Source organism: Ambystoma mexicanum, chromosome 6q, assembly GCF_040938575.1.
Source record: "Ambystoma mexicanum isolate Mex_15411 chromosome 6q, UKY_AmexF1_1, whole genome shotgun sequence".
NCBI classification, from domain to species: Eukaryota; Metazoa; Chordata; class Amphibia; order Caudata; family Ambystomatidae; genus Ambystoma; species Ambystoma mexicanum.
Genome location: NC_090937.1, coordinates 1647772087 through 1647916265, shown reverse-complemented (window position 1 = coordinate 1647916265; position 144179 = coordinate 1647772087). Strand labels below are relative to the sequence as shown.

At 48.7% G+C, this 144179-nt stretch overlaps 1 protein-coding gene across 1 annotated transcript; it reads right to left on the bottom strand.

Annotated features, from left to right (window-relative positions):
• Positions 1-24023: 24023 nt before the first annotated feature.
• Positions 24024-134003, bottom strand: LOC138516974 (zinc finger protein 268-like). Its single transcript, XM_069632461.1, has 2 exons — positions 133936-134003; positions 24024-25944 (listed from the first exon to the last, which is right to left on the bottom strand). The coding sequence occupies exon 2, from the start codon at positions 25773-25775 to the stop codon at positions 24153-24155; it is 1623 nt and encodes a 540-aa protein (XP_069488562.1). The 5' UTR covers positions 25776-25944; positions 133936-134003; the 3' UTR covers positions 24024-24152.
• Positions 134004-144179: the final 10176 nt, after the last annotated feature.

Below are 144179 nucleotides of genomic sequence, written 5' to 3'. Positions count from 1 at the left end.
ACTTACAAAGGATATCCGCACTTTATTAAATTAAGGTTTAGTTGTGTACAAGATAACTGCATTACAAACAATGGAGTCTATTGCAAATGGCAAATTGACTCGGATGAGCTTGGAGGCTCTCCAGAGTGCTTGTGAAGCCAGGGAGTTAGACTTTGTGGATAAGTCTAGGGCTGAGCTGATAGCTGCCCTGGTGGACTACCAGACTGATGGTGAAACTCTTGATGAGGGGGGGAATGCAACCAATGAGGACTCTGCCCCTGGGGTTTCTGCTGAATATGTTTCTGGGAATGCCGCCATTCCTGCTGCCTCTGTTCCAAACCCCAGCAATTCCTTGGAGCTTGAGTTATTAAGGATCAAATTGGCCTTTGAATACCGCAAGTTGGAAATAGATGCTGAACTTAAGAAAGAGGAGTTGGCTCAACAAGTGGAGCTCAGAAATAAGGACCTTGAACTCAAGAGCCAGGACACTGAATGTCAGAGAATCCAGCTAGAGAGAGCTAGAGTGGAGACTTCAGTTAAAACCAGTGAGAGTGTCAGGTCCCCAGCCACCAAGTTTATGAAAGATTTGGTTGGTGTATTTGTGGAGGGTTCAGATATCCTCCAATGGATTGAAGCATTTGAAATGGCTTGTGCGATTCATGATGTTGATAAAAGAGATTGGGCTAAGTGTTTGTTAAGCAGAGTGCCTAAAACTGGATATGACTGTATTCTGAAGCTGAGTGTGGAAGAAAGGGGTCAGTATGAGTGTATGAAGTCTGCTTTGATTGCCAAGTTTGGCAAGACACCTACCCAATACCTTAGAAGGTTCAGGGATTTTAAGAAAAGAGAGAATGTGTCTTGGGTTGACTGGGTGAGTGCTGCGCACATGAACATGATGGGGTGGATCGATGGATACAAGGTTAAGACTTTTGTTGAATTGTCCCACCTCTTGTTTTTTGAGCATTTTTCTGAAGCCTGTTCACCAGAGCTGCGTCAGTATGTGGCTGACCAGAACATTTTGGACCCCTTTAAGCTGGCTAGGTTGGCTGACAAGTGGGTCTCCCACCGGGTGTCCCCTAAGGACTCCAGTGGGAAGGACAAGGACAAAGAAAAGGGGGCCTCTCAGAAAGCTGAGGAGTCCCACAAGCAGTCACAGTCGGGTAAACCAAAACCTTCCTCTCCTAAGACCAAAAAATCTAGTGGGGATAAGTCATCTGTGGGTGGGAATAAGAGTAGTGGTCCACCTGCTGCAAAGCAGGCTCCCAGTGGTTCCAGTACCGTACCCCGCACTCCTGGCGCTTGTTGGGACTGTGGGGCTCTGGATCACAAAAGGGGTGACTCCAAGTGTAAAGGTAAGGCACTTGGAGTACAGGCTGTCAGCCTGACCTACCCTTACCCCGTGTCTGAGGTGGAGGCCACTGTCCTCCCCTCCTCTACCGAGATCACATTTGGTGCTCCGGTAGAGATTTCCTTAGTGTCCCTTGGGGCCTGGGACCAGTATGCAGAAGTACTGGCGACTATCCCACAGAACACCTGTAGGTTTTTGAGAAGTGTCCTCTTGAATGGCCAGCCTTCTACTGGTTTGAGAGACACTGGGGCAAGCATGACAGTGGTGGACAGGACCCTGCTCAAGCCAGAGGACTATGTAGGTGCTCCTCTGCGAACCACCAGGTTAGCTGGTGGGCCTCCCAAATTATCACCTGAAGCCTTAGTCACACTCATGATTGGAGACAAGACAGCAAAGCTTCCTGTCCTGGTTCAGGACAATGTCCCTGCTAACATTCTGTTAGGAAATGATCTAGTAGAGTTGGGGTTGATCTCGGATGGTCTTCCCATGACTGCTGCTGCAGTCACTAGGTCACAGGTGACACCGGGTCTGGCTGTGGGTCAGGTACCCGAGCCAAAGGCGAGGCCTAAGGCAAGAAGAAGGAAGACCAAGAAGGCCACCTCTGTGGAGGGAACACCTTCTCTTCCTGCTGTTCCGACAGCACCCATTGGGATCCATGCTCCGGACGGGCTGGGTCCAGTGGAAAACCCAAACTCAACTCCTGTGGGAGAAGAGACAGAAGACTCTCCTGTGGGAGAGGCTCTCAACCCGGAGGATCATCCCGACCTCCAATGCTTGTTAGCTGAAGGGGGACCCTCCCGGGCAGACTTCTGTAAGGGACAGAGAGAGTGCCACTCTCTTGAGGGACTGAGGAAACAGGCCCTGTCCCAGGCACAAGGAGAAGTGCCTAGGACATTCCGGATTTATTGGGAGGGTGAGCTCCTTGTTAGTGAGCCCACTAAGCCTGAACCTGGTGCCCTCAAGAGGTTGGTGGTACCCCAGGCTTACAGGCCCTTCCTACTGCAGTTGGCGCATGAGGTGCCCTTGGCTGGTCATCTTGGGACCAAGAAGACTAAGCAGAGGCTCTCTGCCCATTTCTACTGGCCACGGATGGGAGTAGAGGTGGAGTCCCACTGCAGGACCTGCCCAACTTGTCAGTTGTCTGGCAAGACTGGAGGTAGTGTCATTGCCCCACTGTAGCCATTGCCAGTGGTTGCCACACCATTTGAGAGGGTGGGCATCGACATCGTCGGTCCCCTTGACCCTCCCACTTCAGGTGGACATCGGTTCATCCTGGTCTTGGTAGATCATGCCACCAGGTACCCTGAGGCAATACCCCTTCGGACTGTTATTCCCAAGGTGGTTGCCAGGGCTCTCCTGGGCATTTTCACCCGTGTTGGATTCCCCAAGGAGGTTGTCTCTGACAGAGGATCCAACTTCATGTCTAGTTACATGAAAACCATGTGGAAAGAGTGCGGGGTAACCTACAAGTTCTCCACCTCTTACCACCCCCAGACCAATGGTCTGGTTGAGAGATTTAATAAAACTCTCAAGGGCATGCTAGGGGCTTTGGAAGAACCCCTAAGGAGGAAATGGGATCTCCTCCTGCCATGCCTGCTGTTTGCTTACAGAGAGGTACCTCAAGAGGGTGTTGGTTTCAGCCCCTTTGAGTTACTCTTTGGACATCCCGTGAGGGGGCCCCTCGCCTTGATCAGAGAAGGCTTGGAAGCCACCCCTCCAGGTCCCGCCAAGCAAGTGGGAGACTATGTGTTAGGCCTCAGACGGAGAATGACACAGATGATGGGTCAGGCAACAGCAAATCTCAAGGCCAGCCAGGAATTGAATAAGTACTGGCATGACCTTAAAGCCTCGCAAGTGGATTGGACTCCGGGACAGGAAATCCTTGTGATGGAGCCTACCAAGCCTAGAGCTCTGGCAGACAAGTGGACTGGACCCTTCAGGATCATCTCCAAGATGGGCGAAGTCAATTATCTGGTTGACATGGGAGCCTGTGGGGTAGCCCCTCAGATATTCCATGTCAACAGGCTCAAGCCTTTCCACCGGCGAGCAGAAGTCTCATGTCTCTTGCTAGCTTCAGGGCAAGAAGAGGATGAGAGTGAGCCCCTTCCTGATTTGCTGCATAGCAACCCTCAGGATGGCTCAGTGGAGGGAGTTCATCTCTCTCCGGATTTGACAACAGAGCAACAGAGGGCCTGCAGGGCTTTACTCCAACAGTATGCCTCTCTGTTTTCACTGACGCCAGGCCTTACACCGTGGTGTAGGCATGAAATTGACACTGGTGACAGTGTGCCTGTCAAAAGCAGGTGCTACCGTATGTCAGATACCGTCAAGAACCACATCCAGGCTGAGGTCGCCAAGATGTTGGATCTGGGTGTTATTGAACCCTCAACCAGTCCCCGGTCCAGTCCAGTGGTCCTTGTCCCCAAGGCAAGTTCCCAGGCGGGTACCAAGGATTGGAGGTTCTGTGTGGACTACCGAGGAGTCAATGCCGTCACCAAAACTGACGCGCACCCATTGCCCAGGGCTGATGAGCTCGTGGACACCATAGGTGCTGCCAAATTTGTGAGCACCTTTGACCTTACCTCAGGCTATTGGCAAATAGCTCTGATGGACCATGCCAAGGAAAAGACGGCCTTCTCAACACCTGAGGGACTCTACCAGTTTAGGGTCATGCCTTTTGGGTTGAAGAATGCCCCTGCCACCTTCCAGAGATTGGTCAACCATGCGCTCAGTGGGCTGGAAGCCTTTTGTGTGGCTTACTTAGACGACATTGCCGTCTACAGTTCCACCTGGGAAGAGCATTTGACACATCTGAATAAGGTGTTGCAGGCCTTGAAAAGGGCTAACCTCACTATCAAGGCCACCAAGTGCCAGATAGCTCAGGGGAAAGTTACCTATCTTGGTCATGAGGTAGGAGGGGGTCAAATCCAACCTCTCTCCAGTAAAGTACAGGATGTACAGAACTGGGAGACTCCCACTACTCAAACCCAGGTGAGAGCCTTTTTGGGCCTCACTGGGTACTATCGCAATTTCATGGCAGACTATGGAACCATAGCTGCACCCCTGACAGCTCTAACTTCACCCAAACAGCCTAGGAAGGTTAATTGGACCGAAGACTGTCAGAGGGCCTTTGATGGCTTGAAAGAAAGTCTGTGTAGGGCACCTGTGTTGTGTGCGCCTGACTACAGCCGACCCTTTATCGTCCAGACGGATGCCTGCAACACCGGAATTGGAGCTGTCTTGTCCCAGTTAGATGACAAAGGGAGAGAACATCCTATCATATTCATCAGTAGACAACTCAAGGGTAGAGAACTTAGGTGGGCTACTGTTGAAAAGGAGTGTTTTAGCATAGTTTGGAGCCTTAGGCGTTTTAGGCCCTACCTTACGGGGTCTACCTTCAAGGTCCAAACAGATCATAAGCCCCTGAAGTGGCTTATGCAAATGAAGGGTGAGAATCCGAAATTGCTTAGGTGGTACATTAGCCTGCAAGGGCTAGACTTCACCATAGAGCACAGACCAGGGAAGAGTCACGATAATGCAGATGGCCTTTCCAGAAGGTATGTTGACCGTCTGGATGAGGGTGACTATCCCGTAGGAGATTAGACACCCTCCACCTCAGTCTGGGGGGGGCGACTGTGATGCTGGAAATGCATCAGAGGGACAGGGCCTCTGAATCCTTGTCCTTTACTGCTTTTTATCGTGTGTTCTGTCATGTTTTCTGCCCAGGAGTCCATGTAGGACTCCTGGCAGTGCAGCTCTCTCTTTTGGTTTGGTGAACAGACCCATGGGATACCCTTATGGCACCAATGGGTAGGGGTACAACCCTGTGCCCCTAGTGTATGTTTTTGGGCACCTGTGGGTGGCCCACAGAGCAGGGTATGGGCTGGCGGCAGCTCCATGCTGAATTTGACAGGTGCTCTGGGTGTCCTCCATTTTGGGATACCCAGGCCCTGCCATTGGGATCAGTTGATTCCTGATAGGAAACAAGATGGCCCCTGTGGCCTCTTGCTTTCTATTGCCTGTTACCTTGTTTCCCAAAGTCCTGGGAAGCCCTGACTCTGTCCCTTCCCCCTGACTGGCTGTTGGGTGGAAGTTCCATATATGGTGTTGTTGTGAAGGCCCAGCTAGACTGGCTGGAGCCTTCCCAGTGACTGTATGTTGTGGGTACCTCCTGTGGGTGGGACCTGGGTGAATGGAGTGTGTGACCAATATACACTCCTTGTTGTGGTTGTCTGGTTTCTGGCATGAGAGACAAAGACTGAGACAGCCCTGCCCGAAACTGGCCTGAATGCAGTGTGTAGTGTTGAATGGCTGGGTACTTGTCCCAATCCACATTCCTTGTTGTGAGTGTCTGAAAGGGAGGAGTGTGGCCTGAATGGACTGTGTGCCTGATTGGCTGACTGACTGCATGAATGCCCTTCTGTATGATTGGCTGCTGAGTGTGTGCCAGCAGTGTGGATGAGAGACAGAATAGTATATCTGGGGACCTCTCACCACTGTTCAGAAAGGTTCAGAGGGTTCAGGAACGTTCAGAAGCGTTCAGAAGCGTTCTGGAGCTGAGTCTCCACTCTAAGAGTAACTGGAACTGCTGATCCTCGACGTCCAGCTGGAAGAAGAAGACTTGCTGTTGCATTTGCTTCGACCGATCCGAAGGCTGCCGAAATCGTTGAAGACTGACCCGAGAGAGGACCTGGTAAGGCGCCCTCTTCCCGTGCTCCGAGAGACCATCGAGCACCGCACCATCTTCGCCGAAGCGCCCTGGAAGACAGACCCTGGAAAGGCTGCCGACCCGAGACGGGACCGCCGAGGAAATCGAAGTGAAGCACCCGGACATCGCCGCCGTCGAAGTCCATTGCCGTCGACCAGGGTTCGCAGGTTTGTGTAACCGCTGGAGGCCCGTCGAAGTTGTGTTGCCCAGCCGTGGGAACCACTTGACGCCGTGCCGCCGACGACCGGAGCCGTCCGCTCCTTTGCCTAAGAACATTCGAATCGAAGGACTCCCTCGTCCGCACCGTCGACCACTTTTTCCTGCCGGAGAAAGTCGAGGACGACCAACGCGCAGAGGAGAAACCTGCCGGTGGGTTTCCCGCCACCCGAAGACCACAAAGACTCGAACGACTCGACGCCCTTGCTGGGCCTCCGTCTCCATAATCTTTGCGGTCCAGAACTATTGTCACCGAGGTGCCCCGCACGCCTCTGCCTTGCAGGACGCCGACGCTCCGACGCCGACGAGCACCGCTCGGACGAAGCTGCCGCCTCATCGACGCCGTTCTACCCTGTTTGTCGACGGACGTTCAACGCCCCGTGTCTCCCGCTTGAAAGGGAAGGCATTCAAGAAGGGCCGTCGATTCCCTGTCGCCGAACACCGAGTTCCTCGACGCCTCTCAACGATCCGTGACTCCCGCTTGAAAGGGGGTCGCTCAAGAAGGATCTGTCGACGCCTCTTCGAAGGACTCGACTCCACCAGGTACATTGGGGGGGTAAAAACATTATAGGAGGGAATAAGACTTGCAGAACAATATATGGACTGGGCTTGTGCTATATCTTTATTTTACAGGTTGCCCAGGTGGGGGGATCTCCACACAGAACTGTGTCCAGTGGTAGGGGCCAGTATTCTGCCTATTGCTCAACTATCTTATTTTCTCTCCTCTCTCTATTGTTGGTTTCACTCTATTGATCTGTGTGACATTGTTACAAGTATTGTTGATGCACTTTAATAAGATCTAATACAAAGGGTGGTACCACTTTAGAATTGTATATATTTGCCATTGTTGATTTTCCTGAGTACAAAGTGAGTTATTATGATAAGTGTACATAACCTTGAATATTGATTATATAAAGACTGTGTTCTAACCAATACAGTGTGTGGACATTCCTTTGTGGGGGCTTGGGGACTACACTGTACTTAAGAACCAGCCCGCATCACCTCCTGAGAAGCTAGGCCTTGATTGCTCGTCCATTGCTACCGTATTAGAGAATCTTGGCTGGGGTCCTCTGTGCCTCTCCTCTACCATATAGAGAGCAGAAGTACAGACACCCCCCACCGGTCTTCTTTTCACAGTATCCATTAAGCAGGCTGTTCTTGGCAGCACCCCATGAGTGCTGCTCGGTTTATTTAACACGTTCCTCTGTCGGTTATTCCATCTAGCTAATACATCTAGAGTTTGTGAAGTGTAACACTTTGAAATGAATTAGTATTTGTTTTTTCACTTTGTTCAAATTATTTGATTGTCTTTGTTACTATGTAAATATTTTGACTCACAAATGCTTTGCACTTTAGGAAATCTGATTAGAATTGGCATTCTCATTGAGCCCGATTTGTAAGGTTGGTATAGCACTGTGTGAAGTGTTTTAGCAGGGTTTGCATATCGTTTTGTTTACCTCTTTTTTTTTTGGTTTTAACTCCTTGAATTCCAAGGACGAGCGATCTCGTCCTTAGCATTACGTTTGCAGTGCCAAGGACAAGATAGCTTGTCCTTTTTTGCACTCCACTTTGTGCGATCTCTGCAAAGCAGCGATCGCACAAAACTAAAATCCACCTCTGAGCTATGTGAGGAGGAGGTTCCTCCTGACGGCCCAGGGGTTGGATTTCCTTCAGTTTCACGTCAGCGTGTGTAATGCGTGCTGATGTGAAAAAGAAAGTAAATTTCACTGCCATTTTCGGCTGTGGCAGTGAAAAAGGAAAGCTGTAACTCAGCCCAGCCAGAACTCCAGGATGGTTGCAGTTGATGCCTCCAGCATTGGGCGCCTGTCTTCCATGTGGGTCAACCATCCCCAAGTCCGGCTGCAGTTCCGGGGAGCCCGGAAGGGTCCCTATTCCTCCCCGGAGGTGAAACCTGTAATGCAGCACAGCCAGAGGTGCAGCCTGGGCTTGCGGACAGTCAACCCACAAGGGAGACGGGTGCCCAAGGCCTGGGATATCACCCCCGACCATCCTGAAGCTCTGGCTGGACTGCATTGCTGAATTTCTCTCTACCAACGGATGGGGACCCTGCCGGTGTTCCCTGGGACTGCCCCTGTGCCTGGAGATGGTCAAAACACATGGGAGATGGATTCCCAAGGCCAGGGACATCACCCTGACCATCCTGGAGCACTGGGTGGGCTGTGTTCCAGAATTGACCTTTTGGTTTGGAGGTGAACTCTGCCGCGGCTTCCTGGGACTGCCGCTGCAATTGGGGGTGGTCAGCTCACATTGGAGATGAGTGCCCAAGGCCAGGGACATGCCCCCAACCATCCTGGAACTCTGGCTGGTCTGTGTTACAGCTTTTCCCTCTCGGAAAGGACAGGGAATGTGCCCGGCCTCGCTGGAACCACTGCTGGACTTGGTTATGTTCAACCCTAATGGGAATCACCCACCCAAGGCCAGGGACATGACCCCCTATCACCTTTGAGATCTGGATGGGTTGCATTACAGCTTCTCCCTCTGGGAAAGGACAAGGACCCTGTCGATTCTCCATGGAGTCTCTTCTGGGCTTGTGCATGGTCAACCCACCAGAGGGAGAGCCGGCATAGGCCAGAAACATCACCCCCGACCATCCTGGAGCTCTGGCTGGGCTGCATTACAGAATTTCCCTACAGGAAGGGATGGGGACCCTGCCAGTGCTCCCTGCGACTGTCACTCCACTTGGGGATGGCCAACCCACATGGGAGACAGCCAGCCAAGGCCAGGGACATAACCCCTCCCCCCGACTATCCTGGAGCTCTGGCTGGCCTGCGGTACAGCTTCTCTGTCCGGGAAAAGATGGGGACCCTGCCGGGGCTCGCTGGTACTACCGCTGTGCTTGGAGATGGTAGACCCACATGGGAGACGGATGCTCAAGGCTGAGGACATCACCTCCAACCGTCCTGGAGTTCTGGCTGGTCTGAGTTACAGATTTTCCCTCTGGGGAGGTATTGGCAGACTCCTGGGGCTACCTGGGGGAGAAGCTGTAACACAGGCCAGCCTGAGCTCCAGGATGGTCTGGGGTGATATCCCTGGCCTTCGGCGGCAGTCTCTCATGTGGGTCGGCCATCCGAAAGCACAGAGGCAGTCCCAGGGAGCCCCAGCAGGGTCTCGACCTTTCGCAGAGGGAGAAGCTGTAGTGCAGGCCAGCCAGATCTCCAGGATTGTCAGGCGTAATGTACCTGGCCTTGGGCGGCTGTTTCCCATATGGGGTGAACATTCTCAAGTGCAGCGGCTGTCCCAGGGAGCCCCGGCAGGGTCCCATTCCCTCCCCCAAGGGCAATTCTGTAACGCAGCCCAGCCAGCGCTCCCATATGGTCAGGGGTGATGTCCCTGGCCTTGGGCGACTGTTTCCCCATGTGGTTTGACCGTCCCAAAGCCCAGCAGTGGTTCCAGTGAGCCCCGGCAGGGTTCCGATCCTTTCCTGAAGGAAAAAGCTGACACGCAGGCCAGGCAGAAATCCAGAATGGTCAGAGGTGATGTCTCCAGCCTTGTGCACCTGTCTCCCATGTGGTTCGACTCTCTGCATGCCCAAGATGTACCTCTGGCTGGGCTGTGTTACAGATTTACCATCTGGGAAAGGGCTGTGACCCTGCCAGAGCTTCCTGGAACTGCCGCTGGGCTTGCGAATGGTCAACTCACATGGAAAACAGCTGCCCAAGGCCAGGGACATAACCCCCCCCACCATCCTGGAGCTGTGGCTGGCCTGCGTTATAGCTTCTCCCTCCGGGAACGGACGTAGAACCAGCCCGGGCTCCCTGGGACTGCCGCTGTGCTTGGGGATCGTAGTCCTATATGGGAAAAGAATGGCCAAGGCCAGGGACATCACCCCTAACCGTCCTGGAGTTCTGGCTGGGCTGCGTTACAGCGTTTCCCCACCAGGTAGGCCCAGCAGTGTGCCAATCCCTCCCAGGAGGGAAAACCTATAACACAGGCTAGCCAGAATTACAGGATGGTCAGAGCTAATTTCTCCGGCTTTGGGCACTTGTCTCCCATGTGTGTCGACCATCCCAAAGTCCTGCAGCAGTTGCGGGGAGCCCTGTCAGGTTGCCAATTCTTCCCCAGAGGGAACACCTGTAACGCAGCCCAGCCAGAGCTCCAGGCTGGACTTGGAGATAGTCGACCCACATGGGAAATGGGTACCCAATGCCTGGGACATCACCCCCGACCATCCTTGAGCTCCGGCTGCATTGCGTTACACCTTCTCCCTCTGGGAAAGGACAGAGAGCCTGCCGTGGATCCCTGAAACCGCTGCTGGACTTGTGGATGGTCAACCAACATGAGGGACAGCCTCCCAAGGCCAGGGACATCACCCCCTACCATCCTGGAGCTCTGGCTAGGCAGCATTACATAATTTCTCTCAGGGAAGGGATGGGGCCCCTGCCAGGGCTCACTGGGATTGACAGTGGACTTGTGGACGGTCTACACTTTTTCTTTTCCGCCCAGGTAGGTGCACCCACACTTGTTAGGTACGATTTTCGTCGGAACACCTGTGGGAACACAGCAAGGTAGAACATGTGTTGTTGGTGGTGTGTCTTGTGGTTTCCGGGTGGGAAATGTCTGGAAATTGTGTTTTGTTTCCTAAATTTCAGTCTTTGCTGGGGCTTGTGGATAATACATTCTAGGGTGATTCGTGCAAGTCAGACCTCTGTGGATTCCCACGGGTGTCTTCTCTTCAGAAATGAATGGGGGTCCCTGTTTTCCTTGGTGGCTGCGACACCGCAGGTCCAAATCTGCAGGTTGTCCACAAGAGCAGTGATGAGATACAGATCAGCAGAGCATGCACAGGTAGCGGACACTGGAAGGGGCACACTCAGTGATGAGATACAGATCCGCAAAGCATGTGCATGTAGTGGACACTGGAAGGAATAAGCTCAGTGATCAGATACAGACCAGAAAAGCATGTGCAGGTAGCGAAAACATGAAGAAGCACGCTCAGTGATGAGATACAGATCAGCAGAGCATATGCAGGTAGCGTATACTGGAAGGAGTATTCTCAGTGATGAGATACCGATCAGCAAAGCATGCGCATGTAGTGGACAATGGAGGGAGCATGCTCAGTGATAAGATACAGATCAGCAGTGCATGCATATGTAGTGAACACTGGAAGGATCACGCTCAGTGATGATACAGATCAGCAAAGCATGTGCAGATAGTGGATACTGGAAGGAGTATCGTCAGTAATAAGATACAGATCAGCAGAGCATGCGCAGGTGGAGGTCCCTGGAAGAAGCACGCTCAGTGATGATACAGATCAGCAGAGCAAGCGCAGGGAACGAATACTTGAAGGGCACACTCAGTGATGAGATTCAGATCAGCAGAGCATACGCAGGTAGCAAACAGTGGAAGGAGCATGCTCAGTGATGATACAGATGAGCAGAGCATGTGCAGATAGTGAACACTGGAAGGAACCCACTCAGTGATGATGCAGATCAGCAAAGCATGTGCAGATAGTGGATACTGGAAGGAACACACTCAGTGATGATGCAGATCAGCAAAGCATGTGCAGATAGAGGATACTGGAAGGAACACACTCAGTGATGATGCAGATCAGCAAAGCATGTGCAGGTAGTGAACACTGGAAGGAACACACTCAGTGATGATGCAGATCAGCAAAGCATGTGCAGATAGTGGATACTGGAAGGAACACACTCAGTGATGATGCAGATCAGCAAAGCATGTGCAGATAGTGGATACTGGAAGGAGTATGTTCAAAGATGAGATACAGAACATCAGAGCATGCGCAGGGAGTGGTCACTGGACGGAGCACGCTCAGTCATGGGATAAAGATCAGCAAAGCATGCGCAGCTAGTGGTCACTGATGGAGCATGCTCAGTGATGATAACAATCTGGAGAGCATGTGCAGGTAGTGGATACTGGAAGGAGCACTCTCTGTGATAAGATACAGATCAGCAGAGTATGCACAGGCTGCAGATACTTGAAAGGCATGCTCAGTGATGAGATTCAGATCAGCAGAGCATGTGCAGTGAGTGGAAACTGAAAAGAGCACACTCAGTGATAAGATTCAGATCAGCAGAGTATGCACAGGTAGCAGATACTTGAAGGGAACACTCAGTGATGAGATACAGATCAGCAGAGCATATGCAGGTGGCGGACACCAGGAGGAGCACGCTCAGTGATGATACCAATCTGGAGAGCATGTGCAGGTAGTGGATACTGGAAATAGATATGAATAATAAATAAACAAATAAAGAGAGGAAAAACAAGAAAAGACTTGTGCGGCCCAAATTTAGTATTACAGGTTCCGCTGTTTGGTAAATGCCGGTCTGCTCTGTTTATTATTCATATCTATTTGCTCATTTATTGTTTGCATTTACTTGCTCGCAAGATTTGGGTTTCTTCAAAGAATCTGTTACATGTTTTTTAAGCCTTTTCCAAAGGCATTGAGTTAAAGTTTCTTTCTAACTTATTTCTGTTTCACAATTATGCATGATTTATGACTGTGTTTTCAATCTTAAATATGTTTTTCTTTAAAACACAGCTTTGTAATGTGCACAAAACAATAAATTGCTTTATCAAAAAGGAATGTTTTCAGTAAACACAGTGACACAAAATAATGGTGATAACCGCTGTTTAGGATACACAACAAACCAAGTCAATTGAATTCATTACAAAACCTTTTACATTAGCATAGTGGATACTGTTGGTTTAACAAAAAATTAAACCACAGCAGGTGAAGGCATTTGTCATTAATATGGGGTACACTAGGAGCAGATCCGAGAACCCCGATGATGCAGCATGCAGAACCTGTCCATTTACCTTCAGCCGCTAATGTGACACTCCCCATCACATGCTGCAGTTTCTGTTCATTGAACAGCTTGCTATTGTGTGTCAATATGGGTGTCTGCCCAGCAGGCGTGGAAAGCGTGTTCTTCTGCTTCTATGCCTTGTGATGTATACTCATCACCTGGAACTCCAGGTGGCACTTACATTGTGTCACAGATGGCTTCTAGAATCTCAAGAATCTAAAAGATGTTTGGAGGGTTATTATTAACACATTTACAAGGTTTTCCTTTGAGAGGTTTTGAGAACGCAGATAGATACAACTAATGGGATTCTCTTCCAGTTCCCTCGAGCTGTCTCTAACCAGCACCGTCTTCCCTATCACCCAGGGTAACTTAAAAGCATTAGAGATTGGTAACCCCTACCATCTAATCAATCCATTCTGTAAGGAAGGTGTGGTATCAGCAGTAAGACAGACACAAGTGATTACACTTCAAGGGTGTCTATTGAACTTCAAAAAGGGTTTGAAAAATGCCCATCTAATCCTAAATCTACAGATGGGAGAAATCTACGACCATCAAATTATAATAACGCAGTCCTCGTAGTGTCTTGTCAAAATAAAAGGGCCTATACTAATAAATCTATTGCCAATCCTTACCTCTAAATACAAATAGTGTGGGAAGCAATGCATCTAATTTCTCGTAGGATATTCTTTCTCAGATGACTCACGGTTCATCCCAGATCTCCCTCAGTCGGGCTCAGATCTCGGATCCCGTCGGTCAGGCTCAGATCTCGGCTCCTCATCAGCTGAGCTCAGATCCCCCTCGGTCGGGCTCAAATTCCTCTTAACACAATGTTTAAAACTTTACACAAACTTGCTTTAATGAAAAGCTTTTAGCTGATCTTTGAATGTACACAGGGTTTTTGCATGACCTGTTGCAGGACCACTTCGATTTCACAATTCTTTATCCCTCTTCACATTTGCCACCTTTCAGCTGGTTACCTATGATACTGGAAATGCATTGGAGGGACAGGGCCTCCATGTCCTTGTCCTGTACTACCTAATCATGTGTATTCTGTGTTTTCTGCACAGGAGTCCATGTGGGACTCCTGGCAGTGCAGCTCTTCCCCTTTTTGGTTGTTATGAATAGAGACCCTTGGCATACCCTTATGGCACCCATGAGTGGGGGTACAACCATGTATCTAGTGTATGTTTTTGAGCACCTGTGTGTGGCCCACAGAGCAGGGTATAGGCTGGTGGCAGCTCCATGCTGAAATTGACATGTGCTCGGAGTATCCTCCCTTTTGGGATACCCAGGCCCTGCCATAGGAATCAGTTCATTCCTGATAAGAGGCAAGATGGCCCCTGTGGCCTCTTCATTTCTATTACTGGTTACCTTGTTTTCACAAAGTCCTGGGAAGCCCTGACTCTGTTTCTTTCTTTCCCCTGACTAGCTGTTGTGTAGATGAACCATATATGGTATTTTTGGGAAGTCCAGGCCAGACTGGCTGGAGCCTTCCCAGTGGGTACACCCTTGAGGTCGGACATGGTTGAATGGAGTGTGTGACCAATATGCATTCCATGTTATGGGTGTCTGGTATCTGTGTGTGTGACACAAAGAATGAGACAGCCCTGCCCGAAACTGACATGTGCTTGCCCCAATCCACATTCCTTGTTGTGGGTGTCTGGGTGGAAGTGAATGGCCTGAATGCACTGTGAGCCTGATTGGCTGGCTGCCTGCCTGCGTGAATGCCCTTCTAACTAATTGGCTGCCTGAGCTTGGCTCAGCAGTGTGAATGAGAGACACAACTGTATATCTGGGGACCTCTCAATTACCAGAATTGTTCAGAAGCTGAAGTTGAAACTTGAAGCTGCTTATCCTTGAAGCCCAGCTGGAAGAAGAATTGCTGCTGCATTTGCTTCGACCCGATCTGAAAGCTGTCGAGACTGTCGAGGACTGATCCGAGAGAGGACCTAGCTAGGAGACCGCTTTCCAAGCTAGGGAACATCGTGCAAAAAGCTGATCTTCACTGAGTCACCCTGGAAGCCAGTGTCGAAAGGCTGTCGACCGGTGACGGGATCCGCCACCCGTACATCGAGGCCATCGAAGTCCATTGCCATCAACCGGGGTTCGGAGGACTGCAGTAACCGCTGGAAGCCAGTCGAGTCGGGTTGCCCAGAAGTGGGACAGCTTGATGCTGTGCTGCTCGACGACCGGAGGCACGCCGTTCCACCTTTGCACATTTGAAACAAAGGACTCCATTGACATCAGTGTCGACCGCTTTACCCTACCGGAGAAAATTGACTCGAGGTTGTCGACAACCGAGGAGAATCCGCTGGTGGATTTCCTGCCACCCAAAGTTCACCCATAAGGGATCCGTTGACGAACCGTCGAAGAAACTCTGCTAAACTCAGGTACATTGGGGTAGTAGAATATTTTAGCAGCAAACAAGACTATTTTAAACACATATGGATTGGGCTTGTTGATGCGCTTTATTTACAGGTTGCCCAGGTGGGGGGATCCTCAAACAGAACTGTGTCTGGGGTAGGGAGAAAGTATTCTGCCATTGTTTAACCTAACTTGTCTATGTCTGATGTTGATTCACTTTACAATTTGATTTGTATGCTATTGTATGCCATTGAGACTGTCAGCAGTTGGTGCATTTTAAAGGAGTCAAGAGTTAACTGTGGTACCACATAGACATTATACATATTTACAATATGAGCTTTGCCAAAGCACAAAGAGTATTATTGATTGCGTATATTTTCTGAACCTTATTTATATGAAGAAGTGTGTTATAACATAGTGTGTGGACATACCTTTGTGGGTGCTTGGGGACTACACTCTACTTAAGAACCAGCCCGCATCACCTCCTGAGAGTTTAAGCCTTGATTGCTCGTCCAATGCTACCGTATAGAGAATCTTGGCTGGGGTGCTCTGTGCTTCTACTCTGCCATATAGAGGGCAGGAGTACAGAAACCTCCCCTCCAGTCTTTACAATAGCTAACAGAGACTTCCGAATGAGTACCCAAGTGGTGCCAGACCACTCTGTCTATGGTATTGTATCTTGGCATCAAAGTTCAATCACTCATCGGCTGATTGTGTTCACGTCACTTGCCACTTTTCATTGAAGGTTCATAAAAGTACAGGTCTTCCAATGAAAAGGTCAAGGGCACTTCCCTTCTTGCAATCCTCTCCAGTTTTGCCATCTTTCACCTTGTATTAAACTGCTATCTTGGAACTGTTGCTTCCTCGTATGCTTTGCATTGCTCAGACTGTGCTTTCGTGCTCCGCCTTTTATCTGTGTGAGGAAGTGTGGTGGAAGTCAGGTCTGAGTAATGGTCAGTGATTGCTTGGCCCTGCCTGTCCATTGTATTGGGACATGTCAGGTATACGGCTCAGGTGTAAGTCTGCTTTCTCTCACAGTGAGCTGTCCATAAGAAAGTGTTTGTGTTGGGAAGGGGGGCTGAGTTCCTAACTATCAATAACTGGTAGGATGGGGTAACAGTGTTACAGGGAAGGGGATACCGCGTCTCGCCATCAGGAGTCCCAGTTCTACCCCGCAAGGACTCTGCAGGTGCTCCTCCCGCCCTGGTCCACCCCCAGGAAGTGGTTCGAAAAGCGATGGCCATGTCCTGCCGCCTGGATGACAGACCCCAGGGACTAGCCGGTGAGACACCTTCATGTTTCTCAAAATTCTATAAGGTGAAGGACGAGGCCTTAACTATCTGACTCCCTCCTGGACTTCCTAAGAGCTCCCTACTGTGCTAGTCCAATGGGAGATGAAAGAAAGTGATGTGCCTTATTCCTCTCCCAGATATTGCACCTCATTACTCTATTTCCTGTTCCCCTCCAAAACCCTCTCTTCTCACTCCTTACTCTATACAGTCTCCTATCTCACCTCTATCTCTCTCCCTCCCCACTTCCTGCTCCCACTCACTCTCTTTCCACCACTCTTCTCTTCCGTACTGCTCTCTCTTCCCCACCTCCTTCTCCCTCTCCCTCTTCCAACCTCTCTTCTGTCTCTGTGGTATTTTCATATGTCTCCTCTCTCATTACTTCTTCCCACCTCCACCACCTACTCCCTCCTGTCTCCAACACTATTTCCCCTTCTCTCACTGCACCATTCTTTCACTCTGTCTGCCTTCCTTCCTGCCTCCCTCCTGTCATCCCTTTCACTCCTCCACCTGATCTTGCATGAATGATGACTGTAATGTATTTCAGAAGGAGGAATGTAGAATAAAACAGGACAAATGTCCATAAGGGAACAGCCACTTGGATTTCAAAGGACGTCACAAATATGTAATTGAAAATAAATAGAATAACAGCGCGGATAGCTCAGAGGCAAGGCGCTTGACTTGGAAACAGGACAACGCATAGCAGCATAGATTTTATACCCGGTACCATGCTTAGAGGCTGCATTCCGGCATGATGCACAATATACAATGCCAATTTAATGTATTTATGTTTAATTCATCGGGTAGTATTTTGCACAATACATTTTTCACAGAGGAAACACCTGAAAAGTGAAACATACACATGTCAGCTTTGTTCTGTATTATTTTTTCACCAATAGTATGTTCTCACAGTGAGATATGTTCATCTTAATATATATTTTGAGAAAGCATTTAGTCCAATGAATTATTGAACTTGTACCATCTGTACCACAGAAAGACTTGCAACAGGAAAAATCAAATAACAACAAGCACTTAGCTTTTTCCCATACATTAATCACACTTAGTGTTTAGTAACTTTACTCTCCAAAAACAGCAGGGCCCAGTGCAGGAGACCTTGTACGTTGTTGATGTTTTGGGTGCCAGAGTCGTCCATGTAAACACCTTCTATGAATTCCCCCATGTCGTCATAGGCCATGGATTTGCCTGAAAGTCTTCTGACATTTAGAACATGTATATGGACTCTCCCTGTGTGTTTTATTTTGTGGTGTTTCAATAGACTAAGAATGTAAATTAAATCCTCATCAGATTGAGAACATGTATATGATTTTGCCCCAGGGTGATTTTGCTAATGTAGTTCTATGTTATGCTGTTGCTTGGAAGTCTTATCACATTCAGAACATGCATGTGGCTTTTCCCCCAGTGTGATTTCTCTGTTGCATCACAAGGTGATCATGTTGGCAGAAAGCCTTTTCACATTGAGAACATGCATACTGCTTGTCCACACTGTTATTTATCTGGTGAAGCACTAGTTAACACTTTTGCTTAAAGACATATCACATTCAAAACATGTATGTTTCCAACCAGTGTGAGTTCTCTGATGTATGACAAGTTGATAATTTTTGTATATGGTTTACCCAAAGTATGATTTCTCTGGTGTATCAATAGAATACTCTTCACCTTGAATGACTTATTTATTTTATTTTATTTATTTATTTTTTTACATTTGTAGAGCGCACTGCAGCCCATAGACATCGAGGCGCTATTACAGGAAAGTGAATGCAAGCAAGATTATGTAAACATAGAAAACATAGGTACTTAGTTAAAGAGATAGAAGGCGGAGGGTGGTTACATATGACATTCGTGTGTCTGAAGCGATCATGGCAGGAGGGTTTAGACAAACAGCCTAGTTTTTAAGGCTTTGCAGAAGGCTAGGTGAGAGTCAATCCCCCTGAGGTGCGTAGGTAGGGCGTTCCAGTGTGAAGCTGGTAGGGCTGGGAAGCTCGAGCCACCTGAACATACTCTGCAGGTCTTGGGTGTAGAGATCAGGTTAGTGTAGGCAGATCGCACGGGCCTGGCAGAGGTGGGTCGTGAGATCCCCTGGGCAAGGTAAGGGGGAGCAAGGTCGTGGAGGCATTTATGGGTGAGGGAGAGTATTTTAAAGGTGATCCTCTGCCTAATGGGTAGCCAGTGGACCTGCCTTCTGAGGTCCGAGATGTGGTCTTTCCTGGAGAAACCTGTGGCGAACCTGAGGGCGTTGTTCTTGGCAAGTTGGAGCTTAGCAATGTTTTTGCCGGAGGTTCCACCAAGGAGCGCATTGTAGTAGTCCAGCCTGGATCCTATCATGGCCCTGGCAATAGTGAGGCCATTTTGAGAAGAGATGAATTGTCTTGCTGCGTAGATGAGTTTGGAGTAGTATGCAGATGAGGAGGCAATGGCATTAACATGCCTGTCCATGGTGAGGTTGGAGTCAAGGTAGACTCCTAGAGTCTTGACTGTTTGGGATACCGCAATCAGTATGTTGTCGATGGTAAAGGATGAGTATTGCTTGTCGAGGTTGCCTAGAATTGTTGGTGACCCGATGAGTAGAAGCTTGATCTTCTCACTGTTAAGACATAGCCAATTGTCTGCCATCCTGGCTTGGATGCTGGCATAGATGGAATTGAGGGTGTTCTTGTCCAACTCATAGTCACCTGTGAGCGGGATGAGCACTTGGGTGTCATCCGCATAGTTGGTGTATGAGATGCCCATGGCATCAAGGAGATTGAAGAGAGGCCGGGTAAACAGGTTGTAAAGGGTGGGCGCTATGCAGGAGCCCTGGGGCACCCCACATTTGATGTGACTGGGAGAGGCGCATGCTGAGTCCGAGAAAACTTTGATGGCCCTTTCCTGTAGGAAGGAGGTGATCCATGCGCATGCTTTTGGGGAGAAGTTAGCTGCTATAGAGAGATGGCGGGATAGAGTGTTGTGGTTGACGAGGTTGAATGCCGCAGATAGATCGAGGAGGAGCAGGAGCGCTGGTTTGCCAACTTGGTACATTCAGAACATACATGTTTTTCCCCAGTGTGATTTATCTGATATACCAATAGATTAACCTTCTGTTTGAAAGACTTATTACATTCAGAACATGTAATGTTTCTACCCAGCGTGATTTCTCTGTTGCTTAGAAGACCCATCACATTCTGATGTACCAATAGATTATCCTTCTGCTTGAAAGACTTATTTTTGCTTATTTGTATTGGGCACCTGGCCCGGAGGCATCTGGGCGCATTACTTAGGAAAGGGTAACAAGGGAGGTAAATATGGTAACACAGAATTAACAAGATTGGCAGATACAGTAGTGAAAATAGCAAATATACATATGTACAGCAAGGCAGTGAATCAAAATTGGTGGAGATATATACACAAAATGCACAGTTACTTTTGTGAAGTAGAGTGTTTACCGGATGTGGGAAACAAGGTATAACAAGTTACATATTGGAGGTGGTGCGGTCCTGCTCAGTGAGCCATAATTTGGCCTTATTCTTAAAAGCCAAGTAAGAAGGTTCAGCTCTCAATGTGGCTGGCGACGTGTTCCAGAGTTTGGCGGCGAGGACAGGTAAGCTAGAGCCCCCCGCTTTCCGCAGCTTGAATCTCGGTATAACCAGTAAGTGGTCATGTGCAGGTCTTAACGGTCTATTTGGTGTGTAGGTGGTGAGGCGGTTGGCAAGATAGATAGGTGCCTGAGTGCAAGAGTCTTCAGAGATATTCTAGAGGCTATAGGAAGCCAGTGTAGACTGCGTCACGTGTCAGATATGCTAGATTTCCTAGGGATGTTGAGGACAACCCTGATGGCGTTATTCTGGGTGACCTGAAGCTTGTTCATGTTTTTTTGGCTAGTGCCAAGATATAAAGCATTACAATAGTCAATTTATGCCATAACCAAAGTTCTGGCGAGGGCAATGCAATTGGCAGTTGTTAGGAAGGGCCTGCATGCCGTTATCAGCTTACAGGTGTAAGCCGAAGCTGAGGCAACAGCATTGATTTGTCGTGTCAGTGACAGAGTGTAGTCCAGATAGATACCGAGTGTTTTAGTGTCCTTTGAGACGTTGAGAATGTTTCCGTCAATAGTGAAGGATTTGAAAGTGGGATTCAATTTATTAAGGCTAATGTGGGAACCTAGGATGAGTGGCTCAGTTTTCTCATCGTTTAGGCAAAGCCCATGATGAGCCAACCAGGCCTGGATGATCAAGTAGACATCATTGAGTGCTTTAGAGTCGAGCGCATGGTCGCCAGTAATGGGGACGAGTATCTGGGTGTTGTCAGCATAATTAGTGTATGAGACACCCAGATGGTCGTGCATATCAAAAAGGGGCATAGTAAATACATTGTAGAGTGTTGGGGAAACATAAGAGCCTTGAGGTACTCCATAAGATTGGTGATGGTTCGGCTGATGTAGACGGCGAGAAGACACGCATTGTTCCGTTAGCGAGGAAAGAACTAATCCATGAAGTTGCATCATCCGAGAAGTGGGCAGCTGTTTTGAGGTGTTGGCACAATATTTGATGGTTGACCAAATCGAAAGCTGCTGATAGGTCAAGCAATGGAAGTAGCGCTAGTTTGCCTTTATCTTTTAAGTCTTCAATTTGTGTTGTGAGGTCAATAAGGGCAGTTTTGGTTCCGTGTCCAGGGCGGAAGCCCGATTGCCTGAGGCCAAGAAGATAGTTAGATTCAAGGTAAGCCTGAATTTGAAGAAAGACTGCCCTGTCCAACATTTTTAGGAGGAAGTGTACTGTAGGTATAGGTCTATAATTGGCCGGATTACTAGGATCCAGAGTGGGTTTTTAAATTAAAGGTATCACCCAAGCATCCTTGATGTTATCGGGTACAATCGCCAATTTAAAAGAGGTGTTTATGCAGGTAGTGATGAATGGGGCAAGTTTGTGTGCAGAGTCTTTACGATAGGTGCTGGGCAGGAGTCACCTTGACAATTAGAAGGTTTTTTGATTATATTCTCTACTTCCCAAATAGAGAGGGGCGAGAAGCTGAAGGGTTTAGGCGGGCAAGTTGAGGTGGTGTTGGAAGCTAAATTAAATGCAGGATCAGGGGTGATGCATTTTTTTAAGTTAGTTTTTGTTTGTTGGGATGCCACTTTATCAAGGAGGGCCTTCTGAATGAGTTAAGATGAGGGCGTGGTTTTGGTTTGCGCAGTTTTAGTGGTGCAATGGTGTTCAAATTTTTAAGATAGTACGGGTATAGATGTCGACAAGGACTGTAGGGTCAGAGTCAAGTGATGCCGACTTATTGAGCAGAGAGGAGATTAAAGGGAGTCATTTCTCCTTAGTAATGTCCTTTTTGTTACGCGTGGGGATATCGGAAGCTATGTGGTTTTAGTGCTTGACGCGGGCGATGCTTTGATAGTAAAGATCATTTTGTGGTGGTCAGACCATAGGCATGGTGTTACGGCCAGGAGGTCAATTGTGCAATTCAAATCGGTTAACCAGTCGAGGGTTCTACCTTTTATGTTGGTAGGTTCCTGGATGTGATGGGTAAATACAAGATCTGTTAGAGAGTTGGCTAAGTCACAGGCGACAGTATCATTTGGATCCTGGAGACCAAGGTTGAGGTCACCAAGTAATATAATTTGTGAGTTTGGCTTTGTATTTGCAGCAAGGATTGTAGATAGATCATCAGTGAAGGTCGAAATGGGTTCTGGCAGCCTATAGATAAGGTGTATTGTGGCTGTGTGATTGGGCGAGACAGCTAGTTTGACTGTTAGGAGTTCCGCAGAAGGGATTTGCGAATATTGGGTAGATCTAAGTCCAAGGGCGCTTTTGAAAATAAAGGCAATACCTCCAACTTTAGATTGATTATTGTTTCTGTCACATCTGATGATGGTATAATTGTCTGGGACAGCCAAGGAAAGTGTAGGGCCTGATGCAGCATGGAGACAAGTTTCCGTAATGGCCAGAAGGTCCAAATCTTCTGATATGATAAAGTCAGCGATATCAAGGGCATGAGCTGGGAGTGACCTAGCATTAATTAGTGCGGCTTTGATAGGTAACTTTTTGGGAGTGGTGGTGCTGCTGTCATAGCTTATTTTAGAGCTGGTAGTGCTGCTGTCATGATTGATTGGGAAAATGGAGTGAACTTGTAGTTGGCAATGGTGCGTACGTGTGAGTGTCACACTTTGTAGCAGAATCTAGAGCCAAGTCTTATTCCTGAGGGGTGTGGCACAAGGTTGGTTTGGCGTTGGTTTAGAAGCAAAATGTTGTAGCCAGAGAGTTGGCGAGTTCAGGTAGGGATTAGAGTCTGGCATATTAGTTATAGTTTGGAGAATAGGCACCTGAAGAGTCAACTTAACTAAGAAGGATGATAGAGGTACGTGAAAGATGCCTAAACAGTCCAGGTTCTGTTGTGTGGGTTGTGGTTGGGCAAGGTTACTAGAACGCAAAGTATTAAAGTTAGAGATGTAAGTATACCAAAGGGTAATAGGTGTATAAATAGTAGTGCAGTGAGCATAAGGTGTGGCCAAATGGGTTTGCACATTGTATTGTGTAGCGTAACCATGTATGCGCTCTTCTCTGAAATGCGGATACAGAGATATTGGCGATGAAACAATATATCAGTAATGTTAACCCAAAATGGGAAGCTGCGGTAGTCTAGGTGTACAAGTGTAAAATGTGCAAGGTGCCAGGCATAGGTGGGTCTAAAATACACTATGTGCATAGAATGCTAATACAGTGCAAAATGTGATAGGTAATACAATTTAGAGTAGAGAGAAGAGGGTTATACAGAACAATAACAATAAGCAAACGTTGGTGATGCAGCATGACAAGGGTACAAAGGGTGAGCGTAGTATGGCTAACGTGGAGTTTGCAAGAACAGAGATACAATGCAAGTTTTTGTGGATAAAGGGGCATATGAAAGGTATGGGGAGAGAGTGAAGCGAGACACCACCTTAACTGACGGTGGTAGACTGTTGATACCTTAGCATAATACTTTTACCATTTGTGATAAACTTAATAGTATGTAATAGTATTGGGATGATACAGCGCCAATAAATGTAACGCTAGTCTAAAATAATCACTAAGCATGGCATAAACATGGCACTAAACATATGGCAACTAGCATAATACGTACATTAGGATGATCTAACTGGCATAACACTTGCAAACATTATTACATTCAGAACATGTATATGGTTTCTCCGCAGTGTGATTCCTCTGATGTTTCACAAGGTCACCCTTTTGCTTGAAAGACTTATCACATTCAGAACATGTATATGGTTTCCCCCCAGTGTGATTCCTCTGATGTTTTACAAGGGTATGCTTCTCACTGAAAGACTTATCACATTCAGAACATGTTTATGTTTATTGAATTTATATAGCACTTTAAGCCAAAGCGCTTTACAATATAACAGGTACAAAAGTGAGAGAAGCATATTTACAAACATGAACAGGTCATTAGAACAATAAGTACAACTATTTAGAACCATAACATGTACATGGTTTCTCGCCAGTGTGATTCCTCTGATGTTTCACAAGGTCACCCTTTTGCTTGAACGACTTATCACATTCAGAACATGCATATGGTTTCATACCCGTATGATTTCTCTGATGTACCACAAGGCTTCTACTGTGCTTGAAAGCCTTATCACATTCGGAACATGTATATGGTTTCTCCCCAGTGTGATTCCTCTGATGGTACAATAGCTGATCCTTCTTATTGAAAGACTTATTACATTCAGAACATAAATAAGGTTTCACACCAGTGTGATTTCTCTGATGTAGCACAAGTTCACCCTTCTGCTTGAAAGACTTATCACATTCAGAACATGTATATGGCTTCTCCCCAGTGTGATTCCTCTGATGTACCACTAGAGTATACTTATTCCTGAAAGACTTATCACATTCAGAACATGTATATGGTTTCTCCCCAGTGTGATTCCTCTGATGGATCACAAGGTCACCCTTTTGCTTGAATGACTTATCACATTCAGAACATGTATATGGCTTCTCCCCAGTATGATTCCTCTGATGTACCACTAGAGTATACTTATTCTTGAAAGGCTTATCACATTCAGAACATGTATATGGTTTCTCCCCAGTGTGATTCCTCTGATGGATCACAAGGTCACCCTTTTGCTTGAATGACTTATCACATTCAGAACATGCATATGGTTTCTCCCCAGTGTGAATTCTCTGATGTATTACAAGGGTATGCTTCTCATTGAAAGACTTATCACATTCAGAACATGTATATAGTTTCAGCCCACTGTGATTCCTCTGATGGTATAATAGATTAGCCTTCTGCTTGAACGATTTTTCACATTCGGAACATGTATATGGTTTCTCCCCAGTGTGATTCCTCTGATGTACCAATAGATGATCCTTCTTATTAAAAGACTTATTACATTCAGAACATAAATAAGGTTTCACACCAGTGTGATTTCTCTGATGTAGCACAAGTTCACCCTTCTGCTTGAAAGACTTATCACATTCAGAACATGTATATGGCTTCTCCCCAGTGTGATTCCTCTGATGTACCACTAGAGTATACTTATTGCTGAAAGACTTATCACATTCAGAACATGTATATGGTTTCTCCCCAGTGTGATTCCTCTGATGGATTACAAGGTCACCCTTTTGCTTGAATGACTTATCACATTCAGAACATGTATATGGCTTCTCCCCAGTGTGACTCCTCTGATGTACCACTAGAGTATACTTATTCTTATAAGACTTATCACATTCAGAACATGTATATGGTTTCACCCCAGTGTGAATTCTCTGATGGATCACAAGGTCACCCTTCCGCTTGAAAGACTTATCACATTCAGAACATGTATATGGTTTCTTCGCAGTGTGATTCCTCTGATGGTTTACAAGGTCACCCTTTTGCTTGAACGACTTATCACATTCAGAACATGTATATGGTTTCACCCCAGTGTGATTTATCTGATGTACCAAAAGATTACTTGTTTCTTTCCAAGCCTTGTCACATTGAGAACCTTTATGTTCTGTCTCTTCAGTGTGACATCTCTGATGTGGACATATATGACCTGTATCCTTGGAAGTTGTTATACATTCAAAAAGTACCTCCATTGTTAGGATGCTATCTTTAAATAGTAACTTCCTTGTAAGATGTTCCTTGTCAAATTCAGTATATTTATATAACAATCTGAATGTCGCGGACGGTCTCACAAGGTCATGTGCATTTTTACACACATGAATGTCAAGAATAAACCACAATCCTCGGGCAGAGCAGGCAAATCTGAAAAAAGAAGAAAGGTTCAGCAGGAATGTCCAAAGATAATGTTGAGCACCTTTTCACATGTAGCACACCAGTGTGTTGCCTTAGATCATATTTAATAAAGAGGGTATACAAGTACCAATTAATGTAGAAAATAAGCCTCTACTTTAAAGTGGCAGCCCTAAGCATCTCCTCTGAAAATTCACTTTCTCTCCTCCCTCCAAAATAAAATTAGTGCTCTGCCATTAGATTGCTCTATGTTCTGGAAGAATTTTCACCAGTAGACTTGTATAGTCATATTCCTTTGTGGCTCATAAGAAGTGTCATAAGATGGACATTTGTATTGAATAATTGAAACTCACACACACACTGGTACTGCAAACTTTATGTGGAATTGGTTCTTGATTATAAGAAAGGCTTCACACTATAGTGTCAGGGGCAGAATGGTTTTACTTTACTTGTTTTGACGTAGAATACACCATAAACCAATAGCATACTACAGGAAAGAGTTAGTCCCAGTAGCTGCTGCAATGCTGCCTTGCTTAAGATCAGTGGCATCCACGGCACTGGTGACATGGTACTTCACCCTGTTCTGCCCGGCGGGGGTAAAAGCAACAGGTGAGACACCATCTCATGCCAGAATATCCCTTCATAATGGTAGAACTAACACTGGCTTTAAAAGGCTGGGTAGAATTGTAAGGCCTTGAAGGGAATGAGCAAATAGTGTGATATATGCTTAAAGGGAGTCTAGACTGCAATACTTAGAAAAGCAACAGTAGGGCTGAAAACAGCAAAAGTATATTCAAAGCACTTAAGAGAGATTTAGTAGTAGTGTCACAAACACATAGGGCCTCATTACACGTTGTGCGTTAAGGGATTAACGTTACCGGTAATGAAATACCGGTATCGTTAAATCCCAACCCCAATTACGACCCGGGTTACCGCTATTAGCGGCACCGCTAAGTACGGTGCCACTAATAGCGGCTAGTTCACGGGCGCGCGACCCTTCATCTCATAAATAGCGGCATGTCCCTAATAGGACACCATCACAAGCCATGCGGGCATGCAAATAGCGGCATGGTAAAGCCCCAAAAACACCTTACCGGCATGGCGCTAATACCGGCATCACGAACCACCCTTTAAGAGAACTGAGCAGTGTTCCCACCTGCCACAGGTGGACACAATCAGCACAGGTGGAGGCAATGGAGACTGTGCCAGCACAAAAGGAGCACACCACACCCCTTCACATACCCTTTCGCACCCCAAGATGGTTCCAATACTAGCAGCATTACATGGGCTGGAGGACATGATTGCAGTGCAGCAGCAACAACAACAGGCAGCACAGAGGCGACGCAGGAGGAGGACAAGACAGGCGCAGCAAGCACCACCAGCGCACCTAGTAATACCACAGAGGCAGCCACCAATCCCCAGGATCCGAGCCAGTCTATTTAACCTAACCCCTGAGCAGATACACACCCTGTACCGTCTGGACCGGGATACCATCACCAGCATCGTGGACATGATACATGACTACAGTGTGAGCCTCATAGACATCAGAACTGCCATCCCCCCCTCTACTGAAGGTGGTGACCGTGCTCCACTTCCTGGCCACAGGCACCTACCAGCATACAGTGGGGCAGATGCATGGCATCTCACAACCAGTATTCTCACGCACGCTGAACCAGGTACTCGATGCCCTCCTGAAGCATGCACGTGAACACATATTCCTGCCACGGACTGCCCAGGAGATCGCAAAGACCAAAGTTGGCTTCTATTCACTTGCAGGCATCCCAAGTTGCATTGGAGCCATCGACTGTACACATGTGGAATTGGTGGTCCCACATCACAATGAAGTAGTCTACCGGAACAGAAAGCAATTCCACTCTATCAATGTCCAAATGGTATGTGACGCAAACAAGATAATCACACATTGTTGTGCCCGATTTCCCGGATCAACCCATGATTCAATGGACTTGCGGAACTCAACCATACCACGCTATATGGAGCGACAAGCCGGACAACGTTCGTGGCTACTTGGTGAGTAGCAGGGCAAGCACATGGCAGTGTGATGGGGGGGAGAGATACATACGCCAACTGGGTGTGATTGGGGGGGGAGATACATACTCCAACTGGGTGTGATTGGGGGGGAGAGATACATACGCCAACTGGGTGTGATTGGGGGGAGAGATACATACTCCAACTGGGTGTGATTGGGGGGGGGAGATACATACTCCAACTGGGTGTGATTGGGGGGGAGAGATACATACTCCAACTGGGTGTGATTGGGGGGAGAGATACATACTCCAACTGGGTGTGATTGGGGGGGAGAGATGCATACTCCAACTGGGTGTGATTGGGGGGAGATGCATACTCCATCTGGGTGTGATTGGGGGGGAGATACATACCTCAACTGGGTGTGATTGGGGGGGAGATACATACTTCAACTGGGTATAGACAGCCGTCCGTAGGACAAATGGACATACAGATGTACACCAATGTCCATCAGGGAAGGCCACAATGTACTTGAGAAGAACCCACATGCATTTTGAAGCTGCACAACATTGAGAACAATCCAGGTTTCCAAATATCACACATCCATCCACATCCACATTGCACATCATGCCATACCACATAATACACAAATCAGCAACATGGCGTCAAGAGAGTTATACAGAATTTGCGCAGCACAACATCAATATAGCACTGTGCCCTTGAATGCATGCAAAGGGATCACCCCTAGCCATAGCATTGAACCACGCACCTATAGTACCACTGAAGTGATGCTTCACAGCATGGCAACATCGATGTAGGAATGGCAGTACACTAGCAGTCTGGTACCAATTTTGCCTGGGCCCAGGGACACCTAAGACCTGGCCTCACCCAGGACATGTCAATTACTGTCGGAGGCATGAATCGGGCATGTCCACTTGCAGGGTCGAGCTCACCTTTGCACATTGCAGTCACACAGATCGTCTGCATGCATGCTGGTAATCGTGGATTTCAATCACAATGCAAAGTCGATTTGTGTGATATGTACAGGCTGCTCTTGAGGTGAACAGTAACAGGTCCCCATTCTTCCCCCCATACAGGTGATGCCGGCTATCCCCTGAAGAGGTGGCTCCTTACCCCTGTACGGAACCCACAGAACAGGCACGAAGAGGACTACAATCGTGCACATACCCGTACCCGCGTCGTGATTGAGCAGACTTTTGGCCTTTTGAAGACACGGTTTAGGTGCATAAGCAGGTCGGGTGGGGCTCTCCTGTACGGCCATGAGAAGGTGGCCAAGATCACCATGGCATGTGTCATGCTGCACAATATGTGTATCAGACGGAATGTGCCACTGCCCCTTGACCTTGAAATGCAACCACCTGATGAGGATGATGATGGTGATGAGGATGGAGGTGATGGGGATGGTGGTCATGCAAGAGGCGATGCCCAGGAGGGACGCGATGTGCAACAGCATCTGATCGACCAAATATTCTGAGACACAATTTAACTCTGTAGGATGGATATGGGTATTAGTGCACTGGTGTCTGTGGTGAAGCGCTAAATGGACCCTGTCATCAATAAAGTACACATACACAATGACGAAGTCCAAGCCTGTGTTTTGACTAGTCACCAGTGTATTAATGTATAATGAGATGATAAAGTGCATGTCCCCAACTATCCCACCACCCTTTCCCACACCCCTCCCCCCACAACACTCCCGAAACACCCTTTCCCCCTCCCCCCACAACACGCCCGAAACACCCTTTCCCCCTCTCCCCACAACACTCCCGAAACACCCTTTCCCCCCTCCCCCCACAACACTCCCGAAACACCCTTTCCCCCCTCACCCCACAACAACCCCATGTGTGCCTTGCACAATGTTGGTTTCCTGCTGCACATGTGCCAGCTAGACCCTGCTGTCCCTAATTGCCATTGCCACCACCACCATTTGGCGGTTGGGATGATGTGCGCCGAGTGGTGCGCATGGAGAGCGGAGGGGGCTTGTCTGCCTGGAACTCGCTGATGATGATGAGGAGGCCGTCTGTCCCTGTGGTGGCGGTGGGAATTGCCACTATGCGTGATGACCTGCCTCAGTTGGCCAATCTCAACACACAGCCTGTTTGTACAGGCTTCCATTGTCTCCCTCAACTGCCTAGCAGTCTCCGTGATGTCCCCCCTGAGACGGGTAGCCTCTTCCACATGCTGTCCAACCAGCAGAGTAATGTCCTCCTGGCGCTGCCTGATGGTGGCCAGGTCATGGCCACTGTAGCCAGCTCGTGGTGTGGCAGCTGCGCCTACATCTACGTCCCGGTCATCAGGTGAGGCCACCGGTGGGCTCCAGCTCCCTCCCGTGTTTTCCTCGCCAGACTGGCCATGGACACAGGATCCTGGTGTTGGCCGCGGAGTTGCTTCTGGGCTTCCTGGGGCGGGTGGGGGTGTGCATATGTGTGTGGGTCTTCCATGCATGGGTCTGTGTGGCACTTGTCTGTGGTGATGTGTGCATATGTGTGTGTGTTGGGGTGTGACACTCACATGGGCAGGGTTGTGTGCATGTATGAATGTGTCTGCATCCATGAGGTGAATGTGGCCTCACATTTGGGGGGTGCCTCAACATTCACAGTGCATTGTTTCATGTGTACACTTACCTCCATCTGATGTAGTGGCGCAGGTCTCCTCCCACTCCTTCAATTTAATTGGTGAATCCGCACCACCTCATGTGGACATGGCCAGGTTGCGGTTCGCAGACAGTATGCTGCGGACACGGAGGCGGAGATCGTCCCACCGCTTCCTGCACTCACGTAAGGTGCCCACCGCACTCACTTTCAGGGCGACCTCTGCCCAGATGGTCTTTTTCCGGATCAGGGTCTCCCGCCTCATGTCGTTGGCAAATACCACTTCAGAGTTTGCTGCTAAAGTCTCAGTCAGCATAATGAGTTCCTCGTTGGTAAACTTCTCTTTACGCTAGCGGTCAGTGTTTTTTTTTATGGCCTTTGGCATGGTGAGGGGATCTTCGTGGCTTTGTGATGGCACAGTTCTCGAAACAGGTCCAGGGGGCGGAGGATGGCAATGGATTGTGTTTTTAAAGATGACCGCCGTGCTCTTTCCCGTTCCTGTGCGATGACGCTATTTCCGGTTGTGCTGTTTAACGGTGACCGCTAATAGCGGTGACCGCTATTTGCGTGCTTCTGGGGGTCGTTAGTGCTATCAGCGCTTTCGTCGGTGCCGCTAAGGGCTTTTTTGGGGTCTTTAACGGCATGCCAGTAGGGTCTTTACCGGCATGGCGCTATGCTCGTGTCCGCTTACTCGTAATGCTACGCAATTAGCGCCCTCTTGACTAGGCGGACACGTTAATAGCGCCATGCCAGTAAATGCCATTTTTTACTGCGTACCATGTAATGAGGCCCAAAGTGAGAAGTGTGTCTGTTTTAACATACATTCATTCCTTAATACATTTATTTATGTAACCATTTAATATAGGAAAGTGCTAAGGGAGTTTTATCATACATACATGCATGCACAGAACAAGTTACTTACCTGTATCTGGTGTTCTACAGCATGGGAGTGGCATGGATTTCTCCGAAAAACCAATCACTGAGCACATACTGCCCCTAGCCAATGACTGTCGTCTATCTAAGCCCCTCCTCTGGCAGCCATCTTCAGATTTGGTAGCACGTAAAGTGGCAGTAGGACCAAGAGGGGCAGGAGGGAGTGTTCACATGTGAACCCATGCCAGACCCATGCTGGAGAACAACAGTTACAGGTAAGTAACATGTTCCTTCTCCAGCATGGGGTCTGCCATGGATTCACAAGCTCATGAATATAGCATACATAGCAGTACACACATGCACAACCATGGGAGGTGGCAAGGCTCAACAGAAGCAATCTCTTACCTCCTCACCAGGCTCACCTTCAAGCGAACTCTGGACTCCTCCCTGGAATGCCTGTCGACTCAGTAAATTTCGTGATGGTGTGCGGCGACCTCCACGTAGTAGCCCTGCAGATGTCCCGCAGGGGCACACCAGACAGTAATGGCGTTGTCGCAGAGATGGCTCTGGTGGAATGGGCTCTCGGGCGGCCTGGCAACGGTCAGTTTGGCAACTGGTGACAATGGGTGATGCAGCCAGAAAGCCACCCTGGAAATGGAAGCCTTCGACAGGGCCTTCCCATGGTTCACAGAACCTAAGTTTACAAAGAGTTGAGAAGCTTTCGGAAAACCTTTGTGCAATTTACATAGAACTTCAGCGCTCTAGCCACATCCAGTGAGTGCATAGTCGACGAAGGCGCCAGAAAAAAATACAGGCAACACCAAGGGCTCATTTAGATGAAAGTCCGACGGCACCTTGGGCATGAAGGAGGGGTGCGTCCAAAGCATCACCCTTGTGTCGTGGAAAGTTAAGTAAGGTGGCTTACAGGACAGGGCCTGGATCTCACCCACTCTTAGTGCAGAGGTAATAGCCACGAGAAAAGCAGCCTTCCAAGACAGGAACTTGAGTGGAACAGAATGCAGGCATGAGCTAGCCCCACTTTCACCAGTGACAGCAAATATGTTAGTACCTGAGGAGCTGTGACTCTCAGAGGGTCATTCTTCTGAGAACTGCACCAAATTACAAATCTCTTCCATTTGTGTCTGTAGTATTTTAAAGTAGACTGTGCCCTGGCCTTGGCAAGCACCTCTTTGCAGTCTGCCGGGAGATTGTAACCCCCAAACTCTAATGCTGCACAAGCCTGGCCTTCAGGTTCAGCGATCCTGGGTCGTGGTGCAGTATCGCGCCTCCTTCCCTGGCAAGAAGATCTGCGACCACTGGAAGCTTGACCGGAGGCGATGGTGAAATGTTGAGAATGTCTGGGTACCAGATTTGCCTCGGCCATGCTGGTGCGACGAGGATCACCCTGCACCGGGACTGTCTGAGTTGATTCATGACCCCAAGCAACCGCCGGAACGCATACAGAAACAGGCCATCCCAGGGGAATAAGTATGCGTCCCCCATGCTTCTCGGCTGGGTAAACCTGCTGGCGAACCTCCGGCACTTGGTGGACGTCGCCATTGCAAATAGATCTATCTGGGGATTGCTGCATCTGCCAAACAGGTTGTCCACTTGTTCTTGCCGAAGCTCCCACTCAAGGCAAGAACGTAACTCCCTGCTGAGAGAAACATCCTCTGGGTGAGGGAATAGTGCCTTAAGTCTTGCGCCTCTTTAGAGAGCGCTGGGGACCTGGTGCACCCCTGCTTCCGGATGCAAAACATGGTGGTGGTATTGTCTGTGAAGACCCGCAGCACCTTTCCCTTGAGGGACAGTAGGAACGACTTGCGGGCCCAAAACACCACCCGCAGCTCCAGAATGTTGATGTGCAACGTCTTCTCCTCCGGTAGTCACAGGCCTCTGGTGTGGAGACTTCCGGTGTGGGCTCCCCAACCCTCCAGGGAGGCGTCCTTCGTGACTGTCTCCTGTTGTGGTGGGGTCTGGAAATCCACGCCTCCAGTCAGATGAGCGTGCAAGTCCCACCACCTTACCGCTCACCGGAAACCCTCATTGAGCGCAATCCTGTCTTGGAAACTTCCGGATACATGGATCCAATGGGCGTCAAGGAACTCTTGCAGTGGGCTCATCCACAACCTGCAGAGTCGGATGAGGTAAATGCATGACGACATCATGCCGAGCAGACACTTGATGGCCCTCACTGTGGCAATCTTCAGTGCTAGTAGCCGCTGCACCTTGCCCAGGATGGCCCCTATCCTCTCCTCTGATGGTGATGCCAGGCATGACAATGTGTTGAGTCGGGATCCCAGGAACAGCACGTCCTGCGATGGCGTCAAGCAGGACCGTGCATAGTTGACTGAGAACCCCATATCCGTCAGAAGGCGGACAGTCCTTGCTGTGTGGTCGACAGTGACTTCTCTTGATCTGGCCCAGATGATCCAGTCGTCCAAGTAAGAGTAGACGTGGATCCCTTTGTAGTCATAGATGGGAGGCCATCGGCGCCAGGCACTTGGTGAAGACTCTGGGCGCTGACTTCAGTCCGAAGGGAAGGGCCTTGAATTGATAATGCTTCCCAAGAATGACAAAGCGTAGAAACTTGCAGTGTCCTTTCTGGATGGGGATGTGGAAGTACGCATCCTCAAGGTCCAGCATCGACAGAAAGTCCCCCTCTTCCAGCTGTCCGAGCACATGTTGAAGAGTGACCATTTGGAACATCTGGGATTTTATGCATTTATGCACTGCAGGTCGCGGATGGGCCTCCAGCCTCGGGTCTTCTTTTGTATGAGTACCTCGAGTACACTCCGGAGCCCCGAAGTCACTTTGGAACTAGCTCTACCGCCACCTTACAGCAGTTAAGGGATGTGATTTTCCTGCCGGGCAAATGGTGGTATTTGGGGGCACTTTTGTTGGTACTCCAGCGTGTGGACGTGGGTGAGAGCATCCAGCACCCAGCGGTCGGTGGAGATGGTCTTCCACGCGCCAATGAAGTTCGCCAGCCGGCCTACAACCGGTGTGCAGAGGTAGGGGCCCGACATCCCGGCTGGTTCATTCCTGCTTGGAGGTCAAAGGGCTGCCTTGCAGTCCTTGGTGACGATGGCGACTCCCCCTGAAGGACTTGGGGCGGCACTGTTGGCTCCATGGCCTGAGAAATGGTGGGGGGTTGGCAGTAAGAGGTGAGGGCCCCAGCCAAAACCCCTTTAAGATCGGCTAGACTTGTTTCCTGAGGACCGAAAGGACAGCCGTCATTGCTGTAGGGTGCACAGGGCACATGCCGTCTCAGTGTCCACCTTGATGGCCTGTAGGGACTCCTCCTCGGCCTTCCCAAAAAGATTGTCCGAGACAAAGGGCATGTCCAAAACCATTGACTGGATGTCTTGATGAAGGTTGGTGGCCTTGAGAAACCCACATCCACGATGCCCGTTGACACCGTGATGGCGTTGTCCGACGCCACTTCGCCCTCCTGAAGAATCTCCAATGCTTCTGTGTTAGGCGATCCTCTGCACACCAGGCCACGACACATCAGAACACTGCCCACATTCCCCCAACATCTCCTCCCAAGCTTCGAGGCTCAAGTGATTCGGTGAACCCACAGAACCGAAAACTCCGTACCAGTGTACGGGCTCGATTGCAACCCTTTCTGCATTGGCAACTGCCTTGGAGAACGTATAGCAGAAAGGGCGGCCTTACGTCTTCACGCCAGTCACGTGATACACTACGGCGTTCCCCATGTGATCTTGGTGGACGTCACATGATCCAGAGAAGTCACATGGCCCAGGGGCGATCAGTATAAAGGTCTGAGAGACAGAACGCTCATTGCTTCTCAGCTGGCTTCGGACACTGTTTGGCGTTACAACTTGCTCCTTGTTACCTTGATCACGGAACTCTATCTCGGACTCCCTCGGACACCCCTTGATACTTTTGCTTGGAACCGTTTACCTGTTGCCGGATATTTGGACTGCACCTCGACTTGTCTTTGGATCATCCCTTGGTACCTTGCTGATCTTCTACGCCTTTTCCCTACTGGGGATTCAAGTCAAGCCCTGACTCCCACAGGTGGCTACTCTTCATCCACGCTGAACCTGCGGTTCTACCATTCCAGGGATCGCCGCATCTAATGAGCCTCGAACCTCCCTACTAGGTCACCTGGGTCTCCATTACACCAGATAGGTAAGACACTTTAGTTACTTGTTTACCTCATTGTATTGTGCTTGCCTGGTACTTAACCTCATTCCCTCTTGACAGCAGCATCGGTGTTCCAAGAGGCTCCGTGGATCCGAGAAGACATCTCTCACCTGTGGCCTCAAGGGTCGTACAGCGGGTTTCTATTTAGTTCCCCTGTGCGTCACTTGGGGAAGGAGGTCTCATCGGTCTACACGACACTCAAGTCAGAACATTCTGACATCTTATCGTCAGGGAGTAAATCCAGTAGAGGTGCAAGCTTGAACCACATCTCCTGGTCATAGCATGCTACGATAGAGAGCGGGTTGGCGGCCTTGATGGTCGTCGCGGCAGAGTAGATAACTCAGTCTTCCCATCGCATCCAACCTCTTCCCCTCATTCTCAGGAGAGGTGGATGCCGCCGAAGACACAGAGCCCGATGACTTCTTCTTGGCCGGTGCCGAGACCACCGAGTCTGGCGATGTTTGGGCCCGTAAGCACTTTGGCACAGAGTCCAGCACCCTGTACTTCTTCTCTAAGCAGTTCGCTTAGCTGGAGCTGTAGAGGGTTCTTCATGAGTGCCAGTCCTTCGTCACAAGTTTCATCCAAGAGAGGGAATGAAAGGATATCTTCCTCTTCGCCTTGTGGCACTGGTATAAGAAGGCCTCCTTCTTTTTCTCCTCTGGCGTGAGCTGGAAAAGCTTGAATGCTCTAGAGATCATTGCATGGAATGATCCTATCTCGTCCGGCAGAGAGGATCTGGGCAGAGGCGATGGGAGGTCCACCAACCCAACGTCGTCAACCTCGTCCGTTGTCGTCGCAGTCTGCATCTCCTCCACGTGGGTTGGCAGAGAAGGAGGCGAAGTTTGGCAAGGAGGCAGCGGGTGCCTCTTCCTCATCTTGGATGGCGCTTCCCCTGTCAGCGGGGCAGCAGGCACCGGTGCCGCTGGGAGAGCGGGCGGCGGCACTGCCGGCATCCTCTTCTATATCTCGGACATCAAATTATGCATAGTCGAGAGAATGTCCAATTGGAAGTCTCTAGGAAGCAGCTGAGGCGTAGGGAGAGGGAGCAGGGGTGTAGGAACAAAGCCAATGCCCTTGTCGTCCTGAGTGTAACACTTACCTGGACTCCTCGGATGTGTAACCTGTGGGCCTGGTACCTTGGCATTTTTAGGAGTCTCTTTCTGTTTCAACAGACAATGACAACAGTAGAACTGCTATAACATATGTTAACTGAGATAGTTCTGCGTGAGATGTATACTCCTGTAATTCCTCCCTTCTCACCTGTGTTTATTAATTGTGGAGCTCTCCATCCTGCTTTTCTACAGGGGCGCGTTGAGATGAAGGAACAATGGAAACTTGAATAGCTGGTATAATCTATAACCTCTGGCCTTGAAATTTCTTTACTTTAAGTAAGCTAGTGTAAATACTGTAATCCTTAAGGGTTGAATTGATTTCTACGTTGGGGAGATCTCGCTTTCTAAATATTTGCTCTTTTTCTCTTTTGTGCAGGTTCTCGGAATTTGGGAAAAGAATCATGGCTGCGGATGGTAGCTGAGTTACTCAGGATAAGAAAATGTTTTCTTTTTAACACTTAAGTTCGCCAGTACGGAGTAACTGCAGCCTTCAAGGATGAGCGCAGAAACAACTATGAAGTGAAAACTTGAAGAACCTTTAGGCATTTAAATTTTTATAAAACGTCTTTTCTTTTTAACTGTTAAGTTTGTTTGTAAATTAAATAGCTCTTGTGTTGCCTGCAGGTTTTCGGAAAGCTGGGGAAAATACCTTCCGAAGATGTGGTGGTTGCGGAAGAAACTTCTGACTGAAGAAGCTACAGCTACGAGCGAAGACTTCTGACTGAAGATACTGCAGCTGTGAATGAAACTTCTGACTGAAGATGCTGCGGCTACGAACGAAGACTGCTGACTGAAGATACTGCGGCTGTGAGTGAAACTTCTAACTGAAGATAAACGCTTCAGAGGAAACTTTGGTAAGTCTTTTCTATTAACTTTAGTATTGTGTAGTTTTCTCTAAAGCTAATGTCTCTATTTTCTTCTATTACAGGTTCTGTAATGAGAAACACCGGTAGCTTTACCTGCTGTCAGCGGAGCAGATGCGAAGCGCACGTTTCCGCAGAGGCGGGGCTTAAGTAGCTCCCGCTGCAGAATGAATAGAACATGCTGCAATTTGTAAATGGATCTTGCAGCGGTCATGTTAGGTGTATGAATTTACTGTATAACCTCACAAAGGCCTATGAAAGCATATGCTGTGAATGGTGTAATTGCCATATGTGCCAGGATAACACCCACCTTTGACTTGCTGACTGACATAATGTTCCCTGCCTAGCCTGAACACCTGAATGGGGGCTATGCTCACTGACTGGGATCATGACAGTCCCTCTACACTAGACCCCTCCCACGAATGGATCCTGTGGCCCTGGCTTAGAGGGGTGGTTCTGAAGAAACCTCTGAAGCAATTTGGGGGCATGATATATTTGAACTAGGTTCCCAAGTCCTGTCCCATGGACCAAACCCTTTCCAATCCACTAGGGAGAATAATTTCCTTTGACAATCTTGAAATCTAATATTTCTTAGACTAAGAATTCTGGTTCACCTTCTATAATTGGGGGTTTTAGGGGTAGAGGTTTGAGGATGTGAACCGTTAAGGATGTAGAAAGGAATATAACCTGTGGACGTGTGTTCAGAGTTATTATGAGCATACTCTGCCACCCAAAGGACATCCACACAAGAACAATCTATCTGGTGGAGAAGACATCGAAGGTATTATTCTAGAGTCTGATTGGTTCTCTCAGTTTGACTGTCAGTTTGTGGGTGGTGGCATGTAGATAAACATACTTCAACTTTAGCCAACTCCCAACATTTCCACCAGAATTGAGAGACGAATTGACTCCCTCTATCAGAGATCACTACAGAAGGAAATCAATGAAGACGCACAATTTTTTCTAGGTACACCTTTGCTAAGACTGATGATGTGGGAAGCCTATTGAGCGGAACAAAATGAGCCATTTTGGAAAACAAGTCCACCACTCGAAGGATTGTATTATACCCCGAATAAGGGGGTAACTCAGTAATAAAGTCCATAGAAATGGTATGCCATGGCGCAGTTGGGACAGGTAACAGTTGAAGTAGTCCTGCGGGTCTCTGCTTTGAGCTTTTGAGCACAAAAACCACAAGTTTGAAGGAAATCTATGATATCCTTGCGCCATGTTGGCCTCCAGAAATGGCTTTTGATCTTGGCTGTGGTTTTAGCGATTCCATGGTGGCCTTCTAGTGTGGCCCCATGGTAATCTGCAATTACCTTCTTTTGTAGCTCCTTATTTGGTAGGAAGAAACGACTCTGGAAATAAGGCAAACCTTCTTGAATGCAAAACTTGGGTCCTTTGGACTTCCAAGCCTCTAACTCTGAGGTGGTCGGGCGGGGGAGAATTTTGCGACTTTAGGTCTTCATCTGAAGATCCAGTGACTCCCAGCACATTTTCTTCTGGAATGGCTTTACCATTATGTACCCCTCGGCGGTAAGTTACAACAAAATCGTATTCTACAAAAACAATGCCCAGCGGAGTTGTCGTGATGATTGAGCCTTTCCATTGCGTACATATTGCAAGATTCAATGTTCTGTGAAAACTGTGACGGTATGTCGGGCCCCCAATAAATGGTGTCTCCCTTCTTTGAAAGCATGTTTTATTGCTAGTAATTCCTTATCTGTGATACTGTAATTTAACTCTGCGGTTGACAACTTCTTTGACCATAAGGCCACTGGATGCAGTTATCCGGTTTCGGTATCTTTCTGAGATAATACAGCTCCCATTGCAGCACTGGACGCGTCAGTATCTACTACAAACGGTCATTCAGGTTGTGGATGCCTCAAAACGGGAGCAGTGGTTACATTTTCTTTTAAGGTTTGGAAAGCCTCTTCCACTTCCTTGGTCCAGGAGAATGTCGTGTGCTTTCACAATAAGGAATGTATTGGATGGACTAGTTGGGAAAATCCTGCCACAAAGCGTCTATAACAATTTGCAAATCCTAAAAAAACTTTGGACTCCTTTCACTGACATTGTGGAAGGCCAATTCACAACTGCTTAAACTTTTCAATTATCCATTTGAATTCCCATTGGTGACAGGATGAATCCCAGAAATTCCACTGAGGTCGCATGAAATGAGCATTTCTCCAGTTTGACAAATAACTTGTGTTGCCGTAGTTTCATAATTACTGCCCTTACATGAGTGATGTGCTCTTGGGCCGAGCTTGAATAAATTAGAATGTCATCGAGGTACACTACGGCACAGACATCTAGCAATTTGCATAACACATCATTAAAAAAGTTCTGAAATGCTACTGGAGCGTTGCATAAACTGAAGGACATAACATGGTGGTACTCGTATAAACCTTATTTTTGTGCGGAAGGCATTTTTCCATTCATCCCCTTGTTTGATTCCCACTAAATGGTAAGCTCCTCGAAGGTCCAGTTTGGTAAAAACATTGGCAACTTGGTCCATTAACACTGGAATGAGTGGAAGTGGTTACCGGTTCTTAACTGTGATCTGGTTTAGGGCATGATAGTCTATGCAAGTACGAAAGTCCCCTTCCATCTTGGGCACGAAGAACAGAGGAGACGCCATGGGGGACTTAGAGGGCCAAATAAAACCATTTGCCAGGTAATTATCCAAATATGTCTTCAAATTAATATTTTCTAGTTCGGTTAAGGCATAAATTATACTGTATGGGGTTTTTGAACCAGGGATTAAATCAATTTGACAAACATATGGCCGATGTGAGGTAACACGTTGACCTGTTCTTCAAATACTTCTTGAAAATATTGATACTCTGGTAGCAGGGTTCCTACTAATCCTAAAGTGGGTTCTTCTCTTCAAATCGGTTTTTCAAAGGTTCCTCCTTGAACATAGCATGAGTGTTTGCATTCCTCGGTAAATACTAGGGTTCTGGCATGCCAATCGATCTGTGGATTATACTTTTCTAGCCATGGAATTCCTAAGATTACTTTAAACTGTGGAGCACTAATTAGGTCAAACAAGATCTTTTCTCGATGTCACTCCTGGCAGAGCAAGGGGCTAACTTCAGTATACTTTGTCACTGGTCCGGATATCAGTTGAGTACCATCCACTGCAGTGACATTTTCTGCCACAGCCATTGGGTGCATGCCAATACCCATCTTGCTTGTTAGTTCGTAATCCATGTAGTTCCCAATCGCATCACTGTCCACATATGCTTCCAGAGCATATATCTTGTAAGGTTGAACATCACTACTTAAGACAGCTGGGACAACGAAATGAGAGATCTGAATTTCCTTCTTCTGGCTCGACAAGTCGACATCTACACTTGTCGGGTGTTGGAATTTTCCGTCAGTCCATTTTTATTTATATTCCTCTCCGCCTTGTCTACAGCTCCCAATGGTTTCACAGCGGTTTCACTGGACAATTACGCAAATGATGACCGGCTGAACCACAATAGAGGCATACATTCTGTTGTCTTCTTTTGTCTCTTTCTTCTTTAGAAATGGGACCCCGGACACCTCCTAACTGAATTGGCTCAGAGTGAATTTTAGTCACTTGACGAGTTCCATTATCCTTTGAACGAACATAGAGCCCGATCAGAGCACCGGTCCTGCAGTCGGTGATCCAGTTGTATAGTTAGATCAATAAATTCGGCACAACCTGTAGGAGGGTTAACTACTTGCGCCAATATGTCTTTGAGTTTCCCTCTTAATCCTCAATAAAAGAGGGTTGTTCTCTTCTCATCGGGCCAATTAGTGTCTGCTGCTAGTCCATTAAAAGAAGCTATGTAAGCTAACAATTCTTGGTTACCTTGGCGTAAAGAGAGCAGCTCATTATCTAAAGCCTGTCCCTGAGCATGATGGGCAAAGAGTTTCTCTAACTCTTGCCGAAAACCAGTGAAGTTTCTTAATAATGTGTCATCTCGATTGACTAAGGGTCTAGACAAGTCAGCAGCATGTCCTCCCAGATATGATAACACAAATGCCACCGTAGCCTGATCTGAAGGAAAGGCCCCGGGTCTACACAGAAAGTGTAAATTACATTGATTCATAAAAACTGCAAAATGCCTTGGATCCCCCGTGAACCTTTCTGGGGCTGCTAGTGGGATATTCCCTGGTAAAACCACCTGTAGAGGAGGACTGGGAGCGGAAATTTGACCCTGTGGGACACCACTTGGAAGTGGTGCTCGTCCTGCTTGGGACTGTAGCAATTGGCGACCCAATTCATCAGTGTGTTCTCTGTTAACCACCAACTCTCTCCTGAGAGTATTGGTTTCTGACCTAGCTGCATTGACTTCTACACTTAACTTTCCCAAAATCTGGGATAAATTGTCTATTTCTGTGTTTTCCATTACGCTCAAGTGGAGTATTTTTAAGTATGGCTTTGCGTTCTCTAACGCTTACCTGGACTCCGCAGGAGCGTAATGCCTTCTCAACCTGTGGGCCTGGTAACTTGGCACTTTTAGGACTCTCTTTCTGTTTAAGCAGACAATGAAAACTGTAGAAATGCTATAACATCTGTTAACTGAGATAGTTCTGCTTGAGATGTATACTCCTGTAATCCCTCCCTTTTCACTGGTGTTTATTTATTGTGGAGCTCTCCATTCTGCTTTTCAACAGGGGCGTGTTGAGATGAAGGAACAATGGGAATTTTAATAGCTGGTATACTCTATAACCTCTGGCCTTGAAATGTCTTTTTTTTAAACTTTATTTTTGATGTTTTAAAAAACTACAAATAAGACAACCACCCAGAGGGGTGTGTCAACAGTTGTGCCCCGGAACCCCCCCCATCCCTCCACCAGTAACATTTAAAGGATATCGTCTCCTTGAAGAGTCTCTTAATTCATGGTTCGTCGCCCATGGGTGAGTGGACGCGAGTCTTTCCTTGGACGGATTGCGAAGCGGAGCAGTCAGGAGTGGAAAGAAGGTAAGCAACATACGGTCCCCAAATGTCCGGGGGGTGTGCGTGTAGAGGAATGTCCTAATGAACTCTGTTTCCAAGTCCTGATAGTAAAGTATGTCTTTCAACCAGTTTGCTGGTCCTCGACCCCACGACATCGCGATTATCCTGCACGCCAGCACCAGCACAATGCTTGCCAGTTTCCTCACTGTAGATTTCAGGTGTCTCGTCATCCCGAGTAGTGCCGCTCTGGGGATTGGTGACAGGTTTTCCCCAATAATTGCAGCTGTCGTATGAAGAGTTTGGGTCCAGAATTGAGCTATAGCAGGGCAGTCCCATGCCAGGTGGAAAAAAATCAGCCGCCGGGGCACTGCATCTCCCGCATGACGCCGTCGACTCTGGTTGTTGTATGCAACTTTTGGCTGGAGTGTAGTATGCCTGATGAAGATAGTTAAAGTGGATTTGCTTGAGGCGTGTGTTTAATGCCACTTTTTGAGTTTGCCGTAGGATGATTGTCCAGTCCTCATCTGGTATTGTGGCTTGTAGGGACTTTTCCCATCTTGTCTTCGCACGCGCAGTTGTGGGTACTGTGTCTTCTAAAAGGGATGTATATATCAATGAGATCAGCCTGCCCTCGCCTTGTGCTTGAATCACGCTATGTAGTAATTGACATGTGGGAGGTTGTTGCGGAAATGTAGGAAGCAATGTTTGAAAGGTATAACAGAGCCTGAAGTATACAAACGTATCTAGGGATGTGCTATTTCCACTTTCTCTTGCTTGCTGGGGTGTTATAAAGATTCCTCCGATAGACATGTCTGCTAAAGTATGTATGTGCAGTTTGTCTACCCATTGGTGAAAAACTTTCTCTGCAGTCAGGGGCATCCTTGGTATGAACCTGACCGGTAGTAAGGGGGAGAATCTGGTTTGAATGTTGCACTTCTGTGCTATCCTTTTCCAAATCACGTAAGTGGAGAGGACTACATTCATCCTAGTGTGTGGCACTGGGAGATGACCAATGAGGATTGCTCTCAGTAGGTTGGGGGACACAAGGGCTCGCTCTATTTGGACCTGTGGTCTAATGAAATGTGTGGCATACCAGTAGCCAAGGAATTGTGCCTGAGCGTCCCAGTAGTACCGTTCCAGGTCCAGGAGTCCTATGCCCCCCTTGGATACCGGCAATATGAGTGTTGTGCAGGCTAGGCTCGCTGGTTTGCCCACCCACAGTAGTTCAGGAATCAGACTCCTGGCTCTTTTCAGGAAGAATTGAGGTAGTAGAAGGGGTATGGTGGTGAACAGATAGAGACATTTGGGGAGAATTACCATCTTAACTAACGAGGCTCTCACCCATAGTGTTAACGAGAGCGCTTTCCATCTATGCACTCGCTCTTGTAGTGATTCCATCACTTTTTCGTAGTTATCTCTAAATATGTCATGATGGTATAGGGACATTAGGATCCCCAGGTATTGGACGTGGGAGCCCTCCCATTTGAAACTGTGGTCATCTGTGAACTCTGTGGTGCCTGGTGTCAGGGGGAATATAATCGATTTTGATTAATTTTTAGGCCAGATACGGCCCAAACCTAATAACTTAACGCATAATCAGATTCAGATTTTCGCTTGGGTCTTGTACAAAAAGTGCCTCATCGTCGGCATATAGGGAGATTACTAAATTATGGGGCCCCAGAGAGAGCCCTCTCTGGAACCTAGTCCCAATGCCAGGGGTTACATTAATAATGCGAATATTAGGGCTGATAGAGGGCAACCCTGTCTGGTCCCACGTTGTAGTTCTATGTGGGCCAATTTCGTTTTACCCAGGATGATGGAGGATTGAGGGCTGTTATACAGTAAGGAGACCAGCTTGATAAAGTAGTTCCCTAGGCCCATTTGCCCGAGTACTGTGAAGAGAAAAGGCCACACGACGGAGTCGAAGGCCTTCTCTGCATCGAGCAAGACTGGGATTGCTTGTTGTGTAGGGTCTAGTGCTTCCATGACACTGAACAATCTTCTAATGCTGAATGTTGTATTGCACCCGAGGACAAAGCCCGCCTGGTCAGTGTGTAGTAGCCCTGGCATGAGGGGGAGCAGTCTGGTGGTAAGGACTTTGGCCAGGATCTTGTTGTCTAGGTTGATTAATGATATTGGTCTGTACGAAGCACAGTCTTTGGGGGGCTTGCCGGTTTTATGTAAAAGGATCACATTGGCCTCTCGGAGGGTCAATGGGAGGATCCCAGAATTCAGTGCTAGAGCTATACAGTTCTTGGCAGAAAGCGCAAAATTTGTTGACGATTTCGTCTTCTGTGTGCACCAGTGGTCCCTGCGAGGTGCATATTCTCTCCACCAGGGTGGGTTTTCTATCTGCGGCTATCAGACGGGCAAGGAGGGCTCTGGGTTTTTGACCTTTACCATATTGGCGGATCTGGTGTCCGCGTCCGAGGAGTTTCAGCTCCTAATTTTCAGTGGTTCTTTCTTGAGTTCCACTTGGGTGTGTGGGTCATTTGAGGTGGAGCATAAGAGTTCAAGTCTTTTCAGGTCTGGCTGGCGGCTAGTTCTTTCCTAATCAACTTCAATATGCCATTTTCTTTAGCTATGCACACTCCTCTAATATAGCACTTTAGTGTTTCCTTGTGGGTGCCTGCCGAAGTGACGGAGTCTTGGTTGATTTCCAAGAATTTTGTAATTTCATCGCATAGTTCTCTTGCTAACACCTGGTCCATCAACGATCCTTATTTAAAACGCCAGTGGGGCGTGCCTTGTCTGGTGTTGGGGAGGTTGCATTCGAGAGTAATTGTAGAGTGGTCGGAGAAAGTCTTAGGAAGGATTTGGCACGTCTCCCAGTGGAACAGGCTCTTGTAGGAGACCAGTAGGTAGTCAATTTGCAGGCTGGTGTTATGGACTGCGGAGTGAAAGGTGTATTCTCTTCCATCCCAGTTATTGTGTCTCCAGGTCATAAGCTCATCAGATCTCTCGGTCCTGGAGGCTCGCTTTAGACGGTTGAGTGGTTGAGCTTTGAGACTTGTCTTTCTGGGGGTCTAGTGGCATGTTCAGGTCGCCCCCTCAGATGTTGCAGATCCTGACCCCTCCAGGTGTGACAGCACCCAGTTGAAGTTGTTCGCCCCGTCGACATTAGGGGCATAGGAGTTTGCGAAAACCACCTCTCTCCCTTCAAGGATTCCCCTCACAAGGAGTGCCCTTCCCTCAGTGTCCTTCTCTGACTTTATCATCCTGAAGTTGGCTTTTTTATCTATGAGGATGGCCACCCCTCTGGCGTAAGATGAATATGAAGAAAAGTACCTGTGGCAGCCCCAGTCTCTGACCCAGCGGTGTTCACTGTCCAGGAGGAGGTGTGTTTCTTGTATCATGGCCAGGTCGACTTAATGCCTCCTGAGATACAGTAAAATGTCAGTGGTTTGGATGGAAGGTTGCCTCCCCTAATGTTTCATGGAGCTACCTTGAATTTGCATTGTAGTCTTCATATTGAGGGTTATTTCTGGTGGTTTAGTCTGTGGGCTTTGGTGGTCATGTCGAGATAGCGAGCAATAGGCGGTTGGTGCTTCCGTGGTGGTATGATGAGGAGGTAGAACCGTGAAGACTGGGGCGTAGGGTGGTACAAGGTAGGGCCCCGGTAGGCGCATTTATTAAACAATCCAAACAAACCCTCCCCTGCGTGGGCAACCCCCAATATGCCCACTCCTTTAACCCACCCCATGTGTAGTAACCTTAACAGTGCTGCACCTGGGGCGCTAGTGTCCTACCAAGATTGGGGGCTCCTTTGCTATTAAGGATTTGTATTTCTCTGGAAGTGGCGGTGGCTGAAGTTGCTCTTGGCCATGGATTTCTTCTTGCTCTGTCTCTTTGCGGTGGCCCTGGATTTTTGTTGGATGGTCTGCACCCGGCTCTATCCAGGAAGGAGTTAGCTTCCTCAGGTGAGTTGAAGAATTGAATCTTCCCTTCGTGTTGGACACGTAGTTTTGCGAGAAAGAGCATCGAGTAGGTCATCCGGTTGTCCTGCAAGCGACGTTTGATGCCTGTGAAGAATCTCCTTGGCGCCTGGACAGCTGGGGAGAAATCTGGATAGAAATGGATCTCATCGCTATCAAACTGGAGCTCTCCCTTATCTCTGGGCAGCCTCAGGATCGTGTCTCGGTCTTTGTAGTTTAGAAGTTTAGCGATGATTGGCAGTGGGGTGGCTCCTGGAACAGGCCTGGTAGTCGGGATTCTGTGAGCGCCTTTCCACAGCAAATAGTAGCGATAGTGCTGTTGCCCCAAAAAGTTATTTGCATATCTTTTCTACGTGACCTTCCATTTTTGTCTGGAGTTGCTGTTCTCTGACCCCGACCAATCTTATGTTATTTCACCGAGAGCGCTCCCCTCTAGGTCTTCATTCTTGGCATTGGCTACTTTCATTTGACTTTCCAATGTCGATACTCTTGCCATTAGTGCTACCGTGTTGTCATCAAGATCAGAGACTCTTTGTTCTACTGAGTCTAACCTGTCTCCGTGTTTGATGAGGTGGTGTTGTAGTTGATCGACCTTGGTGGACAGGGAATAGAGTTTTCTGTTGAGGTTGCCAATCCAAGCTTTCAGGTCCAAGAGGATCTCTCTGATGTCCATGGGTTCGGGGGGGAGGGGGGTTCTTCCTCCTGAGTTGCTTCTTCTAGTGGTGATTCCGGCCGGCTATTGGGCTTCAGGGTTTTTAGCTGAATTTCCAGGCTCAAAGTTTCGTTTCCGTTGGGATTTGTCAGATTTTCCCATGGAGTCTCGACCCTGGCCGGCCCTGGGGGGGGGGGGGTGGTGCGAGGCAGACCGCGGTATGGAGTACCCTGGTTCTAGATGGGCGCCTTGCCGCGGACAAGTTGGGAGGGTAGAGGAGGCGTCCAGTAGGTTGGTGTGAGCCTGCTCTAGATCATTGGTAGGACCGGCGATTATGCAGTTGTGGGTACCACTTCTGTCCCTCTATAGTACGGGGAGCGCCGGAATATCGGATTTCGCTGTTGTTAAATTTAGATTGCTCCGGGCAGACAGCATCTGCAATGTAGCCCGGGGATTGGGGCAATGTTTGTGAGCTCTTAACCTAGCCCCCACGGCCTCTGTCTTTCCAGTCATCCTTGGGGCACCTTTGGCAAGAAATTGTGTGTGATTCATGCGGTGCTTTGTCCCTTGGTTGCCTGCGTCACTTCCCTCTGAAGTGTGGCGGGTGATGTGCCTTTGCGATTGTCTCTGTTCTTTGAGTGATTAGGGAGAGATCTTCTGCTTTGTGTGGTTGAGATCAGTCCTCTCCTGAACGGCGTGTGCTGTGTCTGCTATCGTCAGTGGCTGGCATAATGCTTCGCTTCTGGCAGCAGCTGTGTTCCCAACCGTTCATTTATATCACCTCTATGGGGACCACTTACCCTCGGGTTTGCTGCAGGATTACACTGGGTGAATATCGTTGCCATCGGAGGAGCGAAATGCCTTGTACCGTTCACTTCGGTAAAGTGGGTGTTTTGTTATTATTTCCAGGTGTGGTTATCTGTGCCTCTCTACGTTGGAGCGGGCGCTGCGATCTGGAGGGCCACGAGGCAGCCGCACCCAGCTCTCGTGACAGCTTCTGCCGGCAGCCGTTATCTCTGTGCTAGAAGCGCTAGCTTTGTATTCCTGTGGGGGGCCGCCGCCTTCTGCACCTATTTGGTCCTCGATGCCTCCGCTGGGAACCGGCTATTTGCAGGTGGGGAGCTTGCGGTTGCTCCGCCGTCAGCCCCGCTTGATCTGACTCGGAGGGGAAAGCGGGGGCGGTCTCAGCCGTGTAGTATAATCCGCTGCTGGCCTTTTCGGCTGGTGTGCCTGCCTCCCGTTCCCCAGGCCCCAGCTCCCCACGCTGCGGCCGCGCTATCACCTACCCCACAGGTATGAATGCGAGGAGTCGTGGGCCCAGGGTCGGGTCGGATTTCTGCTCCTCTTATTGTCTGTCGGGACGCAACCAACCCCAGTCCGACTCCGTCCGGTACCTCACAGGCGGGTGGGTTTCCGCTGCTCCTCAGCACCCCGCACCCCAGCCGAAGGCGCCGGATGGGTCTTCACTGCTGTCCACAGCAATTGTTTAGGCAGTACCGGGGCGCGGCGTGGTATCCACAGTATTTTTCCGGTCCGTTCGCTCATGGATGGTGCAGGCAGTCTCTGTCGACGTCTCTGCCTGGCGTGCTCTAGGATTCACCTGGGCCGTGGAAGTGTGGACCTCCCTTGTCACTGCATCAGAACGGCCATACAGGCGCAGGGGGTCTCATAGGCCATTATTTCGGGTGTGTTGCAGCCACTGCTCCTTTATAGCACTATTCCTGTCAGCTTGAGTCGCCTTGTTTCCAGAGATGCAGCGATTAAAAAGGATTAATTTGGGAGCCTCACAGGAGCTCACAGGGAAGCCACCATCTTGGTAGGCTCTCTAGCGCCCTCATCTTGAAATGTCTTTACTTTAAGTATGGGTCTTTGGGTAAGTAAGCTAGTGTAAATACTGTAATCCCTTAATGGCTTGAATTGATTCCGACGTTGGAGAGATCTCTCTTTCTAATTATTTGCTCTTTCTCTTTTTTGCAGGTTCTCGGAATTTGGGAAAAGAATTATGGCTGCAAATGTTTGCTGAGTTACTCAGGATGAGAAAACATTTTCTTTTTAACACGTAAGTTCGCCAATACGGAGTAACTTCAGCATTCAAGGATGAGCGCAGAAACAACTGTGAGGTGAAACCTTAAAGAACCTTTAAGTATGTAAATATTTATAAAACCTATTTTCTTTTTAACTGTTAAGTTAGTTTGCAAATTAAATACCTCTTGTGTTGTCTGCAGGTTTTCGGAAAGCTGAGGAAAATACCTTCAGAAGAGGCGGTGGCTGCGGAAGAAACTTCTGACTGAAGATACTGCAGCTACGAGTGAAGACTGCTGACTGAAGATAAACGCTTCGGAGGAAACTTCATACAGGTCAGTCTTTTCTATTAACTTTAGTATTCTGTAGTTTCCTGTAAAGCTAATGTCACTATTTTCTCCTATTACAGGTTCTGTGAGGAGAAACGCTGGTAGCGTTACCCGCTGTCAGCGGAGCAGACGCAATGCACACCTTTCAGTGGAGGCGGGGCTTAAGTAGCTCCCTCTGCAGAATGAATAGAACGTGCTGCAATTTGCAAATGGATCTTGTGGCGGTCATGTTTGGTGTATGAATTTACTGTAAAACCTCATGAAGGCCTATGAAAGCATATCCTGTGAATGGTGTAAATGCCATATGTGCTAGGATAACATCCACCTTTGACTTGCTGACTGACATTATGTTCCCTGCCTAGCCTGAACACCTGAATGGGGGCTATGCTCACTGACGGGGATCATAACACTGAGGCTCTCCATCATCCTCAGCGGTATCCTCGTCATCGCCCTAATCAGCACCCTCATCGTATGGCACAACTCAGACGTTTCACTTGTAGTCATCACCCTTCTGGTAGACAAACTCTTCCTCCTCAGCCGAAGAGATATCCGTGCCTTGGAGTACTTCAACGCCCCCCCCTTTCTTCGAGGTGACGGTCTCGGGGAGATGATTGGCATCCTCTTCTCAGAGGTCTTCTCAATGAGCTGGAACGCAGCCTCCCTCCTGGAAGGAAGGGACACTCTTGCCTTAGGAAGGGCGTCCCTACGGCTTTCGAAAGGGGCGCTACCACCACCTCGATGGAGGTACCACATTCCACTGGTGTACCCGGGCTTTCACGGTCCTGTTTGGCCTTCGTGGTCATCCCGTACACCTTGTCCTGTTTGGCCTTCTCCTTAGGGGCCGGTTCGGAGATGATGTCCCCTTTGACCTTCTCTGCCGAGGGTAGGCCAGATGTCGTACCTGGTTTGGCCTTCTCCTTGGTCGACTCCAGGGCCACATTCAGCTTGCCCGGGTGATCCGACTTCCTCTTGGATGAAGATCCAGAGCATTGGCTGGAGACTGAAGCAGCTGGGGATGTCAAGTGGGCCCTGGCCACCAAGGCGTCTGCTCCCGACAGTAGCAGACTCGCAGTGCTTGGCGTTTTGTTGGACACCCATGTGAGGGGCACCCTCAAAAGGTCTTCGAAGCCTGCTCAGCTTTCCCGGACCAGGGAAGGTATTCCCCTGGGCACCAGCCGGTGTAGAGGCCTTGGCCTGCAGCCACTCTTCCAATTCTTTATGGCAAAATGCACAATCTTCCTACTTGTGCGTCGGGTGCAGGCAGTAAAGGCACTGGGAATGTTTGTCATCATGTAAACAAATCGGCAAACCGCAGTTGGTGCAGAGCTTGAAAAGAGACGGGGCATCCTTCTTCTCATCCGACATGGTCCACGCGGTGTAGGATCGGAGAATCTTCTGGAAGCTCCACGAAGAAACTCGATGAAATTTGCCCTTGAGGGGAGTCTTTCTTCATGCACTGCTGCTGCGATCACGTGTGATAGTGTCCCATTGTCAGCATCTGCAGAAGGTACGAAAGTGCAACATGCACTTACGATTTTCCGGTTTTCGGCAAACACTGCCTTCCATTGCTGTGAGGAGGTCTAGGACATAGCGCTTTTGCATGGTCATCAATCTCAAGGCCCCCGAGTTCCTCCTTGATGACGTTGAACCCTTGCACTGGAGATCCATCTGCTCTTCTGAAACCTCTTCTCCTCCAGCTCGATAATCCTGCATGCACCTTAGTGGTTGCGTATGCTGAGCCAGAACAGATTGTGACCGCACATCCTTTTGCTGCATGTAACGCTTCCATTAGTGCTTCTAATTCTGCCACCTGCGCTGAATAATGCTCTGGTAACCTCTTTTTTTACAATGATCTCATACTCCCCTTCCTCCAGTCTTACTACTGTGGCTCTCACATGTTTTTCTCCAGTTTCTGGACAAATAGATGCTGAACCATCTACAAAATACACCTCCCCTTCCTCTAGTGCATTCTCACTTGCCTTGGGAATGTCGTCTTCCTCCCCCTCATATGTGGCACAATCGTGATTTTGCATGTCTTCTACTGTACATGGCTCTGTGAGGAATGTGGCAGAATTTACAATTTTGCAAACGTACTATGTGGATGTTGGGGCTGGAGAGTATTATTTTGTACGCTATCGTCCGTTGTGTAGTGAGAGTCAATTTTGATCCTTAAAGAATGGCAAACAAGGAATGTTCAACAAACAGTGTAACTGAGCACCCCATTACTATGCTTGCACTTTTTTCAATCGTGAGAGCGGCGGCTGCGTGAGCCTGTTCGCACGCGAAGTGATCTTGCATTACTGAATCTAGTGTGTCCTAACGATGTCTTCTGAGTCAACACTGCGGTCATCAGTGTTCCATTGCAGTGCGAAAACAGGTAGAATTCCATTGTATAATCTGGGGTGGCCAAAACAGGGGCCATAGATATTAGGTCTTTTAACGTTGTGAGGGCTGTGTGCATGTCAGGTGTCCAGGTAATGGCTGTCTTTTCCTTCTGTGCTTCTTTTAATGCAGGGGTCTTGTGTATGCTTAGTAATCAAGTATCCATGCTCTGCAATAATTACATTTGCCTAGGAACTTCTGCATCTCCTTCACTGTACATGGTTTTGCTGCCGCACGCACTGCCGCTGCCCTGAGTCCACCATAAAGATGAACTGTTTGTGTCCTCTCTCTGTCCCCACCAGTGGTTCCTCGTCTGGATATAGGGTAGTTGATAGGACTGCACACGGAAGTGCTCTCTGTGGGCTGACCTAGTCAGGATGCGCGTTTGTCCCTGGGAAAGAAAACACAGTTTCTCCCAACAGGGCGGTACCTCGAAATGGTGCAGGCGTGCCATTTACAGTGGTGCGCGAAGGGGTTATTGTGTGTCTCTAATTTGATTTTGGCGTGTTAATCGCGTCTGCACTCCTTGTAGAGGCATTCTAAGCCCCTAAGTGAACCTTGTGTTTGTATGTTCTTCTTGCCCCTATCCCCCCATAGTTAGTACATAAGGGCTGTCTGGGTGGGGGTGGTGGAATTGCTGCCGAATTGCTGCCTGTTGTCATACCTTTGTGTGTTCTGATAGTAAGCCACAGGATGAACACGACATTCCCTTGCAAAATGACCCCATCTTCCACATGACCAACACTCTCCTTATCCTCCTCCTCTACGTCTCTTTCCTCCGTACCACTCCCCCCCGTTGCCCCCTGTACGCATCTCTTCCTCTCCCAGGCCTTCCTTGCCACTGCGGCCCTCCATACTGCTCTTCTCCATCCCATTCCTCCTGGCCATTAGTGTTCCATGTGGCCGACATCCTTGCCTGTAACACTATTTGCCCCTCCTCTCCTTCCACGTCATTCAAGGGCGGTGCAGCTGCTACCGCGGCAACCTTCGCCAAGTTACTCTGTAGGAGTTTTGCCTCGTCTGCCGGCTTTTAATGTCTCCTATAGCTAATTGAACTGCTTCATTATTTTCTCAAATGCATATATCAATTCCCCCCCCTCAGACAGTGGAGGCAGGGCTTTCAATAGATTATTTTTGTCCATCAATGCCCAAGGTACTTAATGAGGTCTCCCCGCCCCTTTATGAATAAGGGACACCTGTAAATTCAACTTCCCTCTGCCTTTACTTAGCTTTGTCAATTCTTTGTTTGCTAATGCTATTCTCCCTGACCTATTCCTCATACTCATTGATATCGCTCCAACATTCTTCCTCCCTGTCAGATGCAACATTGTCATACCCTACACTCGCTTGCTCCCCTTCTCGTTGTACCCTCACTGTCTTGATCAGGGTGCTGTCTATCCAGAAGAGGAAGTCCCCGGACTTCCACTCATCCTCTGGTATCGTGGAAGAGTTCTGTAACGGGGCAGCAACTGTGGCTGCCCTCCCCCCAATGGTGGTTGTGTATTCTGGCACAGCGTTCTCAATCACGCTAATTCTGATTGAGTACTAATCATGAATGTTTCTAAATTTAGTTGTGGGAGCACTTCATGTACTGGCGGTGTACTTGTTGGTCCACAGGGGGCCCTTGGATCAAAAGGGGGAAGGGGAGCTACCACAGGCACCATTGGTGTACTCTGTTGGGGCACAAATATTGGATCACTGTACCCCACAGCAGGTTTTGTCAGCAATGGATATTGTTTCTTAGGTTCACCTTCCATGCCCTCTCTCTCACTTTTAGGCTTGATAATCGCAGCACTCTGTGATTCTTTTTCCCTGCCGTTTGTAGGGGGGGTTTCTTCAAACATCCGCCACAAATCCAGCACTTCCCTTCTGTTTTGGAGCGGTTTCCCTTTGTACTTAGCCATTAAGTATGTCGCTACAAGGTCTAACACTGTCTTATCAAATGACCCCTCTTTGGGCCAGGTTTGGGTTGATCCCTCCCCTTTAATCTCGGTCAGACATTGACTATGATACTTTTTTATCATTTCACTGTAAAGAGGCAAGTGGTTGCAAATGAAATGTGCAAGAGTGGTGTGTCTGCCCCCATGGTGTTATTTCACTTTCTCCCACTATCTGTGTGTATGCGTGTATCTGAATACCAATGCTATAACAATGCCAATCTGAATACTCACTGCCTGACTCACATCGTTGCCTTTTATAAGATTGCTGTCATTTACAGTCTGCACAGCAATGATAACTATCCCTAAACTAAAGCTGCGCACTCCTCCGCAAAGTCTAACAACGTCATCACTGGTGCACGCTACCTGTGTAACATCAATCATGAATCTTGTACTAACAAAGATTGTTACTTACTTAGTGCTTAGTTACATCACAAGTACCCTCACTCTCCAAACGCCCCAGTTGGCTTCCGCCACCTCTCCATCACCCGCTCTGGTTGCTATCACTACTATGGCCAATATGACCTTCAGGCTCTTTTCTATACAAAAACATTTACCACCATCTAACCAAATTAGGCCAACCTACTTCCTGCCGCCTATCATCCCTATACCAAAGCAAACACTCTAAATCAGCAAAGACACCCAACACATGTCACAGCCAATATCGCCGGCCTAATAGATCCAGCGCTTCGCAAGTAAGCCTAAACCCAACCAACCTTGCTCCACAAACTGGAGAAATCGTAGACTATGCTCTAGACTTAGCAATCCCTCTTCAAACTCAAGAGAGAGCACCCAGCCACTGCCTAGGCCATGCACTATCAACCAAAATTCCAAACTGAATCAGGAACCTGACTACTTATCAATCATCCACAAAGACCAAACTAAGAATAGGATTAAGGAATCCCACAAAATTAGCAGAGCTCTCATCAACGCTAGATCTCTCGTAGCCCATGCCACAGAAATCGCTGACATCATTACAACCAAATAGCTTGATTTCCTAGCCGTTACAGAGACATGGCTCCATAAAGCAGCTGGTTTTGCCCTCTCCCTAGCTGTCCTGGAAAATGTGACCATTATCGGAAGTGGTAGAGAAACTTCTAAAGGGGAGGCATAGCATTCATCTGCAAATCCAACCTAGACATGAGAGCAACTGAATCTATGTCTCTGCTCTCCGGTGAATTACTCTTAGTCAAACTACTATTATCAGCCTCTCGCACCATCTCCATGCACCTTGTATACCATCCCCCAGACCCACTAGGGACCTTTGAAGAAGACATAAGGATCCTCCTTAACATTAACACGGAACCTGGCTCCCAAACTATCATACTTGGAGACTTTAACCTAGGTCTGAACGATCCCAGTGATACCAATGCCACCATCCTAGCTAATACTATCACAGTCTCAGGAATAATGGAATAATGGACCAACACACATAAAAGGTTGCACTCTAGATTGGATTGCAGATATCAACTGCATATCCTGCATAACGACTACCGAACCATGTGTGTGGACAGATCATCACCTGATCTCATTCACCATTTAAGAGTCCACAAACTAATCTGGCTAGGTCTATGGCCCCACCTGCCCTAACAAGAAATAAAAAAACATAACAGTCCCCAACCTCTTACCCTTGATCCAATCTATCACCAACTCAGTGAACCTACCCTCTGACCCAACAGACCTGGTTGACTTGTATAATAATACCATCAACTCATCAGCTGTCCGGGATGTCAGTAAATCAACAAAATGGAGGTGTCCTGAGGACACTATACCTGTCTGTACCGTTCACAACCAAGATGGAACTGTCTGTAGAACAAGCGCGGTGTGCGGGAGGTACGTAGTCAAACAAAATGGAGGTGTCCTATGGACACTATACCTGGCCATACAGTCTGCAGAACATCTACGCACATACGCACCACACCTGTAACTCCTGTGAACATCACGCCTGTCCGTAACTGTCCGTCTCACTTGTGTCGCACTTTTAATTAGTTTCAGGACCCGAACACTGTCCGTAGAAGACCCACGCGAATGCGCACGACCGTTCCTGTGCATTTCCTTCGCGGACGTGTTCACGACGTCATCATGTGACAGCACCCACGCTGAGCGTGTGTCCTAATTTGCGCACTTTGTCTGCTTCCCCAACATTTTAAAAGAACTTATTCTGACAATCCAAATTATTTTACAGTAAAAAAAAATCACCATTTCACATGTCCCAGACAATGGCCCTAGTTTACCACACATTTTTGGAACTTTCTGAACGCTTTTGAGTGATCAATATGGTCCCGAGGCGCCCCCTCCACCCATATAAAAAGCCACACCCTATAGCTCGTCTTCATTGTACTTCTGGCTATTGGAGATTGACTTTTGCTGCCTTTAATGCTATAGCGGAGATTACCTCACCAACCCTAATGGCATCCATGGCTGCTGTTGCTACATCAGCCTCAGCACCACCCCCAAACCCTCCACCACCACCACCTCCCCAAGGGCCTCCAGAGGGGAATATGCGTGAGGATGTAGAGAGAGAGGATGAAGAGGATGAAGAGAATGAGGTTGTGGAACTTCCTACCACCAGCACTCGCCGTGAGTCGTGGGTGTGACGGTTGTTTACCATTCATGATAACGTACCAAAAGCATGAGCGAACAAGGTCACCTGTAACCAGTGCAAAATGGTGCTGAGTCATGGCAGACGTGGTTCGTACAGCTTTGGTACGACATCCATGAAACAACACCTTACTTTGTTCCACGGTGCAGACATTTGCAAGGTTGTACCATGTAAAGAACGTAGTAGGTTGAGTTCCTCAGCAGCATCCTCCGTTTCCGATCCTCTCACCACAAGAGACACTTCTGTGGGAGAGCGCATCCCTCCAGCTGCTTCACAGGCCATTTGCGATTCTGTTGACCCTTATCTTTCGAGGGTCACAATATTGTGTATGTACTGAGACGCAGTACTCTGCAGGGGGGGCAGTCTTCGTAGTGCTTTCGAGACTACGGTCACGGAGCACCAGAAGAGCTGCTATGTACCTAAATAAGGACCAGGCTACATCTTCCTCTCTCCACCTGCCCTTTCTTATCCCCGTGGTTGGTGTCCCTTCCTTACCCTCCTTTCCCCTCCTCTCCTAGTGTGTCGGGTGTAGAAAAAGCCAAAAAAATATATAAACAACAAAAAGTTAAAAAAAAGGCTCTTTTCAGAGCCACATTTCTCAGTTTAAAAATAAAACTTTCAAGTAAACGGTGCAGGCCCCACGTACATTTTTTTAAAAGTCCGCGGACAGTCCTAGGACAGATAACATTTTGTGGTGCAACTCTAGCAAAACCAATGTACTTTTCTCTGGGAGTAAGTGGTAGCTCTGAAAAGAGCCTTTTGGTGGTGTATTGTGTGTTTCAAAAACTTGGATTCGTCAACATGTAATGCAAAATAGAGGACTATACTTCCGAAAAAGGTTGCAATGCATTTTGTACATTTCAAATAAAAATCTGATTACCAGCATATGTAAAATGGACTCCATCTCTGCGAAAAATGAATGTGCTGCGAAACATAATATTTTCATTGTGGAAAGAGGACATGCCAACATCTCTTAGAAAGGCACAAATAGCCTTATTGACATTGCGCCTCGCTTTCTCCATTTGTGGACCAAATGAAGAAGAACGCAGCCACATTTGTCTTTGCGCAATACGAGAAAAAATTACTTGGCAATTTGGAAACATGTCCATGACCTTCTGAAGTTTTTCCTTCATTGCAAATTGCAAAGAAATTCAAGACACATGTCCTAAACTGTTCCCTCCACAATTAAATATAATTATGTCTGGATGATGCTCTCTTAGTAAAATAGCACAGAGAGGTACCAAGACCAGCCACTTCATTCCATGCACTCCATGCCAGTGCACTTCCACATGAGGGAATCCAAGATCTGCAGATAAACCACAACGTTCTGCATGCACCTTCAACAAATGTATCCATGAGTCTCCCAAAATCCAGATAATCTGTTTTCGAGCACACACAGCCATAGCTATCTCTTCTTCTCTCAGAAAAAAGGCGTCCTCACTAAATCTCTCCGTACACAACACACCCACTAAACTTTACTGACCAATCCCTAGCTCCGCTCATTCTCATTCTCATTTGCATGCCTCTCCACCCCAGAATCCCTGTATGTAATACGCGCTGTCCGCAGACTACCGCCATGTCCGCAGACACGTAGAGGATCTGAGCGTGGTGAATGTACATTTAATAGTGATCCCCATTTCCCCTTTAAGGTGGGCTCTGAAAAGAGCCGTTTTTTGGGTTTTTTGCAGATTCCTGAAAGACACCTGTTATTTTATGTTTTTATCTTTTCTTTTCTTCTTAGTTTACTCCTAAAATCATCACATAAACTGTTCCAAAGCAAGCCTTACATTCCAAAAGAACATGGCATTTCCTAAGAAAGATAAAGAAACACCATCTGCTTCGAAATAAGCCGCATTACTCGAAACAATGTTCTTGTGGCTACAGAAAAACATACCATCCCTTAGCATGAAAGCATGCATGCCACGATTGATTGCACACCTAGCAATGCTTTGATCAGGACAAAAAACAGAACTGTTGTCCCATTTTGCTCTAGGAAGTAATCAAGAAAAAATTACTTTAGCATTTGGAAGGATGTTGATTACTGCTTGAACCAACTGTTCCAAATAGGGGAACTCACGGAGCCCAAATGGAAAGCACCATAGTGCAAAAATACCACATTGGGACTGTTCATCCTACGCATATCTCTGCAAACTTGGAGAATTGCCTCTACATTGTAGTCAGTCGCAGCGCTCCACACCACCTCCACTCTTCTAACATCGAAATTGTTTGCCACATGCCCACACACTCTCTTTCTACACAAATCAACAACATCAACATCTGATTGGCTGATCCCTACAGTCCACTTTCCATGCTGGATTTGCTGTAAAACCCTGTATGTGGCACGCCCTACCCACGGACAGGCGCGGTGTCCATGCGGCACATAACTCTTAGCCAGCCCTTCTACCCTTTCCACATCACTCGCAAATCCATTCCCTCATTGGACACAGCTAAGCAGTCACAAAACCATCCACCAATCACATCCAAGAGCTCTACATCTAACTCCATCATCAGAGTTCCGCACTTCAAATGTACTGTTGAACCCTCTGAATACAAGTCTCATATCATTGGAAAGCACCTACTACAAAAACTACTGTGCAAGTCTCCAAGATTTCTACTTACCGCTCCATGCTCCACATGCATGATTACAAAGTACAGGTATGCATATTTTATTCAGAGTACATGTACAACTCTTATGATTCCATATAAACAAAGTAATGCCACTAAATCTGCATAGCCAATACATACATGCCAACGCTCCCGCTTTAAGCGCGAGACTCCTGATTTTTCATTGACAAATCGCACTACTTTTTACTATCTCCCCCATAACTTATACATACATGCCAACCCTCCCGATATACGCGTGAAACTCGTTTTTCATTAAAAAATGTCACAATTTTTTACTGTCGCCCGCCTATATTAATGCTAATCCCAATGCGATCGTATGAGAAAAATAAACGTTCCCGATTGCTGTGGGAAATCTCCCTCTCAGGTGCTCCCGATTGTTCGCATATCTAGTTATAATATGAAATTATTCAAATTTTTCCCCCATCTACTATAGTGAACTATCACTCCCAAACCTCTCTGCTATCTGCAACACAGCTGCAAAAAAACAAGGGAATTTCATGAACTTAAAATTCTACTCATTTGCGAAGTAGGTTGAACTAACATACTGCAAATAACATATAAAGACTGCACATAGTCAAATGAAATGCGTGCATACACTATGTTCATATATCAAACGAGAATACTACCACGAAAATATAAAAGTTAACGTGTACATTAACATCAGTGCTATAAACACACAAAATTACTAACTTCTTCCATTTACAATTGCAGTGAAGACCACTCTCCTGAAAATCAACAGCATCTAAACTACAAACAACCTATCCGAAGAAACCTGCTCATTCCACAAAAAAAAAGTAAGTAGAATACTACCTTTATATTCTTACTGTTCCTCAAAGAGACTGGGCCTCATTACGACCCAGGCGTTAAGGGTTAACGCCGTAGTTAACCCTTAACGCCTATTCTGATTTTAACGGCTGCTTTTAGCAGCCGTTAAAATCCATGGCGCTAACCTGCCATGATGCTAATTACGCCACCGTAATTTACGGTGGCGTAATTAGCGCCTTCCCCACTCCCATTATGCCCTTTGGGGCAAAAATGGGAATGGGGAAGGGAAAATGGGAAATGGGGATTTACCGCCCCACTCACCTTGGAATGGGGCGGTAAATCCGCCATCCACCATGGTGTAAACATAGTTTACACCATGGTGGTAAAGTTGGCGCAATTAGCGCCTGGGTTGTAATGACCCCCACTGTGTGGTTCATTCATGTAATTTGCGCACCAAAAAAAACATTGATTTCTGAACCATTCTGCCCACAAATCCCCATTTAGTAAACAGAGATTAACAGTCAGAATGGCACACAAATCCCCGTTTTTTTGGAACACAAATAACATACTCAAGCCTTACAATGTTAGTACTACAAAACAAATAATTGTTTTAATTTCATGCCATTACGTTTACTATTAATGCTTCTCCTCACCACTAGCTAGCTCACTTACTACTCTCATCTGAACCAGAGTGTAGTAACATACAAACAGAAAAATAACCTTCCCAACTCATTGTAACTGCCCAATGCACATTCACACACAACCACAAACATCTTCCCCCATTAAACTCATACACGCATGCACACAGCACACATATATTGTAAAACAGACCAACCCATACTTTCTTTTTTTTCAACAGACCCCAAAGAATGCCTACCAAAAAGCAAGTCCGTAGAAAGCAACGCAGAAATAGAGCAAATGAAAATAAAAGTGTCCAAAATAAGCATCCATCTCTACCACAGTTTGTACAAAACATTCAAACAAAACAGCTAATGCGGTCATTTAGCAAAACAAAAGAAGCTTCAACTACAGAAACGTTGCCTCCTCTATCAAAATGTGACACGAAACAGAAAATGCTTAGCAAGAATTTGGCTACCACTACTGCTAACACTGCTCCTATAAATCCTCATATACTAGCCAGAAACCATAGTAAAAAAAGTATTTTAGCAAAAATGTTCCGCCACAGAGTCCTTCAGAATCAAATAAGAACAGGAGCGAAATCATCCACAACCCTTAAAACCTACCGTAGAAAATGTATCCTAGAAGCTCTCGTAGACAGTGCAATCCTTCTCAAAGGGAAGTTATTTATTTTAGTTTTAAATAGGATGAAACCACTAACTAAAGTAAGTACTAAACTACAAAAGAAACTTCTCAATAAACGGAATGTCAAAAAAATAACTTCTTAAATATCTGTGGAGGTGAATGGAGTCACACCACGGCCACAGAATCATATTTTAATGAAGAAGCATGCAAACAAAACCAAACAAACACAATTGCCATCCATAGCAGTGGACGAGGATTTGAAAAAATCAATAATACCATCATGGAACAAGAAACACTGCTTACAAAAGTATCCCCAGAAAACACAGAATTACCTCTCCATTCGACTGAACCTGAACGTCCAGTATACAAATGGCTGTGCACGTCAATGTGTAACATTCCCAACAAATCTTTCAAATCTTTACGCCAGTTCCTCAATCTGTATGTGAAAGGTAAAGACAAAATCAAAATGAAAGTGCTGCAAAATATGGATACCTGTCCAGTGCACAAATATACAGGACTACAAGGACATTCATTAGCCTGCATTTCAGGACCTATTTGCAAAAGCACCTTCCATGATATAAAAATGATATAAACACATCATTCAAAGAAATCTAGGGCCTGATTCATGGAATGTTTTCCTATGGGATTGTGCCATTATAAAACACACCCATGAATCAGGCCCTTAGTGTATAAACTGTACTATGATAAAAGTCCTGCTTTAGAACTAGCCAATTTAAATAACACTCTTCTGCATGGTGCACCCAAATACCTACAAGAAGAAAACCGACCGTATCCAGAGAAAATATTATGGAAGTGGAAGCCATTTACAAAATGCAATAGCTTTAGAACAGACTAGCAACAATTCTGCACATGGCAACCTTCTATTACACACATACAAAAAAGAAATACTGAAATTTAAAAGTAAATCCGCTGAAATACCAAACCGTGTGTGTGTGTGATGCCGCAGAACTGTTTACAAAAGTAACACAAAAACTATAGACATAACATACAAAATAGAAGACAATGAAGATTCCAAATGGTTTGAATCAGCTCTCTACCTTTTAGCAGAAAACAAATATGAAATAAGTGAACCCTTAATATGTTGCAGTTACTGCACTACAAAACTTGACAACAACCAAACTCCTTCACGTGCCATCACAAATAACTTGGAATTATTCCCACTACCAAAACCCCTGCAACAACTCAATTTGTATGAGAGCATCATAATTGAATCCGTACACCCATTTCAAGCAATAATACGCCTTCAACCAAAAACAGCAAAATTACCTCCCTCTGAATTGGTGAAAGGCATTTGTGGCAAAGTAGTTTATTTACCATTAGATCTGACAGAAAATGTACACACTCTGGGAGTGCAACGTCCAATAGAGCAATCTTTAATTGTCTTAGTAAATGGTGTACCAACAAAAGACAAACAAATTTGGCAACAACTCGTGGACTTACATAAAGTTAGACAAGCCTTGCAATATCTGAAAGACAATAATGAATACTACAAAGAAATAAATATTGAAGAAAGCTTAAGGGCAACAACTGAAAGAATTCAAGAGTCATCAGAAACTGGTCAATTTGAACTTCTGGATCCTGCTGCAGTATCCACTCTTTTGGACCATTATACAATTCATCCATTGCACTATAATAACAGCATAGAGGATGCACTATAAATCTACCAAATGCAACAAACCAAATGTTCACCAATGAGCAAATGGGAAAAAAGTATAGAAGCACGTGCTTTTCCTCTACTATTTCCTACTGGCAAAGGAGGAAGATACGATGATAGACCCACTCAGATACCAGCATCAGAATACCGCTCATTACACTAGCAACCCTATGTTACGGAGTTGCACACATATTGAAATCAGGAACCCACTTTCAAAATATGTCAGCTACGCAATATAATACAAAAAGTGCAAGAAAAAGATGACATTTTACAATCTAGCATAACAAATCTGTTTGAAAACATGTGTGGTACGAAAGAATACTGGTTCCGACGTCATGGAGATGTACATTGTATGATCAGAAACCTTGGACCAGCCACTTGGTTTGTTACATTAAGTTGTGCAGAATATGCATGGGAAGATTTACATGATTTCCAACGCCTATCAAACAACAACAAAACCAACATAGATATACTAACACCTAGAGAACTTTGCTCTCTAGATCGTGTTAATGTTTCAAGATATTTTCACCATCGATTCATTGCTATGCTACACTTTATTTGTAATAAAACTGTTCCTCCCCTCAGAGAAGTGCAACACTTCTTTTGGAGAAAAGAATACCAAGCCAGAGGTGCACCACATATCTACATGCTTCTATGGATTATAGATGCACGCACCTAAATTTGGTCAGGACAGTGATGCTACTGTTTTACAGTGCATCCAAAAATATGTCACTTGTGAAATCCCTTCACAAATGAGACATTGGGCCTCATTACAGGTCGGGCAGACCGGAAATAACAGTGGCGGTAAACCCGCCGACAGTGTTAATTCCGGACCGCCTGATCCCGACTCCTGCAGGCGGGAGGTGATGTTCCCGCCAGGTCTGACCTGGCGGGTTTACCACCGCCCGCATGCAGGCGGACGAGGAAACACCGGCATCATCACGAGATGGTGCCAGTGTTTCCATGATCCCCAATTCCATTGAGTCCCATAGGACTCAATAGGAATGGGGATTTACACCATTCCGCCTCCGGAAATCCCGGGACACCTGGGTTGTAATGCCCCGGTAATTCTGGGAATCACGGAGGCGGAATCGTAATACGAGTCCAGCGGTAACCAGGCGGTTTTACCGCCTTGGTTACCGCCGGACTCGTAATGAGGCCCATAGTGACCTTCATGGCCAAATTGTACAATTTCAAAGGCACAAATGTGGCAAATATTGTCGGCGCAAATACAAAAACAAAGGGAAATACTAGACCAAATGCCGCTTTGGTTTCCCTAGACCAGTTACAGAAACAGGTGAAGTGAACAACTTCATGTCTTCAGTTCGACATAGTGTTAAAGATAAATCACCTAACAACACGTATTACATAAAAAGAACAGAAGAATCAAAATATATCAATGATTACAATGCAATCATTGCCCTCTTATGGAATGCAAACATAGATGTGCAGTACATTGCAGACAATTCCACTGCAGTTGCACAATATGACACAGCCTACTTAAGAAAAGCAGAAAAAACAGAGCTTCAAGACCTCTGGAATGACCTATCATCAGACACAACACTATCTCAGAAATTGTGCAGCCTAGGCATAAAAATGCTCTCTCATAGAGAATGTGGCACCTATGAAGCTGAAGATCGTTTAACCGGTACTGCTTTGTATGGAAAATCTGAAAATATAGTATGGCTAAGTCTTGGTCCTGCTAAATCTAGAAAAGAGTTCTCAAATCATATGATGACATAGAAACAATAGCCAAAAATGATCCCAACAGCAAAGACATTTTGAAAGACAATTTACTAGACACATACTACCCGAACAGGAGTACCACTTTGGAAACCATGTGTCTATACCACATAGCCCAAATCTTTGCATACAAAAATACTATAAAACCTGATGAAAACGAAGGTAGATATAGAGTGACAGATTGTGAAAGCAGCTTAGTGAAACTTACCAAACGAAGCTTAATTAATCATGTCAAATTGTCATTAAAAACTCCTCAACAGAAAGAACTATAATACATGTCCCTGCTATAACTTTTTAAACCATGGACAAAAGAAGAAGAGATACTAGATAACTATGACTGCTATGAAGACGCTTTCAAAGCAAATGAAAGCACTATCACCGATGAGAACTTTACGCAGTACAAAACAATGTTGCACAATGAACAGCAACACAAAGAAGAATCCAGGCGCAACTAGATAAGGACACTTCCGACAGTAGTCAAACTTCTGTAACAGGAAGCCAAGAACCACTAGGACAGCCACTAATAGGAAATGAGGCAGAATTAGCTATGACAGAAGTAGAAAACACCGTGTGTCACTATGAAGAAGATACAGAAGACTTAACTGTACTACAATCAAAACTTAAAGAACAGCGCACCATTTTTGAAGAAGTAACAAAAGAAATTGCACATGGTGTACAACACGAAAATAAAGAATGTACCTGCCAAAATTACAAACCTATACTGCTGTACGTCAGATGTGAATCTGGTTCAGGCAAAACATTCTTAATCAAAATCATCAGCAAGTTCCTTCAACAATTGATAATCAGCAAACTGTCAGCTGTTGTAACTGCCCCCACAGGTTTAGCTGTCTACAACATAGGCGGTGTCACTTTACACCAATTACTACTCCTTCCAGTAGAACACCAAAACAAATTAGACTATTACAAACTTTCTACAGAAGCTGCAATGGAACCATGCAGAGTATTAAAATAAATGAAAATGCTACTAATACATGAAGTGAGCACGGTCTCCAACCTAATGTTGGCTTTGATTCACCTCAGATTACAAGAAGTACTTAAAACAAACTACGAAGAACTCTTTGGAGGAAAACACATTATTGTTTTCGGAGATCTTCTGCAATTGACACCAGTGAAAGGTGAACCTATTTTTAAAACCTTAGGAAAGAAACTCTGCCGTAAAACTGTTGGCAGCATAGGAAATGTCAACCTTTGGCAACATTTCCAATACAGAGAATTAACCGAAAATATGCGTCAATCTGCAGACCTCACTTACGCCAACATTTTAAAAAGTATTAGAGTTGGTGTACTATCTCAAGAAGCACAAGCAATATTGAAAACCCGGAACATCCATTCCCTTTATGGCGATAACGCATGTGCTACTGATGTTAGCGCACAAAAATGTCAATTGTATGGCCTTAATGCCAACTCTTGCAAGCTGTTCCAAATTCAATGAAACAATGTTAAAAAAAGAAATGCAACCAATAATTGAAATTTGCTCCACAGACAAACTGGACGTACATGGTATGACACTACCCATGTGTCAACAAGCCAAAACAAGACTAAACACCTTAGAAAATTCAATCTCCAACACAGCAGGGTTTGAAAAAAATATTAAAATTATCCTTAAGTTGTAGAGTAATGCTTAAACGTAACCTTGACATGGAGCAAGGACTAGTTAATGGAGCACTGGGTACAGTTGTTGGCTTTCAAAAATACCCATGTGACAACATTCAGTTTGTCAATATTCTCTTTGACAAACTTTCAGAAGTAAAAAGGATTGGGCGCTCATCAGCTCGATTCCTTCTCTTCAAAGACATGTATGTACGTAGAGAACAATTTTCTCTAACTCTTGCATATGCAGTCACCATTCATAAATCCCAAGGTCTTACCCTAGACAAAGCATTGATAGATATTGGGAACACAGTCTTTAAAGAAGGCATGAGCTACATAGCACTATCACGCTTACGTACACTTGATGGTCTATTTCTAATCAACTTTGATGCAAGTAAATTAAACACTGATATTCCTTGCATTTTAGAATACAATAGACTACGTTCACTGTACACCGCTCATCTGAAATCATATCCTGTTCCACAAAAAGGAAAACGTTGTAAAAGAAAACTAATTCAAACAGAAATGCAACAGGATCTGACTGCAAATCCTTCAAAGAGAGTAAAAGAAGCTAATACTTCATCAATTACCACAACCAAAGAAGAACCTATTATTGAATGTAACTCAGGTACTTCTTCAAAGAACCAACACAAACTCTGAAAGAATGACTCGGACACAGAACTATATGGTCCATTCAAATTTTCAAATGTAACTGGTGTAAGTTGCTACGCAAATGTAGCAATGAATATTCTATTTCAATTGCCACCAATTGTTAACAACATTGACTTACACAGTACAGACCAATTGTGTTTGCAAGTGTTAGTCCTTCATAGAAACGCAACAAACAATCCTGACAACACGTATAGGCCCTCATTACAACACCGGCGCTAAACCATGGCGCTATTAGCACCATGTTGGTGACGGTGTTGCAACGGGTCGGCCATGGTTCAATGGGGTATTACTACCCCATTCCAAGGTTGGCGGGGCGGTAATTCCCCATTGAACCATGGCCCTTCCCCATTCCCATTTTCGCCCCATAGGGCTCTATGGGAATGGGGAAGGCGCCAAGTATGGTAGCGCAAATTGCGGTACCGTACTTAGCACCAAGGTCCCTTTGCGGGTCCCTACTTTAACGGCTGATGTAGACCAGCCGTTAAGGTCGGGTCCCGCAAAGGGACCTCGTAATCAGGCGCTAATGGGTTAACGGCGCCGCAGCCTTTTACAGCACCGTTAACCCATTAGCGCCAGGGTCGTAATGAGGCCCATAGTGTTCACGGAATAAGACAAGAATTGGACTACTGTGCAGGAATGGTGAGGATCACTATAAACTCACAAGAAGGTCCACAAGAATTTCTAATGTACTTACTACAAGTACTGCAAAACAAAAACATACCTATAAATGAAATCATCCAGATTTCCTACATGTGGAAGCATACATGCACTCTCTGCAACAATGTCACAAAGGAACAAATCCCTAATGAGCGCTTTGTGTATGTATTCATACCTAATTGTGAATACATTCCATTTCAACAACTTGTACTAAATGCAAACCATGGCAGATTATGTACTATCTGCAATTCAGACAATCGCTCCACCTTACTAATACAAACACACAGTAAATACGTAATACTAATGCTTCTACGTTACAATGCAAATGATACCAAAAACAACTGCAAGCTGACTGGATTCACACACGGTCAAGTGTCACTTGGTAAGAAAACCTTCACAACAATAGGTATAACCTATCACGCAGGAGCCACAACCAATGCAGGTCACTACACTGCATATATTAAAAAGAAATGTGGATGGTTCAAATGTAATGATAGTACCATTACTCTAAAGCACAGATTACCAGCAAATCTTACAAACGCTTATTTAATCTTCTTAAAACCAAAATGTAATAACTAATCTGTACTTCAACATTAACAAAAATGCAATTGAAAGACTATAAACAGTTAGCATACGCCAACAGGTAAATAACTGCTTCAAAAATCTGCAACAAGCCAACAGATAGAACATTAACCAGAAACAAGTGAACACTCAAAGGAAACAAACAAATAGTTTGTAGCATAACAAAAAATGTTTTTTTTTAATCCGACAAGGATTTTTTTCCCCAGACCCAATGATTTGAAAAACAAACACAGAAACTGAGCAAAATGCACAGTACACTGGTTTGTAAACTAAATATGAGGGTAAAAAAAGCTAAAATGTCTATTATGCAATGTAATAAGTCTTTATAAAATACATGCACTAACATGCTCTTTTCTTTTATCACAGAAATTGGAAAAGAACATTTCCTCCAAGTACTAAAGTCATGTAAAAAATATATGGAATCTCAACAAATGAAACAGTAAGTATAATTTCAAACATTTCATACATATTCAAATCTATACGTGTGATCTATGGCTGAAATATGGTGCAGTGGTTGTGGCCAGGGCCTAGAGTCTTGAATGTATAACCTACGGCCTACGGCCTGCAACCATGCACCCAAGACTCTAGGTCCTAGCCACAACCACCGCAGCATATCAAACCCATGGTGGCTTATAACTTCACACCTTACAACTTTGGTCTTGGGTGCATAGCGAAGACTCTGCATCCTGCCCACAACCACCACAGTATATAAAACCCATGCTGGCTTATAACTTCATTGCTTATAACTTTGGTCTTGGATCAGCCATGCACCCAAGACTCTAGGTCCTGGACACAACCACTGCAGTATATGAAATCCATGGTAGCTTATAACTTCCGGGCTTATAACTTTGGCCTAACTGCACTGCTTATAACTTAGTTCTTGTGTTTATGGCCTTCGGCCATGCATCCAAGACTGTAAGTCCTGGCCAAAAGCACCGCAACATATCACACACATTGTGGCTTATAACTTCAGTACTTAGAATTTTGGTCTTGTGGACATGGCCTTCGCCCATGCACCCAAGACTCTAGGTCCTGGACACAACCACTGCAGTATATGAAACCCATGGTGGCTTATAACTTCAGTGCTTATAACTTCAGTCTTGAGTGCATGGCCTTCGGCTCTAGGCCTCTAGGCCCTGCCCACAACCACCTGATAGATATTCAATTCTATGGGTGTGATATGCTGTGGGGGTTGTGGCCAGGGCCTAGAGTCTTGGGTGTATGGCCTACGGCCTACAGTCATGCACCCAAGACACTGCAGCATATCACACGCATGTTGGCTTATAAGTCATTAGCACACCCATAGAATGAAACATTTTAACTGCAGCATATACTCAATTTGCACTGCCCACACCTACCAGATAGATATTTGATTGTATGGGTGTGATATACTGCGGTGGTTGTGGCCAGGGCCTACAGTCTTGGGTGTATGGGCTATGGCCTACGGCCTGCGGCCATGCACCCAAAACTCTACGTCCTGCCCACAACCACCGCAATATATGAAATACATGGTGGCTTATAACTTCAGTGCTTATAACTTAAATCATGGGTACATGGCCTTCGGCCATGCACCCAAGACTCTAGGCCCTCCCCACAACCACCTGATAGATATTCGATACTACGGGTGTATCTATTGCTGTGATATGCTGTGGTGGTTGTGGCCAGGGCCTAGAGTCTTGGGTGTATGGCCGTAGATGTTCGAATCTATGGGTGTGCAATATAAAAAACTCATGGTGGCTTATAACTTCAGTGCTTATAACTTTGTTCTTGGGTGCATGGCCTTAGGCCACGCACCCAAGACTCTAGGTCCTGGCCACAACCACCGCAGCAAATCACACCCATTGTGGCTTATAACTTCACTGCTTATAAATGTGGTCTTGAGTACATGGCCTTCGGCCATTCACCCAAGACTCTAGGCCCTCCCCACAACCACCTAATAGATATTCTATACTACGGGTGTATCTATTGCTGCGATATGCTGCAGTGGTTGTGGCCAGGGCCTAGAGTCTTGGGTGTATGGCCGTAGATATTCCAATCTATGGGTGTGATCTATGGGTGTGATATGCTGCGGTGGTTGTGGCCAGGGCCTTCGGCCTACGGCCATGTACCCAAGACTCTAGGCCCTGGCCACAACCACCGGAGCATATCACACCTATGGCGGCTTATAACTCAGTACCACACCCATAGAATGAAAAATGTTAACTGCGCAAAATACTCAATTTCCACCCAATACTCTAGGCCCTGCCCACAAACACCTGATACATATTCGATTCTATGGGTGTGATATGCTACGGTGGTTCTGGCCAGGGCCTAGAGTCTTGGGTGTGTGGCCTACAGCTACGGCCTGTGACCATGTACCCAAGACTCTAGGCCCTGGCCACAACCACCAGAGCATATCACACCCATGGCGGCTTATAACTCAGTACCACACCCATAGAATGAAAAATGTTAACTGCGCAAAATACTCAATTTCCACCCAACACTCTAGGCCCTGCCCACAAACACCTGATACATATTCGATTCTATGGGTGTAATATGCTGTGGTGGTTCTGGCCAGGGCCTAGAGTCTTGGGTGTGTGGCCTACAGCCTACGGCCTGTGACCATGTACCCAAGACTCTAGGCCCTGGCCACAACCACCACAGCATATTACACCGATAGTGGCTTATAACTCAGTATCACACCCATAGAATCAAAAATGTTAACTGCAGTATGTACTCAATTTTAATGTCCGCTGACACCACGTGTGTCCTTAGAACAGTTTCAATTTGCCCACGCATAGCACGGACGGAAATACTATCCTTAGGACACCCCTAATTTTAAGTAATTACAAACATCCCGGACAGCACGGGCATGGCGAATACATCAGTAGCACCTGCTGCCTAAACAAATACATTATTTCACCCATCTCTTACTCCCTAAACCTCCCCAAGCACTCTGACACACCAAAACACTCCCCAAAACTGCATTTCGCCTCTGTTCGCTGCCACGCTGTCGGCGGATCCAAGACGTCGGGTACCTCCGAACAATCGGACGCTCATCACGCCTCACTCCAGCCAATCGGCTGACACGTCGCGTGTCCACGGTCATGACGTGAGCCCATTAGCCAATCGTTACTTTGTCCGCGGCGCGAACAGGGAAGTTTCTCCGCGGAGCGGACATAGATATCACACATTTTTTTAGACATACTTTTTGGTCATTTTAAAGAAAACTACTGGACGGATTGACACCTAATTTACAAAAGCACGGTTTCGGGACCAAGCTCCTGCTCCTGCCGCAAATTTGGAGAAAATCTGTCCAGCGGTTTGGGCTGTAGGCATGCGCAGTTTTTCCCCCATTCAGTCTATGGGAAAAAAATGACGTTTTGGGACCCTCCCTATAACTTTCCCCCCCTGGACCAAACATCACCAAACTTTGCAAAAATATTCAGAGTGGCCCATATACTTTTTTTGCAAAGTTTGGTGAGGATTCGTCCAGGGGGAGCGAAGTTATAAGCCGCCCAAAAAGTGTTCTTCCTATGGAAACAGCAACTTAACCATAACTGCACAGCCACTACTGTGGCTGTGTAATTTTGGACAATGAAAGTATGTGCAGTTGTATAACTGGCTAGCATATCCAGTTACTGATGCCACACTTCACTGGCAATATGGAGCACTTCATAGAGAGATGGCATCAGAATGCCCAAGCAAACGTCTCCACTTTCCCCTCCATCACACAGCAAGACCTGTGTCTCCTCATCCCTCGGTGGAACAGGGGTAAATAGTGCATAATCTGTATTTATCCGGGTCAAGGTTCAATAGTGCTCAGCCACTATAACTTAAAACTCACATGTTCAGGAAGCCGCTGCCAGTGAAGTGCAGGCCTCCGTAGGTTGCTGCAGAGCCTCAGCACATATGGGGTATTCCACCCATGAATGATTAGCTCTGTGTGGAGCTGCTGCACAGCACAGCACCGTACAATATGATAATGGTGTATGTGATAGTCCTAAGAGTTAACCATTCAGAACAGCTCCCATCAAAACACCCAGAGGTTAATTGTATGCAGAATTTAGCTCCAAACACTGCCCCGCCAGGGTATAAAAACAGGAGACATGAGCCGCACACTTGCAAGATTCCGCTCCCATTCCGAGAGGGTGAAACCAGCAGGGTGCAAAATGGTGGATGACGCATCGCAGCCCATGTGCGGCAAACGTCAGATACACATTGAAGCAATCTGAGATCATTGTCCCTGAAAGTGAAGCGTAACGATCTATAGGTCTTCACATGTACATTGTAGGTAGATGTAAAAAGCAAGCACTACAATTGGGAAGGGCAGTCATTTATTGTAAGCCCTGCGATCTTCACTGCTCACCTACTTCACTACTCACCTCCTTCACTACGTGGTCTGCTCTCCAACCTTGACTCTAACATTCCCTCTGTCCTCATCCTACTCAATCTCACTTCTGCCTTCGGCACGGTCAACAATACCATCCTGCTCAATCGTCTCTGGGACAACCTGGGTAACACCAGTCAGGCTCTGGCCTGGCTGACTTCTTTCTTCTCTGAAAGGCCCTCCCAGGTCCAACTTGGGTCCTTCCTTTCATCTATCTCCTTTTGTACCTGCGGTATTCCCCAGGTGTCTAACTTCTCACCCAGGCTTTTCAACCAATACCTGGCAACCCTCGCCCACCGCATTGCCATTTTCTGCTCCAATTTTCAATGCTATGCCGATAACACTCAACTCATTTTCAGGCCACCTCTTCTCCTTCTCTCATCTCTGATTACTTATCTGCCATTCGTGACTGGTGTGCCGCCAACGATCTCTGCCTGCATGCCAGCAAGACAGAGATCCTCCTCATCGGCACACCTTCACCCTACTTTCCTGTCACTCTCTGGCCGACCTCTTGGTCCTCCTCTTAACCCCACCCTTGAGGCTAACCACCTGTGGGTCATCTTTGACTCTACACTTTCCTTCTATGCCCACATCTCTGATGTCTCTAAAAAGGCAAACTTCCTACTGCATCTCCTCAGGGGCATTCTGCCTTTGCTCTCCTTCCCCCAGATACTCACTGTCTCTTGAGCCCTGGTTCTTTCTAGGTTTGATTATTCCAACAGCCTCTTTCTAAATCTACCTCCCTCCACTCTCCACCCTTTGCAACTTATCCAGAACAGGACTGTGAGATTTGTCCTTGGCCTCAAGCCCTGGGATCATATCTCTCCAGCCCTGAAATCTCCACTGGCTCCCAGTGGCTGCAAGGATTAAATTCAGAGTCCAAAATACCTTCCCACCCAAGCTCTTCACTCCTCCACCTCTAACTCCCTCAGGGTCAGTCGTTTTGAGCAGGGTGTAGATCTCTCTCGTCTTCTGCTGGGGCCTCCCTCTGGACTGCCTCCCTGCCACTCTTTAACTCCAGGAGAACCATCTCCAGTTCCGAAATGCCCCTCAAGACATTCCTCTTTGCATCTGACTTCTCTCCTCCTCTCCCCTGCTGATCTTTTTCGTTCTCGGTACCGTGCACCTGGTTACCCTCTGACTTTCGGGCCCAGATACCTGCTCACCCTGCCACCCACCCGCACTGCCTCCTGGCAATCCCTTGCACTGGGGTGCGTGCGTGAAACCCCATACAACTAGCATTTATACAGTGCTCCAGCTGTCATTGCAGTCATGGATTTTAAAATCTTCCCTTTTTCTGCGTGGACACTTGTTTCTTAATCTTAAACTACCATGATTAAATCTGGACGATTTCTTGGTCTGTCCATCCTCACTGCCTCTTGTGGCAAGGACGGGTTTCTCTCCACCTCCTCTCCTTGATCTCCTTCTTGCCTTGCCTCTTCATTATTTCTACCACCTTGATCTTCCCCTCCATTTTCCCTCGCTTATTCTTCTTCTTGTCCCAGGACCGTCCATACCCTCTGCCCATCATCTTTTTCAACACAAACATTTCTTATTACCCCAGGGTTAAACTTAACCAGAAAATCTCCTGACTTCCAGTCCCCTATTTTCTGCACCGGTACCCTTATTTCTGGTGATACTTCTTCAGGTTCTTGTAACGTGACCAAACTTTCCCGCAATGTTCTTAACTTGTTGTCTATGTCTACTTGTGGACCCTCTGTATACACCAATACAACAGGCATATTAGCGCTTGTGGATAGGCTATATGGAGGTGAAAAAGCTCTTGAGTTCCCCCCCCCCCAGTTGCTAAGTCTGATAATCCTGTTGACACTCTTTCTACCAATGGAGGCTTATAGACTGGGTTTGTATACCGTACTAGAGGTTTAGGCGTTACAGGGTATATCCCCTTATATTTGATCTATTTTTCACTTTCCCAATTTCCCATATCCTCAACTAATTGCCAGAGATCTAGAATCTCTTTTCTTTTTTGGGACTTGTTCCCTTCATATTTTTCTGCTACAAAGATGGAAAATTGTTCTAGCATGTTTCTGTTATGGGAGCCCTGCTCTGGCCGGGAGCAGCACGTCCCCCCTTCCTTTGTTTCTACTATGCATTGTTTATTTATTTTGTCACAATACAGTGGCAGAACCCTATGCATGTGTTTTATTAGAGTTTGTTCCTCCATTAAGGTTGCGCGCGTCCCTAATTCTTCACTTAGACCATATTGCATGTTTAAGATTTTTACACAAAGATACAGATCAACCCATTTTTCCCCACCCCCTTTACACTTTCTCCAAATTGATTTCACACATACACACACACATACACAGCGACTCATCCACCTTCCTTCCTTTTTTACCACAAAAGACAGCAAGAGAAAATATACAAAATATTATGGACTAAAATCCAGGCCCATTCCTTACCGAGCCACTACTGTTTTCCTTATATCCTTTGTAATACCACATTCCCAGAATTTTTAATATGATGAGGATCACATTGCTTTTATCGTCATAAAACTGTAATGCATTGTACTACCTTCTCAACCTATTATGGCTGAGGATCCCTTACTTCCCAGTACTTATAAGCTAAGGTTCCCTTTTTCCATTATAAAAAGTAGAAAAACTAAAATATGTGACAATTTCAATACATACCTTACCTCCTATCCAATCTACTTCTTAACACATCACCTGAAATCCTATCCGATCTATCCTTTCCAATCTATTCCTTATCACCAAAAGTTATATTCCATAATACATCACCAAAAATACATCACCAAAAGTCATATTCCATCTAGTCCATTGACCTTGTGCATCATTCACATCACCATATTTTACATACATGGTCCCATTTTGTTATCACTTGCAAGAGTATACTCACGTGGGCGTTGTCCACTTGAGTTTTTCCTCCGTTTCCAAGTCCCCATGCTGGCCTGTCTGTCTGGAGCCACGCCCTGCTTCAGTGAGCGGAGAGGATTACTTTTAAAATGGCTTCTACTAAAGTCGATCAGGATACATGGATTTTTTGATTTAGGGGTCTGATCACTATAGTTGGGCGTGGCTGACTGGCATGGGGCTTTGCAAAGTACGGGAGCAAGAAACTAAGTATCACGTTGGGTCGTCACCACTGAAAGGTAACTCAACTTACAGGGGCACCCCTTAAATATATTGGGGTACCCCAAATCACGCTCACACCAGAGTAAATGCACCCCTCTAGGGAATTAAGGCCAAGAGTCATCTTGCAAGGATAACAAACTTTAATTTATACAACTATGAGGATGGGGACAGTACAGACTCTGCCTGTACTATATGAGCTGGTGATGCAGTATAAGCCTGACATTGTGTGGTTTGATGGTGATGCCAGAGCTCCGGGTGCCTACTGGACCAGCACAGATTCTGCCTGTACTGTATTAGCTCGTGTTAGGGAGAATTCTCATTCTAGGGCTAATTTCTCTCATCTAGTGAGTCCCCCAGCAGCTTTGCTGGATTTCTGGAGTTTACTTTTTCCACTTGGTAAGAGTGTGGCCCTTTTTCCCACTCTTACATGTGTTTTGCCATGTGTATTTTATCTGTTTTTGTGATTGTGGACTCTACAGTACACCACTTCAGTAGTCCCACTCTTTTGTGTGTTACATAGCACCTTCAGTGCAGTGACACAGGGTTGTCTTTTAGACTTCCCACCGACTTCTTTTCTGGGGCGGACTACTGTCCCCCAGAAACCGGTAAAGTTGCCGTTAACTTTACATAGTCACTTTAAACTGCAGACCCAGTACACCCCATCTTACATGGAGTACTGGAAAGGGTTAATGCCTATCCCTTTTTGTCTGTGCCTCTCTGAGCTTTGTTTTGCTCTTTTAACATTTAGACTTGGCTGGTGGCAGTGGTATCTACACTAACTTTTCTACTGTGATTATACTATATAAACGTGGTATTGTTTTAGGGTATTATATTAGCCTCGAACATAAACCCGCTTGACCAAATACTTTTTATTTTGACTCCAGTCGGGTTTATTCGCCATTTCTTTTTGTTAAAGTCCTTCTTGTGTTTTACTTTGCACGGCAAACCAGGTTTGCCTTCTTTGTTCACCGTCGTTTGGCAGGCTTCTGCCCAGAAGCCCTCCTCTTGGTGTCTACGTGGGCTGAATGTGAGGGAGGGGTGTAGTCACCCCCTGCACAGGATATCCTAGGAAATCCAAGTCACACTTTGCCATGATTGGCTGAGGTAGTTGTCCGGGCCGGACAACCCCCCTGCTGCGTGATTGACAGCCAGGCTGTGTGAATGGGGGATTTTAGCATAAAAGGCAGGACTCTTGGGCTGGAAGTCAGAGTCGACACTGGAACTACAAGGAACCAAAGAGAAGCTACCCCATCCAGGTGAAGCCCTGCTGCAGTCCGGAGCCATCTCCCCTTCAACGACCAGAGAAGATCCAGTCCGGAGTCTTCTTCCCTTGAGCTTGGTGGGGTCAACCAGCTCACCTTCCACAGCCAGAGGATCCTCTTAGTGGTCGAAATCGCTGCACACTGCTGTAGTGGTCCGGATAGCTATCTGAAGAGCCTCTCTTGTTTTAACGGAGCGTACCTTTTATTCGCCGTCACTACTGCTGGCCTCATTCCTGAGTAGTGTAGACCCCTCCAGACGTCGTCCGTTTCGTCTCCACGACCGAAGCTCCAGGAACTGCGGGTCTACAGGAAACTATCAGGAACAACTGCCGTGGCACCAGCTTCTGCATTGAATAATGTACTGTGTCCAGTTTCGAGGAACTAGCGTGAATCTCTTTTCTCCTCATCCAAGGCTTGCCCTTGTCTTCCCTCTTTCTTATAACTTTTGCTTCCTCTGTTGACAATATCCAAGTACTCCTGGCAACGTTGAATCTTGAACTTTCTGACTGTGTGATCATCGACAACAGGAACCCGGTTCCACTTGACACTGGCTCCGGCCTATTGAGTTTTGTTTTCCTGTCAGCAAGGGTTCACTGATTCTGCCTGCCTTGACAAAAGTATTGCCTATGATTTTTGCCCCCAACTCTCTTTGGTTAACTCAAGTGCTAAGTGTGTTTTTGCCCCGGTAACGTTTCTTTCCACGGATACACATATCTTTCGTAAGACAACTCACCCTCCACCTACCATAACATCATACACTAGACCCACTAACATCAGGAACCAACTCCTGGGTCTCCGCTCAAGATACCCGAGCATCACCCACCAAGCCCCACCCAACTAACCCAAAACCACAGAAACGTCCACCCTCACGGTCAAAACATCCCCACCCACACCAATCCTGGCGCACCCCAACTGTGCCTCACCTGCACCACACAACACCACCCCCACCCTATCCCAGCCCCCACACAACCTACAGTGTGCCCTTATCAACGCTAGATCCATCCCGGCTCATGCCACGGAAATTCACGAACTCCTCATTAACTTGGACCTCGAGATTCTAGCCATCACCGAGACCTAGCTCCACAGCGCTGCAGGGCCAGCCCTCAACCTTGCCATCCCACAGGGCTACTCCATCATCAGGCAAGACCGCCTTTCCTCAGTAGAAGGTGGGGTAGCACTCATCCTGAAAGATCATTTAGAGGCCAGACAAATCACAACTAACCTGGGTGACACCATACAAATCACATCTAACCTGGGTGACACCATAGACTCCATGGCTATAAAAACCGCCCTCTCCCCCAACTCCACCATCACCATCAACCTTGTCTACCGCCCACCTGGCCCACTATTGGAGTTCCATGAGAACCTCCTACATCAATTAACAGAAAACCTAAAACTCACCTCCTAAAGCATCCTTATAGGTGACCTTAACCTAGGATACAATGACAAAAAGGATAAACCAGCCAAATCTCTTTCACTAGCCTTAAAAGAACTAGGCTTTGACCAAAAAATAACTTCACCCACACACAACAAAGGCTGCATCCTTGACTGGGTAGCCGACCACAACTGTCACATCGACATTAGCTCCATCACCCCGACTCCTTGGTCAGACCACCACATCATCCATTTCTTCCTCCCCATTGTATCTAACACGAAAAAGCCCAACCTCATCCCCCCAGCACTGGCAAGATGCGCTAAAAATCTTACTAAAGATAAGATCATACCACACCTAAGCATCCTCACAACAGATCTAAAGTCCTCCGACCCCTCAAAACTAGCAGATATCTATAAGAGCACCATAAGCACTGCCATTGACACCATCGCCCCTTTACAGAATAAAAAGTCCAAAACAGTGAAACACTCAAACACATGGTCCTCCTCTGAACTCCGCTCACAGAAAAGAAAAGCACTGAACACCTGGCAGAAATCCCACTCCACAGCCACCCTATCCTCCTAAAAAAAAAATCACTTCCCAATACAAAAAAAGCTATAATCATAGCAAAGTCAGCCTCCTACAATGAAAGAATTGCGAATGCAAACTCCGAATCCAAAGAACTCTTCGCCATCTTTAAAGAACTCACCACACCAGCTACCAAATCACAAGATATTGTTAAAGACCAAACCTGGTGCAACTCCATACAATCTGCCCTATTGAATAAAATCGAACTTCTACAAGCAAAAATCAAGGAGCACCAAAAAACCTATCACAGCACCTCAAATCAACCACCACTACTAACCACTTGCCCACCCCCAGCCCAGAGCCCCCTTCCGCCAAAGCCCCCACAACCCCTTTCAAATTCAGGGAAGTAACAGAACATGAAGTTATTAAGATAATGAACAAGAATAAACCATCTAACTGCAAAAGAGACCCATGTCCAGCCAGTCTGATTAAAGACCGCACTGAAACACTCAGCCCCTTCCTCAAATCCTTCATTAATGCTTCCTTCAACGCCAACACAGTTCCAGACAGCCTAAAAGAAGCCTGGGTACGCCCTCTTCTAACAAAACCTACTCTTGACCCAGAAGTAGCTACCAACTACAGGCCGATCACTACCGTGCCTTTCCTGCTTAAGATCCTGGATAAAGTTGCCTACACGCAAATCCAGGAATATCTTGAAACCAACCATATCCTAGGCAAATGACAGTCAGGCTTCCGACCAGGTCACGGGACAGAGTCAGCCCTACTCGATTTAAAAATACAACTTGGAGACATCATGGACAAAGGCAACCCGGCACTCCTTCTCCTACTGGATCTGTCTACCGCCTTTGACCTTGTTAACCACGATATCCTAGGCATGCACCTAAAAATGAAGCGCACTTTTCCCCGGAAGCTATCGCTTGGGTGGCCTTGTTTCTAAATGGTAGACTCATGAAGGTCTTTTCAGACACTGCCTCGGCAACCCCTACTATCATCCACTGCGGCGTCCCCCAGGGCTCCTGTACCGCCCCTACTCTCTACAATATATTTACCCTTCCACTCTTTAATGATCTCGACTGTCGTAACATAGCGTACACCAACTACGCAGACGATACGCAGGTACTACTCCCAAACTTGGATGGCTGCCAACGGCCTCTGCTTAAACAGTGATAAAACTGAGATCCTCATAGTAGGGACCAGCGAAACTCTCAACAAACTCCCCCCACAATATAAATCCTTCAACATTGTCAACTCCACCATAACAGTCTCCAAGACTGTCAAAACCCTAGGTGTTCACCTAGATGCCTTACTATCCATGTCCCGCCAGGCCAATGCCATAGCCTCCTCCTCAGCGCTCACCACCAAGGTGATCAATGCAGTCAAATCTTTTCTCTCCACCAGAAACTGGTGGAGAGAAAAGCTGGTGAGCTGGATCTTGCTCCAGATCCAGCTCAAGACAGAGAGTAGGGGGAGGCTGTTCTAGAGGAGGGGGCCAGCCGAGGAGAGAGATCTGCCACCAGCTCGATGCTTAGAAAAGCACCTGACACGCTGAGAGTTGGAGCGGAGGAGCGTAAAGATCTGGAAGGAAAGTATTTGGTGAGAGCAAGTTGTAGATAGATTGGTCCTCGGCCCCAGACAGCCTTATGGATGATGCAAGAGATTTGAATTTGATCCTTGCAGCAATCGGGACCCAGTGGAAGGATTTTAGGGCTAAAGAGACACAGTCCCTGGGCTTGAGGTCAAGGATAAATCTTGCAGCCCTATTCTGGACAAACTGGATTTAAGAAGAGATTAAGGAAGAGGCTGTTGCAGTAGTCAGGGAAAGTGAGGAAAGGAAGGATACCTATGAGGAGGTGGAGTTGAAAATGGGCCGTCTTGGCAAGGTCCGAGATGTGAGGGAGGAAGGAGAGATGAGTCGAAGATGACTTTAAGGTTTCTGGCTACAGATGCAGGAGAAGGAGAGAGCCCATTGAGGGTGGCCAGAGGGAAGGGAGGAGAGAGGAGTGGGAGTCCCATTAGGAAGGATATCAGTCTTGCTGGCATTTAGGATAGAGTTCACTGGAGGCACACCAGGACTGGATAGCGGATAGGCAGTCGGGAATGGTAGAGGAGGAAGAGGGAGCATCCGAGGGAAGTTTGATGAAGAGTTAGGTGTCATCGGCATAACACTTGAAGTGAGGGAAGAAAGTGGAGATAAAGTGAGCAAGCGCAGCGCGATAGACGTTAAAGAGCCAGGGTGCCAGGTTAGAGCCCTGGGGAACACCACAGGTGGAGATAGGTGTAGGAGAGGAAAAAGAGCCCAGGATGACCTCGGAGGGACGTTCGGTGAGGAAGGAGGTCAAACAGTCCAGTGCCCGCTCTGAGATACCAAGTGTATTGTGGAGCAGTTTTATGAAGATGGAATGGTTCCCTCCATCCTAACCCAGGCATCCCTAAACCCCAGGCTTTCAAAATAGTGATCAGTTACACCTACCATCAAAGGCTAGCTATCCGTGAGGCCAAAGGCCTCATCTATATGGCTCGCTCTGGGGATTTTATAGGGGTGCAATCACCTAAGAGTCCCCATGGTATCTCAATGGGAAAATGAGGAGAGAATGTTTCTAGTGTGCCAATGTTAGAAACCCTGGTTCATGCACTCCCTCAGTCACTCCCTTTGTATCCTTTCCCTGAACTCCCTGCTACCTCGATTCTACTCTGTCTCACTCCCTCCCGTTGTATTCCCACTCTCTCTCGTCTATCCAGCCACTTTTCACTCTCTTCACTCTTCTATACTCACCTTTTGCCTCTCAATACTCTACTATACACTACTCTCCTCGCCCCTCTCAAGTCTGCTCTTCCCTGTCTTTCTACTCTCCCCTCTCCACTCTGCTCTCACACTTGTTTCACTCTCAGTCACACATTATTTTCACTCAAATGATCGAATGCTCTATATCTGGCCCCTCTAAGTCTATAATACACTTACTAATTCATCACCACATTCACCCAATCAATCTCTCACTACCAACACCACACCTACAAAAATCTCCATCACAATCTCTGCAACGCTCCGCTTCACCTTCCATCCACTGGGTCTCTCAGTCCGCTTCCACTCCACCCTTCACTCTTTTTAGCTCTTGTACAGTTTTTATATCCCCTGCACTGTCTTTGCCGTCCTTTCCCTTTTCTTCCCCATTCCATTGGTTGCTTTGTTCGTCTGGTTTCCTGAGACAATCTGGGCTTACTCGTTCCCCTGGCGTTATGCCACAGCACCTGGAGGCTTCAAAACCCCAATCCAGGCATGCCCCCTTTCTATGCATAACAGTTTATTTATTTTTATTTGTACAGCGCACTTACAGCCCACAGGCATCGTGGCGCTAGCAAGTAGATGAAAGGAAGATGAATTGTTAATACAATACACCAGAGTCTCTCTTGTGTGAGACCGAGCTGCCACCTCTGATATTCAGTCAGTTCACTGCTGTTTGGAAATTCCATTTGGCTGGTGATTTCATTTCTTAATTACTTGTTAAGCCAGAGGATTCAGTATGCAGGGGGAATGACTTAAGTTGTTGTATGGGCTTCTGGGACTGGTAGTCCTGCTACCGAACAAAAGGAATTCTGGCCAAAACGGTGTCATACCGTCAATTTCAAGGAGCATTCCCTGGCGCCTCGGAGACCGATGGTGACTTCGTTGCCATTAGAATGTTCCATCCTGGTAATTCTACTTCCTGTTTCTTCGTTCTAATCTTTCTTTCGGTCTTTCCCTGATTCCATATTTAGCCCCTCCCTTTTGTTTTGTTCGGCGCGTTGCAACTGTGTTTTGCCGTATGATCCGAACCTGCTTTGGGCTTGCTCTTGGCCTGTTTTGTTTTTTCCTTGCTGCTTGCCGGTCCCAGCCCGGTCCCTTTTTTTGCTGCTTCTGCTCTTTCTTTTCCCCGCCGGAGCTTCTGGTTTAGCGGCGGTCCTCTCGTTCCTCTTTCCGGTAGCTCTGCCCTGCTCTTCACTTGGCTTTCCAGCCGCCCTTTCCCCTCGCGCCTCCTCGGCGGTTCCGGACCTTTCTTTCTCATGTTCTCCCCTTTCCTCCTCGGTTTTCCTTCCTTTCGTCTACTCTCTCTTCTTTTGTCCTCTGTTTCTCTTTATGTACCGGCCCCCCTCTGAGTGTTGTTTACCGCCTGGAGTATCCCGACGCTGTTGTGTCCTCTGTGGTCACGTCTTTCAACCTGAGCCTTCCGGAACTTGCAGGAGTAAGCTACTTCTCCATCTCTGTGTGCTGGAAGAGACACCCTCTGCATCATCCCATTCGTCAAGTGCAATCATCGCTTATTTGCCACGGACAGCCAGCCTTCTGACAAAGGATCCAACCAGAGAGGTTTTTTTTGAGCTTTGGCTTTTTTCCTCTCTTTCGGCTTCTTCGGCAGGAGGTCCCTTGCATCCCTGTGCCATCAGGGAGACAGGGTGGCTTCCTACTGCAGAAGGCCTTTTCTCTTCTCAAAAAAGAAGACCTCCAGAAGTAAGGGGCGAAGACGAGAACCCTCATCCGGTGAATCAGGTGAGGAGGAAAGGGATCAGGTTCCAATTAGCTCCAGTCCTGAGGAATCCTGTGAAATCAGTAACAAACCTGACAAACGGTGTTTGGCAGGAACTGCATGGACAAAAGAATTATGGGTAACGCGTGGTATGGGCTACGCTACCTTCTCTTGCAGGCGTGGCCGCTCTGGATATGGGAACAGGCAAGGATGCGAGTGTCAATGCCAGCACAAGCAAGGTTACTTCCTGCGTGTCCTCCACACGCTGCCCTGCATAACCACCACACTCCTCAACTGAGTGGAGCCTTCTCCAGACACAGGCATCTCGAGCCATCATTTCCTAAAATGGTTTAAGTGGGCAGTATATTCAGTTCTTTAAGTGGGCCGCCGTCAGCCCGGGCCGAGGCCGGGCAGTCTCCAAAAAGTGGGGCTGAGCCGGGACCCTGCCGGGGCCCACCAGGCTGCGGCAGGATATTATCCGGCAACTCCCACTACTGCGGCGGGTGATCAGCCCGCCGCAATGATTGAGTCAGGCAGCTGTGACTGACAGAAGTGCCAGCCAGAATAGGATGTTATCGACCGCACATGGCTACTGACTCACTGCGTATCGTGTTGAGGCGGGCTGTGATGTGTTTGGATGCTTGTGTACAAGCAGGAAGCAAGCAGATTGTTGCAGTACTGATTTTCGTAAATCTCGACCCTTATGTAACCATGGTCGACCTGTACTTATTGTTGTCCTTGTTGCTGTTGTAAACTATTTCTAACATTTGCTCAAGTTTTTTTGGCACCTAGTTACCTGAGGGTTCGGTGCGCAGTACAAATAAAGAAACTAAACTAAACTAAACGGTGTGTGTCGCTGGAAGGCATTTAGGAAGAAATCTGTTTTGGCACCTAGAGATTTGGTTGGATGGACATTCCTTTGCCTCATTACAACACCGGCGCTAAACCATGGAGCTATTAGCACCATGGTTGGTGCCGGTGTTGTAACGGGTCTGCCATGGTTCAATGGGGAATTACCACCCCATTCCAAGGTTGGCGGGGCAGTAATTCCCCATTGAACCATGGCCCTTCCCCATTCCCATTTTCGCCCCATAGGGCTCTATGGGAATGGGGAAGGCGCTAAGTACGGTACCGCAAATTGCGGTACCGTACTTAGCACCAAGTTCCCTTTGCGGGTCCCTACTTTAACGGCTGGTGTAGACCAGCCATTAAGGTCGGGTCCCACAAAGGGACCTCGTAATTAGGCGCTAATGGGTTAACAGCGCTGCAGCCTTTTACGGCGCCGTTAACCCGTTAGCGCCAGGGTCGTAATGAGGCCCACATGTCTTGCTTCTAAAGGGTACATTTAAATCGCTCAGCCTAAGTTTCCTTGGAAAGAAGTAATGCACTGGATGTTTGTGTGCATGCGCAGTAGAATGCCCAGATATTTCTTTTGCGTTTATGGCATAACCTGCTTTTGGATATTATGTAGACAGGGAGAAATACAGATGTAACTATGTGCGTGCTTGGAGGAGGGGGTGGAAGGGCACAGCACTGACAGATGTTGGAGTGTTTGTATGTCTCAGGCACGTCTGGTGTGAAGGAGCAATGCCATACAAGCTCATTCACGCCCCCAAACCGCCCACACCAATCTACTTTTTTGGCAACATAACCAAAAGAATAAAATTGCAGATGCAGGAATCCTCCATTAGAGGTCTCTGGCAAAATGCATGCAAACCTCCTATTTTGCACATGGATTGCACCAACAGAGGAGACTTCACAGAAAAGGACATTTCAACGAGCATCATCAGTCTTTGATACTTGGAGGCACCATGGAAGCGACTTTAGAATAATTTGCTATAAGTAAGCCAATTGGCAAATAAATGTGTGGTGCAAAATACCTAAATTGCTCTATTATTATATATGGAACAACTCTAAAGTCTTTAGTTGTTTTTTTAATAATGGCATGATATATTAACATAGGCAATGAAGTGACTCAGAATCACTTACAAAGCTGCAGATAAGACACAATGGGCCTCATTCCGAGTATGGCGGTAAGGGATACCGGTCACCGTTAACGAGACCAGTGCCGGTAATCCCTTACCGCCACATTCCGAGTTCCCTTTGCACCCTCGTCGCTTTTAGCAGGCGTTAGGGATGAGGGCGCAAAGGGGCTTTTTAGCCAATAACGGTGACCGTAAAGTACGGTCACCGTTATTTGCAATTTCCCCATTCCTATTGAGTCCTATGGGGGCTCATTTGGGAATGGGGAAGAGCCCTGGGGAATGGGAAATTACGGCCCTGGTCAACTCGGAATAGGGCGGTAATTTCCCATTCCACCAGGGCGGTGCCGACCAAGGCGCTACTACCGTCATTGGTTAGCGCCGGATTCGGAATGAGGCCCAATGTGGGTCATTATGACCCTGGCGCCTGATTACGAGGTCCCTTTGCGGGACCCGACCTTAACGGCTGGTTTTACCAGCTGTTAAAGTAGGGACCCGCAAAGGGACCTTGGTGCTAAGTACGGTGCTGCAATTTGCGGCACCGTACTTAGCGCCTTCCCCATTCCCATTGAGCCCTATGGGGCAAAAATGGGAATGGGGAAGGGCCATGGCGGCATGGGGAATTACCGCCCCGCCAACCTCGGAATGGGGTGGTAATTCCTCATTCCGCCATGGCGGAGTCGGTAAGTTACCGGGATGGACCATGGTGCTCTTAGCACCATGGTCCAACGCCTGGGTCATGGGGCTTCATTACGACGCAGACGGTAAGTTACCGCCTGGGTCGTACCTTTACCACCATGGCGTAAACTATGTTTACGCCATGGTGGTTTGCGGACTTACCGCCCCATTCCGAGGTGAGTGGGGCGGTAAGTCCCCATTAACTCATTTACCCTTCCCCATTCCCATTTTTGCCCCCTAGGGCATAATGGGAGTGGGGAAGGCGTTTATTACGCCACCGTAAACCCCTTACCGCCTGGGTCCTAATGAGGCCCATAATGAGGCCCAATGCAATTAAATGATTTACCCAGGATCACATACTTTGATTGTACCAAGCAGACATGCAGTTAATTATGCAGGCCAGACCACCCTGTGCATTTGTACACGTTCTTCTTTAGGCCACGCTCATCAAATCTTAGACCACACCCACCAGGCAAGCCACACCCCATATGAGGGCCACATCCCATATGAGGCCCCCCCGCAATTTCTCACCTCACTTAAAGCATTGAGTACATTTGATAGGCCGCCTAGGTGTGGGATATAAAGGGCCCTTTCACAGACAGGCCCACATGTGCATGCTGACCTAGCTTGCTGGGCTTATGCTGGCCTAGCTTGCTGGGCTCATGCTGGCCTAGCTTGCTGGGCTCATGCTGACCTAGCTTGCTGGGCCTCCTAGGTGTGGGATATAAAGGGCCCTTTCACAGACAGGCCCACATGTGCATGCTGACCTAGCTTGCTGGGCTCATGCCGACCTAGCTTGCTCGGCTCGTGCCGACCTAGCTTGCTGGGCTCACGCCGACCTAGCTTGCTGGGCTCACGCCGACCTAGCTTGCTGGGCTAGTGCTGACCTAGCTTGCTGGGCTAGTGCTGACCTAGCTGGCTGGTCTCGTGCTGACCTAGCTGGCTGGGCTCGTGCTGACCTAGCTGGCTGGGCTCGTGCTGACCTAGCTGGCTGGGCTCGTGCTGGCCTAGCTGGCTGGGCTCATCCTGGCCTAGCTGGCTGGGGTTGTGCTGCCCTTTTAGTAAAATCTTCCCCTATAGAAATAGATATTGCGCAGTGTCATGGACAGCTTTGCAATGATGCTTTTCTACAGGGTAAAATAGAATAAAAAGAACAGGCAGGGGACTGAGGAGTGTAAGTGACCGTGAGGAAGACCTCTGAGAAGATGAAGGCCCAGAGACAGGCAGAGGGCGAGAGGCGAGGTCAGAAAAGGAGGGCCCGGGGAGAGCAGGAGTGTGAAAAGACGAGGAAGGGAGATATCTGGGGCAGAAACACTCCTTCCTGGATCTCATACTTGCCAACCCTACTGATTTAGGCAGTAGGCTACTGCTTTTTAAGCAGGCCCACCGCCTACAGATTTGGGGGACAGATCCTACTGCTTTTTCCAGTGGCAGGTAATTTATGTGACTCTAAGGCAGGCTGCTTGAGACTGGGACAAGGACAAAGCTTGCAACACATGAATGTGTCTGTGCAGTGGGCGGGTAGGTGATTACTTTGAGTGATGGGTCCAGGTCAATCCATTGACCTGACAACTATGTGACTCTGCCCTGCACTCTTGTCGGGACAGACTTTCAGTTACCCACCAGTGAAGACAAGCGGAAGAGCCCTGCACTCTTGCTGGGACAGAATTTTAGTGAACCACCAGTGAAGAAAGTGGCAGAGCGGGCTACCATAACACAGCATCTGCCTGTCAGATGGAGGAGGGTATCAGTTGTAGTTCAGTATTCAACTTGTGCTGCAGGAATAAGGATGTACTCCCAGGCTGCTGCTACAGAGCAGTGGCAAACGTTGCCAGCTCTGTGTGTTTATCTTCTGTGAAGTTAGGTAATTGAATTTGGCGTTAACTTACCATTCAGAAGTATACATTTTAAGCAGTTGTACATCATTCTATGTTGTGTTGTTTGAAGGGTTGTGTATTTTAGAATGCTCCGGTGGTGCCAACAATGTATGTTTTGTATTGTCCTGTAATGTCAGCATTTTTGTATTTTGCGGGGTCGGCCGGTGGCCGTCACACATGCATGCAACCACACGCACCTATGCATGCAGAGAACACACGCCGGAGACGTGTGATGGCTCCGGTCTCCGGCGCGAACTGCCGGGCACCGCCTTTATTATTACAACGCGCATGCGCGAGCTCTGTAGAGGCTCGCGCATGTGTACCTCGTGTACGCAGTACACAACATCCCTCCTTTTCCCCGGAAACAAACAATTAACAAATAACTGCAGAAACAACAACAATTAACAATTAACTGCAGAAGTACAACCTGGTTCCTTCTTCGGATTAGCACCGACCCATTTCCCCGCCTATGGTGCAGGGTCCATAATAAAGTCTCGGAACCTCTGGGGAAGTCGTCGTCCGGCCCTGCTCGGGTATCGTGGTGCAGTGTCACCAGGAGCCTCCGATGTCTCGTGATCTGCCGTTGGGGTAGCGTCCTCCATCCCTGTCTCTGCCCCTTGTTCCGGGACCTGTTCTGCTGTTGTCTCTCCACCAGCGGCCCTGATGCGCTTGAAAAACGACACATTTCTGGTGACTGTTCCTCTGGCATTGGCTGCAGTGACCATTGTACCTTTCAAGTGTGTTACACCCAGTGGTTGGGGGCCTCATTACGACCCAGGCGGTAAGTTACCGCCTGGGTCGTACCTTTACCACCATGGCGTAAACTACGTTTACGCCATGGTGGTTGGCGGACTTACCGCCCCATTCCGTGGTTGATGGGGCGGTAAATCCCCAATCCCCATTTACCCTTCCCCATTCCCATTTTTGCCCCATAGGGCATAATGGGAGTGGGAAAGGCGTTAATTACGCCACCGTAAATTACGGTGGCGTAATTAACATCAAGGTCCCTTAGCGCCATGGATTTTAACACCTGCTAAAAGCAGGTGTTAAAAGCTCCATGGCGCTAAGGGACCTCGGAATCAGGCGGTAAGGGTCGGCGCTGTTTACGCCGCCGTAAACCCCTTACCGCCTGAGTCGTAATGAGGCCCCGGGTCTCGTAAGTTGTCGACAGCTTTCCCTCTGCTCTTCTGTTTCGCACCAACACGGTATCTCCAACTGCAATCTGTTTTTCCGGCAGTCTTCTCCGCGCTGTTTCATTCTCGTTTCTCCATGACCTTTCTAGTAGTACTTGGTCATTGTCGATCACTCCTGGTTGTCTCCCCTCTGATTTAGGTATGAGTCCTCTTGGGATCCTCTTGAAAAGTGCCTCCGCAGGGGCTATTCCAGTTGATCGATGAGGTGTTGTGCGATACTCCCGGAGAAAGTCGAATAAGTTCCGTCGAAGATCTTCACCTCCATTTTCGGATATGCGAAACACCTTGTTTAGTGTGCGCATGAACCGCTCTACTTCTCCATTGGCATTTGGCCATAGTGGGGTGACTTTTCGGTGTTTTATCCCTCTCTCTTCGCAGTATCGAGCAAACGATTGTCCTTGAAAAGGTGACACATTGTCAGAAAATAACTCGATGGGGAAACCGTGGGTAGCAAATATCTTGTCCATGGCCAGGGTGGTGTGGTCGGTGGCTTGGGACTCGACCAGTTCCACCTCCGGATATCGGGACCATTGGTCAGTTACTACTAGGAAATGTAGTCCTCTTCCGGTAGTGCCAAAATCAGCATGTACTGTCCCCCAGGGTAACTCACTCCTTGCCATGGTCTGAATCGGGGGTCCCTTCTCCGCCGGGCTCGTGGCTTGGCACGGGATGCATGCCCTCACAAACTCTTCCACTCTCTTCTCCAATTTGGGGAACCAGACTTTGAGTCTGAGACGTGCCTTCATCCTGGTCATCCCCTGGTGTCCGTTGTGAGCCAGCTGAAGGACCTTCGGCACGAGTGACCTGGGGATCACAATTCGGTGCCCTCTCAGAAGGAGACCATCGGCAGATACTGACAGTTCATGTCGTGCACCCCAGAGCAATTGCAAGTCTCTTTGCGTTCCTGCATTTCTCCGGGCATTGTTCAGAAGGAGCTCCCGCCATGCTCCCGAGGCTACCGCACCCTTTACTCTCAGAAATGCCTCATCCGAGTTCGATTCGTTGGCAATTTCTTGTCTTGTCAAAGCAATGGGAAGCGCAGACTCGACGACCATGTGAATGATGTCCACACAATTTGCAACCTCTGTAGTGTCTCTGGGCTGTCCTGCGCCGGGGTGACGAGACAAATAGTCAGCAGGGTTGTGCGTACCCGGGCGGTATACCAGCTTCACCCCGTACTCCATGAGGGATAGCATCCACCTCTCTATCCGAGGTGGCGGTTTGGAAGAGGCGCCTGCCAGAATGGGAATTAGGGGCTTGTGGTCCGTCACCACTACAACAGGCTTCCCTAGGATGTATAATCTAAAATGTTTGCAGCCCCGTAGTATTGCGAGGGCTTCGTGTTCAATTTGAGAATATCTTCTCTCGGTGCCTGTGAGTGCCTTGCTGGCGTATGCAACTGGTCGCATGGATCCCTGTTGATCCGCCTGCACGAGAACCGCCCCGAGTCCCACTGGACTGGCATCCACTATGATTTCAGACTCCCAGGCCGGGTTGAAATATGCCATGGTATCTTGTTCAGACAGAGCATCCTTGATGGCCGTGAATGCTCTCTGTTCCTTTCCAGCCCACGTCCATGCTACTTCATTCCTAGTGAGTGCTCTCAGGGGTTCAGAGAGGGACGCTAAATCTCGAATAAAACGCCCACAGTAGTTTACCATCCCTAAAAAACTGCAGACTTCTGCCGGGGACGTGGGAGGTGACGCCTCTCGAATGTCGCTCACCTTCTCAGGATCTGGGGATATGCCTCCCGCATGGAAGACAAATCCAAAAAACTCTAGGCTGTCCTTCAGGAATTCGCACTTTTCTTGGTGCAGCGTCAGGCCGAGGCTGTGGAGTCTGTGAAAAGTGTTTTCCAGCCGCTTGATATGTTCTGCTTCGGATTTGGCAAAGACTAGGATATCGTCTGACATGTTTATTACTCCCGTTAGTCCGGACAGAGCCCACCTGATAGCATTTTGGAAGATTTCTGCCGCCGAGGATATTTCAAAACTAAGAAGGTAATTCATAGAATCCAGCGCACAAGTAGCGCACGCGGCTGGCGCACAGCGTGCACCTGCGATAGTCTGCGCCAGCCGCGTGCGCCAAAACCGAATCCGGCGCACAGCGTATTCATGGATTTTAGCTTCCCCAGGCAGCCGTGGCGCACAGTGGCGCAGCGACTCGCTGCAGCGCCAGTTACGCCCCCAGGAACGCCCCTTGCGCTGGGAAATCTCATAAAAATCACAAACCAGCGCAAGGGGCTGCGCTAACACTGGACCATCACGGCAAGCGGCCCATGCGATTTTCAAGGGTGCGCGGGAAGTTTCACACGTCAAATCCCAGGCTACGTCCATTTCAGGGGTGCGCGGGAAGTTTCACACGCGAAAAGCTAGGCTACGGAAATTGCAGGGGTGCACGGGAAGTCCCACACGCGAATAGCCTGTCCGCGTGTATTTCAGGGGTGCGCGGGAAGTCCCACACGCGATTACAGCAGGGTACTTGTATTTCAGGGGTGCGCGGGAAGTTCCACACGCGATTACAGCAGGGTACTTGTATTTCAGGGGTGCGCGGGAATTTCCACACGCGAATAGCCTGGGCGCGTGTATTTCAGGGGTGCGCGGGAATTATCACACGCGAATAGCCTGTGCGCGTGCATTTCAGGGGTGCGCGGGAATTTCCACACGCGATTAGGCTGGGCGCGTGTATTACAGGGGTGCGCGGGAAGTTTTACACGCGACTTCAGCAGGGTACGTGTATTTCAGGGGTGCGTGGGAATTCTCACACGCGAATTGCCTTGGTACGTGTATTACAGGGGTGCGTGGGAAGTTACACACGCGATTAGGCTGGGTGGGCCCTCACAGGTGTACCCTGTACACCCTCCACGGCCCCTGCAGGCAGCCCACAAAACAGGGGACTACCCTGCACACCTGATCATGTCCCCCTGCACCCCCATCCACCAGGGGCACCCTCCACCAGGCCCCCACCCATGTCTCCCACCACCCCCACCCCCCATCCACCAGGGGCACCCTCCACCAGGCCCCCACCCATGTCTCCCACCCCCCCCACCCACCAGCACTGTGGGGCACGTGGCCAGCAGGCAGTCAGGCAGCAGCAGATGGCAGGTGGGAGCGTGCTCAGGTCTCTGGGGGACTGTAATTTTGCCTCCTGGCCAGGAGCGTGGTCTTTCGTGTTTGAACGCGTGGACAGCCTGATAGGGAGTGATTTTGCACGTGAAAACCCCACACTCAGCGAATCGCGCGAAAACCCGTCACCAGCATATGTGCGTCTATAGTTACCTGCACGTGCAGTGTCAAAGCGTGTGATTGGTGAAAATGGATCTACACGCAGGAGTGACAAAGCGTGTGATTGGTGAAAATGGATCTACACGCAGGAGTGACAAAGCGTGTGATTGGTGAAAAGTGAGCTACACGCAGGAGTGTCAAAGCGTGTGATTGGTGAAAAAGGATCCACACGCAGAAGTGACAAAGCGTGTGATTGGTGAACATGGGCCAAGCACGTACACGCCGTAAGTGACGCTGTACGTGTGGGCCTGTATATAAGGTAGTGTTGAACACCATTTCCTTGTACGTGCTTTTCGTGGAGAGCGAGTGGGTGAATTCTGTACTTCTTGTCGTTTCACACGCGATTTACTTCACAGCGTTTCCAGTTCGTACTCCCTGTTACCTCTGACAGCTTTTTCTCTTTTTCCTCTTGTACTGGTTTACCTGGGCCTGTTCCCTCAAACAGTGTCCCCTTCTACTGTTGTCCTGTCTCCTCAGACAGCGTACACATCTTCTTTTGGCGGGGGTGTTGCCAACCAAACGCGCTCATTTTTCACGCTCTTTTACCTGGCAGACGGTGAGTCACGCACGTATCTAACTTCTGTGCTTGCCCCGTGTGTAGCCTACCCCTTCAGAGGTCATTCTAGGCTGCGTGTGACACGCATACGTTCATTGTGTTACTGGATGCCACAGCGTAGTGCAGGGTTTTCCATCAGCACACGTGGTCTAGGAGGGGTATTGTGCACGTTCCTTAACTTTTTTGGGGTGCCTGTGCGTTGCGTGACCCGTCATCTTTCCCCAGGGGTGTCATATAGCCTTGCCACTGCACTAGGGTACGAATACCATCTGGTACCCAACCCCTTTGACACCCAATTGCCCAGGACAATTGTGCACACCGACTCCCATACGCACAATACCATCAGTGCCATGGTTGGGAGGCGTGCAAGCCGTAAGGGTGGCAAAGGTGGCCGAGCCACACGTGGTGGCCGTGGAGGATCCACTAGGGGACGTGGTTGTGACTTGCAGGGTGCCCCTGTCCCCCCCAGTCTGGAGGACCAGTCAGGGACACCCATGCCCCCCCCCAGTTGAGAGTCATGTGGCTGATACCAACCCTGATCAGCCCTTGTCGGACCAGGCCATTGTGGCACCAGACCTGTCCGAGGGTGATCCCATCGCTGACATCCAGGTCAGCAGGTCCACTGCACGTGCACCGGTGCACATTGGTGTCATCAGGGCACGCGCATCTATGCCAGATAGGTCATCTGCTGGCCCCCGTAGCCAGGGTGTGGCTCCATCCACCCCACCTCTCATACACCCTGCCAAGACTGTGTCGGTCCTAGTTCATGCACCTCAGATCAGGCCTGACCCCATCCCACTACCCCCAATGCCTGCACCTACTCCCATGCTGAGTGGGCAATCCCACACACCCAGTACTGAGTCCACCACGGCTCCTGCCCCTAGTGTCCACAGCGGCGTAGGACACTCTGGATCCCCACCCCCTTCCAAGCGCAAGAGGAAGAGTGCACGTCCGGCACAGGCTGATGCCCCAGGCACGGCTGCACAATCCGGCCCATCAAGGAAGCCAAGCTTCACAGACGCCGAACTGAATGCACTTGTTCAGTATGTGTCAGATCATGATAGGGAAATGGTCATCGTTGCAGGGTCCAAGACCACACATGCCAGACGCCAGGCACACTGGCAGACCATTGCTGACAGAATAAGTGCCCTTGGAGTAGTGAGGCGCACAGCTAGTGATTGCCAGAAGCGCTGGAATGACCTTAAGCGCAGGGCAAAGGATAAGCTGGCCTCAAGTCATGCCGCAACCTTGGTGACTGGAGGTGGGTCCCCAGCACAGGAAATAGAACTCACACCACACGAGTCCGTAGCTGGATCCTACGTCACCGAGGGACAACTCCAAGGTGTGGGAGATCTCCCTGATTACGAGGCATCATCCGGTGAGTGCACATGCATGTGTGTATAATCCATGTGCATGGTGTGTGTGTGAAGCATTCATGTTGGGTGTCTGTCAAGGGGGTGTGTGGCAGAGTAGATAGTGGCACCCATGTGCCTCATCCAGTATGTTCAGTGCAACACCATCTGCCCACAGCACTATCCCTACTGGCAACAGTGCACATATGGCCCGACACCATGGAAGTTGCCCTTGAATTGTCATTTTGTCACTACATTGTTGCTCATACTCCCCTGTCTATTCATCTGATGTCTTACATACCATTCCTATACTTTCCCCCAGCCATTCAAGTTTCATCTTCACATGCCTGACATGCAATGATACCACATGCTAATGCGTCCTCTGTATATAAATGCCAACCAACATGCTGTCATACTGTGGATGTTGCCTTGACATCCACCTCCTACCTGTGGGCTTTGGTACCGTCTGGTTTCGAGCCCCATTCCCTCACACTCCATGCTGCTCTTCATGGTCTATCTTCCATGACTTCTACAGTTCAGACCATCGTGCCCTACTCACGACACCTGCTTGCCAAAAGTCAAATGAGTGCACCCTGCCCTCCAATGCGACCCACCCTATTGCTGACCAGTGCATCTGAGCCTACTCAAAGCTAACTCTCACTGACATCTGCTCATACATGCCTTTGCCTGTCCCATAGACCCTTCACATGGTCCCTGTCCTCTCTCCTTGCTCCTCTTCCACCATCAATGGTGTGACCCGTTGGGGTGTACTCCTGGCCTCCTTCCAATCCTCAGAGGCCACTATTGATGTGCATGGTAATGGGAGCGTCTCAGTCCAAGGCCCTTAGGCCAACCTCAATCTCCTTGAGAAATGCTACCCACATCTCATCAACTTCCTTACCTCTCCTGCTGTCCCCCCTCCTCTCTCCTCATCAATCCTGCACTGCCTCCCTGCACCCTCCCATGAACCTTCTCCGCCTCCCACTCCAACTCCTACACATGCTGCACCTCTGATCTCTAGCACTCCCCGTAAGTCCTACAAGGCTGTCAACCTCCTCCACAATTACACTCCTTTCACTGCGGCTGCATCAGGCATTCCTCCGATATCTGTCACTTACATGAGGTTATGCACCTTGACATCCTTGGTCTCATGGAAACATGTCTGACGGCCAGCTCTGTCTGCATCCTTCACACACTCCTACCTGATGTTCAGGAGACCCTCTCCTTGGCCCGCCACTACTGTGCAGGGGGGGCGTGCCCTTGGCTTCCCTGAGGGTATTCCTGCCACTGTCACTCCTACTTAGACCTACTCCACTCTGGAATGGCTTGTGTGACGTCTCTCTCCACCACACCTTGACATTCACAAACTGTGCGTACTGTGTCTGGGAAAACTGGTCAAATGTACTACTTCCTTTCTGAGTGTCCTCACCTCTCCTCCTCACTCATGTCCCCAGACACAGAAATCCTCTTCCTTGGTGCTGTACGCATCCACCTGCATGCTTGTTGACGCCCCCACGTGACCTTACTGTGACCTCAGCAACTCCCTCTCACCCTCTAGACTCCCGTCTGTCCCTACTCATTCTGCAGGGCACACTCTTGATGCTCTGATCTCATCTGACTTTCCCCTCTCCGTCCATCTCTGCACTCCTCTCTCCTGGAGTGATCACATTCTCCTCTCCTCCCAGCTCACCCTCACCACCCCACAGGCAAAGCCACCCTCACCACTGTCACACACCTTCTTGGTATTCCGACCCATGAAGTGTGTGTCAGTCGAGGCTCATGCGGCCAAAATCTCCCCCCCATCCAGCTCCCCCTTAGGCTCACTCCCATCCTGACAGGGCCCACTCCATGCTCCACTCCATGTCAGGTACACTGGATGTCTTTGCCACGGTCATGACCACCTGTCTGAAGCCCCATGCCAATGCAGAGTCCTGGCATGACTCGGATCTTGTGAACCCAAACCACAGGTGCCGGGTGGCAGAGAGGGAATGTCCTGCATCATGGCCATCCTCTGGCAAACTGGCCTGCCACATGCTCCAAAGGCAATAGCGCCTCACCCTTTTCACCAAGATGAGATCCCCAATCCAAGGGCACATATCTGCGGCATGTGACAACTCTGCAGGACACATAGAAATCTGCAAGGACCTTGCCGAGCCAGATGCAGTGTGTACCTCCCCTGTCCCCTCCGAGGCCACAGCACTGCATGATTGTCTCTGTACCCCTATAGGCCACCCCCCCAGCACTTGTCTGCGCCTAACACCATCTGCCCTTGACGTCAAGTCCTACTTACCTTGTACAGCACTTCCAGCCGCCACTTCCCCTTGCACTTCATTGTGCCACCCACCCCTGCACTTGCGTGACATGAATTACACCAGCACCAGTAGGATTGTTGACTGGCATCCCCTTCTGCCCCACCACCCCTCAGTGCTCCGCTGTACCTTCATACATTTCTGGACCGGTGCTTCACGAATGCAATATGAATCCTTTACAGGTGATGGGGAGGTGGAATCACATTGTTTACTGCATTTTGTTGATGTAGACAAGGCACTGTGCATCGTGGCCAATTTGGACTAGCAGATCCATGTACAACATGTTTACTCATTGATGTGACGATGCAATGTCAGGACCAGAGTGGTTGAAATCCAAAAAAGTAGCCCTCCTCTCCCTCTTCACTTGGTGGCTATGTCACATGCCATGTGTGTGATGGCATGTGCCTTTGACATGGCAATCACCGGCCAATGTGTGATGGCAGTGCTAGGCAGCATGGTGAGCAGGCGTTGCTCTCCAATCTGTACATTGTATGCCCTGAGCCTCCCCTACAGACCCAGTGATGGTGAATGCATAGGAGGTCTCCCAGTCATGTGGGACATGTGTCGTAGAACTACTGCCTCTGTTGTTCATCAGCCCTTGTTGCATGCCATGGTGCTAATGCCTGTTTCCATTTTTCTCTTTCATGTCTTTGCAGGGGACGAAGCACTTGTTGATGCTGGGGATGTGGTGGTTGAGCCGTCCCAGGAGGGCAACCCGGGCCGACCTACCACAAGTGAGGGACGTGGTGTGTTTGTGGGTGAAAACCCACAAGTGCTGCAGGTCGTGCTGTCGAGGGGTGTCTCTGGGGGTTCCTCCCCCGAGCAGTATTCAGGTGTAGACTCGGAGGATGACACCTATGTGCAGTCGCAGGTGAGTGTTCTTGGGAGAGAATCTCCTCTGTCCGACCCACCTGCAGCCGGGCCATTGCCCTCAATGGGGATGTCAGTGTCGGCAGATCAGCCTCCGGTGGTTACGGATGCAGGGCCACACCACCCAATCTCTGATCCTGTTCCTGGGGCTGCAGATCAGAGAGGGAATGCAGTCCTGCAGCCTGAGGCCTTGCCGGCACAGCAAGGCGCAGTCCGCCTTGCCCCAGGCAGGTGTGGTGCCCGTCAACGTGGTGGCCGTATGCCACCTGGCAATACCGTTTGGGAGCAATCCATCTACGGTATGGCCACCCAACAGGCAGCATCATCCGAGATGATTGCACAGGCCATGGATAGGGTGGCCACTTCCATTGTCCCCCCAGAAAGGCTGATGGAGCGACTGGAGCAGGCTACAGAGTCCATCTGCCAGGCACACAGGGAGGATATGTTGGCGTCCAACATGGACAGGCGGGCGGCACTGGCGACTCTGCGGGAATCACTTTCCATGGAGTCCCAGCGCCACAGGGAAGGCCTGAGGGAAGAACTCCGTCACCTCAGGTCGACCCTGTTAGAGCTTGAGGCTTCATCCCATAGAAGGACAGAGGAGCAGCTGGAGCGTCTGACACGGACGCTCTCGGCCGAGATGCAGGCAACTCGTGCGGAGGTCAGGTCATCCCGGGAGTTACTGCATGGGGACCTCCGCATGATTATAACCCAGAACCAGAACTACCAGACCCGCCTGCTTGCAGCCATGGAGGAGCAAACTCGTGCTTTGCGTGGGCTGCCTCCCATTGTCACACCATCTTCTGAGGCAGCTCCCCCACCTCCAGAGTCAGCTGCAGGGTCTGGCCAGAGCCATAGCGACTCATCTCCCACAACAGAGTAGCCGTGTGGGCCACGAGCCTATGGGGTGTTTTAGTTTCCCATGATCCACACAGGTGGATTGTGGCGTGCATCCTGTCCTCGGACCTCATAGGTGCCCCCCCCCCCTGCCGGCCCTTTCATGGCCATTTTTTCTCAATTTTATTTTTATTTTGCAAGAGTGTTGCCTTGTGTGGGTACCTGGGCATACACTGTATTGTGGCTGGGCACATGCAGGCTTGTCCTGAGTTTGGTTTCGATGCTTGGGTAGCAGACATCCACACCCCTCCTGCTTCCGTTTCCATGGGCTTGCAAAGGGTGTGCCCAAGTGACAGCAAATTACACGGTGACATTGGACTCCCATGAGCTGTTGGCCAGTCCATAGTCAATACTGTGTAGACATTCATAGTGTTCATTGTTGTTGCACCTAACTATGCATGATGGTTTGATATGTGCCTCTACTTACATATGTTGCTCATGTTTTGCAGGTATTTCACACAGATCTTCACAAGGGCATACTCTCTGGAGTCAGACTACATGTCGGTAGATGTGCACTGACACTTTTGCATGGCGCCATCACTGTACATCTGGACGGTGAGGACATACCAGCAGAATCAGGTAATGAGACTACCATTGATTACATGCATTGTGTCTTGTTTGGGTGGGCTTCAGGGTGGGTTGGTGTGTAATTTGATTGAAATTACTCTTACACAGGTGTGTAGTAGTGGCTCCAGCGCGGTTAGCTGTTCAAGTGCGGCTATGTTCCATTTGGGGCACTGCTATTTGTGACACCGGTGTCATGTTGTGATGGCCAGTTTGTTTGCTCTCACATACCATGACATGGTGTCCTCAGTGGCGGGACTGTGAAGGGAATGGGTGACATGGCAATGTTGTCATGTAGTGAATCGCCTGTGGCAATGCATATTTGATTGATGGAGTTTTGTCTTCTCGTTGTGATGCATTGCTGGTGTATGTGTAGGTAGGGGTGCACACATAGTGACACTTCCATGTTAACAATCTCAGGCTGATGTGTATCTGACAGTTTATTGTCGAGTAATTTTGTGACATTGTCAGGTAGTGTCATCATTGATTGTCAAATGGTATGTGCCAGAGCAGTGTGCACTAGCCAGCACTGTGATTCCTAGGTGAAGAAGTTGGCCACCAGTTGCGTACGGGCTGCCACCCCCCGTGCCCTTTCCCCTCCCATGCGCAGCGGGCGTGCATGTGGTTGTGGATGTGGGGGCACCACCATGTCCACGGGCAGGCCCCGGCGTGTTGCAACGTTGTGCAGGACACATGCTGCCACTATGATCCTGCACACTATTCGGGGAGCATATAACAGCTGCCCGCCAGAACGGTCAAGGGAGCGAAAGCGTGACTTCAGCACTCCGAATGTGCGCTCCACTATGCCCCGTGTTGCAATGTGGGCTGTGTTGTACCTTACCTCGGGTGGCGTGGTGGGGTTCCGGATTGGGGTCATCATGTGGGGGCTGATAGGGTAGGCACTGTCCCCTGCGGAGGTGGTGATGGGTATCATTAGTGGTGTTGTGTCATGACCCAGTATCTGACATGCATGCATGTGCAGTGGCATTCATGCTCACCAAGCAGCCATGTATCTCCATGCTGGCCAGCCTCCAGGTCCCGGCATAGTGTAGACATTCTGTAGATGAAGCTGTCGTGGGTGGACCCGGGATAGTTGGCATATACTGATGTGATTATTCCCTTGGCATTGCATACAACTTGCACGTTGATGGAATGCCAGTGCTTGCGGTTTCTATAGATGTGCTCTGTTGCCCTGGGTGGACGTAGAGCCACATGTGTGCAGTCAATTGCACCAAGCACTTTGGGGAATTGAGCCACACCATAGAAATCCTGGATGCACGTCCGCCTTTCTGCATGAGTCCTGGGGAGATATATGTGCCTGCGGACTGATGGCCGTGCAGTGATGATGTTCAAGACCTGGTGTAGGCAGCGTGACTGCGTGGCCTGTGACACACCACCCACTATGGCACTTGTCCGCTGAAAGGATCCAGTGGCCAAGAAGTGCAGTACATTCAGGACCTTCTGCAGGGGGCTGAGTGCTTGGGAGCACAGGGTGGGTGATGTGAGGTCATCCTTCCACTCACTGACCAGGTCCAGTATGATGTGTGCTGGAAACCTGTACCTCCCATACACCTGGTCATCAGGCATCCCGAATAGGCTGGTTCTGGGTGTGAATATTCTGGCCCTGACTCTCCTCCTCCTCCTCCTTTGGTAGCCCACTGCCACTGCTGCTAGGAACGGTATGTTCATCCTGGCATCTGGCTTGTTTATTGATAAGTGCGCAAATTAATGCCTTGCGCGTGTTCTAGGCGAGCGTGTGACCCTCGCACCCCTGGGATCTAGTTCCCACTCCAATAGCGTGTGGAAATTCCCACGCAGCAGGCATACAGGTGCGCTGACGTACTTGCGTGTGTAAGTGCCCGCGCACCCCTGTAATACACGTACATAGGCCAATCGCGTGTACGCGCACTTTTGGCCAATTACACGCGATGTAATACACGTACATTGGCCATTCGCGTGTTTGGCCAATTACACGCGATGTAATACACGTACATTGGCCAATCGCGTGTACGCGCACTTTTGGCCAATTACACGCGATGACACTCTGACGTGCAGTATTTCCACGTGTGCTCCGTCATCACGTGCTGAGTGGGGAACGCCCGTGCGGATCACGTCAGACGCGCTTACGCGGTGAGGGACTCTGGTCCAATAGAATCGCGTATGCGTGCTGATGCACTTATGCGCTAAGGCCCTTTCCTCGGATTTCACGCTGACGTGCAGGAATTTCACGTGCCAAATCACTCCGTATCAAGCTGGCCACCCGAAAACACACGGAACACCACGCTCCTGCCCAGAAGGCCGAGTTACTGCCCCCCCAGTGCCCTGAGCAGCCTCCCACGTGCTATCTGCTGCTGCCTGCCTGCCTGCCTGCCTGCCTGCCTGCTGCCACCGTGCCCTGCCATTTGGTGCCTGCACATCAGCCATCTGCAGGGGTCCAGTTGCTGTGTCCACCCCTGCTGGAACTGAAGACTCCCAACTGGGATTACATCGCTCCACAGCCCAGCCCCAGGACCCAGTTGCCCACCCACACCTGCCTCTGGGGTTGCCATGTCGGGCACTTCGACATCTGGCACCAGTGGCAACCCCAGGCCAGAGGGGCAGAGGGGCACCAGCTTCACTGCCACCGAAGTTGGTGTCCTGGTGGAGCATGTCCTGGGGCAGTATGATGCCCTCTTTGGATCGTCCCGCGCCAGCAAGGAAGGACGGGAGAGGATCTGGGCCGACTGTGTGGTTGCCATCAACGCGGAGGGGGTGGCAACCCGCAACGTCCAGAAGATCAAGAAGCGCTGGGAGGACTTGAGGTCCAGGACCCTTGTGAAGGCCCGGCGCCTCGTGGAGGGGGGCCGGGGCCGCATGAGTTCCATCCAGAAGAGGGTCCTGGAACGCGTACGCCCAGCGCTCCACGCCCAGGTCCTTGAGAGGGAGGCCCGTCTGGAGTTGAGCGGTAAGTGTGCAAGCATTACTGTGTGAGACAGGGCATGTTGCGGTGTGCTGGTTCTATGATACTTGCCTGTATGTGTGCCATGGGCCATGTATGCATGTATGTGTGCAGGGACATCATGGTAATGCATGTGCGACCAGTGATGTGTGACCCACATGGTTGTTGCATGTGATGAAATGTGGCATGGGGAGCCCTATGCAGATTTAGGACATGAGAGCATGCCAGTCTCTGTACCTGGACATGGATGGGGGTGAAGGATGGGTGCTGATGCCAGGTACATATATGGTAGCCATGTCTGTGTGCCTGACCTGCGTGTCTGTGACTTGTGCATGCCATGGATGCATGACACATGTGTGTGACAATGCACAGATTCTGTGACGCACCCAACTAACCCTTGTTTCGCCTGTGTTCGTTGTGTTTGGGGCCAGATGGATGTGACTGAGGTGAAGTGTGTGCATGTGATATGCATGAGCCATGATGCATGTGAGTCACATATCATTGAATGTTTCAAGAGTCAATTGGACATGCATGGAAATGTGCATGGCATGCACCATGCCTGTTACTGTGTGTGTTTTGCCTGGACTGACCCATGTGTTGTGGAGGGACATGATGGAAGTGTACTTTGACAGGGGTGCTCATCTGCTATTGCTTCCTGTCTAGGGGACCATTTTACAGTAGCCTGATGCTTGTGTCCTTTGTCTCCCTCTACGCAGCGGCTAGTGAAGAAGAGGGCGGAGACGGCGCTGTGGAGCAAGGCGGCGGGGATGCCCCCACGGCTGCAGCGGAAGGGGTGGGTGAGCCCCCACAGGGGCCTGCTACGGCGGGAGACGGTGAGGAGCCATCCAGGTTGGTGGTTTGCACAGAGGAGGAGGAGGCCGACACTGGTGCACACATGGGGCCTGGTGGGAGCATCCCTGCTGGTGCAAGTGGTGCAGTCCAGGGCCAGGGCCAGGAGGCAGCACAGGTCACTGTGGAGGTGCCTGTGCATGTCGCTGTCCCTGACCCTGTGAGTGCACCACCATGCACCAGCAGGGATGCCCCGTCCCAGGCCTGTCCGCAGGTAGTGGGGATGTCCATGTCAACTGACTCCCCTCCACCTGCGGCCGTGGGAACCCCTGGCCGCGTGGAGCAGGTCCTGATTGGGGTCGCAATGCGCACGGCTGTGATTCGTGATGACGTGCGTGCTTCCCGGGAGGAGCACGCACGTCATCACGAAGTGCACCGTGCCGACGTGGCCCAATTGGGATCGGCCATGTTCGGGGGGTTCCTGCATGTGTTGGCCAATCTGACGGCCCTCTCCTCCTCTGTGCAGGCTATCCAACGGTCGTTCTCCTTGCCGTCTTCCGGCCCAGATGCCACCATGGCCCCCTGTGGACCTGCCCCGACCAATGCAGCCAGCTCGGTGGGGATCCCATCCCTGCCACAGTTGGGAGTCGGAGGTCCAGCAGGGGTGGACGACACAGCAAGTGGACCCCAGCAGATGGAAGATGTGCCGGCATCATCGGGCAGGGCACGTGCACGACGGCGTCGGTGGTTACCATCAGCCTGGATGCCGTCGTGCTGGCAGAGGCAGTGGCGTCGGAGGCAGCAGCGGGCTCGACGTGGGAGGCATCATGGCTCAGGGCCATCAAGATCAGAGGGGCAGGCATCGGCCGGAGGGCAGGGCAACCCTGGCATGGCGGTGTGTTCCGTGTGGGAGGAGTTTGGCCAGCGGATAGGTGCGGAGCGGCAGCGGGCGGAAGAGGAGCGGCTCGCCATGGCCAGGGCGGAGATCTCCATGCATCGGGCATTGAGGCGGGCTGAGTGCCTCGAGGAGGCTCGCAGGGATTTTGGTGAGCACATGGGGTTGTCCCTGCGAGACCTCGGGGCCAGGACAGAGTCCCGCCTCCAGGACATTGACATGGAGTTCGAGGATGCCCTGGCCAGCATCACCAAGTGAGCCGCAGGACTAGCCCGCTGCCTTTGTATATAGTTTTTTAGTTAGTTAGTGCTAGGTTTCCTTTATTTATTTTTATTATTTTGGACCGCTCGGACAATGGCCACTTTTTTGTACATATTTATTTTATTAGTTAGTATTAGGTTTCATTTGTGCTGTTGGGCTCATGGACCCTGGAACATTCGTGTATATATTGTTATATTTTGGGAGATACATTTTTTAATTTTTTTATTGTTTACACCATGACGTAATGGTTTTTCTTTGATTTCCTACTACATGGTTTTGCTTTGGACAAATTATATTGATTTTTTAATCCTTTGTTTTTTGGTTTATCATTTTTGTTCTCGGACATGGACCTTTTATTTACTTTGCCACATAGTTGTATGTTTTATTGGTTTACTTGATTTGTGTTTTTAATACATTTTTATATTATCTTACACTTGTGTTATTTTCTCTTTGGTTTCTTACATGTCATGATATGGGTTTTGACATTCACTTGCACCCATTGTGTATGTGTGTGTGACAGACATGTGTTCTTTTGCATACTTGCCTTTGGGGTTGTGTCATGTGATTGCATTCACTATGTGGGTGCATGCAATCCTTGCCTGGGTATGCTGGCCATTACTGCCATGATTGTGTATCGTCAGGACCTGGGGCCAGGGGGACATGGGTGGGGGCCTGCTGGCAGGTTCCCCACAGTGCTGGGGGTGGGGGTGGTGGGAGACATGGGTTGGACATAGGTGGGGGCCTGCTGGCAGGTTCCCCACAGTGCTGGGGGTGGGGGTGGTGGGAGACATGGGTTGGACATGGGTGGGGGCCTGCTGGCAGGTTCCCCACAGTGCTGGGGGTGGGGGTGGTGGGAGACATGGGTTGGACATGGGTGGGGGCCTGCTGGCAGGTTCCCCACAGTGCTGGGGGTGGGGGTGGTGGGAGACATGGGTTGGACATGGGTGGGGGCCTGCTGGCAGGTTCCCCACAGTGCTGGGGGTGGTGGGAGACATGGGTGGGGGCCTGGTGGAGGGTGTCCCTGGTGGATGGGGGGTGGGGGTGGTGGGAGACATGGGTTGGACATGGGTGGGGGCCTGCTGGCAGGTTCCCCACAGTGCTGGGGGTGGTGGGAGACATGGGTGGGGGCCTGGTGGAGGGTGTCCCTGGTGGATGGGGGGTGGGGGTGGTGGGAGACATGGGTTGGACATGGGTGGGGGCCTGCTGGCAGGTTCCCCACAGTGCTGGGGGTGGGGGTGGTGGGAGACATGGGTTGGACATGGGTGGGAGCCTGCTGGCAGGTTCCCCACAGTGCTGGGGGTGGGGGTGGTGGGAGACATGGGTGGGGGCCTGGTGGAGGATGTCCCTGGTGGATGGGGGGTGGGGGTGGTGGGAGACATGAGCAGGTGTGCAGGGTAGTTCCCTGTGGTGTGTGCTGCCTGCAGGGGCCGTGGAGGGTGTACAGGTAATGCCTGGGAGCACACAGCCATATCGCGTGTGGAACTTCCCGCGCACCCCTGAAATCCACGTACCCGGCCATATCGTGTGTGGTACTTCCCGCGCACCCCTGAAATCCACGTACCCGGCCATATCGCGTGTGGAACTTCCCGCGCACCCCTGAAATCCACGTACCCGGCCATATCGCGTGTGGAACTTCCCGCGCACCCCTGCAATCCACGTACCCGGCCATATCGCGTGTGGAACTTCCCGCGCACCCCTGAAATCCACGTACCCGGCCATATCGCGTGTGGAACTTCCCGCGCACCCCTGCAATCCACGTACCCGGCCATATCGCGTGTGGAACTTCCCGCGCACCCCTGAAATCCACGTACCCGGCCATATCGCGTGTGGAACTTCCCGCGCACCCCTGAAATCCACGTACCCGGCCATATAGCGTGTGGAACTTCCCGCGCACCCCTGCAATCCACGTACCCGGCCATATCGCGTGTGGAACTTCCCGCGCACCCCTGAAATCCACGTACCCTGACTAATCGCGTGTGGAACTTCCCGCGCACCCCTGCAATCCACGTACCCGGCCATATCGCGTGTGGAACTTCCCGCGCACCCCTGAAATCCACGTACCCTGACTAATCGCGTGTGGAACTTCCCGCGCACCCCTGCAATCCACGTACCCGGCCATATCGCGTGTGGAACTTCCCGCGCACCCCTGAAATCCACGTACCCGGCCATATCGCGTGTGGAACTTCCCGCGCACCCCTGAAATCCACGTACCCGGCCATATCGCGTGTGGAACTTCCCGCGCACCCCTGAAATCCACGTACCCGGCCATATCGCGTGTGGAACTTCCCGCGCACCCCTGCAATCCACGTACCCGGCCATATCGCGTGTGGAACTTCCCGCGCACCCCTGAAATCCACGTACCCTGACTAATCGCGTGTGGAACTTCCCGCGCACCCCTGCAATCCACGTACCCGGCCATATCGCGTGTGGAACTTCCCGCGCACCCCTGGAATCCACGTACCCTGACTAATCGCGTGTGGAACTTCCCGCGCACCCCTGCAATCCACGTACCCGGCCATATCGCGTGTGGAACTTCCCGCGCACCCCTGAAATCCACGTACCCGGCCATATCGCGTGTGGAACTTCCCGCGCACCCCTGAAATCCACGTACCCTGACTAATCGCGTGTGGAACTTCCCGTGCACCCCTGCAATCCACGTACCCGGCCATATCGCGTGTGGAACTTCCCGCGCACCCCTGAAATCCACGTACCCGGCCATATCGCGTGTGGAACTTCCCGCGCACCCCTGAAATCCACGTACCCGGCCATATCGCGTGTGGAACTTCCCGCGCACCCCTGCAATCCACGTACCCGGCCATATCGCGTGTGGAACTTCCCGCGCACCCCTGAAATCCACGTACCCGGCCATATCGCGTGTGGTACTTCCCGCGCACCCCTGAAATCCACGTACCCTGACTAATCGCGTGTGGAACTTCCCGCGCACCCCTGCAATCCACGTACCCGGCCATATCGCGTGTGGAACTTCCCGCGCACCCCTGAAATCCACGTACCCGGCCATATCGCGTGTGGAACTTCCCGCGCACCCCTGCAATCCACGTACCCTGACTAATCGCGTGTGGAACTTCCCGCGCACCCCTGTAATCCACGTACCCGGCCATATCGCGTGTGCAACTTCCCGCGCACCCCGGTATGCACGCACACGTTTATTTTTTCTCTCAGCGCGTGTCTGTGTTTGTGGGTACCCCTTTGTACGTCATTTGTCCTGGAGGGCCACAGTATTGGACATTGATCATGTCTGTATATAGGTGCTATTTGTTGGCGCACCTTTTAGCGCACATTTCTTGCAGGCGCAGAGACGCTACCGCCTGCTTTCTTGTGGCGGTCGTGTTTGTGCCTGTTTGTGCCTGTGCGCTGCTTTGAGCGTGCGCTTTTTTGCCCTATTCTATTCCATGAATACGTGTTGTATGCGAGCGTGTGGGCGTTCCGCGCACTTGCCTCCTATACTTTCCCCGTGCCGCCCACATTCTTCCCCATTCCGAGTGTTGTGCCCCATTTTATTCCCCATTCCGAGTGTCCCGCCCTGTGTTCCGCCTACTTTAGAGCTGTGCGCTGCGCTCGGAGTGATAGCGCAGTGGCCGTGGCGCACGACGTTGGTTGACCTGTGCGCCGGCCTGCGCCGCGTGCTTTTTCAGCGCACGTCCTCTGCTTTTCTTGCGCACGGACTTCCATGAATCGACGTGCGCTGGTTTCCCTGCGCTTTTCGCTTATTTTCGGCGCAGCGCACGTATTGGCCCCTCTGCGCCGGGATTTTCGGCGCACATTTATTCCATGAATCGGCCTGTGAGTCTTTTATATCGATACAGTCCTTCGTGTGTTGTAAAGGTCGTAATATATCTAGACTCCGGGTGAAGCTCCAACTGGTGGTAACCCGCTCTCAGGTCTAGTTTCGAGAAGAATTTCGCACCCTGAAGTTCTCCAACAATGTCGTCCAGAGTGGGAGTGAGATGACGTTCTCTTTTTATGGCCATATAAGGAAGTCTCATGTCTACGCAAATGCGCACAGCCCCAGGCTGTTTGGGCTTTGGGGGCCACTACAATTGGGGAGACCCACGGGGTGGGCCCTTCCACCTTTTCAATGATATCTCGTTCCACTAAGTCTTGCAGCTCCTTTTCCACCTGAGCCCTCAGATGAAACGGTATGCGACGATGTTTCAGCGCCGTCGGTCTGACTGACTCATCAATGTGGAGCCTTATTGGCTCAGCCTTCAGTTTCCCTATGCCCCTGAAGAGTCCTTCAAAGCGTGTCAGCAGGCTGTCCAGATCCGTATGATATACAGCAAAAGTGAAATGAACCAGGTCTAGTGCTTCAGATGCTGCGCAGCTTAAAAGAGAGTGCAGACTTACACTGGTTACAAAAAACCTCGCTTTGATGCTGTTCTGGCCATGGGTCACTGGGGCTACGAATACCCCTTGGATGGGTAGGGCACGCACCAAAAGCGTATATCTGAGCCTTGGAGGGCGACAGGGTTGGTGGGCCTGCCAGTGCGTTGTAATGTCTGTCCGCCAGTACGCAGACTGAAGCTCCCGTGTCGATGAGGACTGGAGTGGGAATCTCTCCAATGTCTACAGTACATATGGGTCTTCGTCGAGTTCCAGGGCCATTTGCGATGCTGGAAATGAAGAAAATTTCTTCCTCCTCTTCTTCCTCTTCTTCGGCAAGGTGTAGGTCGTGCATGTCCTGTTCAAGGGACGATATGCCCCTCACAGTGCGAGTGCCACCTCTACCGGCCCTCTCAGGTCCTCTGCTTGCTGCCACGGGCATGGCGGCCCTACACATCCTGGCATAATGCCCAGGTATCCCACACCTGCCGCATGTTCGTGATTTGGCTGAACATTCACCTCTGTGTGGGAGGTCATATCCACAATAGGAGCACGACTGAGGGGTACCTGATGTCGTGGGTCCTTCTCCCCTCTTCGGTGTCCATCTGGCCTTCCCAGGTGCGAAACGTCCGACTGCAAGTGCCTCCTCCTCATTCTTGGGATGCGTGGCTGCGTCCATTTCCGATCCTCTGGCCTCCGCCAGCTCATACGCTCTTCCCATGTCCAGGATCTGCCGGAGGGTCAGCCCTGGTTCCCTCAGGACTTGCCTCCTAAGTTTTCCTGAGCAGCATCCTTGCAGCAATTGGTTGCGGACCATTTCCTCTTCGTTGACCCACCTGCAGGAGCTCGCTAGGTGTCTCAAACAGGCACAAAACTGGTCCAGTGACTCTTCGCTCCGTTGTTTTTCCGCCCCATGACAAACCTGTCGAAGTCAACATTCGCTAAGGGTAGGAAGTGATCCCGAAGTGCTTGTTTAACAGCGTCATACGTCGCCATTGGAATGTCGAGGGAGTCATATATTTTCTGGACTTCAGTGCCTGCGGAGTACATCATGATGGCGATCTTTGCCTCGTCTTCTGTCTCACCCAAGGCTCTGAACATCATTTCCAGTCTTTTGACCCATATGAGCCATTTTGGGCCAAGTTTCGATGGAGGCCCCGTGGTGTCAAATTCAGGCATAGGAGCCAGAGTGGTGCGCACTCTGCATGGTATTGGGGCAACGGCGCCCTCGTCATCCGTTTCTTCACCCATCACAATAGGTACTCACAGTATTGTCTTTGCAGGTTAAAGGGTGATCCGACTCCCAACTGTGACAGAGTCTTCCTGTTGGCTCTTCTGCCACTTCTTGTGTCACAGCCCTGCACCAGCTGGGCTGTGGAGTGTCCAAAAATTGCTGCAACTGCTTGCAACGGGCAGATGGCGCACGAGCACCCAAAGCGGGCCGCAACCACTGCGTATGTCGTAGTGAACGAGCACTCAAAATGGCCGTGGGCTGTTAGAGCGGGTCCGCGACTGCGGAGTTGTGTTCCGTTTCGCCAACATCGTCGGAAAAACGGGAAGAACAGCTCCGATCCCGCCTCGTCGCCAATTTTGTATTCTGCGGGGTTGGCCGGTGGCCGTCACACATGCATGCAACCACACGCACCCATGCATGCAGAGAACACACGCCGGAGACGTGTGATGGCTCCGGTCTCCGGCGCGAACTGCCGGGCACCGCCTTTATTATTACAATGCGCATGTGCGAGCTCCGTAGAGGCTCGCGCATGCGTACCTCGTGTACGCAGTACACAACAAGCATTAGATTTTTGAACCTTGAAAAATCCTACATCTTTTTGGTCACAGAATGTTGGCGAGTATGTAGATCGTAATGGGTGTAATGCTGAAATTAAGGGGAATATTAAACCACTGACCTTCGGAACCCCCAGCTCTGCAGATAAGGAGGATCCCGGGTGTCAGTCACCCCGTAAGGGAATGACAGGACGTGGGGTGGGCAGTGACAGTATCCCCACTGCGCATGCCCAGAACCCTCACACTTTATATTGCGCATGCTCCGCAGGGAAGGATTGCTTTTAGGCATGTGCTCAGCTGCTGTGGTCTGAAACCCCAAGATGGAGAGGCAGTGTCTCTACTGTGCATGCCCACTATTTGAATACTTACTATTGCAGCAGGCACCCCAGAGAAGAATTCCTTTTAAGCACGTGTTCAGTGCTGTAGCTGCAAAGAGAGAGCTGTTGAGGCAATGGGCCTCATTACACGGACGGCGGTAAGGGTTAACGGTCACCGTTAATGGCAACGGTGACCGTTAACCCTTACCGCCGTACTACGAGGTCCCTTTGCGGGTTGGAGGATTTAACGCCTGCTTCTTGCAAAATTGCGGTGCCGTAATTAGTGCCTTCCCCATTTCCATAGAGCCCTATGGGGCAGAAATGGGAATGGGGAAGGGCAATGGCGGAAAGGGGATTTACCGGCCCTGCAACCTTGGAATGGGGCGGTAAATCCCCTTTCCGCCAAGGCGGTGCCGGTATTTTACCGGCATGAGCCATGGCGCTAATAGCGCCATGGCTCACCGCCTACCGTGTAATGAGGCCCAATGTCTCTACTGTGCGCATGCTCAATACCTGAAACCCACATACTGTGCATGCACTACGGTGATGGACTTCTTTTAATCATGTGTTCAGTACCCGCAGCCTGAAATCCCAAGATAACAATGTATACCGCAGCATGCTCCCCGGTGAAGGATTCATCTTAGGCAGATGTTCAGTGCTGTGGCTTTGAACACAGTGCTAAGAGGCACTGGGCCTCATTCCGAGTATGGAGGTAGTCATGGCTCTATTTGCGCCATGACTACCTCCCATACCGGTACCGACTCCGACCTGGTTCAATGGGGACTTACCGGTGTAGTCGACCTTTACGGGACCGGTAAATCCCCATTGAAAAAGGCAATCCCCATTACCACTTGAGCCTCCATAGGGCTCAATGGGAATGGGGAGGGAGCTAATAACGGTATCGCAATTTGCAGTACTGTTATTTGCTGCCTGGTCCAGGCGCCCATTGCGGGACCCGCTAAGGGACCTCGGAATAGGGCGCAAAGGGTTTACCGGCACCGGGGTCCTTACCGGTGCCGGCAATCCCTTTGCGCCCAACTCGCAATGAGGCCCACTGTCACTATTGCTAATGCCCATTATATTAACACTGCTGCATGCCCCCAGCGAAGACCCTGTGAAACCAGCTCTACTGTGACAAGACCACACAGACCAAGAAGAATCCAAACCCAATACTATACACTCAAACCGAGAAGATGAAGTCATGAGGCTCAAGCCTCGGTATCCAAAAATCACTGGTGATGGATGAAATCTATCAGCAAGAAGAAGAAGAAGCCGGGCCCCAGTGAAGGATTCATTTAAAGCACGTGTTCAATGCTGCAGCCTCAAAGACAGCGCTGGAGAGGCAGTGGGCTTCATTAGAAGTTTGGCAGTAGCCTTGCTGGTAAAACCGGCAGCCTGCCGCCAAACTTACGAAAATATCCAGCGCCCGCGACTTGGCAATTACCGAGTCATTACGGCCCTGAGGGACCCAGTAATTGCCCTTTCACGTGCGCCAGAACGGAATGCTCGCCATTCCCATTTGAGCCCCATAGGGCTCAATGGAAATAGGGAGGTTGGTTGCACCGGCACCGTCCTGAACAGTGGACTTTGGACTCTGCTGGGCTTTCTGGGTAATAAATTGTAGCACGACAGACGCAAGTGAGGCCTCTTTAGATTTCCACGGGTGTCTTAATTTCAGAAATGCATGTGGTTCCCTGTTTTCCTTGGTGGCTGCGACACGTCAGTCCCAAATCTCTGGGTTGTCCAGAAGGCTAAATGCAGTCTTCCCCAGGGCGTTCAATGTACCAGTGGTTTAGAAATGTCCCTTTGCATCCAGGTCAGTGCACCCAGGCCAGGCCAGGCAGAAAGGCACCTGCAAGCACAACTCGTAGTTTGCCGGTCCGGGAACTACGGTACCAGCAAGCTTACCAGTACCGTATTTCCCAGACCAGCAAACTTATAATGAGGCCCAGTGTCTCTACTGTGCGCATGCTAAATTCGTGAACACCGCTTCCTGTGCATGCTCTTCAGTGGGGTTTTCTTTTAGGCACATGTACAGTGTCTGCAGCCTCAAACCCCAAGCTGGAGCGGCAGTGGCATTCATTATGGGTTTAGTGGTAGCTGGGCGGTAAATCCACCTTGAAATACTTGTGTATAGGCGCATTATAAATGCCATATCATATCATTACGTTACCTGCACGTACTCTGGTGGTATTACCGCTGGATTACAAGTGTCAGTGTCTGTGTAAGTCCCCATTTCTTTTCAGCCCATAGGACTCAATGGAGTCTTTTCGGTGGAACTATCGCAGCGGTAATTCTGCTGAAATGGGCAGGACGTTGGCAGATTTACCTTCAGCTCATAGCACGAGGTGAATCTTCCAACGAGCTGCCCAACTGTGCGGTAACGCGGTTCTATACAGTAATACAGTCACATTTAACATGCACCGCCCAGTGTCTCTACTGTGCACTACACACCTGCGGTACAGAGTAACTGTGTGTGTCACTTTGCACATTTAATGACATCACATTTTGTTTGACCCACACAGCATCAGACATTGGATACAAATACGTAGGCCATCCTTCAACAGATAAACCAAAATCAGAATGCAAACTCGTATTTATCCATTTTTAATGCAAAGAAATATATCATCCACCCTGAAAAAGAATCAATCACGATGTAGCGTGAAAAATAATAGTGCTGGATGAGACCGCTCTGTTGAGGCCCTCCCATTGCAAAAATAATTGATCTAGAAACAGCTGAGGGCAGAGCATCGCTCTTTACTCACACGCTTTTGGTGGCTGTCACCTGCCTTGTAAACAGCGGACTCACCCGCCAAGCCTCCTGCACACCCATTCACTTCAATGGGCTCTCGCCCACAAAAAACAAAATCGGGTGTTTTCACGTACCTAAAAGGTTCAGGGCTGTGGGGGAGCGTGATTCAACTGTTTTTTCAGCCAGGTGCCACAAATAACAAGGTAATATTATGATAAGGCATTGTGGCATTGTTTGGTTTTAGGTGGGGTTCTTTTGGCTAGGTACTAATTCTAGAATTAAACTATGGTGGTAAAAGAAGTTGTATTCACTTTTATCTTGGATTGATGTCAATTTCATGTGGAATTTTCTGTTTTCTATTTTGTATTTGGTTAAGGCATAAAGGTTACATTTTAACAGTAAATTCAATTAAAATAAATATATAATATAAAGCATACTTTTAAGCAGTGTCAGATTGAATGTGCCCAGTTACTAACGTAGTGGTTATACATCAGGTGCGCGCACCCGCTAATGCAGTGTGCCAAGCAAGTAGTGCCAGGTTCCATTATGCCAGCCAGTGCCACAGTGGAACAATAATACCTGCTTCTACGTCCAGGCAGAGGAGCCAGAGGCCAATAACTTTATCAAAGAGCCCAAACCTCATTTATACAGCTGTTTAAAAGTCAAAGTTACCTTGGGTGATAAAGATGCCTGTATTTTTATATAGCACTTCCTTCCAGTTTTCTCCCACATCACAGAGCTGTAATAATTATAGGTTTCTCGTACTCAATGTAATAATCTGGGATTCAACAATGTGACTGTGCGACTCACAGCTGTCGCTGGCACATGCTTAGCTCACAGCTGTCTTTGGCACATGCTTACCTCACTGGCACATGCTTAGCTCACAGCTGTCTCTGGCACATGCTTAGCTCACAGCTGTCTCTGGCACGTGCTTAGCTCACAGCTGTCTCTGGCACGTGCTTAGCTCGCTGTCATAGCTCATCCATGGACATCAAAAATATTACGCCAGCCACAAACATCTATATCTCTGTTACAAATCTTTTCTATGTCTTCTTGAATTAAAAGCATACAGGATGGCACTGATATATATTTGCAGTTGTATAACTGGCCAGCATATCCAGTTACTAATGCCACACTTCACTGGCAATATAGAGCACTGCATAGAGAGACGGCATCAGAATGCTCAAGCAGACCTCACCACTTTCCCCTCCATCACACAGCAAGACCTGTGTCTCCACATCCCTCGGTGGACCAGGGATAAATAGTGCATAATCTTTATTTATCAGGGTCAAGGGTCAATAGAGGTCATCCACTATAACTCAAAGGTCACGTGTCCTGGAAGCTACTGCCAGTGAAGTGCTGGCCTCCATAGATTTTGGCAGAGCCTCAGCACATAAAGGGGGGGGGGGGGGGGTTCCGCACATGAACGATTAGCTCTGTGTGGAGCTGCTGCTCATCTCCCATTCCAAGATGGGAAAACCACTATATAAACCTTTGGTCTGTGTCGTAGCTGCGGACAGCGCCGCACAATCTGATAATGGTGTATGTGATACTCCCAGTAAGAACCAGCCAATCAGAACAGCTCCCATCCAAATACCCACAGGTTAATTCTATGCAGACCCTAGCTCCAAGCACTGCCCCGCCAGGGTATACAAACAGGAGGCCCCACATTCGTGGGGGAGTTGAGCAAAGGCGAACATTTGGTAGCAGCTGGAGAAGGGTGCAGAAGGAGCTGGCACAGTAAACTGGTGACTGGGACGAGGAGACCCATCAGCCCTTGATTAAGTAGGAGATGGAAGGCCAAAGGGGAGTCCCAGGGGCCTTGGGATAGAGAGGCCTATGGGAGGGAATGATCAGAGGGCTGCAGACAGAGGCCCAGAGTGCTGGAGAGGGAGGAGGAGGTAGTGAATATTGATAAGACAAGTAAAGAGGACAACTGGACAATATCAAGGGGAATGGTAGAGAGGAAGGACTATAGGAGGCAATAGTCTACATAGGTGTGGATTATTGATAAAGAGAAAGGGGGTGACCTCCCAGTGATAGATAGGAGGAGGTACAGTTGAAAGGAGGTGCAAGCTGCAGTGAGACAGAGGATATGCAGGTGAAACACAAGCACTGAAGGAAGGAAGAAGAAATGGTCCTTTAGAAACAAGCCAAGGACGTGAGAGATTGGGTGGGCAGCTGTCGAACCAAGACCATGAGAGAGGGAGAATCTGTTGAGACCCTTGGGTTACCTCCTGTCCCATTGACGCTCGTGGCCAGGTCTAAAGGCATTGTGAAACCAACTGCATAAAGAGCCAATCTGCTCCAGTGTAGATGCGCGACACGGGAGGAGGACTACGCAATCCATGCTGGCTACACAAGAACATCAGCAAGGAAAGTACAAATAGCAGAGACTGATATTTTCCGACAAACTGAAATGATCATTTCTTTTGCTTGCAGTTATTTGTGCTTGATGCATTGATGAGGCAGCTGGTCACGTGATCAGTACCTGCCACTTAGTTGCTCTGCCCCCACCTATTTAGCAAGTCCTCTGTGGCCATCCTCATTGCCAATATCCACCACAACAAATGGACAAAGACTAGGACCTCCCCTGTTTGTGCTTGTTCAGGTCTGATAGGGCCAATGGCCAGGCCCGCTATCCTGCATTCCTGCTACTGCTCACCAAAAGACATCACCATGTGTCTCCTGACTCCTCAGCCTAACCCCAGCCTTGCTAGGGTGTGAATGGCCAAGCACCCTGGGAAGCCGCAGCAAGTTACCGTAGAGAGCCTAATCTCTATTGCCATTGCCCCCATCCAACACTTTTGACCCACATGGACACGCCCCCTTCATGCTGACGCCGCATAGGTGGCTGACCTCATCTCATACAACAACCTTGATAGCCTCTCTATCACCAAAATATGGTTTACCCATCCTCCACCCATGTTTTTGATATCCTCCTCCCAAGGTTACTGCATCCAACATGCCCACCGGCCAGGAAGGGCAGGAGGCGGCATGGCAATCATCCACAGGAGCGATTGGCCATGCTCCATCATCCCTTCTCCCAGAAGAAGCTTCTTCAAATCACTCACCTGCAGGTTCCATTTATCACACAAGGAATCCGTCACCTTTTACCTCATCTACAGACCACCTCACAGAAGTGATGCTTTCTCTGCTCACATCTCCAACTTCCTCTCAGCCGCCCTAAGTAGCATACACTAATAATGTCTTTCTCTGAGATTTTAACATCCCTGATTCTCACAGCGACAACCACACTTGAAGCACATTTTTACCCTTACCAAATCTATGGACCTTAATCAAATTGTGCTCTCGACCGCAAACAATAAAGGCTAAAAGTAGTCTTCACATCATTCCCCCTTATCACTTGTGAAGACCCTATCCCACTCGACTGGTCTGACCATGCCCCCATCAAACTGCCTATCACGCACTCGACCACAGCCCACAAAAGTCAGGCTCAATGCCCCCTTTCTCAGTGCAGCTCATTGACAACTTTCCCAGTTAATGAGCTAGAAGGAAACATCACAGACTTCCCCACCACAAAGAATGCATTGGTCCTCCTAGAATTGCTCAACAACCCAACTATGAATCTGGTGGATATTCATTACCTGTATCAAAGCCTAGCTCTGCTCAGTGCAATGCATTCAAGGTACTGCTAGCGACACGAGTATAAGACATGGTTCTCTGTATCAAAGCCTAGCTCTGCTGCGTTCAATGCATTCAAGGTACTGCTAGCGACACAGGTAAGAGTATAGGGCATGATTCTCTGTATCAAAGCCTAGCTCTGCTGCGTTCAATGCATTCAAGGTACTGCTAGCGACATGAGTATGAGTATAAGGCATGGCTCCCTGTATCATAGGCTAGCTCTGCACAGTGCAATGCATTCAGGGTAATGCTAGCAACATGAGTATGAGTATAAGGCATGGCTCCCTGTATCATAGGCTAGCTCTGCACAGTGCAATGCATTCAGGGTAATGCTAGCAACATGAGTATGAGTATAAGGCATGGCTCCCTGTATCATAGGCTAGCTCTGCACAGTGCAATGCATTCAGGGTAATGCTAGCAACATGAGTATGAGTATAAGGCATGGCTCCCTGTATCATAGGCTAGCTCTGCACAGTGCAATGCATTCAGGGTAATGCTAGCAACATGAGTATGAGTATAAGGCATGGCTCCCTGTATCATAGGCTAGCTCTGCACAGTGCAATGCATTCAGGGTAATGCTAGCAACATGAGTATGAGTATAAGGCATGGCTCCCTGTATCATAGGCTAGCTCTGCACAGTGCAATGCATTCAGGGTAATGCTAGCAACATGAGTATGAGTATAAGGCATGGCTCCCTGTATCATAGGCTAGCTCTGCACAGTGCAATGCATTCAGGGTAATGCTAGCAACATGAGTATGAGTATAAGGCATGGCTCCCTGTATCATAGGCTAGCTCTGCACAGTGCAATGCATTCAGGGTAATGCTAGCAACATGAGTATGAGTATAAGGCATGGCTCCCTGTATCATAGGCTAGCTCTGCACAGTGCAATGCATTCAGGGTAATGCTAGCAACATGAGTATGAGTATAAGGCATGGCTCCCTGTATCATAGGCTAGCTCTGCACAGTGCAATGCATTCAGGGTAATGCTAGCAACATGAGTATGAGTATAAGGCATGGCTCCCTGTATCATAGGCTAGCTCTGCACAGTGCAATGCATTCAGGGTAATGCTAGCAACATGAGTATGAGTATAAGGCATGGCTCCCTGTATCATAGGCTAGCTCTGCACAGTGCAATGCATTCAGGGTAATGCTAGCAACATGAGTATGAGTATAAGGCATGGCTCCCTGTATCATAGGCTAGCTCTGCACAGTGCAATGCATTCAGGGTAATGCTAGCAACATGAGTATGAGTATAAGGCATGGCTCCCTGTATCATAGGCTAGCTCTGCACAGTGCAATGCATTCAGGGTAATGCTAGCAACATGAGTATGAGTATAAGGCATGGCTCCCTGTATCATAGGCTAGCTCTGCACAGTGCAATGCATTCAGGGTAATGCTAGCAACATGAGTATGAGTATAAGGCATGGCTCCCTGTATCATAGGCTAGCTCTGCACAGTGCAATGCATTCAGGGTAATGCTAGCAACATGAGTATGAGTATAAGGCATGGCTCCCTGTATCATAGGCTAGCTCTGCACAGTGCAATGCATTCAGGGTAATGCTAGCAACATGAGTATGAGTATAAGGCATGGCTCCCTGTATCATAGGCTAGCTCTGCACAGTGCAATGCATTCAGGGTAATGCTAGCAACATGAGTATGAGTATAAGGCATGGCTCCCTGTATCATAGGCTAGCTCTGCACAGTGCAATGCATTCAGGGTAATGCTAGCAACATGAGTATGAGTATAAGGCATGGCTCCCTGTATCATAGGCTAGCTCTGCACAGTGCAATGCATTCAGGGTAATGCTAGCAACATGAGTATGAGTATAAGGCATGGCTCCCTGTATCATAGGCTAGCTCTGCACAGTGCAATGCATTCAGGGTAATGCTAGCAACATGAGTATGAGTATAAGGCATGGCTCCCTGTATCATAGGCTAGCTCTGCACAGTGCAATGCATTCAGGGTAATGCTAGCAACATGAGTATGAGTATAAGGCATGGCTCCCTGTATCATAGGCTAGCTCTGCACAGTGCAATGCATTCAGGGTAATGCTAGCAACATGAGTATGAGTATAAGGCATGGCTCCCTGTATCATAGGCTAGCTCTGCACAGTGCAATGCATTCAGGGTAATGCTAGCAACATGAGTATGAGTATAAGGCATGGCTCCCTGTATCATAGGCTAGCTCTGCACAGTGCAATGCATTCAGGGTAATGCTAGCAACATGAGTATGAGTATAAGGCATGGCTCCCTGTATCATAGGCTAGCTCTGCACAGTGCAATGCATTCAGGGTACTGCTAGAGACATGAGTAAGAGTATAGAGCATGGCCCCCTGTATCAAAGACACGCTCTGCAGACTACAATGCCATTCAAGTACTGCATGTGACAACTGTATTTTGTGATGGAGCCGTTCTTGATATTCCTCAAGTGGTGATATTTTATCAAACAATATTGTGTCTTGCTTTCAGCTATTACACGGATTAATTCCCAATTTAATGGAGATTATTGGGTTAAATTTGCTTCAAGCAACTGTGTCTGTAGTTACATGTTCCATTCTTCCATATACTTTGTGTTTTGTTTTCAGTCTTCATCATCTGACTTTTTTCCTTTTCAACATTTATTCTGTATTTTTATCCTTATTTTTATATTTTACTTTGTTAAATTGTTCAAATGTATATTTCTCTAATTATTTTATGAACTTATAATTTTTCTCATTTATGTGCACCTCTCAATTGCTGACTGATTATTTTTGTGTTTTTCCTTGCTGTTGCGCACATGTTACAAACACGCATGGTTTACCGTGCAATCGATTTAACTATTAAATATGCGGAAAAGGGAGGTTTGTCATTCCGTTTACAATCTCCTGACAGTCTAGCACTGTTTCCAGAATTGGGAGGTGAGTTCCACAAACTAGGGTTGCCTAGCGACATTGTTTTGTATCCTGGGGCATTTTTTCATTGTTTAGAATCCAATGTTTGTTTACTCATTTTTTTCGGAAAAGTTACTTTTGAGGTTTTGGTGACTGTACGAGCACCATTTTATGCATGACCACTTTGATTGGTTTACTACTCACCATCACACAAGGTATGATGTTTGTAATCATTATTTACATTCTAAACAGGATGCTATGTATCTCACTTACTTGTTAGGGTAATTGAGATCTTCCTGGGCTGTGGATGACCCCTGTATCGGATTCTAAACAATCTGATGATGACACCACGTGTCACAGGTATTTTCCAAAAATCCCAGATTTCGAATTGTGCTTTTTTAAAAATGTGTACAAATTGTGTTTTTATTCTGGTCAGGACTGGGCTCCCCTCACTTAACCTGCAGTGGGTTTATTTATTGTGCATTTCTAAGGTGCTTATATATCAAGAAATTGTGTTTCAAAGCGCCCACAGGGAAAAGGAGAGGGAACATGGGAACAAAGGCAAAAGAATAAACAGATGATCGGGGTAAGGGTCAGTCCTACCAGGCCTTGTGAGCATTCAGAACATGCAAGTGCAGGGAGAGAAAGAGAGAGAGAGTGACAGGGATAGGGGGTGGGGGTAAGTGTTCCACGGAGAGAAGTGCCAAGGAGTTTGTTCTGTGCAACAGTAAGTGCCTGGCAGAGATTGCTTAGTACAGAGTGATCGCCTGCCATTAATAAGTGCAGGCCTGTGAAAACACAAGCAAGTGGGTGCCGGAAGGCAAGTGTTGGGATGGTGTGGAAGGCTGAAGCCGATTGGGGGAAGGGAGGTCCCAGAAGGGCACATAAAGTCCCAGGCCACAAATCTCAGCTACTGTGGGGTATTAGCACAAGAGTGAGAGGGGGGAAGGAGGATGTGAAGAGGAAAGCGTTGAGGAGCTTCCGGAATTTGAGGGATCCGGCTCAAGACAGAGGAGGGGGGAGGCTGTTCTAGAGGAGGGAGCCAGCCGAGGAGAGAGATCTGCCACCAGCTTGCTGCTTAGAAAAGCACGTGACACGCAGAGAGTTGGAGCCGGAGGAGCGTAAGGATCTGGAAGGAAAGTATTTGGTGAGGGTAAGTTGTAGATAGATTGGTCCTTGGCCCCAGACAGCCTTATGGATGATGCAGGGATTTAAATTTGATCCTTGCAGCAACCGGGACCCAGTGGAAGGATTTTAGGGCTAAAGAGATACAGTCCCTGGGCTTGAGGTTAAGGATAAGTCTTGCAGCCCTATTCTGGACAAGCTGGAGGGGGCGAATAGAGGAAGAGGGTAGATTAAGAAAGAGGCTGTTGCAGTAGTCAAGCCTAGAGACTACCAGAGCTCTAGAGACATTGAGCTTCTGGGGAAAAGTGAGGAAAGGAAGGATAACTATGAGGAGGTGGAGTTGAACATTGGACGTCTTGGCAAGGTCCGAGATGTGAGGGAGGAAGGAGAGATGAGTCGTAGATGACTCCAAGGTTTCTGGCTACAGATGCAGGAGAAGGGGAGAGCCCATTGAGGGCGGCCAGGGTGAATGGAGGAGGGAGTGGGAGTCCCATTAGGAAGGATATAAGGCTTGCTGGCATTTAGGATAGAGTTCACTGGAGGCACACCAGGACTGGATAGCGATAGCAGATAGGCAGTCGGGAATGGTCGAGGAAAAAGGGGGAGCATCCGAGGGAAGTTTGAAGAAGAGTTAGGTGTCATCTGCATAACACTGGAAGTGAGGGGAGAAAGTGGAAATAAGGTGAGCAAACGGAGCTTTATAGATTATAGATCAGTGGGGAACACCACAGGTGGAGATAGGTCTAGGAGAGGAAAAAGAGCCCAGGAGGACCTGGTAGGGACGGTCAGTGAGGAAGGAGGTCAGCCAGTCCAGTGCCTGCTCCCGAGATACCAAGGGTATCGTGGAGCCGTTTTATGAGGATGAAATGGTTCCCACCATCCTAACCCAGGCACCCCTAAACCCCTGGCTTTCCAAATAGTGATCAGTTACACCTACCATCAAAAGCTAGCTATCCGTGAGGCAAAAGGCCTCATCTATATGTGGGGATTGTATAGGGGTGCAATCACTTAAGATTCCCCATGGTATCTCAATGGGAAAATGAGGAGGGAATGTTTCTAATGTGCCAATGTCAGAAACTCTGGTTCATGCACTCCCTTAGTTACTCCTTTTGTCTCCTCTCCCTGAACTCCCTGCTACCTCGATTCTACTCTCCCTCTGTCTCACTCCCTCCCGTTGTATTCCCACTCTCTCTCATCTGTCCAGCCACTTTTCACTCTCTCTTCACTCTTCTATACTCACCTCTTGCCTCTCAATACTCTACTATAAACTACTCTCCTCGCCCCTCTCAAGTCTGCTCTTCCCTGTCTTTCTACTCTCCCCTCTCCACTCTGCTCTCACACTCATTTCACTCTCAGTCACACCATTTATTTTCACTCAAATGATCTACTACTCTATATCTGGACCCTCTCAGTCTACAATACACTTACTAATTCATCACCACATTCACCTGATCAATCTCTCACTACCATCACCACACCTACAAAAATCTCCAAAACAATCTGTGCAACGCTCCGCTCCATCTTACTTCCACCGGGTCTCTCAGTCTGCTTCCACTCCACCCTTCACTCTTTTTAGCTCTTGTACAGTTTTTATTTCCCCTGCACTGTCTTTGCCGTCCTTTCCCTTTTCCTCCCCATTCCATTGGTTGCTTTGTTCGTCTGGTTTCCGGAGCCAATCCGGGTTTACGCGTTCCCCCGGCATTAGACCACAGCACCTGGAGGCTTCAAAACCCCAATCCAGGCCTGCCCCCTTTCTATGCATAACAGTTGAATGAGTCTCTCTGGTGTGCGACCAAGCTGCCACCTCTGATATTCAGTGAGTTCACTGCTGTTTGGACGTTCATGGCTGGTGATTTCATTTCTTAATTACTTGTTAAGCCAGTGGATTCAGTATGCAGGGGGAATGACTTTAGTTGTTGTATAGGCTTCTGGGACTGGTAGTCCTGCAACAGAAAAAAAGGAATTCTGGCCAGAACGGTGTTTGTCAGGAACTGCATGGACAAAAGAATTATGGATAATGCGTGGTATGGGCTATGCTACCTTTTCTTGCAGGCGTGGCCGCTATGGATATGGGAACAGGCAAGGATGTGATGGTCAATGCCAGAAGAAGCAAGGTTACTTCCTGCGTGTCCTCCACACGCTGCCCTGCATTACCACCACACTCCTCAACTGAGGGGAGCCTTCTCCAGACGCAGGCATCTCGAGCCATCATTTCCTAAAATGGTTTAAGTGGGTAGTACATACAGTGCTTTAAGTGGGCCACCTTCAGCCCGGGCCGAGGCCAGGCAGTCTCCAAAAAGTGGGGCTGAGCCAGGACCCTGCCGGGGCCTCCCCAGTTCCACCAGGCCGCGGCAGGATATTATCAGTGATTGAGTCAGGAAGCCACAGCGCTGGACAGCACTTCTGTCAGTCACAGCTGCCTGGAAGAAACACACATGTACATGTTTATCTGGAAACAGGCATGGGTGGGTGGGTTGCTGCATTCCTTAACAAATAAAGGCAAATAATGCCCCCCCCCTTTAGAGACAAGTGTTCCTCACGCAGTCACTGGTAATGGCTTGGTACTTTGTACCTGGGGAGGACTAGGAGGGTGGGTGGATGGCGGGAGGGAGGGCGGCCAGCGCATCTTATCCACGTTACCCCCTAATAGCGGGCTCCTGTGCATAATACAGGGTCTGCCATCAGTGGGGCTCGAGCTGGCTAGTGACGGCTGCTGCACCAAGGGAGGGGGGGCATATGCAAATGTGGCTGGGTAGCCTGCTGTGCTGACAAGGGCGTGGGGTCCGATGATACCCACCTACTCACCAACTATTTAAGGGGCTACATTTTAATACTCAGTATATACACAATTCTGTATTGATATTTTCTCTATCTCATAAGATACATATATTCGGGTATTCCGAGCAGAGATGAAACTATGTGCCTGTTCAGAACTCTACCACAGGTGCTTTAACACGCTCAGATTTTTCAGATTTGTATTGCGAATATCAGCCCATTTACCTTGGCACAGACAAAAAGTTGAAAGATAAGTGGGTAAAGATTATGGTGGGAATAACATCAGATTGTCCATCACATCACAGCTTGCATTGTGTGGGGGAGGCAACACAGTTGTGTAGAGTTGTTGTGAGGGGTGCCCGCCGCAGTAAACAGGTAGACGTGGGCTCATAAGTTGGTGAGGTGACACGATATGGTCATATGTGTATATAGGCAGAACATGATGTGATCAACCGCACATGGCTACTGACTCACTGCGTATCGTGTTGAGGCGGGCTGTGATGTGTTTGGATGCTTGTGTACAAGCAGGAAGCGAGCAGATTGTTGCAGTACTGATTTTCGTAAATCTCGACCCTTATGTAGCCATGGTCGACCTGCACTTATTGTTGTCCTTGTTGCTGTTGTAAACTATTTCTAACATTTGCTCAAGTTTTTTTGGCACCTAGTTACCTGAGGGTTCGGTGCGCAGTACAAATAAAGAAACTAAACTAAACTAAACGGTGTGTGTCGCCGGAGAGCATTTAGGAAGAAATCTGTTTTGACACCTAGAGATTCGGTTGGATGGACATTCCTTTGTCCATGTCTTGCTTCTAAAGGGTACATTTAAATCGTTCGGCCTAAGTTTCCTTGGAAAGAAGTAATGCACTGGATGTCTGTGTGCATGCACTGGATGTTTGTGTGCATGCGCAGTAGAATGGCCAGATATTTCTTTTGCGTTTATGGCATAACCTGCTTTTGGAGATTTTGTAGACAGGGAGAAATACAGATGTAACTATGTACATGCTTGTAGGAGTGGGTGGAATGGACGCAGCACTGACAGATGTTGAAGTGTTTGTATGTCTCAGTTACGTCTGGTGTGAAGGAGCAATGCCATAGAAGCTCATTCATGCCCCAAAACCGCCCACACCAAGCTACATTTTTTGGCAACATAGCCAAAAGAATAAAACTGCAGGCACATTACAGATGCAGGAGGTCTGTCCAGGCGCTCTGTGGCAAAATGCATGCAAACCTCCTATTTTGCACATGGATTGCACCAACAGAGGAGACTTCACAGAAAAGGACATTTCAACGAGCATCATCAGTCTTTGAAACTTGGAGGCACCATGGAAGTGACTTTAGAATAATTTGCTATAAGTAAGTCAATTGGCAAATAAATGTGTGGTGCAAAATACCTAAATTGCTCTATTATTATAAATGGAACAACTCTAAAGTCTTTAGTTGTTTTTTTAATAATGGCATGATATATTAACATAAGCTATGAAGGCACTCAGAATCACTTACAAAGCTGCAGATAAGACACAATGGGCCTCAATACGAGGAAGGCGGCCACGGATTGAACGGTGACGGTAAGGGACCGGCACCTTTCATTCCGGGCCGCCTCATTACGAGGTCTGCAGCGGGTCCCGCTCTGGACGCCTGGCCAGACCAGGCGTCCTTAGCGGGACCGCTAGCAGACCAGGATGCTAACAACGGGCCGATCATTAATGGGCCCGCTGTTAGCATCCTCTCCATTCCCATTTAGCCCTATGGGGGCTCAAATGGGAATAGGGATGTACCGGGTCCGGGTAAAGGGAATTACCGAGCCCTCCAAGGTCAGAATGGCCCAGTAATTCCCTATTCCTGGAACCCAGACCCGGTAGCCGGTATGTGGGTAACCATGCCGCTAAAAGCGGCATGGCTACCTCCATTCTCGTAATGAGGCCCAATGAATTTAAATGATTTGCCCAGGATCACACACTTGCAGACATGCAGTTAATTATGCAGGCCAGACCACCATGTGCATTTTTACACTTTCTTCTTTAGGCCACGCTCATCAGATCTTAGACCAAACCCACCACGCAAGCCACACCCCCATATAAGGGCCACATCCCATATGAGGCCCCCCCACAATTTCTCACCTCACTTAAAGCATTTAGTACATTTGATAGGCCTCCTAGGTGTGGGATATAAAGGGCCCTTTCACAGACAGGCCCACATGTGTAAGATGACCTAGCTTGCTGGTCTCATGCTGACCTAGCTTGCTAGGCTCGTGCTGACCTAGCTAGCTGGGATCGTGCTGACCTAGCTGGCTGAGCTCATGCTGGACTAGCTTGCTGGGCTCATGCTGGCCTAGCTTGCTGGGCTCCTGCTGACCTAGCTTGCTGGGCTTGTGCTGGCCTAGCCTGCTGGGCTCGTGCAGACATAGCTTGCTGGGTTCGTGCTGACCTAGCTTGCTGGGCTCGTGCTGACCTAGCTTGCTGGGCTCGTGCTGAGCTCGTGCTGACCTAGCTTGCTGGGCTCGTGCTGATCTAGCTGGCTGGGCTCGTGCTGACCTAGCTGGCTGGGCTCGTGCTGACCTAGCTGGCTGGGCTCATGCTGGCCCAGCTTGCTGGGCTCATGCTGACCCAGCTTGCTGGGCCTGTGCTGACCTAGCTTGCTGGGCTCGTGCTGACCTAGCTTGCTGTGCTCGTGCTGACTTAGCTTGCTGGGCTCATGCTGACCTTTCTTGCTGGGCTCATGCTGACCTAGCTTGCTGGGCTTACGTTGACCTAGCTTGCTGGGCTTACGCTGACCTAGCTTACTGGGCTCATGCTGATCTAGCTTACTGGGCTCATGCTGACCTAGCTTGCTGGGCTCCTGTTGACCTAGCTTTTTGGCTCATGCTGACCTAGCTTGCTGGGCTTGTGGTGCCCTTTTAGTAGTATCTGCCCCTAAAGAAATAGTTTTTGTGCAGTGTCATGGACAGCTTTGCAATGATTCTTTTCTGCAGGGTAAAATAGAATAAAAAGAACAGGCAGGGGACTGAGGAGTGTAAGTGACCGTGAGGAAGACCTCTGAGAAGATGAAGGTCCAGAGACAGGCAGAGGGCGAGAGGCGAGGCCAGAAAAGGATGGCCCATGTTGCGTAGCAATTTCAAGTGTATTCGCATGCGCGAGCCGCATCGAGGTTCGCGCATGTGTAGTGAATAATAAAGGCAGTGCGCCGGCAGTTCGTGCCGGCGACCGGAGCAGACACACGTCTCCGGCGTCCACTCTCTGTGTGCCTGCCTGCATGCGTGTGCATGTGTGCGAGTGAGGCCCTGGTACGCCCCAAGGCCCGTAACACTGGCGACAAGGGCGGACACTGAGCCATCCTCCGCTCCGACGGCATCGGAGTGAAGGAACGCTGCTGCGTGTGCATCGATCGGGTGCACACGGACCCACGCGCACGGCCGGCGGCCATTTTCTTTTTCTCTTCTCTATACGCGGAGTGCAGTGGTTGCGGCCCGAGAGGGTGCTCGTGCGCCATCTGCCTCCTACACTGCTCCAGAGGAATTTTTGGAACCACCACAGCCCAGATACCACAGGGTTGTGGTAAAGACAAGAAAGAGAGTGTGTGTGCACTCTGAAGACCACCAGTTACCTCGGCTCTTACCAGAGAAGGACCACTGTGAGTACACCATGGGGGAAGAAGGAGAGGAGGAAGAAAATGCTGTCGCTCCAATTCCTCGCAGAATGCACAGTACCCTAGCGCCTATGCCTGAATTTGACACCACGGGCCCCCCATCCAAGTTAGGGCCGAAGTGGATCACATGGGTTAAGAAGCTGGAAATGTTTTTTAGAGCATCGGGGGAAACGGAAGATGAGGCGAAGATTGCCATCATGGTCTATTCTGCAGGGACCGAGGTTCAACGCATCTATGACACTCTCAATATTCCAGCAGCGAATTATGATGCGGTCAAGCAAGCTTTCCGTGACCACTTCCTTCCTATGGCGAACGTTGACTTCGACAGGTTTGTCATGGGTGCGGAGAAACAATTAGAAGAGGAATTACTGGACCAGTTTTGCGCTCGTCTGAGACAACTAGCGAGCTCCTGCAGATGGGTCAACGAGGAAGATATGGTTCGTAACCAACTGCTGCAAGGTTGCTGCTCCGGTAAACTGAGGCGACAAGTGCTCAGGGAGCCCGGACTGACTCTGCAGCAAATTCTGGACATGGGGACAGTGTACGAACTGGCGGAGGCAAGAGGGGCGAAAATGGACGCTGCTACATGCTCCAGGAAAGAGGAAGAGGCATACGCCATCGGATGCTCGGCCATGGGGAAGGCAAGATGGACACCAAAGAGAAGTGAAGGGCCCACGACGCAAGGGAATGTCTCATCGTGTTCATACTGTGGATACGATCTGCCGCATGCGGGAGAGTGCCCAGCAAAGGCAAGGACCTGTGGTCGATGCGGCACAACGGGACACTACGCGAGAGTGTGCAGGGCAACGACGCCAGTTACAGTCTTGAGAGGACCAGAGAGAGTCGCCAGAGGTGTCGCTGGGGGAGTAAGGGGCGTGTCCTCTGTCGAACAAGGCATGCAAGATCTCAATATCGTGGAAGAGGAGGAGGAAGATGATGAAATATTTTTCATTTCAAGCATTGCGCAAGGCCCTGGGGACCGTCGACAACCCAAATGCACCGTTAACATCAGCGAGATGCCAACTCCGGTCCTCATAGATACTGGGGCGTCCGTCTGCGTACTTGCAACAAAACATTACAATGCTCTTCCTGGCCCACCAAGGCTGACGACTTCCACAGCACGGATCTACGCATTCGGAGAGGACACACCTCTTCCCATCCAGGGAGTGTTTGTGGCCCCGGTCTCTCATGGTCAAAACAGAATAAAGGCGAGATTTTTCGTCACCAGCGTGAGCCCCCACTCCCTCCTAAGCTGTGCCGCGTCGGAAGCGCTTAACATTGTACACTTCACCCTTGCTGTGTACTTCACAGATCTGGACCGCCTACTACAGCGTTTTGAGAAGATATTCACTGGCATCGGAAAGCTCAAGGCAGAGCCTATACGGTTGCACATAGACGAGTCCGTGAGGCCGACTGCGCTTAAACATCGGCGTATCCCTTTTCATCTCAGGGAACAAGTGGTGAAAGAACTACAGTCACTGGTGGATAAGGACATTATCGAGAGGGTAGATGGACCCACTCCCTGGGTCTCCCCAATTGTGGTGGCCCCGAAGCCGAAACAACCGGGGGCATTACGCATCTGCGTAGATATGAGGCTGCCCAATGTAGCGATCAAACGAGAACGCCATCTCACACCAACCCTAGATGACATCGTGGGAGAGCTCCAGGGAGCTAGGGTCTTCTCGAAGCTGGACCTGAGGTCAGGCTACCACCAGTTGGAACTCCACCCCGAGTTCAGGTATATTACGACCTTTGCGACCCATGAGGGGTTGTATCAATACAAAAGACTTATCTTCGGGATCTCGTCCGCAGCAGAGGTCTTTCAAAATGCCATCAGGGGGCATTATCAGGACTAAAAGGGGTCATCAACATGTCAGATGACATCCTAGTGTTTGCAAAATCAGAAGCGGAACATCTGAAGCGCCTCGAGCATACCCTGGAGAGAGTATGCAGTGTAGGTTTGACACTACATAAGGAGAAATGCGAATTTCTGAGGGACAGGCTTGAATTTTTCAGATTCATATTTCACGCTGGTGGGATTTCCCCGGATCCGGAGAAGGTGAAAGACATCAGAGATGCCCCCCACCAGCGTCCCCAGCTGAAGTAAGAAGCTTCCTAGGGATGGTTAATTACTGTGGCCGCTTCATCCAAGATCTAGCCTCCCTATCGGAACCACTGAGGGCGCTCACCAGAAATGATGTGGCGTGGACATGGACGGGGAAGGAACATTGAGCGTTCACCGCCATTAAAAATGCCCTGTCGGAGCAAGAAACTATAGCGTGAGTTCACTGCTGTTTGGACGTTCCATTTGGCTGGTGATTTCATTTCTTAATTACTTGTTAAGCCGGTGGATTCAGTATGCAGGGGGAATGACTTTAGTTGTTGTATAGGCTTCTGGGACTGGTAGTCCTGCAACAGAAAAAAAGGAATTCTGGCCAGAACGGTGTTTGTCAGGAACTGCATGGACAAAAGAATTATGGATAATGCGTGGTATGGGCTTTGCTACCTTTTCTTGCAGGCGTGGCCGCTATGGATTTGGGAACAGGCAAGGATGTGAGGGTCAATGCCAGAAGAAGCAAGGTTACTTCCTGCGTGTCCTCCACACGCTGCCCTGCATTACCACCACACTCCTCAACTGAGGGGAGCCTTCTCCAGACACAGGCATCTCGAGCCATCATTTCCTAAAATGGTTTAAGTGGGTAGTACATTCAGTGCTTTAAGTGGGCTGCCTTCAGCCCGGGCCGAGGCCAGGCAGTCTCCAAAAAGTGGGGCTGAGCCGGGACCCTGCCGGGGCCTCCCCGGTCCCACCAGGCCGCGGCAGGATATTATCAGTGATCAGACCGCCGCAATGATTGAGTCAGGCAGCAGTGACTGACAGTAGTGCCACCCAGCCACAGCGCTGGACAGCACTTCTGTCAGTCACAGCTGCCTGGAAGAAACACACATGTACATGTTTATCTGGAAACAGGCATGGGTGGGTGGGTTGCTGCATTCCTTAACAAATAAAGGCAAATAATGCCCCCCCCCCCTTTAGAGACAAGTGTTCCTCACGCAGTCACTGGTAATGGCTTGGTACTTTGTACCTGGGGAGGACTAGGAGGGTGGGTGGATGGCGGGAGGGAGGGCGGCCAGCGCATCTTATCCACGTTACCCCCTAATAGCGGGCTCCTGTGCATAATACAGGGTCTGCCATCAGTGGGGCTCGAGCTGGCTAGTGACGGCTGCTGCACCAAGGGAGGGGGGGCATATGCAAATGTGGCTGGGTAGCCTGCTGTGCTGACAAGGGCGTGGGGTCCGATGATACCCACCTACTCACCAACTATTTAAGGGGCTACATTTTAATACTCAGTATATACACAATTCTGTATTGATATTTTCTCTATCTCATAAGATACATATATTCGGGTATTCCGAGCAGAGATGAAACTATGTGCCTGTTCAGAACTCTACCACAGGTGCTTTAACACGCTCAGATTTTTCAGATTTGTATTGCGAATATCAGCCCATTTACCTTGGCACAGACAAAAAGTTGAAAGATAAGTGGGTAAAGATTATGGTGGGAATAACATCAGATTGTCCATCACATCACAGCTTGCATTGTGTGGGGGAGGCAACACAGTTGTGTAGAGTTGTTGTGAGGGGTGCCCGCCGCAGTAAACAGGTAGACGTGGGCTCATAAGTTGGTGAGGTGACACGATATGGTCATATGTGTATATAGGCAGAACATGATGTGATCAACCGCACATGGCTACTGACTCACTGCGTATCGTGTTGAGGCGGGCTGTGATGTGTTTGGATGCTTTTGTACAAGCAGGAAGCGAGCAGATTGTTGCAGTACTGATTTTCGTAAATCTCGACCCTTATGTCATGGTCGACCTGCACTTATTGTTGTACTTGTTGTTTTTGTTGTTGTTGTAAACTATTTGTGACAAGTTTTTTTGGTGCCCGGTTACCTGAGGGTTCAGTGCGTGGTACAACTAAAGAAACTAAACTAAACTAAACGGTGTGTGTCGCTAGAGAGCATTTAGGAAGAAATCTGTTTTGACACCTAGAGATTCGGTTGGATGGACATTCCTTTGTCCATGTCTTGCTTCTAAAGGGTACATTTAAATCACTCAGCCCAAGTTTCCTTGGAAAGAAGTAATGCACTGGATGTTTGTGTGCATGCGCAGTAGAATTCCCAGATATTTCATATGCGTTTATGGCATAACCTGCTTTTGGAGATTTTGTAGACAGGGAGAAATACAGATGTAACTATGTACATGCTTGTAGGAGTGGGTGGAATGGACGCAGCACTGACAGATGTTGGAGTGTTTGTATGTCTCAGTTACGTCTGGTGTGAAGGAGCAATGCCATAGAAGCTCATTCACACCCCAAAACCGCCCACACCAAGCTACATTATTTTGGCAACATAGCCAAAAGAATAAAACTGCAGGCACATTACAGATGCAGGAGGTCTGTCCAGGCGCTCTGTGGCAAAATGCATGCAAACCTCCTATTTTGCACATGGATTGCACCAACAGAGGAGACTTCACAGAAAAGGACATTTCAACGAGCATCATCTGTCTTTGAAACTTGGAGGCACCATGGAAGCGACTTTAGAATAATTTGCTATAGGTAAGCCAATTGGCAAATAAATGTGTGGTACAAAATACCTAAATTGCTCTATTATTATATATGGAACAACTCCAAAGTCTTTAGTTGTTTTTTTAATAATGGCATGATATATTAACATAAGCTATGAAGGCACTCAGAATCACTTACAAAGCTGCAGATAAGACACAATGGGCCTCAATACGAGGAAGGCGGCCACGGATTGAACGGTGACGGTAAGGGACCGGCACCTTTCATTCCGGGCCGCCTCATTACGAGGTCTGCAGCGGGTCCCGCTCTGGACGCCTGGCCAGACCAGGCGTCCTTAGCGGGACCGCTAGCAGACCAGGATGCTAACAACGGGCCGATCATTAATGGGCCCGCTGTTAGCATCCTCTCCATTCCCATTTAGCCCTATGGGGGCTCAAATGGGAATGGGGATGTACTGGGTCCGGGTCCCGGTAGAGGGAATTACCGAGCCCTCCAAGGTCAGAATGAGCCAGTAATTCCCTATTCCTGGAACCCGGACCCGGTAGCCGGTATGGGGGTAACCATGCCGCTAAAAGCGGCATGGCTACCTCCATTCTCGTAATGAGGCCCAATGAATTTAAATGATTTGCCCAGGATCACACACTTGCAGACATGCAGTTAATTATGCAGGCCAGACCACCATGTGCATTTTTACACTTTCTTCTTTAGGCCACGCTCATCAGATCTTAGACCAAACCCACCAGGCAAGCCACCCCCCCATATAAGGGCCACATCCCATATGAGGCCCCCCACAATTTCTCACCTCACTTAAAGAATTTAGTACATTTGATAGGCCTCCTAGGTTTGGGATATAAATGGCCCTTTCACAGACAGGCCCACATGTGTAAGCTGACCTAGCTTGCTGGTCTCATGCTGACCTAGCGTGCTGGGCTCGTGCTGACCTAGCTAGCTGGGCTTGTGCTGACCTAGCTGGCTGGGCTCTTGCTGACCTAGCTGGCTGGGCTCGTGCTGACCTAGCTTGCTGGGCTCGTGCTGAGCTCGTGCTGACCTAGCTTGCTGGGCTCGTGCTGACCTAGCTGGCTGGGCTCGTGCTGACCTAGCTGGCTGGGCTCATGTTGACGTAGCTGGCTGGGCTCATGCTGGCCCAGCTTGCTGGGCTCATGCTGACCCAGCTTGCTGGGCCCGTGCTGACCTAGCTTGCTGGGCTCGTGCTGACCTAGTTTGCTGGGCTCATGCTGACCTTTCTTGCTGGGCTCATGCTGACCTTTCTTGCTGGGCTCATGCTGACCTAGCTTGCTGGGCTTACGTTGACATAGCTTGCTGGGCTTACGCTGACCTAGCTTACTGGGCTCATGCTGATCTAGCTTACTGGGCTCATGCTGACCTTGCTTGCTCGGCTCATGCTGACCTAGCTTGCTGGGCTCCTGTTGACCTATCTTGTTGGCTCATGCTGACCTAGCTTGCTGGGCTTGTGGTGCCCTTTTAGTAGTATCTGCCCCTATAGAAATAGTTTTTGTACAGTGTCATGGACAGCTTTGCAATGATTCTTTTCTGCAGGGTAAAATAGAATAAAAAGAACAGGCAGGGGACTGAGGAGTGTAAGTGACCGTGAGGAAGACCTCTGAGAAGATGAAGGTCCAGAGACAGGCAGAGGGCGAGAGGCGAGGCCAGAAAAGGATGGCCCATGTTGCGTAGCAATTTCAAGTGTATTCGCATGCGCGAGCCGCATCGAGGTTCGCGCATGTGTAGTGAATAATAAAGGCGGTGCACCGGCAGTTCGCGCCGGCGACCGGAGCAGACACACGTCTCCGGCGTCCACTCTCTGTGTGCCTGCCTGCATGCATGTGCATGTGTGCGAGTGAGGCCCTGGTACGCCCCAAGGCCCGTAACACTGGCGACGAGGGCGGACACGGAGCCATCCTCCGCTCCGACGGCATCGGAGTGAAGGAACGCTGCTGCGTGTGCATCTATCGGGTGCACACGGACCCACGCGCACGGCCGGTGGCCATTTTCTTTTTCTCTTTCTCTTCTCCATACGCGGAGTGCAGTGGTTGCGGCCCGAGAGGGTGCTCGTGCGCCATCTGCCTCCTACACTGCTCCAGAGGAATTTTTGGGAACCACCACAGCCCAGATACCACAGGGTTGTGGTAAAGACAAGAAAGAGAGTGTGAGTGCACTCTGAAGACCACCAGAATGGAGAGGATGCTGACCTAGCTTGCTGGGCTTGTGGTGCCCTTTTAGTAGTATCTGCCCCTATAGAGATAGTTTTTGTGCAGTGTCATGGACAGCTTTGCAATGATTCTTTTCTGCAAGATAAAATAGAATAAAAAGAACAGGCAGGGTGCTGAGGAGTGTAAGTGACCGTGAGGAAGACCTCTGAGAAGATGAAGGCCCAGAGACAGGCAAAGGGCGAGGCCAGAAAAGGAGGGCCCGGGGAGAGCAGGAGTGTGAAAAGACGAGAAAGGGAGATATCTGGGGAAGAAACACTCCTTCCTAGATCTTAATGGGTGTGTTGCTGAAATGAAGGGGAATATTAAACCACTGACCTTCCCACTCCCAGGTCTGCAGATAAGGAGGGCAATGAGCTGGGCAGGATCCCCACTGCGCATGCCCAGTAGCTTCACACTTTATACTGCGCATGCTTCGCAGTGAACGGTTCCTACTGGGCATGCGTTCAGTAGCTTCGCTTCAAAAAAACCGAAACGAAATCTCTCTAATGCGCATGTCTAATATCTGCACACTTTCTACTACGCATGCTCTCCAATGAAAGATTCCTTTCGGACATGCGTTTAGTAGCAGGGCCTCAAACCCCGAGTAGAGCACTTCTCTCTAATGGCCATGCCCAGTAGCTTTACACTCCAGGGAAGGATTCCTTTTAGGCACGTGTTCAGTGCTGTAGCCGCAAAGAGAGAGCTGTTGAGGCACTGTCTCCGCTGTGCGCATGCTCAATGCCTGAAACCCCATACAGTGCATGCACTACGGTGATGGACTTCTTTTAATCACGTGTTCAGTACCCGCAGCCTGAAATCCCATGATAACAATGTATACCGCAGCATGCTTCCCAGTGAAGGATTCCTTTAAGGCACATGTTCAGTGCTGTGGCTTCGAACACAGTGCTAACTTAGCCAACTGCTAAGAGGCAGCGTCTCTATTGCTAATGCCCAGTATATTAACACTGCTGCATGCCCCCCAGGGAAGACCCTGTGAAACCAGCTCTACTGTGACAAGACCACACAGACCAAGAAGAATCCAAACCCAAGACTATACACTCAACCCGAGAAGATGAAGTCATGAGGCTCAAGCCTCGGTATCCAAAAATCACTGCTGATGGGTGAAATCTATCAGCAAGAAGAAGAAGAAGCCGGGCCCCAGTGAAGGATTCATTTAAAGCACGTGTTCAATGCTGCAGCCTCAAAGACAGCGCTGGAGAGGCAGTGGGCTTCATTAGAAGTTTGGCATAGCTCTCAACTCTCACGCTTTTGGCGGGTGTCACCCGCCTTGTAAACAGCTGACTCACCCGCCAAGCCTCCAGCATGCCCATTCATTTCAATGGGCGTCTCACCCGCCAAAACTAAAATCGGGTGTTTTCACCCGCCTTCGCGACCCAAATGGTTGAGAGCTATGAGTTTGGCGGTAGCCTTGCCGGTAAAACCGCCTGTCGCCAAACTTCTGAAAATTTCCGGCCACCGCGAATGGGCAATTACTGGGTCATTACAGCCTTGTGGGACCCGGTAATTGCCCTTTCGTGGGCGCCAGAACGGAATGCTCCCCATTCCCATTTGAGCACCAGGCCTCAATGGGAATGGGGAGGTTGGATGCACCAGCACCGTTCTAAACAGTGCCGGTGCATCCGACATGCTGTACTCACAGCACCTGCGAGCACAACTCGTAGTTTGCCGGTCCGGGATCTACGGTACAGGCAAGCTTACCGGTACCGTAGTACTTGGACCGGCATACTTATAATGAGGCCCAGTGTCTCTACTGTGCGCATGCAAAATACGTGAACACTGCATCCTGTGCATGCTCTTCCGTGAGGGTTTTCTTTTAGGCACATGTTCGGTATCTGCAGCCTCAAAACCCAAGCTTGAGCGGCAGTGGGATTCATTATGGGTTTGATGGTAGCTGGGCAGTAAATCCACCTTGAAACACTTGTGTATAGGCGCGTTATAAATGCCATATCATATCATTACCGTTACCTCCATGTACTCTGGTGGTATAACCGCTGGATTACAAGTGTCAGTGTCTGTGTAAGTCCCCATTTCTTTTCAGCTCATAGGACTCAATGGGGTCTTTTCGGTGGAACTATCGCAGCGGTAATTCTGCTGAAATGGGCAGGACGTTGGCAGATTTACCTTCAGCTCATAGCACGAGGTGAATCTTCCAACGCGCTGCCCAACTGTGCGGTAACCTGGTTCTATACAGTAATACAGCCACATTTAACACGCACCGTCCAGTGTCTCTACTGTGCACTACACAGCTGCAGAGATTGTCCAATAACAAAGCTCAATCAGAACCTGCGGTACAGAGTAGCTGTGTGTGACTTTGCATATTTAATGACATCACATTTCGTTTAACCCACAAAGAATCACAGACATTGGATACAAATACTCAGGCAGCCCTTCAATTGGTAAACCAAAATCAGAATCACCAAAAATAAAGACAATGGGCATCATTAGGACCCTGGCGGTAGCCGTGCCCTTATTAACGGCACGGCTGCCGCCAGTAATGCTTTTTTTCCGGGGCCTACCTAGAAAAGGGCAATAACCGGGTCATGGCGACCTTGGCGTACCCGGTTATTGCCCTATTCTGGGCCCCGGAAAAAACCATTCCCCATTCCCTTTCGAGCTCCTTAGGGCTCAATGGGAATGGGGAGGATGCTAACAACGGCCCGTTAATGGAGGGTGTTACAGACATGCCTTTTCTTGAAAATTCTTACTCTTGGAGTAGTTCATTATAATTATAATTGTTCTTTTATAACACGCTTAATATCAGAAGGTGGTTTCAAAGTGCAGGATCGGGATTTGAGCCTGTGTTGCGCTGCGTTGTCTTGCTTTCAAGAGGAACATGCTGCTCCTGAGATATCCCCCTCCCCTAAGTAAGATTGTAGATCCCAGGCTTATGGATTCCATTCTCCATGTTTTCCCCTTGATGGGCATTGCCTTTTCACATATGTGTAGCTTAGGCTAACAAGCCATATGAGAATACAACTTTCTTCAGGTATTAAGGGGGGCTCCAGAAAATGATTACATTTAGAATATTTAAATCTCTTTATTTCTAACTGGAAAGTAAAATCACTTTATAGGGTGAAACAATGTACTTCTCTTTCCCAATAGAGGGAAGGTGTAATTGCAATTAATGCTTATTTACAACTACTAATTAATGTAAAGTAAATAGGTATTATTTCCTTATAGTTTCTCTACATATTGGGCAGTAATGCCTGTAGAGCACCTTCCAGTGGCACTGCCTGGCTGGTATCACTAGGCAGTAATACCTGTAGAACACCTTTCAGTGGCACTGCCTGGTTGGTATCACTGGGCAGTAATACCTGTAGAACACCTTCCAGTGGCACTGCCTGGCTGGAAACACTGGGCAGTAATACCTGTAGAACACCTTCCAGTGGCACTGCCTGGCTGGTATCACTGGGCAGTAATACCTGTAGAACACCTTCCAGTGGCACTGCCTGGCTGGTATCACTGGGCAGTAATACCTGTAGAACAGCTTCCAGTGGCACTGCCTGGCTGGTATCACTGAGCAGTAATACACGTAGAACACCTTCCAGTGGCACTGCCTGGCTGGTATCACTGGGCAGTAATACCTGTAGAACAGCTTCCAGTGGCACTGCCTGGCTGGTATCACTGGGCAGTAATACCTGTAGAACAGCTTCCAGTGGTACTGCCTGGCTGGAATCACTGGGCTGAACATATCCATGGAGCTGAGTGGGTGAAAGCAGGAAGGACAGCACCCATGTGTTAATTGCTTCCAGCGTTATAGGTAGGAGTATTAATACTTTTCTGATGGGGGTATTTGTCAGGGTTTAGGTAGTAAATGTCCTTAGTACACCACTTATCTGTAGGGCTAGTAGTAAAGGTTGCCTTCATTTAAAAACAAAATCTCTATCGCACTTGTTCACCCAGAGGTTTATGGGTTCTAAAAGCAAATTCAGCAGAATTAAGGCCGGGCAACCATAATAGGTGTGATAATAGGTATCATCTATCTTCCTCACTACCTGTGGTGTTCCCCAGGGGTCTAACCTCTCGCCCTGGATTTTCAACCAATACCTGGCAACTCTCGCCCACTGCATTGCCATTTTCTGCTAAAATTTCCAGTGCTACGCTGACAACACTCAACTCATTTTCAGACTACCCTCGGCCACCTCCTCTCCCTCTCTCATCTCTGATTGCCTAACTGCCATTCGACGGAGATCCTCCTCATCGGCACACCTTCACCATCCTTTACCCTCACTCTCTGGCCGGGTTCCCTTGGCCCTCCTCCTACCCCCACATGCGAGGCTAAGAACCTCAGGTTCATATTTGACTCCACCCTTTCCTTGAGGAGAACCATCTCCGGTTCCAGAAGCACCTCAAGACCTTCCTCTTGTCTTCTGCCCTTGCCCCCCCCCTCCCCTGCTGATCTGTTCTCTCTTGGCACCGTGCATCTGGCCACCCTCTGTCCTCCGAGGCCCAGGTACCTGTTCACCCTGCCACCCTCCCGCACTGATCCCGGGCCACCTCTTGCACTGGGGTCTGTATCTGTACCCATAGACCCTCCCCCCATTTTTCTTCCTGCACTTATCGGACCTACCCTTTCTGCTGCCTTAAATCTAGCACTTGCAAATTGCTGGCTGCACTACCACTGTTTGTTGCCTTTATTATTAATTTATTTATTATTATTTATCTGTTTCTCCTCTGCTTTGTACTTTTCACTTCTCCCCCCTTCCATGCACTTTTCCCATGCACTTGCACATTCTCAATGTCACTGGGCCTAGTAAGATCACTGTTTTGTTCTGCCCTGTTCCCCTCCCTTGCCTTGTCGCACTCTGAAACATTTGAGTATGAGCACGATAGAAATAAAATATCAATATCAATATATCTTCAGAAAGCATCTGAAGGTCACATGGACCGTGGTGGGCAGAGCGCATTCCAGATTTAGGGCGCTAAAACCAAAAAGGGTACCTCACCTGGCTACAGGAAATCCACATCGAAGGCCCTGGTCTAAAAGGTACATGAGGTCAAGGATGGACGGCTGAAGTGGATGATGGGGGCAAGGCCATAAAAGGAACGATCAGCCAGACAAAGCACCTTAATCCCAATCTGAGACATCACAGGAAGCCGGTGCAGATTATAATGAACCAGTATGGTCTAATTTCAGAATGCCTGAAAGAAGCAGGTTGGTATGTTCTGTGCCACCGAATTGTTTCCATATACACTAGAGAGCCCAGAAGAAACTGGCCTTACCATTGATAAGTCTGGTTACAATTAGGGTTAAGAAACGGGAGGTTAATCTGCAACAACATGAGCTGAAAATAAAATGAAGCCAACAACAGTGTTTGCAGGGCAAACAAGAGCTCACAGTGCATTTTGAAATCCAGGTAGAAGGCATGATCTCTAAGCTTAATGGAAACCTAGGGAACCATCTCAAGTTCTCAGTGCAACTCCAACAAACAATGTACAGTTTTGTCATCCTGTTTGCAGGGACTTCGATATTAAATGAGGCATCATAGCTGCTTATGTTCCATTAGCCTGGAAGGACAGCAAAAAGAGGTAAGCTGAATCCATGATGCAGGAAAGCCACGTCAAGTAAAATCTAATGGTCACTGGTGTCAAAGGCAATCGAGAGGTCCAAGAGAATACTAAAGGTTTCCCACATTCACTGATGCAGTATTTCCTCTGAATATGTCTCTGTGTGAGAAACCAGAAGGTGTCTCACTCGCTAGTCCCTGGGGGTCTCTCTCACAGGTGACAGGGCACGGCCATCGCCTTTGGATCCAGACCCTGGGGGTGGACCAGTGCGGGAGGATCCACTGGGTGAAGGGTCTTCGGGAGTGGGAATGGGACACCTGATGGCGAGACATGGTATCCCCCTCCTTGTAAAACCTTTACCCCATCCTACACATTAGGATATTTAGAAACTCTACCCCCCCTTTCCCTTCACTAACACTTTCATACGGACAGCCCGCTCTGGGAGAAAACAGACTAACACCCGAGCATTGTACCTGACATGTCCCACTACTATGGTGTGGCTAGGTCAGGCAATTACTGGTAATCACTCACAGCTGACTTCCATTAAACTTCCCCACACGCATAAATGGCAGAGCACGAAGGCACACTCTGAGTGAGGCAAACCACACGAAGGAACAGTACTCTCCTGACGGCCGCTGAATGAGGGAAGAAAGACAGCAAGAAGGGTACGCAAGGAGAAATATGGCAAGAAGGGTACGGTGAGAAACCGTTACTTTCCAGAACCCTTCAGATTAGAAAGCATAAGGCCAGATGACCAGACTAAAGAATCCTGAATTGTGTGTCAGAAATACCTGGGGCCCTCCTGCACGGCTGACCGAATTGGGAAGGAACAGCAGCTGCCGTGGTACTGTCTGTGTCTCCAAGATAAAAGCAGCGCCAGAGAGATCAGTATAGCTGGTGAGTTGGGGTGACCGATGCAAGACCAGTCGGTGTTGAAGTCAAGGTTGCAAGCAATGCGTGTGATGAAAGATGCGAGGAAAGCTTAATTGTTAATGCATGTTTGAACATTTATGGAGAAAATGTACAATACCAGTTACAGAGAGGTCCAACACCATGAGGGTGTTCTAGCAGGCGTCAAACACCCCGACTTCCGGGGAGACACAAAAGTCAGCCTACTGAACCATGGTGAAACTCCATTTGAAATACATTGTGGGAACAAAATTGCACAGGGATTTCTTGAAAGGGCTCTAATTCCCTGTTTTATACAGAGTAAACCAGAAGAAACTGAGAGAAACTTTGGGGAAGCTGATGATCCATCTATCACTGAGGCAAAAGGGGAAGATGAACCTACCATCCTTTTGATTTAGCCATTGCCCAGCGAAATGATCCAGCACTTGCAGAGGCTTTCTTGCAGGTGATTCCTGAAGGGGAAGGATTGGAGAAGGGTATTCCCGTTTTCTTCCTAAGGCATGGATTACTGTACAGAAAGGAAACATCTACAGAACGACTAAGTAAAACTCAATTAGTAATCCCCAAAACCCATCGTAAGATTGTGCTAGAGATTGCACATTCTCATTTGACAGGGGGACATTTAGGACAATCTGAAACCCAAGCTCAAATCAGTGGGAAATTCTATTGGCCAGGTATCCATGCAGATAGAAAGAACTTTATTCATACATGTGAAATATGCCAGAAAACCAGCGCACATATTCCCTTACGTGCCCCTCTAAACCCCTTACCAATCATAGAAGTCCCTTTGTCCCAAATTGGGATGGATATAATTGGATTGTTGGCAACCTCTAGACTTTGTAATAAATATGTTCTCGTAATCGTTGATTACACTACCCAGTACACAGAGCCTTACCCCATGCAGAACAACACAACCCAGCTAATTTTAACACACCTTCTACTATTCTTTTCAAGGATTGTTTTCCCCAAGGAAATTCTAATGGATCAAGGGTCCAATTTTATGAGCAAACTCATGGGTGAACTCAAGCAATGACTATATATTTCTACCTTAAGAACCTCAGTTTACCACCCCAAATAGACAGATTGGTAGAGAGATTTAGCCAAACCCTTAAGATGGTTTTGAGAAAATTGGTAGATAAAAATGGAAAGGATTGGGATAGCATCATGCCCTGGGCCATATTTGCTGTACGAAAGAGCACTCAGTCATCCACGGCTTCTCTCCTTTGCAACTACTTTACAGTAGAGAACCATGAAATGTCTTAGACATGCTCCGAGAGAGCTGGGACGAGAGGGAAGAGGCATCTATTACCCTCTCACAAACAGCTCCCCGATTGCAAGAGCATATGAAACTCATTCGAAATTTAGTCTACAGTCACGTGGAAAAAGCTTGAGCACAACAGAAGTCCAGATATGACAAGACGGAACGTTTAGGGTCCTTTTCAGTAGGACAAAAGGTATTAGCCCTCTTACCTACCCCTGAAAACAAACTTGTCTCAAAGTGGCATGGGTCATATTAGGTACTAGTGCAAACAGGGACCTGTGCCTGTAAAATAGCCCGACCTGAAAGGAAGCAAAAGACCCACCTTTACCATGTAAATATCTTAAAGGAGTGGAAAGAAAATCCTTCTACTGCTTTGGCCTCAATATTGTCTTGTTTGGTATCAGATGAGTTAGACAATTCTGAGCTTATTCCTCAAGAACTATCTTGATAGAAGCTAGAGGTTTTAATGGACCTTGTTATGTCATTCCCTGATGTGTTCTGTGAGAAACCAGTGAGATTACATGGTACTTATCATTATATCAGAACTCGAAAGGGAAAAGTGGTCCATTTAAAACCCTATAGATTACCAGAAGCCCAAAAACAAATTGTAGTTGAACCGTGAAATAAATGCTGAAGGCAAACCTTATTAAGCCCTCTTCAAGCTCATGGCCCTCCCCTATTGTGTTGGTAACTAAACCTGATCATTCTTGGAGGTTTTGCATAGACTTCAGGCAGTTCAACGCCATCTCCGCCTTCAATGCCTATTCTATGCCATGCATCAATGAGTTAGTAGATAAACTCGGAAGTGCCACATTCCTATCAATCCTAGACTTAACCAAGGAATTTTGACAGGTGCCTGTACATGGGCCTGATAAGGAAAAGACAGCTTTCTCAACGCCCCTAGGACTTTTCCAGTTCAAAGTCCTCTCCTTTGGCCTGCATGGGGCTCTAGCCACTTTCCAATGACTTATGAACTGGATATTACAGCCCTACTTTGGTTTCTGTGGGGCCTATATTGATGAGATAGTTATTTATATTAAGACTTGGAAAGACCATCTTTTTCATCTTTCTACTATTATGAGAACCCTCCGAGAAGCTGGCTTACCTGCTAACCCACCCATATGTAAGCTGGCTCAATCGGCTGTGAAATACCTCAGCTTCTTTGTAGGGAACGACAGTGTCAAGCCCCAATGAGAAAAAGTGAAAGCCGTTCTAAATACCCCCACGCCTAAGACCAAGAGTAACCTTTGGGCATTCCTAGGATTGATCGGTTATTACCGTAGGTTTATCCCAAATTTCTCAGATAGAACAGCTAGGTTGACGGATAAATTAAAGAACGCTGAACCCCTCAAAAGATTCATTGGACTGATGAGGATGATACACGTTACAACAGCTTAAAACAAACCTTGTGTCTGAATCCAATCCTAAAGGTAATAGATGTTTATAAAGAAATTATGTTACAAACTGATGCCTCTCTCACAGGGTTAAGAGCAGATTTTGTCGGCAGTTTTGTCGCAAATTAGTGATGGGTTAGAACACCCTATCCTATTCGCTAGACAAAAACTACTCTGTGTTGGAATTAGAGGCCTTTGCCATCAAATGGGCAATCACCCATCTAAGATCATATCTTCTAGGAGGAAAGTTCATACTGGTCACCGACCACTCAACTTTAATATGGATAAGTCAACAAAAAGACACTAACCCTCAAGTCAGGTGATGGTTCTTAGACCTGCAACCCTATTGCTTCACTGTGGAACACCGAAAAGTTAAAGACCAGGGAAACATTGATTTCCTTTCGCGGTTTCCCTGTTAAACAGATGTGGCTACATTGCATAGGGCAAGGGTATGTGTGAAACCAGAAGGTGTCTCACCCGTTAGTCCCTAGGGGTCTCACTCTCAGGTGGCCAGGGCATGGCCATCGCCTTTGGATCTGGATCCTGGGGGTGGACCAGTATGGGAGGATCACTTGGGTGAGGGATCTTTAGGGAGTGGGACACCTGATGGCGAGACACGGTATCCCCCTCCCTGTAACACCTACACACGAGCATTGTACCTGACATATCCCAGTACCTGACATGTCCCACTACTGTGGTAAGGCAAGGTCAGGCAATTACTGGTAATCACTCACACCTGACGTCCGTTAAACTTTCCCACATGGATAAAAGGTAGAGCAAGAGAGCACACTCTGGGTGAGGCAAAGCACACAGAGGAACAGCACTTTCCTTATGGCAGATGAATGAGGGAAGAAAGACAGCAAACCAAGAAGGGTACGCAAGGAGGGAGATACCCTTGACCTTTTCAGCTAGAAAATTTTGGGTATCAGAGAACCCCCACACTCCCCATTGTCATCCTATTTGCTTTCCTAATTGTTTATACAAATGCACTATTGCTACTTTGATTGAACTCTTCAAAATACCACTGGGTAGTTTGCAGGAGAGAGACACACTAAGTTCTATTGTTAAGTAGTGTATGCAAATTACACAGTTACTTGCCAGTTTCCAATAACCTGTCGCAGACCCCTTTTTCTGTGGATTCTGATAATTGCAACCTAACTTAAATCTCAGCAGGGCCCTGTACCCTCTGTGCTGTGACCAATAGCTCACTAAATGTTGCCCTGAGAACTGCTTTCATCAGATCTCTAGTAACCAGTTGGGTTGTAACCCTGTCTCTGTTATCATCCAGTAACTTTCACTTGTCCCCATTTATTGATTGTACACATTATTCCTGGTGATCTATTGTGGAGCTTCCACCCCCATTTCTCTAACGGAATCTGCTTAACATGATCGCAACAATCCATGATCTGAAGCGGCAGGAACTCCTATGTCAGCATCGTGTGGAAATGTAACAAAGTTCTGTGCAACCTATATGGCTTCCGTCCTGG

What these genes read in the sequence shown, in the direction of transcription:
- LOC138516974 (XM_069632461.1), bottom strand. Translation starts at nt 25,775, where the DNA reads ATGGAGGTACTTTTTGAATGTATAACAACTTCCAAGGATACAGGTCAT.